Source organism: Mustela nivalis, assembly GCF_964662115.1.
Source record: "Mustela nivalis genome assembly, contig: HAP1_SCAFFOLD_475, whole genome shotgun sequence".
Taxonomy (NCBI): Eukaryota; Metazoa; Chordata; class Mammalia; order Carnivora; family Mustelidae; genus Mustela; species Mustela nivalis.
Genome location: NW_028136181.1, coordinates 479,208 through 623,386, shown reverse-complemented (window position 1 = coordinate 623,386; position 144,179 = coordinate 479,208). Strand labels below are relative to the sequence as shown.

At 39.8% G+C, this 144,179-nt stretch overlaps 1 protein-coding gene, 1 long non-coding RNA gene and 1 pseudogene across 9 annotated transcripts; 2 read left to right on the top strand and 1 right to left on the bottom strand.

Moving 5' to 3' along the window:
- Positions 1-24,239: 24,239 nt before the first annotated feature.
- LOC309857188 lies at positions 24,240-33,853 on the top strand. The gene is made up of 4 exons (XR_014307524.1): positions 24,240-24,374; positions 28,100-28,309; positions 29,911-30,049; positions 33,725-33,853. It is a non-coding gene; the product is annotated as an uncharacterized lncRNA (long non-coding RNA).
- LOC309857187 (phosphatidylinositol 3,4,5-trisphosphate-dependent Rac exchanger 2 protein-like) lies at positions 32,999-106,841 on the bottom strand. Of its 7 annotated transcripts, none has more exons than XR_014307520.1 (9): positions 106,746-106,841; positions 105,328-105,450; positions 100,516-100,620; positions 93,000-93,101; positions 89,499-89,660; positions 78,943-79,028; positions 70,496-70,629; positions 65,637-65,693; positions 32,999-33,147 (listed from the first exon to the last, which is right to left on the bottom strand). XR_014307520.1 is itself a non-coding variant. In XM_082750002.1 (8 exons), exons 1-8 carry the CDS (start codon positions 106,800-106,802, stop codon positions 33,141-33,143), a joined length of 747 nt encoding a protein of 248 aa, XP_082606128.1. In that variant the 5' UTR covers positions 106,803-106,841; the 3' UTR covers positions 33,007-33,140. The 7 variants fall into 7 exon arrangements, 3 of the variants coding, with proteins under 3 accessions (XP_082606128.1, XP_082606129.1, XP_082606127.1); XR_014307522.1 differs by lacking the exon at positions 78,943-79,028 and adding an exon at positions 67,551-67,715 and having other exon boundaries at positions 33,000-33,147; XR_014307521.1 differs by lacking the exons at positions 78,943-79,028; positions 100,516-100,620 and adding an exon at positions 67,551-67,715.
- On the top strand, positions 72,630-73,265 carry LOC309857186 (coiled-coil domain-containing protein 50 pseudogene; annotated as a pseudogene). Its single transcript has one exon. The product of its transcript is annotated as a coiled-coil domain-containing protein 50 pseudogene (transcript).
- Positions 106,842-144,179: the final 37,338 nt, after the last annotated feature.

Here is a 144,179-nt window from a genome sequence, read left to right as displayed (position 1 = left end):
ACTTGTAAATTTTACCATTAGGTGATGGGGTGTGGGCCTATTCTTCTTGATTTTGAGGGGCGTTCTCTGAACCTCCTGAATTTTGATGCACGTTCCCTTTGCCATATTGGGGAATTTCTCCCCAATAATTCTCTCCACTATACCTTCTGCTCCCCTCTGTCTTACTTCTTCTTCTGGAATCCCAATTATTCTAATGTTGTTTCATCTCATTTTGTCACTTATCTCTCGAATTCTCCCCTCGTGGTCCAGTAGCTGTTTGTTCCTCTTTTGCTCAGCTTCTTTATTCTCTGTCATTTGGTCTTCTATATCACTAATTCTTTCTTCTGCCTCATTTATACTAGCAGTGAGAGCCTCCATTTTTGATTGCACCTCATTCATAGCTTTTTTTGATTTCAATTTGGCTAGATTTTAGTTCTTTTATTTCTCCAGAAAGGGCTTTTATATCTCTCGAGAGGGTTTCTCTAATATCTTCCATGCCTTTTTTGAGCCTGGATAGAACCTTGAGAATTGTCATTCTGAACTCTAGATCTGACATATTACCAATGTCTGTATTGATTAGGTCCCTAGCCTTTGGTACTGCCTCTTGTTCTTTTTTGTGCATTGTATTTTTCCATCTTGTCATTTTGTCCAGATAAGAGTATATGAAGGAGCAAGTAAAATACTAAAAATGTGGCAACAACCCCAGGAAAATATGCTTTAACCAAATTAGAAGAGATCCCAAATCGTGAGGTGGGGGAAAGGGGATGAAAAGAGGTTCAAAAAGGAAGAAAGAAAAAAAAGAAATTAGAAAAAAAAAAGAAAAGAATTAAAAAAAAGAAAACAAATAAGTAAAGTATAAAAAAGAAAAAATATGTATATTATATAAACTAGTTAAAAAACTTTAAAAAAGAAAAAGGTAAAAGTTAAAAAAACATGTAATCAGAAGGCGAGAAAAAAATAAAAACAAGAATGAAAAAGAAAAAAATTAACTGCAAGCCTAAAAAAAAAAATCACAGGGAAAAAGCCATATGTTCCGTGCTTTGCTTTCTCCTCTTCTGGAATTCTGTTGCTCTCCTTGGTATTGAAACCGCACTCCTTGGTAGGTGAACTTGGTCTCCACTGTATTTCTTGTTGATCTTCTGGGGGAGGGGCCTGTTGTAGTGATTCTCAAGTGTCTTTGCCCCAGGAGGAATTGCACCGCCCTTATCAGGGGCTGGGGTGAGTAATCCGCTTGCGTTTGCTTTCAGGAACTTTTGTTCCCTGAGCGCTTTCCGTAGAGTTCTGGAGGACGGGGAATACAAATGGCGGCCTCCTGGTCTCCAGCCCGGAGGAGCCGAGAGCCCAGGGCCCCACTCCTCAGTGCGTCCTCAGAGAGCAGCGCCCAGTCTGCCTGACCTCCGGCCGTGCTCTGAGCTCACCGAGCCTGCGACTGGTTCAAGGTAACACTGAGCTGTGAGCTTACTGTCGTGAGCTTACTGTCGGCACTGTCTCTGTAGCCGGCTTTCCCGTTCCAATACCCACAAGCTCTGCGACACTCAGACACCCCCGATCCTTCTGTGACCCTGCGGGACCTGAGGCCATGCTGACCCCGCGTGGGATTCGCCCGGGTTTAGCCCCTGGAGCGATTTCCCTCAGCGGAACAGACTTTTAAAAGTCCTGATTTTGTGCGCCGTTGCTCTGCCGCTTGCCGGGAGCCGGCCCTTCCCCCCGCGGCCTATCTTCTCTTCGCTTTGGATTCACTTCTTCGCCAGTCCTACCTTTCAGAAAGTGGTTGTTTTTCTGTTTCCAGAATTGCTGTTGTTCTTCTCTTTGATCTGCCAATGGATTTTCAGGTGTTTGCAATCTTTAGATAAGCTATCTAGCTGATCTCCAGCTAGCTGAAGTAGTCTAGGCCTGCTACTTCTCCGCCATCTTGACTCCTCCCCCCCTGTTTCTTGTGTTTTTCAATTAGCCATTCTGATAAGTGTGAAGTGTGAAGTGATACCTCATTGTGGTTTTGATTTTCATTTCCCTGCTGATGAGTGATGTTTAACATCTTTCCATGTGTCTGTTGGCCATCTTTATATTTTTTGGATACTGATCTCTTACCAGATATGTCATTTGCAAATATCTTCTTCCATTCAGTAAGTTGTCTTTTTGTTTTGTTGATTGTTTCCTTTGCTTTGCAGAATATTTTTATTTTGATGTAGTCCCAATATCTTATTTTTGCTTTTTTTTTAAAGATTTTATTTATTTATTTGACAGACAGAGACCACAAGTAGGCAGAGAGGCAGGCAGAGAGAGAGAGAGATGAGGAAGCAGGCTCCCCACTGAGCAGAGAGCCAGATGCGGGGCTCTATCCCAGGACCCTGGGATCATGAACCGAGCCGAAGGCAGAGGCTTAACCACTGAGCCACCCAGGTGCCCCTTATTTTTGCTTTTGTGTCTTTGCTGTAGGAGACATATCCAGAGAAACATTGCTGTAGCCAGTGTCCATGATATTATTGCTTCTGATTTCTTTTAGGATTTTTATGGTTTCAAGTCTCAGATTTGTGTCTCTACTCCATTTTGAGTTTATTTTTTGGGTATGGTATAAGAAAGTGGTCCATTTTTATTCTTTGCATGTAGTTGTCCAGTTTTCCTAACACCATTTGAAGAGACTGTCTTTTTTCTGATTACATATTGTTCCATCCTTTGTCATAGAGTAATTGACCATATAATTGTAGGTTTATTCCTGGACTCTTTATTCTGTTCCATTGATCAACCTGTCTGTTTTTATACCAGTACCATTGTGGTTTGATTACTATAGCTTGTAGAATATCTTGAAATCTCAGATTGTGATACTTTCAATTTTCTTCTTTTTCAAGATTTCTTGGGCTATTCAGGTTCTTTTATGATTCCATACAAATTTTAAGATCGTTCTATTTCTGTTAAAAATGCTGTTGGTATTTTGATAGGGATTGCATTAAATCTGTAGATTGCTTTGGATAGTATGGACATTTTAACAATAACTGTTCTCCCAATTCATGAGCATGGGATATCTTTCTATTTGTTTGTGTTGTCTTCATTTTCTTTCATCATTGTTTTATAGTTTTTGGAATACAGGTATTTCACCTCTATGGTGACATTTTATTATATTTTGCACTAATATAAATGAGATTGTTAATTTTGCTTTCCACTACTTTGTTATTTGTGTGTAGCACTGCATTGGATTTCTGTATATTGGTTTTTGAATCCTTTGATCTTACTGAATTTATATATCTGTTCTAGTCATTTTCTGGTAGTCTTTAGGATTTTCTAAATATAGTATAATGTCATCTGCAAAGGGTGAAAATTTTACTTTTCCTTACCAATTTGGATATCTTTTTATTTCTTGTCTAATTGCTGCAGCTAGGATGCCCAGTACTATGTTCAATAAAAGTGGTGAGAGTCTGTATTCTTGTCATCTTCCAGATCTTAGAGGAAGAGCTTTCAGTTTTCACCATTGAGTATGATATTAGTTGTGTATTTTTCCTAATAGCCTTTATTATGTTGAGATACATTCTCTCTAAAGCCACTTCACTGGCAGCCTTTATCATGAAAGATTTTACCATGAGAGGTTGTACTTTGTCAAATACTTTTTCTATTGACATGATATATGGTTTTTTTCCTTTTTCTTGTTAATATGATGATTAATCTCTGCACTCTTTTTTTTCCCTGAGGCTTTGTCCTGTTCTTTCCTTTGGATCATATTCCTCTGCCTCACATTTTGTTTGACTTTCTCTCTTTCTGTGAATTAGACCTAATAGCTATGTCTCCTAAACTTGAAGGAATGGCCTTGTTTTTAGATGCCCCCAGTGTCAACTGTGTGTACCTCATGTCACTGCGTGGCTGGTAGCTAGAACTGTATCTGGCATGGGATAAGGGTCTGGGCCACTTTGTGCTAGGCCACTTTGATGGGAAAGCCAGAACTGAAGTATGTACAGGCCAAGGGGGTGGGGCTGTTCCAGTGTTCTTCATCCAGGGTGTGTCCTTAGAGGACAGCTGAAGCTGAAGTGAGTTCAAGTCAAGGAATCCTGAGTAAGTCTGTGAAAGGGCACTCTCACAGTCTGGCTGGAGCCAAAGCAAGTGGAAGCCAGGGATAGTGGTGTATTTTTCTGGGGTATAGAGATCTGAGGTGGGTGTTGAAGGTCCTGTAGTGCTCTACTCAGGAGACACACTGCTAGGATGACTGGGACCATGGCAGGCATAGGCCAGGCAATCCTGGGTACTCTGCACAGGGAGATTCTGATGGAACAACTAGAGCTAAAGTGGGAGTAGACTGGGAGGTTCTGGGGTGCTCTATGTCATTGGTATCCTGGAGAGTCATTTAAAGCTGAAGTGATAAAGACCTGGAGTGTTCTATGGTGCCTTGTGCCTATGTTGTCTCTGTGAGATGACTGGAGCTACAGCAAGTGGTTTTGAGGTGTGTCTTGGTGTGTACCATGCTCGAGCCATCTTAGGATCTGGAACGGGTGTCTGGAACTTGATGAGGGACAAATCAGCTGTGTGGCATCTAGACCCTGCTCATTATGAAGCTGAAAAGGGGATCCAATCCATGGCATGGCCACCCTTTGACACAGAAAGTTCCAGAGTTTGATGAAGGGCTAGTTTTTTTTATGTAGTACTTGCACTTTTAAATGGTAGCTTTTTTTCTTTGCCCCAGGGGAGACAAATCTCAGTTCCTCAGTTCTGTCCCCTCTTTCCCTGCTGCAGTTCCTAACATCAAGGGTAGGTATTCCTGTATTACAGTGTCTTCATCTTTCTGCTCCTCTCTATGTAGTCCCTCTGTCCTCTGTTGTGCAGAAGCTGTTCAGACAGTCCTCAGGTCTTCTTCAGAAGGAATTCTTGATATATAGGTATAGATTTGGTGTGTCCATGGAGGAGGTGAGTTTAGGGTCTTCCTATGTTAGCATCATGAATTCTCCTTGTAATTCATCTATTTTAACTGATGTTTAAAGCTCCATTTTTGTGGAGACCTACAACTTACCATTTCTACTACTGGTGGAAATTCACATTTTTCTTTGTTCTGTGATTATGAAATAAATCTGTGTTGAACACTCCTGTGTGATTTTCCTGGTGCACATGTGCATGAGTGTTTTCAATTTACTAGTTAACACCAAACTGTATTCTTTCAAGGTGCTACTCCAATTTATATTCAACTGAGCAAAGAGGCAAGTTTCAATTGCAATTTTCCTGATACTGTCAAAATTGAAGAACTGTAGTTGTGAAATGGTGTCATAGTTTGGTTTTCATTTCCACTTCCCTGTTTACAATAATACTGAGCATCTATTCATATTTTTATAATTTATTTCTTTTGAAATACATGTTCATATCTTTTGCCCATTTTCATAAATACGCACTCTGTTTTCATGTTGATGCTCATCTTCTGATTGATGCTTACATATCTTCTTTCCATGTGTGACTTGACTTTTGACTTTTTCTACAGTATATTTTGATGAAAAGCTCCTAAATTTAATAGAACTGAATTAATCATAAATTTATTATTTCTGCATCTTGTTTGACAAATCCCTTTCTACCCTGAGGCGATTTCTACCCTGAAGTTATTTTGTCTACAAAGTCTTCTAAGGTTTCACCTTTCAGTTCTTAATCCAACTTAAATTGTGTAAAGGCCCAAGTTAATTTTATTCCCATGTGAATAACTAGTTGTCCCAGTTATATTTATTAAACAGTCCATCCTTTCCCTACTGACCTGCAACACTACATCTGTCAATGATCAAGTTTCTCTTTAAGAATCTACTGCTGACCTAATTGTCTGTCATCATGCCAATTCCACAATCTTAATTACTATAGCTTTATAATATCTTGATATTTATGACAAGTCACTCTACTTCTTCTGTAGGAGTACTTGCCTCTTCCTCACCATTTGCTGTTTCAGTATTGTTCAGATTTGAATTATCCAATTTTAACAAATAAATCAAAATTTTGATTGAAATTAAATATGCTGTGTTTCTGTTTATTTGTCACCTTTAATTTCTTTTCATAACATTTTATCATTTACTCTTTAAATAATTTGTGTATCTTTTGTTATAGATGTGTTGCTAAATACCTTATATTTTTGTGGATGATATATTTTTACATAATATTTTATGTGTTGATAATTTATAGAAATTCATAGGACTTTTGAATTTTAATTACATAGCAGTTGACCATGCTAAATTCTCTCACCAGTTGTATAACTATAGATATTCTAAAGTTTTCTATGTGGTTAATCATATCATCTATGAAAGCTGACATTTTTCTTTTTAATACCCCTACCCTTTGTGTCTTGTTTATGTTGCACTAATTCTGTTGAATAAAAATGATGGGGCACCTGAGTGGCTCAGTGGGTTAAGCCGCTGCCTTCGGCTCAGGTCATGATCTCAGGGTCCTGGGATTGAGTCCCCCATCGGACTCTCTGCTCATCAGGGAGTCTGCTTCCTCCTCTCTCTCTTTGCCTGCCTCTCTGCCTACTTGTAATCTCTCTCTGTCAAATAAATAAATAAAATCTTTTAAAAAAAATGATGACCATAGCCATCTTCATTCTTGATTCAAAGAAAAAAGTTTTGAGTACTTTATGGCTGAGTGATGTGTGTAGATCAGAAACAGAATAGGTTGTCTCACACTATGTTACATGACTCTTAGCTGCTTTATATTTTATAACTGTTTCTTTATGTTTTCAATAATTTCTTGAATGTACTTTCTGTATTCCCTCCTTTCATCACCTTATATCATATTCTTTATCTCAGACATTATACTATATCCAGCTCTCCACCTGTTTTAGTCAATAGTATTGTACTAAAACAGAGTCATATCTACTTGTTTCATATCATCTGGGTTGTGAACCATACTATGTCAGAATTGAATAGTTGCAACAGAGACTGTATGGCCTACAAGCCTAAAATATTTACCATTAGGTCCTTGGCAGGAAAACTTTTTTCCAAACTTTACTCTCCCTGATCACTTCAACATCAGCAAGCTGTACAGGTCTAATTCTGCTCTTAGTTGTTTCTTCTGACTTTTGCCCATGGTGGCTTATTTCCTGGTATCCTTAATAAGTATTGATAGTTCATATTTTGGAACTTCATCTGTGGGAATTCTTTGAAAGATTTCCTTTTTTCTGCTAGGAACCTAGAGACAGGTCATGTCACAAACCAAGTTCTCCCAGGGAATGAACTCTGCGTGGAAAATCTTCATGGAAGCACTTTACTGAGGAGTACTCTCACAAATGAACAGCTATAAGGGAATGGAAGAAGTACAAATTAGTAGGAAACTTGAACTTCTATGCAGTTAAAACAGATTTCACAGTATATTTTTTCCGTTTTGTCGAAGATTATTTGCCCATAGAGTTGAGGGTCCATATCTGGGCTCTCTCTACTCTGTTCCACTGGTCTATGTGTCTGTTTTTATGCCAGTACCATGCTGTCTTGGTGATCACAGCTTTGTAGTAAAGCTTGAAATCCCGTAATGTGATGCCCCCAGTTTTATTTTTGTTTTTCAACATTTCTTTAGTGATTTGGAGTCTCTGCTGATTTCATACAAATTTTTGGATTATTTGCTCCAGCTCTTTGAAGAATACTGGTGGAATTTTGATCAGAATGGCATTAAAAATATAGATTGCTCTAGGCAGTATAGACATTTTAACAATGTTTATTCTTCTGATCCAAGAGCATGGAATGGTCTTCCATCTTTCTGTGTCTTCTTCAATTTCTTTCATGAGTGTTTTCTAGTTCCTCAAATACAGATCCTTTACCTCTTTGGTTAGGTTTATTCCCAGGTATCTTATGGTTCTGGGTGCTATAGTAAATGGAATCGATTCTCTAATTTCCCTTTCTGTATTTTCATTGTTAGTGTATAAGAAAGCCACTGATTTCTGTACATTGACTTTATATCCTGCCACATTGCTGAATTGCTGTATGAGTTCTAGTAGTTTGGGGGTGGAGTCTTTATATCTTTCCAATATAAAGAATCATGTCATCTGCGAAGAGAGAGAGTTTGACTTCCCTATGACCCTGCAATTGCACTACTGGGTATTTATCCCAAAGATACAGATGTAGTGAAAAGAAGGGCCATCTGTACCCCAATGTTTATAGCAGCAATGGTCACGGTCGCCAAACTGTGAAAAGAACCAAGATGCCCTTCAACAGACGAATGGATAAGGAAGATGTGGTCCATATACACTATGGAGTATTATGCCTTCATCAGAAAGGATGAATACCCAACTTTTGTAGCAACATGGACGGGACTGGAAGAGATTATGCTGAGTGAAATAAGTCCAGCAGAGAGAGTCAGTTATCTTATGGTTTCACTTATTTGTGGAGCATAACAAATAGCATGGAGGACATGAGGAGTTAGAGAGGAGAAGGGAGTTGGAGGAAATTGGAAGGGGAGGTGAACCATGAGAGACTATGGACTCTGAAAAACAATCTGAGGGTTTTGAAGGGGTGGGGGGTTGGAGGTCGGGGTACTAGGTGGTGGGTACTATAGAGGGCATGGATTGCATGGAGCACTGGGTGTGGAGCAAAAATAATGAATACTGTTATGCTGAAAATAAATAAAAAATAAACTAAAAAAAAAACATTTCACAGAGAACAGTAAAGCAGGGCTGGCCCTTCAACAACATTTCAAGTTAAGACAAGGGACACAAGACTTTGTGCCTCAGCATAATTTAGTGTGTACATTTGGGCTACCCCTGGGAAGGAATCTTAATCTTAGGTGGAGCTCTTTTTAGCTGTTCCAGTTCCTTAAGTTGGACTCTGCTGCAAGCCAAGTAGACAGTGCTTTACAGGTAGGAGAATTAAATGTATAGATTTTTGGATCACATAGATTGTCTGAATTTCATTGCTAATGCTATTCCAGTAGCTAGCTTTCAGTTTATTTTTTATCATTGGAGTATAGTTGACACATAATGTTATATTTGCTTTATGTATACGACAATGATTTAACAATTCTTTTCATTATTCAGTTCCCACCATGATAACTGTAGTCAGCATCTATTACCATATATTCTTACAGTACTATAGAAAATACTACATCCTCTGTGCTGCATTTTTCATCTCTGTGACTTTTTTTTATAATGAAGCTTATACCTCTTAATCCTTTTCCACCTATTTAATCCATTTCCCACCCTCTCCCCTCTGGTAATCACCATTATGTTCTCTTTATTTATGAGTCTGTTTCTGTTTTTTATTTTTCACGTATAAGTGAAGTCATATGTTATTTGTCTTTCTCTGACTTATTTCACTCAACACAATATTTTCTAGGTCTATCCATGTTGTTGCAAATGGCAAGATTTTTTTTTTTTTTTTAGATTTTATTTATTTGACAGAGAGAGATCACAAGTAGGCAGAGAAGCAGGCAGAGAGAGAGGAAGGGAAGCAGGCTCCCTGCTGAGCAGAGAGCCCAATGCGGGACTGGATTCCAGGACCCTGAGATCATGACCTGAGCCGAAGGCAGTGGCTTAACCCACAGAGCCACCCAGGTGCCCAAGATATGGTTTTTTATGGTTGACTAATATTCTGTGTGTGTGTGTAAAATACATCTTTTTTGTCCATTATCTGTCCATGAACTTAGGTTGTTTCCATGTCATCGTTATTTTATATAATGCTACAGCAAACGTAGGGGTGCATGTATCTTCTAAAATTAGTGTTTTCATTTTGGGGGGATATTATAGTAGTGGAATTACTGGATCATACAGTATTTCTATTTTTATTTCTTTTAGTTACTTTGATACTGTTTTCCATAGTGGTTACTCCAATTTACCTTCCTACCAACAGTACACATAGGTTCCTTTTTCTCCATATCATTGCCAACACTTGTTATTTCTTGTCTTGTTGATACTAGTCATTTTGACTAGGGTCAAGGTGATATCTCACATCTGACCATTTTTTCTTGTGTCTGGTGGCTGTCATATCTTCTTTGGAAAAATGTCTGTTCAGGTTGCCAGCCCATTTTTAATGGAATTATTTTATTTTATTTTAATTTTAATTTTTATTTTTTGGTGGGAGGTGTACAGTTCTTCATTCAGCTGGTAAGGAGTTAATATCCAAAATATATCATTTAAAAATACCTTTTCCTATTCAGTATCTTGCCTTTTCATTTTACTGATGCTTTCCATCACTGTGAAAAGCTTTTTATTTTTGTGTAGTCCCAGTAGTTCATTGTGGCTTTTGTTTTCCTTATCAGAGGAGAAATATCCATCAATATTTTCGAAATGCCAAAGTCCAAAGATTACTGCTTTTGTTTTCTTCTTGAATTTTTATTATTTCAGGTCTCATATTTAGGTTGTATCCATTCTGAGTTTATAGAAGTAGTTCAGGTGCATTAACTGCCTGCAACTGTCCAGTTTATCTAGCACTATTCAGTAAAGATTGTTTGCCCCCCCAGAATTAAATGTATATATTTTTGCCTCCTTTATCACAGATTAATTGATCATATAAAAATGGGTCTATTTCTGGACACTCTATCCTGTTCCATTGCTCTGTGTGTATCTTTGTGCCAGTATCTTACTCTTTTGATTTCTATAGCTTTATAGTGTATCCTAATGAATCTGATATCATATGTCTTTTTACTGGAGTATTTAGTCCATCTACATTCAGAGTAAATAATGAAAGATATGAATTTAATGCCATTGTATTAAACTGTGAAGTCACAATGTCTGTAGATTATCTATTCCTTCTGTTATTTGTTACTTTTGGGTTTTATCTTTACTTAAAGGATCCCCTAATTTAATAGTTCTTGAAGAGCTGGTTTAATGTTTGTGAATTCCTTTGGGAAACTCTTTGTCTCTTCTATTCTGAATGACAGCCTTGCTGGGTAAAGTATTCTTGGCTGCATATTTTTTCCCCATTTAGCACCTTGAATATATCATGCCAGTCCTTTCTGGTTGGGCAGGTCTCTCTGGGCCTGTCTGCTGCCAGACTTATGTTTATGCCCTTATATATTAAGGACCTCCTGTCCCAAGCTGCTTTCAGAATTTTCTATTTATCTCTGAAATTTTCAAGCTTCACTATTATATGTCAAGGTGTTGACCTATTTTTATTAATTTTGAGGGGAATTCTCTGTGACTCTTGGACTTGAATGTCTGTTTCTTTCCCTAGATTAGGGAGTTTCTCAGGTATAATTTGTTCAAATAAACCTTCTGCCCCCATCACTCTCTCTTTATCTTCTGGAACTCCTATTATCCAGATATTATTTTGCTTAATGGAATTGCTGAGGTCTCAAAGGTTCCCTTCATGATCCAATAGTTGTCTTTCTCTATTCTTTTCCTTATTTTCCATTATTTTGTCTTCTGCATCACTGAATCTCTTCTATGTCATTTATCCCCACTATTAAACCCTCCATTTATGACTGCATATCAGTAATAGTAATTTTTTTTTTATTTTGGCCTGATTAGATTTTAGTTCTTTTATTTCTCCAGTAAGGGATTCTCTAGTATCTTCTATGCCTTTTTCAAGCCCAGCAAGTGTTCTTCAGAATTGCTGTTTTAAGTTCTAGTTCAGAGATCTTACTTATATCTATATTGATTAAACCCCTGGTAGTGAGTACTACCTCCTATTATTTCTTTTGGGGTGAATTTCTCCATCTCATTATATCAGAGGGAGAGAGGGAGGAAGGAAAACAGTAACAACAATAGGGGGAAAAACTCCACAAGAATTCAGAAGAAAACAAAACAAGAGAAAATCAAATAACCAAAACAGAACAAAACAAAACAAACAAAGAACACTAGATCCTGGTGTATTTTGGCTTGTTAAAAAAAAAACTAGATCCCCAAATAGGAAATAAAGAAAGAAAAACATATATACACAAAAATAAAATATAGAATGAAAGGAAACCCAAACATATATTTATATATATACATTATATATATAAAAGAATTGAACAAAATAAGAAAATAGCTGAAAAGAATAAAACTGAAATACTAAAGAATTAAAAAAAAATGCAAGTACTATATACTGTTTTCCCCAAGAGCAGAAGATTATATAGTTTTCAATAATTGGTAAACTTGGCAGTAGCCAGCTGTTCCTGCTAGTCTTTTCGGACAGAGACCTGTTGAACTGATTTTCAGGTGCCCTTGCACATGTGGAAATATGCCTCTCTTTCCAGGGCCAGGTTCAGTGTAAGTGGCTCTGGACTCTGTTATGTGATGCTTTTTGATCACTGAAGGCTTTCTGCAGTGATGAGGGGAATGAAAATGGTGGTGCTGCTCTCTAGCCCCAGAGCTGAAAGTTTCCACCCCCACCCCCACCTCTTCAGTGAGCCCTCACTGGAATGTAGTCAATTACTTGTGTCCCCTGGTTTCTGTCCCAACTCTGAGTTCACCCAGTCTGTGACCGAGCATTTATCTCAGGCATGCGACGGATTTTCAAGTCTCCAAATTTTAGAGACTTTTGCAGAACAGACCCATGTTGTTCCTTCTGAGGAAGGGAGGGGGATATCTCCATGCTTCTGCCTGCCTAGACACCTTCTAGGAGAATGGTCCTGCGACTGTGCAGTGATTCACAGTTTATGGCAACCCCAAGCACAAAGCTGATGCCCAGGCTTTCTGTCTGTGGCTGGCTTCCCCATCTGATAACTGGGAACTCTACAGCATCAGGCAGCCCCCCGCCCCCATCCTTCTTATGACCCTGGGGATCCTGAGACCATGCTGTCCCACCTGGGATTCTACCTTGCTTCACCACCAAGCACCTTTAAGCCAGAGATATCCCCCACTGCAGCAAACTTCTAAAAGTTCAGATTTTGTGTTTTGATGCTTATAGTAATTTGCCATAGTCTCCTTAAGCCAGCTCCCTCCCCACTCCCATATCCTCTGATATATCACACTACCTACCTTCCAAAAACTAGTCACTTTAATTGCAGCATTTCTTTTCTCAGATCTCCACTTGTTTTTACAGGTGTTCATAATGGTTTGATAACTAGCTGAATTCCAGAGACCAGACAAACTTAGGGTCCCCTACTCCCCTGCCATCTTAATCCTTCCCCCTGGTAGTACATCTTAAAATGTAGGATTTTGATACCTTCAGCTTCATTCTTTTTCAAGATTGCTTTGGTTATTCAGGATCTTTTGTGGTTCCACACAAATTTAAGGATTATTTGTTCTATGCAAAGTGCTGTTGGTATTTTGATTGAATCTGTAGATTGGATTTAGTGATGGACATTTTAATAAAATCAATTCTTTCAATCCATGAGCATGAAATATCTTTACATTTGTATCATCTTCAGTTTCTTTCATCAGTGTTTTGTAGTTTTCAGAGAAAAGGTTTTTCACCTCCATGGTTAAGTTTATTCCTAAGTCTTTTATTATCTTTGGTGCAACTGTAATGAAATTGTTTTCCTTTTTCTTTTCTTTTTAAATTAGGCCCCATGCCCAGTGTTGAGCCCAAGGCAGGACTTGCACTCATAACCCTGAGTTCAAGTCTTGAACTGAGATCAACAGCTAGACCCTCAAACAACTAAGCCACTCAGGCATCTCTGGAATTATTTTCTTAATTTCTTCTTCTGTTACTTCATTATCAGTGTATAAAAGCACTGAGCCAATTTCTGGGTTATTAATTCTGTATCCTGCAACTTTACTAAATTTACTTATCAGTTCTTACAATTTTTAAATAGATTCTTTGGAGTTTTCTATGTAGAATATCATGTCATCTGTAAATAGTGATGGTTTAACTTCTTTACAAATATAAATGTTTGTCTTGTCTGATTTCTGCAGGTAAAACTTCTAGTACTATAGTGAATAAAAATGGTGAAACACATCCTTGTCTTGTTACCGATCTTAGGGGAAAACTGTTTTTCACCATTTAGTATAATGTTAGTTGTGGGTTTTTCATGTCTGGTCTTTATGATGTTGAAGTATGTGGCCCTGTGCACTTTTTTTTTTTAATCATTTAAAGATGGTGTATTCAGTCAGATCTTTTTTTCTGAATCTATTGAGATAATTATATGGTTTTTATATTTCCTCTTAATGACATATCGCATTTTTATATCAAATATTAATTCATCTCTGGAATAAATCTCACTGATTCTTTTGTATTGTGAATTCAGTTTTCTCATATCTTCTTGCATATTTTTGCATCTATATTCATCAGAGATATTGGCCTGTAGCTTGCTTTCTTTCTTTCTTTCTTTCTTTCTTTCTTTTTTTTTTAAGTGTGTTTTCCTAGTTTGGGGTGCAGGATAATTGTGGCCTCATAGAATGAGTTTGGAAGCTTTCCTTCCTCTTCCAATTTTTGGAACAGTTTGAGAAGAATAGGTATTAACTTTTCTTTGAATGTTTGATAGAATTAATCTGTGAAGCTATCTGGTCCCGGACATTTGTTTCGAGTTTTTTGATTACTGAATGATTCCCTCTTTTCTTTTTTCCCCTAGTAATCAGTCTGTTCAGATTTTCTCTTTCTTCCCAATTCAGTTCTGGAAGATTGTATGTTTCAAGGAATCTATCCATTTCTTCTAGGTTTTCCACTTCGTTGGCATATTATTTTTCATAGTATTTTATTATCCTTTGTATTTCTGTGGTGTTGGTGCTTATTCCTCTTACATTTCTGATTTTTTTTTAGAATGCATATTTCAATTAACATCTCTTAAAAATTTTTATTTAAATTTAACTTAGTTAACATTGACTGCGTTATTAGTTTCAGGGGTAGAATTTAATGATTTGTCAGTTGTCATTTCTGATTTTGAGTTGTCTCTCTTTTTTTTTTCATGAATCTGGCTATAGGTTAACTAATTTTTTTTATTTATTTTTAATCTTTCCAAAGAACCACCTCTTAGTTTCAGTGATCCTTTCTCTTGTTTTTTTGTTTGTTTGTTTGCATATTTACTATCTCATTCATTTCTACTCTAATATGTACTGTTTCTTTCCTTCTAGTTCCTTTAGTTATAAGACTAAATTGTTCATTTCAAATTGTCTTATTCCTTAATAGTAGGCCTAGATTGCTATAAACTTCACTGTTAGAACTGCTTTTTCTGTGTCCCAGAGTTTGGACCATTGTGTTTCCATTTTTATTTGCCTCCATATATTTTTTTAAATCTTTTGCTTGGATTTCATTCACTCATTTGTTGTTTAATACTATGTTTAGCCTTCATATGTTTGTTTTTTTTTCCAATTTTCTTCTTGTAATTAATTTTTAGTTTTATATCATTGTGGTTGAAAAAGGTGCTTGATATAATTTCAATATTCATTAATCATTTTGATATAATTTCAATATTCATTAATACATAATCTATCTTGGAGAATGGGCATATGCACTTGAAAAGAATGCATAGTCTGTTCTTGGATAGAATGTTTTCTATATATCTGTTAAGTCCATTTGGTCCAATATGTCATTCAAAGCTACTACTTTCTTATCGACTCCTGCCTGGCTGATCTATCCATTGTTGTAAATGGCTTGTTCAATCCCCTACTATTATTGTATCTGTCAACATCTCCCTTTATTCTATTAATATTTGCTTTATATATTTTGGTACTCCTATTTTGGATGCATATATATTTACAAATGTTCTATCATCTTGTTGAATTGATTCCTTTATCATATAATGCCTGCCTGCTTGCTTGCTTGCTTTCTTTCTTTCTTGTTAGAGACTTTAAGTTCCATATCTGCTGTTCTAATTATTGTTACTTCAATTTTTTTGTTTGTTTCCATTTTCATGAAATGTCTTTTTTCATCCCTTCACTTTCAGTGTGTGTATGTCTACATTTAAAGTAATTTTTGATAGGTCTGTACATCTTGTTATTTTGTTTATTGTTTTCGGGGTGTTTTGTAGTTCTCTATTCCTTCCTTTCTTGCTTTCTTCCCCTGTATTTTGATGACTTTCTTTAGTGTTAAATTGGCTTCTTTCATCTTTTTAAAATGTTTCTATTATAGATTTTTGATTCACGGTTACCATGGGATTCACATATAACACCATTTGTTATAGCGTATAGCAGTCCATATTAAGTTGGTTTACTTAAGTTTGAATCCATTCTAAAAGCACTACATTTTTACTAACCCCATCATATTTTATGTTTGTAATGTCATAATTTACATCTTATTGTGTATCTTTTGTAGATATATTTGATTTCCTACTTTTGTGTTTTAACCTTCATACTGGCTTTTTAAGTGAGTGATCTATGTTTACTATATGCTTGCTCTTGTTTGTGTTACTTTGATTATTATTATTATTATTATTTACTTCTAGCTATCTTTTCTCCTCACTTAGTAAATTCCTTTCAACATTTATTGTAAGGCTGGTTTAGTGGGGATGAACTTCTTAAACCTTTTGGGGGAAACTCTATATCTCCTTTTATGCTGAATGATAACCTTTCTGGGTAGAATATTCTTTGTTCTATTTTTTCCTTCTTAGTACTTTGAATATATCATTTCACTTTCTTCTGGCCCACAAGATTTCTTCTAAAAAACCAACTTAGAGCCTTATGGGGTTTCTTGGTGCATAACTTTGCTTTTCTCATGTTCTTTTTAAAATTCTCTTTGTCTTTAATTTTTGAGGTTTTAATTATTATGTGTGTTGGTGTGAATGTTTTTTGGTTTATCTTGTTAGGGGCTCCCTATGCTTCCTGGGCCTAGATACTTGTTTCCCTCTCCAGGCAAGTGAATTTTTCAGCAATTATTTCTTCAAATAATTTTCTGCCCCCTTTTGTCTTCTTCTGAGACCTCTGTAAGGTAAACTTAGTGGTCCCTTAACCTATTATAATTTTTTATTACTTTTTTCTTTTTGCTACTCAGGTTGAGAGCTCTCCATTACCCTATCTTTCCCAATCACTGATCCATTCTTCTTCATCCTCTAATCTGCTATTGATTCCCTGTAGTATATTTTTATTTCAGCTTTTATATTTTTTAAAAGATTTTTTATTGATTTATTTGACAGAGAGAGATCACAAGTAGGCAGAGAGGGAGGCAGAGAGGAAGGGAAGCAGGCTACCTGCTGAGCAGAGAGCCCCATGCGGGACTGGATCCCAGGACCCTGAGATCATGACCTGAGCCGAAGCCAGTGGCTTAACACACTGAGCCATTTTTTAACTCAGACTCATTATTTTTACATCTTCTAGCTCTTTGTTGAGGTTTTTAGTATATTAATCCACTCTTCAAGTCTGGTGAGTATCATTATGACCATTACTTTGAACTGTTTATCAGATAAATTTCTGTTTTTTTTAAGATTTTATTTATTCATTTGACACAGAGAGATCACAGGTAGGCAGAGAGGCAGGCAGAGTGGGGGGGGGATCAGGCTCCCTGCTGAGCAGAGCCTGATGTGGGGCTCGATCCCAGGACCCTGAGATCATGACCTGAGCCAAAGGCAGAGGCTTAATCCACTGAGCCACCAGGCGCCCATATCAGACATATTTCTTACCTCCATTTTATTTAGTTTTTTTCCTGTGATATAGGCCTATTCTTTCATTTACCACCGATTCCTTTGTCTCTTTGTTTTGGCTAACTCTGTTTCTATGTTTTAGGTCAGCTATGTGTCCTGGTTTTGAAATTAGTTGCCTTGTGCAAATGTCCTGTGGTGCCCTGTAGCACAATACCCCCTCATCACCAGAACTGGACACTCCTGGGTTGTCTCATGTATGGATTGCATGTTACTTCCTATTGTGGTTGAGTTATGGATACTGTGGGTGTGCTGGTGGGTGGGACTGGACCTCAGCCCAGCTGGCTGCAATGACTCACTTTCCCTGTGAAAAGTGTGTCCACTGCTGGTACACTGGGTAAGGTTGTTACCTGAGCTTTGAAGCTTATGGGCTTATTGATGGGTACAGCCTGGCTGCTATTAACCACTGTGACAGCTGTGGGCACACTAAAGCAGAGAGCTTGTTCACTGTGTAGCCAGCTAAGAGATCCAACTTCAGGAAATGTGAGGGCCCTGGTGTCTGGGGATATCCTCCCTGCACCATTTCCAGGGCAGGAATCACTTTGAAGGATTGCCAGTCCGAACCAGGGTTGCCTGCCAGTTGTGTTTGAGCAGGAATTGCTTTGGAAGGAGTACCTGGTAGGTTGGGTTGAGTAGGTCCAGAGGGAATGTGAGGGAGCAGGGGGTATTAGCAATGTAGAAGGAAAGTGCTAAAACAGGCTTCTATAAACATCCAATTATCTAGGCTAGGGTAGAGCAAGAAAAAAAGGCCCATCCACCCCTGCACCTCTGTTCTAGAGAAGTCTGTAGATCCCTATTTCTCTGACACATATCCTAAAATTAATTAAAAAAAAAAAAAGAAAAAAAAGAGAAAAATCTCCTTCACTTATATCCCAGGGGTTTTTAAACTGCTGCTTCTGTGGTGTGTCTTGGACTGGTTTTTTAAGGGTGGGGACATGGTCTTCTATCACCCCTCAATTATCTCAGATTTAAGGACTGCTTATTTTCAAAGTCAAACATTATGGGGACTTGTCTTCCAAGTATGGGTGCCCAAGGCTATGGGTGCCCAGTGTGATGGATGGGGGGTGGAGTGGGGTCTGATTCGCTTTTCTGTGCTTGTGATATCCCTTCTGTTTGTGGTTGGTTGCACTGGGGGTTTGGCTCCTCTGTCTCAACCTTTTTTTGAGGTGGTCTTCTCTATGACTAGCTATAGAAGTTCTCTTCCACCAGTCTCACAACATTTCAACAGTTAGTTACAATATATATAATTGTTGCCTTGTTGTGCACTGGGGACAAGGTGAGCTTAAGAACCAGTTTCGTTATCTCATTCCTTAAAAATAACTAAGTAAAATGACCGTTATTATGCAGGGTCCTTTTGGTTACAAGTAGGACAGCTGACTCAAACTGACTCAAACTGGTCTATACAGTAAAATTTTTATATTACATAACAGGAGGCCCAGAGGTAGGACTAGCTTAATTGCTTGATTCAACAAGATTACCGAAGACCCAGGTTCTTTCTTTCTCCCCACTCAACAGTCCACAAAGTCTGATTCACTCTACAGCTCATTCCCTTCCTAATTACAGGCTTCCACTGGCAAATACAGTTATTCATTTCCTTGTTTACATTTAACAGGAAAGTGACCGCCCCCCTCACCATGAAATAATAATCCTTCCCTTTAATTTGATTTGGCCAATTCACAACACATGTTAATCTCCACACTAACAAAATTTCCTGGGCACTGATTGTTCTGATTGGCTGATCAAGACCCATTCCTAATGAAGGTATAGAGTGAGTATCAGAGCAAACCCCTTCTGCTAGAGCTTAAGAAGGGGAAAATAGATTTGGAGGAGCAGCCAGCAGCATCCAACAGTCATCTAGTCTTATACCTCTGAAGAAGAGCATTAGATATCCTTTTCTACATCTGGGTAAATTGTGCCTTTAAAAGTATCGAAGCTGTGTAGCTTGTACCAATAGAGAGAATGTCTATACAGAACTTATTCTGAAATTTTCCATTTTTATTTTATATAAAGTGTCCTATTTGTCAGTAGCTGTTGTAGAAAATACCATCTAATGTGTGTGATAAAGAGATGCCAGCCTGAGAAGAGAGGAAATAGTTTCAAATTAAATAACTGATCAACAATTAGGTTCAAATACCCAATGGAAAGGTCAAGAAACCAAAACACGGGGTGCCTGGGTGGCTCAGTGGGTTAAGCCGCTGCCTTCAGCTCAGGTCATGATCTCAGAGTCCTGGGATCGAGCCCCGCATCGGGCAATCTGCTCAGCGGGGGGCCTGCTTCCTCTTCTCTCTCTGCCTGCCTCTCTGCCTGCTTGTGATCTCTGTCAAATAAATAAATAAAATCTTAAAAGAAAAAAACAAAAACACCAGGAACAGCAATAAAAAAAGGTTAAATAGATCCATAATAAAATAGTGTTTTATTGTTTCTAATGTTCACAGTGGAACATACTTGGAGAAGCATCTGCTCTCAGCTCTTGAAGTTGTACAGGAGGAGAATATACTTTTCCTGTAGACATAGTAACAGAAGTTACTGTGCATTAAGAGTCTCTAACAAATTAAGCATTTTCCAGACAATATCTCATTGGTACCATGAGTGTAAGCCCATCACTGGCAGAAACTGCTATATCCCTAGCACCTACTGCCATATCGGGCATAAAAGTAACTTTAACAAATGTGTCCAAATGAAATAAATCTCACAAAAATCTTATGCAACAATATATTGCTCTTTCCTCAATTTCAGGATTAGGAATCATTGGCTCTAAATGTTTAAGCAGTTTGGTCAAGTGATAGCGCATGGATTAAAATCCAGCCTTACTCTCTTTTTTCCCCCACTACCTGAAGAGGAAATAGATGGGAGAAGATAAATCCAGTGACTTAGAGATCAGATATTTTTAATTTATTGTTTAAATATTCTTAGCAGTAGTACATTTGTTAGGTTTTAAGGAAAGACATACACCAGATACATCAGATAATAGCAGTTTATTATAGGAAACACAGGAAGAATTGAGACTATTTCCAGACCTGCCTCTGGAGGCTAAAAGATCATTTGCAAAGGACAGTGTGTCCAGTGCCTATGATCCCTGCTTGAGAACCTTGCCATGGTGGTTATTGAGCTATTACCTGTGTCTACTGCCTTTGCTCCTGATACTGAAAAAGGATTTTTTTGTTGTTGCTGTTTTGAGTGTAAACTCCCCAAGATCTGACTACATCAGCAGTTAGTCACCGTCAAGTGGAGTGAGCCCAGCTAGGCAGGAGTCACTTGTCATTCCACCTGATCATCCACTGGCTGCCTTTAAGTTCAGTGTCAAACTAAGTGTGGTTACAGGGGAAGGAGTTAGAAGATACCAGGCAAATGATACCTCAAAGGAAGACTGTGGACAAGTCAGACATTCTTAAGATATCCAGGATGTCTGCTATAAGTACTTTCCTCTAAAAAGAATCTTACGCATTTTATTCAATGTATTAGTTCTTGAGTCTAATAGAACATAGAAGACAGAGTTGTTATAGTCAGGAACCCTAAGGTACAAATATTGGATAAAGTGAAAATACACAAAAAATTCAAAAACTTCATAGGATCAAACATCAATATTGTCTTTAGTCTGTATTTGGTGTTATTCTAAGCACTGAACATGTGTCCTGCTTTAATCCTCATAATAACCCATGAACTAAGTACCAGGAACCCCAGTCTATAGATAGGCAGAGGCACAGAGAGGTGAAAAGCATTGCCTGAAGTCCCCCCAGCTAGTGCCAGCATCTTGTCTCCAGAGTACGGGCTTTCACCACCCTGTCATTTGTTTTATTAGGTAATTGAACTTTGTAGGAAACAGGGAAATTTCCAGATGCCAAACATTTGGAGGCAAAAAGCATCAGCTAACATGCAAAAAAAAAGCTGATACTCTGTACTTCTGGGGTCAAGACTATGAAAAGAGACTATCAAGTCTGAGGCTGGGATTCCAATGTCTATATCAGGAAGATACGGAGAGCTTACAAGCAAGTTTATAAAAAGAAAGGGAACTGGGATGCCTGGGTGGCTCAGTTGGTTAAGCAGCTGCCTTCGGCTCAGGTCATGATCCCAGTGTCCAGAGATCGAGTCCCACATCAGGCTCCTTGATCGGCAGGGAGCCTGCATCTCCCTGTCTCTGCCTGCCATTCTGTCTGCCTGTGCTCACTCACTCTCCCTCTCTCTCTCTGACAAATAAATAAAGTCTTTAAAAAAAATAGAAAAAAAAAAAAAGAAAGGGAACTTCAAAGTGTGGTGAAAAACTCCCTATAGCAGGAGAAATAGAGGAAGTTTTAGTCCACTTGAGATTTGGGTGATGGGAGATCACTGAAAAGTAGACACCCCAGGTCTCTACCATGTATGGGTGCGGTCTCCTAATTTACACTCTGCATGATAGATAAATTGCAATTAAGAGCTAACCTATAGGGATGCCTGGGTGGCTCAGTTGGTTAAGCGGCTGCCTTCGGCTCAGGTCATGATCCCAGCGTCCTGGGATCGAGTCCCACATCGGGCTCCTTGCTTGGTGGGGAGCCTGCTTCTCCATCTGCCTCTGCCTGCCACTCTGTCTCCTTGTGCTTTCTCTCGCTTCTCTCTCTATGACAAATAAATAAATAAAACCTTTAAAAAAAAAAAAAAGAGCTAACCTATAACCCAGCAGTCTCAATACTGGGTATTTACCTTAAAGATGGAAATGTAGCTATCTGAAGTTGCATGTGCACTCAAATGTTTATAGCAGCAAGTCCACTATAGTCAAACTATGGAAAGAACCTAGATATGTCCATCAACAGAAGATTTGATAAAGAAGATATATATATATACATATATATATACATTATATATATATATATATATAATGGAATACTATGCATTCATCAGAAGAAATGAAATCTTGCCATTTCCAATGACATGGATCAACTACAAGGTTAACTTGGGATAGTGAGACTGAACCTGCATTGAGCTGGTGCTGGGCATGGTGGCTGCTTAATCATCTCTCTCTCTTTCTGCACCCTTACCCTGTCTCTGTCTCTGTCGGTCTGTCTCTCTCTCTCTCTAAAAAAGAGTCTCAAAACTATAATCTCCCTACTTTAGAACCTAGAAAAAGAGGAAAAAATAAAACTAAAGAGGAAAATCAGAAAAATCATTCTACCCAATCTCAAGATATTCGTCTACAGTAATCAAAAGTGCGTGGTGTTGATGAAGTGCTAGACCAATGGAACAGAATAAAGATCGATAAGTGGAACAGAATCAAGGACCCAGAAAGAGAACTGCACCCTTTGTACAATGGGGCCTTGACAAGGTAAAAGGCATTTCAGTGGAGGAGAGAAAGCATTTTGAATAAATGGTGCTAGAGCAAGTGGACATGCATAGGCAAAGAAGAAGAAAGAGAAGCAGAAGAGGGAGCGGGAGAGGGGAGGAAAAGGTGGAGGACGAGGAGGCTGGGGACCACAATCTAAGTATCAAACCCTATACAAAACTTAACTCAGGCTGCCTGGGTGAGTCAGCCTGCGAGGCAGCCAGCTCTTGATTTCGAATCTTGTCAAGCTCTCAGCGTCCCGGGACAAAGTCAGGCTCCAAGCTCACTGGCGAGGCTGCTTGAGGATGCTCTTTTCCCTTCTCCCTCCAGGCCCCTGCCCGCTCATGCACATGTTCACTCTCCCAGAAAGAAAAAAAAAAGAGTATTTTAAAAAGTAGCTCAAAATTAATCACTGCCTTACATGGAAAATGATAAATCTTATAGGGAATATGTGGGGAAAAATTTCCAGAATGGAAAGCTAGGTAAAGAATCCTCCAGTCGAATATCAAATTATTTTCCCTAAGGTAAGGTTGATTAATTGGACTTTATCCAACAATCAGAATTGTAAATCTGTGCTGTGTGAAAGACCTCCTTAAGAAGACCCAAAAGACAAGCTACCAACTTGGAAGAAATAGGTCCAAATCACATAGCTAATAGAGGACTCCTGTCTGAAGCATGGAAACTCAGAATTTGATCCTCAAGTAAGCATGCAATCTAGTTAGCAAAAGGAAATAGAAGGGGGGAAAAAAAAAAAGGAAAGGGCCTGCCACCTTTACCAAAGCGTAGACAGATGGAAACCACATAAAAAGTTGCCTTTGGGGCAATTCAAATGAAAACTCCAGTGAGCTCTCACTGCACACCTTATCACAGTGATTCAAACCAAATGCGCCAGAGAGGGAGAGAGAGACCCCACCACCAAATGCAAGGCAGGATGTGGAATGACTGGATCACTCCCGCATCACAGTTGGGAATGGAAAATGATAGAGCTGACTCTTGAAAACAGTTAAGAGTTTCTTTTTCTTTTCCAAGCCGTGAGTTACATTCCCATTCACATGCAGTATAATATCAATTTCAGGTGTCCAATAGAGTGGCTCAACCCTTCCACAAAGATTCTTTGAGAACTAGACTTGCTACCGCCATAGGAGCAGGTCATGGCACTATGGCATTTATCTTAGAGAAATCAAAACTTAACGTTTGCTCCCAAGCCTGTAGGGGAATGTATCTGTGTCCTTATGAAAGCAGTGGGGCTGCCAAGGGGGTGGAAGGGACTGGAGTGGTTGGATATTGACACTTGACAGGGCTGCTGTAAGTGATAAACTCCTCTTGCTTCTTTGAAGGCCCCTTCCCCTTAATGGTGGTCCTGAGGACGAGGAGAATAGGAATGTCAACGATTTCAATCGCTTTCAACCTGCCAAGCATTAGAACACCATCTCTTCTACACTAGTTCACTCTCGTCTTAATCCTCAGTATCCCAAAGCAGACAGGTGGGGTCTGGTCCAAGAGGGGTTGCAGGCAGTGTCCCTTCCACAGGCCATCTCCCCTCTTGCCCAGAAGCCCAATGACCAGGTCCCAGGCTTTCAACTCATCTAATTTCTGTGCCTTCTCTAGGGACACCAGGGAACTTCTGGGCTCTTTTTCTGCCTTCAAGGAGGCTCTGCGACGCTGGGTCTAGTGCTCTCAGCCGACTTGGACCACACGGCCAGTTGTCTCCTCCTGCATGGGCCACCTATTGGCTCGGGTGGATCAGGTGAGGGCATGTCCTCTCAGAGAGATACATGGAGAACAGAATAGAGGACCTCTTTCTGGCATTGATTACCCTAATCTCTCAGTGGTTGCTACCATCGCTTGACTTCCCTGGAATTTCAAGCCCAGGAGAGGGGGGTGGGTCAGCAGCCAAAACTGTGGCTTCACCCTTGTGTCTATTTTGAATGTTTTCTGCAACCCAGAGGGCTTCCGACAACACCAATTGATAACCGCATATGGTTTCCGTGGGCCAGGCATCCAGGTGCATCTAGCCAGGGACCTGTGTCTCAGGATCTCTCACAAGGCTGCAGTCAAGATGTCATGTGGGTCTTCAGTCATCTCCAGGCTTGTTGGTGGGAAATCTGCTTGTGTGCTCACTCGGGTGGCTCCTAGCAGCCAGAGGTCCTCCATTGCGGTGAGCAAGAAATATTCATTCCTGGCCGCATGGGCCTCTCCATCATACAGCCCACATGGAGCAGGCGGCTTCCCTCGAAACCAATGGTGAGGGAGCGAGAGCAAGCCCAAGAGGAGACCAGTGTCTTTGTCTACGAGCCTCAGAAGGGACATGCTATCTGTCTCTTGGGCCATATTCTGTCCTTTCGAAGTGAGGCAGGAGTTCCTGACTCTAATCCAGTGGTAGAGTATGGAACACAAAACGATGTGTACCCAAGAAGGGAGTCGTTGGAGACACTGAAAGGCTGCCCTCCATGCTTTGCTGGGACTTTACCTCAGCTAGGCATCACCATAATCCTTGCATCCAAACTAGAACGTGACCTATGAGAAAATTTTGTCAAGCCCTTCTGGGATCCTTACAGCAGCTTGCGTAGAAGTTCCTTGCACAAGGGAAGGGTGCCTGTGTGGCTTAGTCAGGTCAACTTCTGACTCTTGATTTCGGCTCAGGGCGTGGTCCCATGGTCTGTGAAATCCAGCCCAGCGTCTGCTTGTGCACTTGAGTGGGAAGGCTGTCTAGGAATCTCTGTCTCCCTGCCCCTCCCCCGCTTGCATGTGTGTGTGCCCTCGCTCTTTCTCTCTCTCAGAAATGAAGAAGCAGAAGTCATCGTAGTGGTAGGAGTGGTAGTTATTTTCACATCATTGGGTAATTAGACAACCATGGCTTGGAATGGGAGCTCTGAAATTCACTAGCTGTGTGATCTTGGGGCAAGTTGTGTCCCCTCTCTGAACCTCAGTAGTATAGGACACACTGGGTTATTGGGACAATTAAGTGATCAGTAAAGGACACTTAAAACCCTTCGTTGCTTGGCATAGAATCTTTTCGGACAATCAATTCTCAGTAGCAGTAGTATTGGCAATTTGATCGTTTTATTTTTTTGGTCGTTAACATTGAAAAATGCTCTCTCACGTGGCTATAGGGAATAGGGAGCATCAGTTCAATAATGGGGTTGATCTCTAGTAAAAGGAGCAATGGGTGTGGCTGAAGTGGTAAGGAAGTACAGGGGCTTTTGTGCTCTGGTTGTGAGTGTTGGTGGCTGCTGGGAAAGGGAATCAGACCTGCAGGGGACCCGAGAACTTGGAGTCTGGCCAGTGCACCTTTGCTCCCTTCTTGGGCTTCTGGGCTTTCAGGGGAGCCTGTGGCCCTTGAGGGCATTTGGAGGCTGTGCCCAGAAGAGCAGGAGCTGGAGCTGGAGCAGGAGCAGGAGCAGGAGGCCCCCCAGAGACAGGCTGGACCTTGGGCCCAGAGTTGGCCAGCTTCTGCCTGAGGCAATGGTTTTCTTCCTTGAGCCTTTGGAACTCCCTCTCTGCCCACAGAACAGCCTTCTGGCTCTCCTCACTTCTGTTCTCCACCAGGAGGCGCTCTCGGTCATGCAAGGAGGAGATTCTCTGCCCTTCTCGGTGCAGGTCGTCGGCCATCTTCTTGAAGAGGCCTAAGTTCCAGTGGGCAGCATCCACCTTCCTGCGCACCTTGGCGAGTTCGTTCTTCACTTGCAGGCAGCGTGCCTTCTCCTCCATCATCTTCCTCTCCAGGTGTTTGAGGTTCTCTCACACAGCTTAGGCTCTGCCTCGAGCTTCAGGTGCAGCTTCTGAATCTCCTTTCCAGGAGGCTGTTTCGCTGGTGAAAAGATACTTGCTCAGCTTGGTGGATTGTTGTGTTTCCTGGGAGCTCTTCATTCCCCTGATGTGCCTTCTTCAGTGCCCTGGATGGCTTTCCTTGATTCAGGGGGCTCCCACGGGGCACGTGATCAGTGGAGGAGGAGCCAGTCTGCACCTGCCTCCTTGAGCCCCCACCTTCCAGATGATCTCGAAGGAGCTCTAGCAGATGCATCACCGTCAGTAGGATCTGGCTGAGGGTGTGGTGTTGGCTCTGGCCCTCTGCGGGGGCCTGCCACGGCACACCTCCATCAGGAAGCTCTGGCCTGCCTGCCTCCCCTGCCTCTTCCTGCCCTCTCAGTCCACAGCTGCCAATGTCCTGAGACAGAGGGTCTGCACTTCCCCGCAGATCAGGGCTGTCCTTGAAGTCTTCTGGCATATTCCTCGCAGGGGGTTCTCCATCGTCCTGGGCTGCTCCACAGATGGGATTTTCATCGGTGAGCTGGTGAGGGCTCTTCTTCAACAGCCTTTGCCGAACTCCCTTCAGCAGTTGCGTAGCGTCTCCCACAGAAAAGTACCCGACATCTTGATTCAGGGCAGCCAGAGCAAGGATCTGTAGCGGGAGAGGACTGGCCTTGTGCTCCGATGATGCGACGGCTCCATGGGCTGGTGCATCCGGGTCGGTCTTCTCCATGTCTTTTCCAGATACTTCATTCTGGGCACAGTGCCCCTTTCTTCCTCTTAAGCAGAGGCCACACTTTACTGTAATGAACACCAGCAACACAGTGCACACGAGGATCTCCCAGCCAAACCCAGAGTCTCGTGGCCCATGTGGCCAACGTTCGATTATCGGCAACCCAGAAGCCCACAGCTGTTCCCGGAGAGCCCACAGCGGCTCCAGAACTGTGTGGGGAGACATTGGAATGGCCACCAGCTGGCTCCAGAGAGCCTGGGGGCTTTGTCTCTGATCACCAGTGTCCTCTCGGCCACTAGAAACTGCTTGGAACCCCTACGAGGGTTCCGTCTCCAATGCAAACCAGTGCCTGGCAACAGGAGCTGAAGGGAGTAGGGGTGGGGGAGGTGCACCCGAGACTCCAACACAAATCAGTGCCTGGCAACAGGAGCTAACAGTCGTTGGGCAGCGGAGGAGAATCTCTATATTGTGTACTTGAAAAAAATGCAACCCTATGTAGCATTGTCTTGGAATTAAACTTTGACACTTATAAAAAAAAGTTGAAAATGAAACTAGATATCAAAAGGAGAAAGATAACAAAATCTAAACACGTAGAAAGTAACTTTCTAGATTATCGGAGACAAAAGATAAAATTTCAGTGCACTGACCCGAAGGAAAATAAAACTACAACGTATTAAAATTGGTGGTACACAGCTAAATCAACAGAGAGCTCAATTTTTAGCACTCAATGCATACATTAGAAAGGAGGAGGAGCATCTGGGTGGCTCAGTCAGTTAGTCCAACTCTTGATTTTGACTCGGGTCATGGTCAACCTTGGGATAGTGAGGCTGAACCTGCATTGTGCTGGTGCTGGGCATGGTGGCTGCTTAATCATCTCTCTCTCTTTCTGCACCGCTTCCGTTTCTCTGTCTCTGTCTCTGTCTCTGTCTCTGTCTCTCTCTCTCTCTGAAAAGAAAAGGAGTCTCAAAACTATAATCTTTCTATTTTAGAACCTAGAAAAAGAGGAGAAATTAAAACTAAAGAAGAAAATCAGAAGAATCCTTCTACCCCATTTCAAGATATTCGTCTACAGTAATCAAAAGTGCGTGGTGTTGGTGAAGAGCTAGACCAATGGAACAGAATAAAGATGGATAAGTGGAACAGAATCAGGGACCCAGAAAGAGAACTACACCCATATGTCGAATGGGGCCTTGACAAAGGTAAAAAGCCGTTCAGTGGAGGAGTGACAGCGTTTTGAATAAATGGTGCTAGAGCAAGTGGACATGCATAGGCAAAGAAGAAGGAGAAGAAGAAGAGGGAGCGGGAGAGGGGAGGAGGAAATGGAGGACGAGGAGGCCGGGGACCACAATCTAAGTATCAAACCCTATACAAAACTTAACTCAGGCTGCCTGGGTGAGTCAGCCTGTGCAGCAGCCAGCTCTTGATTTCGGCTCTTGTCAAGCTCTCAGCGTCCCGGGACAAAGTCAGGCTCCAAGCTCACTGGCGAGGCTGCTTGAGGATGCTCTTTTCCCTTCTCCCTCCAGGCCCCTGCCCGCTCATGCACATGTTCACTCTCCCAAAGGAAAAAAAGAAAAAAAGAGTATTTTAAAAAGTAGCTCAAAATTAATCACTGCCTTACATGGAAAATGATAAATCTTATAGGGAAAATGTGGGGAAAAATTTCCAGAATGGAAAGCTAGGTAAAGAATCCTCCAGTCGAACATCAAATTATTTTCCCTAAGGTAAAGTTGATTAATTAGACTGTATCCAACAATCAGAATTGTAAATCTGTGCCGTGTGAAGACCTCCTTAAGAAGACCCAAAAGACAAGCTACCAACTTGGAGGAAATAGGTCCAAATCACATAGCTAATAGAGGACTCCTGTCTGAAGCATGGAAACTCAGAATTTGATCCCCAAGTAAGCATGCAACCTAGTTAGCACAAGGAAATAGAAGGGGGGTGGGGAAAGTAAAGGGCCTGCCACCTTTACCAAATTGTAGACAGATGGAAACCACATAGAAAGTTGCCATTGGGGCAATTCAAATGAAAACTCCAGTGAGCTCTCACTGCACACCTATCACAGTGATTCAAACCAAATGCGCCAGAGAGGGAGAGAGAGACCCCACCACCAAATGCAAGGCAGGATGTGGAATGACTGGATCACTCCCGCATCACAGTTGGGAATGGAAAATGATAGAGCTGACTCTTGAAAACAGTTAAGAGTTTCTTTTCCTTTTCCAAGCCGTGAGTTACATTCCCGTTCACATGCAGTATAATATAAATTTCAGGTGTCCAATAGAGTGGCTCAACCCTTCCACACAGATTCTTTGAGAATTAGACTTGCTACCGCCATAGGAGCAGGTCATGGCACTATGGCATTTATCTTAGAGAAATCAAAACTTAACGTTTGCTCCCAAGCCTGTAGGGGAATGTATCTGTGTCCTTATGAAAGCAGTGGGGCTGCCAAGGGGGTGGAAGGGACTGGAGTGGTTGGATATTGACACTTGACAGGGCTGCTGTAAGTGATAAACTCCTCTTGCTTCTTTGAAGGCCCCTTCCCCTTAATGGTGGTCCTGAGGACGAGGAGAATAGGAATGTCAACGATTTCAATCGCTTTCAACCTGCCAAGCATTAGAACACCATCTCTTCTACACTAGTTCACTCTAGTCTTAATCCTCAGTATCCCAAAGCAGACAGGTGGGGTCTGGTCCAAGAGGGGTTGCAGGCAGTGTCCCTTCCACAGGCCATCTTCCCTCTTGCCCAGAAGCCCAATGACCAGGTCCCAGGCATTCAACTCATCTAATTTCTGTGCCTTCTCTAGGGACTCCAGGGAACTTCTGGGCTCTTTTTCTGCCTTCAAGGAGGCTCTGCGACGCTGGGTCTAGTGCTCTCAGCCGACTTGGACCACACGGCCAGTTGTCTCCTCCTGCATGGGCCACATATTGGCTTGGGTGGATCAGGTGAGGGCATGTCCTCTCAGAGAGATACATGGAGAACAGAATAGAGGACCTCTTTCTGGCATTGATTACCCTAATCTCTCAGTGGTTGCTACCATCGCTTGACTTCCCTGGAATTTCAAGCCCAGGAGAGGGGGGTGGGTCAGCAGCCAGAACTGTGGCTTCACCCTTGTGTCTTTTTTGAATGTTTTCTGCAACTCAGAGGGCTTCGACAACACCAATTGATAACCGCATATGGTTTCCGTGGGCCAGGCATCCAGGTGCATCTAGCCAGGGACCTGTGTCTCAGGATCTCTCACAAGGCTGCAGTCAAGATGTCATGTGGGTCTTCAGTCATCTCCAGGCTTGTTGGTGGGAAATCTGCTTGTGTGCTCACTCGGGTGGCTCCTAGCAGCCAGAGGTCCTCCATTGCGGTGAGCAAGAAATATTCATTCCTTGCCACATGGGCCTCTCCATCATACAGCCCACATGGAGCAGGCGGCTTCCCTCGAAACCAATGGTGAGGGAGCGAGAGCAAGCCCAAGAGGAGACCAGTGTCTTTGTCTACGAGCCTCAGAAGGGACATGCTATCTATCTCTCGGGCCATATTCTGTCCTTTCGAAGTGAGGCAGGAGTTCCTGACTCTAATCCAGTGGTAGAGTATGGAACACAAAACGATGTGTACCCAAGAAGGGAGTCGTTGGAGACACTGAAAGGCTGCCCTCCATGCTTTGCTGGGACTTTACCTCAGCTAGGCATCACCATAATCCTTGCATCCAAACTAGAACGTGACCTATGAGAAAATTTTGTCAAGCCCTTCTGGGATCCTTACAGCAGCTTGCGTAGAAGTTCCTTGCACAAGGGAAGGGTGCATGTGTGGCTTAGTCAGGTCAATGTCTTGACTCTTGATTTCGGCTCAGGGCATGGTCGCATGGTCTGTGAAATCCAGCCCAGCATCTGGTTGTGCACTTGAGTGGGAAGGCTGTCTAGGAGTCTCTGTCTCCCTGCCCCTCCCCCGCTTGCATGTGTGTGTGCCCTCGCTCTTTCTCTCTCTCAGAAATGAAGAAGCAGAAGTCATCGTAGTGGTAGGAGTGGTAGTTATTTTCACATCAGTGGGTAATGAGACAACCTTGGCTTGGAATGGGAGCTCTGAAATTCACTAGCTGTGTGATCTTGGGGCCAGTTGTGTCCCCTCTCTGAACCTCAGTAGTATATGACACACTGGGTTATTGGGACAATTAAGTGATCAGTAAAGGACACTTAAAACCCTTCGTTGCTTGGCATAGAATCCCTTCATACAATCAATTCTCAGTCGCAGTAGGATCAGCAATTTGATCGTTTTATTTTTTTGGTCCTTAACAATGAAAAATGCTCTCTCACATGGCTATAGGGAATAGGTAGCATCAGTTCAAGAATGGGGTGGATCTCCAGTCAAAGGAGCAATGGGTGTGGCTGAAGGGGTAAGGAAGCACAGGAGCTTTTGTGCTCTGGTTGTGAGTGTTGGTGGCTGCTGGGAAAGGGAATCAGACCTGCAGGGGACCCGAGAACTTGGAGTCTGGCCAGTGCACCCTTGCTCCCTTCTTGGGCTTCTGGGCTTTCAGGGGAGCCTGTGGCCCTTGAGGGCATTTGGAGGCTGTGCCCAGAAGAGCAGGAGCAGGAGCTGGAGCTGGAGCAGGAGCAGGAGCAGGAGCAGGAGGCCCCCCGGAGACAGGCTGGACCTTGGGCCCAGAGTTGGCCAGCTTCTGCCTGAGGCAATGGTTTTCTTCCTTGAGCCTTTGGAACTCCCTCTCTGCCCACAGAACAGCCTTCTGGCTCTCCTCACTTCTGTTCTCCACCAGGAGGCGCTCTCGGTCATGCAAGGAGGAGATTCTCTGCCCTTCTCGGTGCAGGTCATCGGCCATCTCCTTGTAGAGGCCTAAGTTCCAGTGGGCAGCATCCACCTTCCTGTGCACCTTGGCGAGTTCGTTCTTCACTTGCAGGCAGCGTGCCTTCTCCTCCATCATCTTCCTCTCCAGGTGTTTGAGGTGCTCTTCGCAAAGCTTAGGCTCTGCCTCGAGCTTCAGGTGCAGCTTCTGAATCTCCTTTCCAGGAGGCTGTTTCGCTGGTGAAAAGATACTTGCTCAGCTTGGTGGATTGTTGTGTTTCCTGGGAGTTCTTCATTCCCCTGACGTGCCTTCTTCAGTGCCCTGGATGGCTTTCCTTGATTCAGGGGGCTCCCACGGGGCACGTGATCAGTGGAGGAGGAGCCAGTCTGCACCTGCCTCCTTGAGCCCCCACCTTCCAGATGATCTCGAAGGAGCTCTAGCAGATGCATCACCGTCAGTAGGATCTGGCTGAGGGTGTGGTGTTGGCTCTGGCCCTCAGCGGGGGCCTGCCACGGCACACCTCCATCAGGAAGCTCTGGCCTGCCTGCCTCCCCTGCCTCTTCCTGCCCTCTCAGTCCACAGCTGCCAATGTCCTGAGACAGAGGGTCTGCACTTCCCCGCAGATCAGGGCTGTCCTTGAGGTCTTCTGGCATATTCCTCGCAGGGGGTTCTCCATCGTCCTGGGCTGCTCCACAGATGGGATTTTCTTCGGTGAGCTGGTGAGGGCTCTTCTTCAACAGCCTTTGCCGAACTCCCTTCAGCAGTTGCGTAGCGTCTCCCACAGAAAAGTACCCGACATCTTGATTCAGGGCAGCCAGAGCAAGGATCTGTAGCGGGAGAGGACTGGCCTTGTGCTCAGATGATGCGACGGCTCCATGGGCTGGTGCATCCGGGTCTGTCTTCTCCATGTTCTTTCCAGATACTTCATTCTGGGCACAGTGCCCCTTTCTTCCTCTTAAGCGGAGTCCACACTTTACTGTAATGAACACCAGCAACACAGTGGACACGAGGATCTCCCAGCCAAACCCAGAGTCTCGTGGCCCATGTGGCCAACGTTCGATTATCGGCAACCCAGAAGCCCACAGCTGTACCCGGAGAGCCCACAGCAGCTCCAGAACTGTGTGGGGAGACATTGTAATGGCCACCAGCTGGCTCCAGAGAGCCTGGGGGCTTTGTCTCTGATCACCAGTGTCCTCTCGGCCACTAGAAACTGCTTGGAACCCCTACGAGGGTTCCGTCTCCAACGCAAATCAGTGCCTGGCAACAGGAGCTTATAGTCATTGGGCAGCGGAGGAGAATCTCTATATTGTGTACCTGAAAAAAATGCAACCCTATGTAGCATTGTCTTGGAATTAAACTTTGACACTTATAAAAAAAAGTTAAAAATGAAACTAGATATCAAAGGGAGAAAGATAACAAAATCTAATCACGTAGAAAGTAACTTTCTAGATTATCGGAGACAAAAGATAAAATTTCAGTGCACTGAACCGAAGGAAAATAAAAATACAATGTATTAAAATTGGTGGTACACAGCTAAATCAACAGAGAGCTCAATTTATAGCACTCAATGCATACATTAGAAAGGAGGAGGAGCATCTGGGTGGCTCAGTCAGTTAGTCCAACTCTTGATTTTGACTCGGGTCATGGTCAACCTTGGGATAGTGAGGCTGAACCTGCATTGTGCTGGTGCTGGGCATGGTGGCTGCTTAATCATCTCTCTCTCTTTCTGCTCTTTCTGCACCCCTTCCCTGTCTCTGTGTCTCTCTCTCTCTCTCTCTCTCTTTCTCTCTCTAAAAAGAAAAGGAGTCTCCAAACTATAATCTCTCTACTTTAGATCCTAGAAAAAGAGGAGAAACTAAAACTAAAGAAGAAAATCAGAAGAATCCTTCTACCCAATTTCAAGATATTCGTCTACAGTAATCAAAAGTGCGTGGTGTTGGTAAGAGCTAGCCAATGGAACAGAATAAAGATCGATAAGTGGAAGAGAATCAAGGACCCAGAAAGAGAACTACACCCATATGTCGAATGGGGCCTTGCCAAAGGTAAAAAGCTGTTCAGTGGATGAGTGACAGCCTTTTGCATAAATGGTGCTAGAACAAGTGGACATGCATAGGCAAAGAAGAAGGAGAAGCAGAAGAGAGAGCGGGAGAGGGGAGGAGGAGGTGGAGGACGAGGAGGCCAGGGACCACAATCTAAGTATCAAACCCTATACAAAACTTAACTCAGGGTGCCTGGTTGAGTCAGCCTGTGAGGCAGCCAGCTCTTGATTTCGGCTCTTGTCAAGCTCTCAGCGTCCCGGGACAAAGTCAGGCTCCAAGCTCACTGGCGAGGCTGCTTGAGGATGCTCTTTTCCCTTCTCCCTCCAGGCCCCTGCCCGCTCATGCACATGTTCACTCTCCCAAAGGAAAAAAAAAAAAAAGAGTATTTTAAAAAGTAGGTCAAAATTAATTACTGCCTTACATGGAAAATGATAAATCTTATAGGGAAAATGTGGGGAAAAATTTCCAGAATGGAAATCTAGGTAAAGAATCCTCCAGTCGAACATCCAATTATTTTTCATAAGGTAAAGTTGATTAATTGGACTTTATCCAACAATCAGAATTGTAAATCTGTGCCGTGTGAAAGACCTCCTTAAGAAGACCCAAAAGACAAGCTACCAACTTGGAGGAAATAGGTCCAAATCACATAGCTAATAAAGGACTCCTGTCTGAAGCATGGAAACTCAGAATTTGACCCCCAAGTAAGCATGCAATCTACTTAGCAAAAGGAAATAGAAGGAAAAAAAAAAAAGGTAAAGGGCCTGCCACCTTTACCAAAGAGTAGACAGATGGAAATCACATAAAATGTTGCCATTGGGGCAATTCAAATGAAAACTCCAGTAGCTCTCACTGCACACCTATCACAGTGATTAAAATGAGTGAGGTGAAGGTAGTCAGTTTCTAGAATGAGGGTGGGAGTCTCAAGGCAATAGCTGTCTGCAGGCTTAGAGAAACCAGACTCAAAACAGAGAACTTTGTCCTAGACAGAACTCAAAAAGCTGAAGCTGACAGAGTGCCCAATATTTTTAAATTTACTGACAGAAAATCTGTGCACTTTCACCTGAGGCTGAATTAGTACATTTAAAAAAATAAGGGGTGCCTGGGTGGCTCAACCAGTTAAGTATCTGCCTTCAGTTCCGGTCATGCTCTTGGGGTCCTGGGATTGAGCCCCGCATCAGGCTCCCTGCTCAATTGGGAGTCTGCTTCTCCCTCTCCCTCTACCCCTGTACTCCACTCATGCTCTCTTGCTGACTCACTCTCTATAAATAAATATAATATTTTTTAAAATTAAGACATTTTGGAACACCTGGTTATCTCAGTCGGTAGATCATTTGACTCTTGATCTCATGAACCCCACCATGGGTGTATAGATTACTTAAAAAAATAAAATAAAATCTTTAAAATAAAAATTAAGACAGTTAATTTTTATTTTAAAGATTTTATTTATCTGACAGAGAGTGACACAGTGAGAGAGGGAATACAAGCAGGGGGAGTGGGAGAGGGGGAAGCAGGATTCCTGCAGAGCAGGGAGCCCAATGCGGGGCTCAATCCCAGGACCCAGGGATCATGACCTGAGTCGAAGACAGATGCCCAACAACTGAGCCACACAGGCACCCTAAGACAGTTTGTTTTAAAAACACAAAAAGAATCTGCAGGGAAAATCATTATGACATACAAACGTGGCTCGTTGTGAATAATGTTTAAGGTAATGCATAAAGAGCTGAACTATTATAAATACCAAATACTGATATAACTAAAATTAAAATTTAATGAAAATGTAGATTCAATGAATAACAAAGGGCAGATCCAGAAATGGTAACATAAGCATGTTATTTACAACTACAGAGTGGTTATCAACATCATTAGCAAAAATCACTGATGAGTGCTGCTGCTGGGAAGGGAGCCGTGACCAAGTGAGGCATCGTGAGTTGCCCCTTCTCATAACAGTCTGTATACAATGATCTGATTCACTAATCTGCATGCCTACATAATGCTGACAAAGATGAAAAACTGAACCAGAGAAGCAAGACTTTAAATCACAGCACTATTTGGGTCACTGTAAAACAGCAATTCCATAACCCATATAAACTATTACACAATAGTTTTTGTAATTAAGAAAATCACTTTCCTGTCCCAAAGGTATTTCCATGTCTAGAATGTAGTTCATCCCCTCTGAGTGGCTATGGGGTTCTCACGAGGCCCCATCATCAGAGCAGATGAGGTAGTAGGGCTGAACACAGGGGATCACAAACCCTGGTGTGCACCCCACAAAGACTGTGAAGCAAGAGACGGCCTCAAAGCAGAGATCAGCCAGGGCCAGAGACGAAATGGCTCCTCTGTCCTACCTTGTGCTCAACTGCTCTCCCCTGTGCGCCACCAGACTTCAGACATCGAGCAAGGCAGGAAGATGCAGGACAGGAAATGGGGCGAGCCCTGCCAACAGGCAGAGAAGTGTGGAATGTTGTCTGGAGGGACAGCTGTGGAGATGTGGGTCACTGCCATTGCAAGTATACAGACATCTGGGGGACCCGGGGAGCACCTCCTTTTCAAGGGCCTGAAAATCTGCCCCTCTGGCATGCTCCACTGAACAAATACTATTTCTCACCCTCCATGCATTGGGCAAAGAGACAGAATGAGCAGGCACTGACTGTAAAGCAATTTGTACCAAGACCCAGGTGCCCCTTCCCCAAAGATGAACTGCAAATGGTAAAACAATATGTATAATTATACTGCCTGCTTTATAGGGTCGTTAGGAAGATGGAGTGACTTCATCTTTGCAAAGCACTTAGAACAATGCCTGGTACACAACAAGCCCTATATAAATATTAGTGATGTTAGCAAAGGAACAGAAGAGAACATGGTGTTTGCAGAGGCACACTGGGAAGTCTCTCTGTCCAGAAGCTGTGCTCATGTGCTGTGGAATGGGTCCTACAACAGACTTAAAAGGGACCTGCCCCTCACTGGGTGGCTCAGTGGGTTGAGCCTCTGCCTTCGGCTCAGGTCATGATCTCAGGGTCCTGGTATCTCACCCAGCATCGGGCTCTCTGCTCAGCGGGGAGCCTGCTTTCTCCTCTCTCTCTGCTTGCCTCTCTGCCTACTTGTGATCTCTGTCTGTCAAATACATAAATAAAACCTTTAAAAAAAAAAGGGACCTGCCCCTTTTTGGTGCCCCACTGAGGAAAGGAAGTCGCATGTAGATGACACTGCCCCCAGTAGTGGGGGAGATGTAGGCCTGGATATCCTTACAGGCAGTGTTTAGGCCTTAGGGGATGTCTAAATGGACCAGAGCACCTGGCATCTGGGACAAGAGATGTCCTGGGCCCTTGTAGTGTTCCTGAGCTTGCTGCCAGCGTTCTGACTTTGTTGCAGTGAGCTGGGCATATGGGGTGGAGGGTGAGGGGGTCCCTGTTAAGTCTAAGGTGGCTTGGACCTTCAGAAAACCTACCCCAATGCCAGCAAAGGTCTGAAAACTGGGTGCAGCACAATCAAATACTGCTTAGCACTCTCCCCACATGAAGAGAAGGTTTATTACGTCTAGATCTTGGCCCTTGGTGTCCGGAAACTTCCAGCTAGTGTATTAAAAGAAAGTGAATTGTAACCCGAAGAGAAAACTACAAAGAAAACAGGGCAATGACTTAGGTTCAGTATTCTTCCCATTGGCTTAACAAACATCTCCTGGACACCCCACTTTGTCTGGGCACTAAGAGCACAGATGAACGCAGATCACACACACTGCTGGCCCTCTCAGAACTCACCCACTAGTGCAGAGAGATGCAGTACAGTTAGGACAGACGGTGTGTTGGATGTTACCAGGCACTAAGTGTTATGGGGAAATTACCCCAGGGTGGGTGTTAGGAGAGGATGGGAGGAAAGGCAATTTTACAATCAGGGACAACATCGGTGAAAAGGGGACATGCAAGCAAAGACCTGAGGCTAGGGTGACAAGTATCCGGAGGGTCAGCAGAAGCTTGGGTACAGGAAGAAAGGAGAGGAGGTAATGGGAAGAGAAACAGTATGTGTGAGAACAGAAAGGAGGCAAAGCCCACTGGGAGGAAAGCGACAGGAGACGGGGCAGGCGGGGCGGGATCAGGCAGAGCCTTGTGGCCCACAGTAAGGACCTGCCTGGACTCTTAAAGCAATTGGTGGGGGGGGGGGGTCCCTGAAGGATTTTGAGCAGGGATGGGCATGGTCAGGATTTTGAGCAAGGATGGGCATGGTCAGGATGGAGGTTTAAACCCATCCCACTGGCTGCAAGGCTTGTATTGGCCACAACTTTTTGGAAGAATGAAAGAAAGAAATGAAATAAAGAATGAAAGGGGAAGTCTGCAGAGCCCCACCCCCCAACCTTACTGAAGATTTCTATGAACCATGTCGGGCTGTACAGGCTGCCTGGCTGGCCAGGTGGTGAGAAGAAAAGGGACATGGGAGCTGGGTAGCCAAGGGGCTGGAGGCTACCAGTGTGGTGGCCAGATACAAAACAGCAGAAGGAGGAGGCTGGAGGAACACCTAAATCATGTTCTGTCTTCCTGGTATTCATCCTTTCAGTGTCAGGGGACACCTGCCGCAGGACTGAAGGATCTGGTCGTTTTTAAAAATATAAACATTGCCAGCATCTTGTTCTACAAAGGAAAAGTCTCCATGACAATAAGAGTGTCTGATAGTCGTTGATGATCAACGGGGCAGTGGACTCTGATGCAGGTAGACCTGTTAGCAGTTGGGTCAGGTTTCGAGTGGCTCTTCCTCTACAGAATGTTAGCAATTCTGGGGCGCCTGGGTGGGTCAGAGGGTTAAAGCCTCTGCCTTCAGCTTGGGTCATGATCCCAGGGTCCTGGGATCGAGCCCTGCATCGGGCTCTCTGCTCAATGGGGAGCCTGCTTGTGATCTGTCCATCAAATAAATAAATAAAATCTTAAAAAAAAAAAAGTGTTTGCAATCCAAGGCTCACATCATGGTGTCCACAAGGTGATCCACACACCACCCTTCAATAAAGGATGTACTGGTGGGAAGTGGCTCTCGAAGCCAAGGATATGGAATGCTACCCCTTCCATTACGAGTAATTTTCTAGAAAGAGCCCGACATAGAAGTAAAAGCAGGGATAAAGGAATGTGCAAGTCAAAGGCTGTGCTCACTTGCAGTAAGGACAGCCTTGGACCATACTCCTCATCACACCACAGGCAGCAGCCCCTGTACCCCTAGACCCACAGCCTCCTTTTCCCCACAAGAGAGGAATGCAAGGCTGGTTGGTAGTCACAAGAATCTCTAAGAGACCAGCCTCCTGGAGCAGCCAGGGCATCCTCACACCACAAGGCACCACAGAGCAAGACAGGGCCTCAAGTTCCTGCCAAGGCTTCGTCCGTAGTGGGCCCGCAGACTGGACTCCCGCACACCATGCCGTTCTAAGACTGACAGGCCTCCTGGGCATAAACAAGCCGGTTAATCACCTGCAGAGAAAATGTCAGACTCAAGTCTCGGATGATTTCTGTATTGGGAACAGCCATGTGCAAACCCCAGAAGCATTTTAGACTTTTTGACAATCACAATGCAATCACATGCAGGTTCGTATACATATAGAGAAAGAAAAGGAAAGGTCCCAGGTGAGTGCTTGGAACTGGAAGGAGAACACAGGGCACCAGTTCTCCATTCTTACAACACAGAGCTGGAAGACACCTTGCTGGAGAAAAACAAAAAACAAACCTAAAAACCACTCCTGAATAATGCATTTGTTGGGTTTTTGGTTTTGTTTGTTTTTGTTTTTGTTTTAAGATTTTATTTATTTATTTATTGGACAGAGATCTCAAGTAGGCAGAGAGGCAGGCATAGAGAGAGGGGAGCAGGGAGCCTGATGCAGGGCTCGATCCCAGGATCCTGAGATCCTGACCTGAGCTGAAGGGAGAAGATTTAAGCCACTGAGCCACCCAGACGCCCCTGAATTATGCACTTGACGTAAGAGGAAATGGTGTCTTCTGAAAAAAATACACAAAATGTATTTTTCTAAAAATTAAAAAATCTTGGGGCACCTGCCTGGGTCAGTCAGTTAAGCATCTGCTTTGGGTCTAGGTCATGATCCCAGAGTCCTGGGACTGAGCCCCACCTTGGGCTCCCTGCCTAGCAGGAAGCCTGCTTCTCCCTCTCCCCACCTGCCCCTCCTTGTGCTCTTCTCTCTCAAATAAATAAAGGAAATCTTAAAAAAAAAAAAATCCAGGGGCGTCTCGGTGGCTCAGTGGGTTAAAGCCTCTGCCTTTGGCTCAGGTCATGATTCCAGGGTCCTGGGATCAAGCCCCGCATCAGTCTCTCTGCACATCGAGGAGCCTGCTTCCTCCCCTCTCTGTTCCTGCCTCTCTGCCTACCTGTGATCACTGTCTGTCAAATAAATAAAGTCTTTAGAAGATGGCGGAGAAGTAGCAGGCTGAGACTACTTCAGCTAGCCTGAGATTAGCTAGATAGCTTATCTAAAGATTGCAAACACCTGAAAATCCATCCGCAGATTGAAGAGAAGAATAGCAATTCCGGAAACAGAAAAACAACCACTTTCTGAAAGGTAGGACCGGCGGAGAAGTGAATCCAAAGCGAGGGGAAGATAGACCCCGGGGGGGAGGGGCTGGCTCCCTGCAAGTGGCCGAGCAACGGCGCACAAAATCAGGACTTTTAAAAGTCTGTTCCGCTGAGGGACATCGCTCCAGAGGCTAAACCGGGGCGAAGCCCACGCGGGGTCAGCGTGGCCTCAGGTCCTGCAGGGTCACCGAAGGATCGGGGGTGTCTGAGTGTCGCAGAGCTTGCGGGTATTGGAACGGGAAAGCCGGCTACAGAGACAGAGCCGACAGTAAGCTCATAGCTCGGGGTTACCTTGAACCAGTCGCAGGCTCGGTGAGCTCGGAGCGCAGCTGGAGGTCAGGCAGACAGGAGTAACTGGGCGCTGTTCTCTGAGGGCACACTGAGGAGTGCGGCCCTAGGCTCTCAGCTCCTCCGAGCCGGAGACCAGGAGGTCGCCTTTTGTATTCCAGTCCTCCAGAACTCTACAGAAAGCGCTCAGGGAACAAAAGCTCTTGAAAGCAAACCCTAGCAAATTACTCAGCCCGGCCCTGGGTAAGGGCAACACAATTCCACCTGGGGCAAAGACACTTGAGAATCACTACAACAGGCCCCTCCCCCAGAAGATCAACAAGAAATCCAGCCGAGACCAAGTTCACCTACCAAGGAGTGCGGTTTCAATACCAAGGAGAGCAGCAGAATTCCAGAGGAGGAGAAAGCAAAGCACGGAACTCATGGCTTTTGCCCTGTGATTTTTTTTAGTCTTGCAGTTAATTTAATTTTTTTCTTTTTCACTTTTTTTTTTTTTTCGCATTCGGGTAAAATTTTTTTTTAACTGTTACCTTTTTCTTTTTTAACGATTTTTTACTAGTTTATCTAATATATATATTTATTCTTTTTTACATTTTTCTTAGGTGTTTTCTTTTTTTAATTCTTTTCTTTTCTTTTTTTTTTTTTCTTTCTTCATTTTTGAACCTCTTTTTATCCCCTTTCTTCCCCCTCACGATTTTGGATCTGTTCTAATTTGGTTAAAGCATATTTTCCTGCGGTTGTTGCCACCCTTTTAGTATTTTAATTGCTCCTTCATATACTCTTATCTGGACAAAATGACAAGACGGAAAAATTCAACACAAAAAAAAGAACAAGAGGCAGTACCGAAGGCTAGGGACCTAATCAATACAGACATTGGTAATATGTCAGATCTAGAGTTCAGAATGACAATTCTCAAGGTTCTAGCAGGGCTCAAAAAAGGCATGAAAGATATTAGAGAAAGCCTCTCCAGAGATATAAAAGCCCTTTCTGGAGAAATAAAAGAACTAAAAACGAACCAAGTTGAAATCAAAAAAGCTATTAATGAGGTGCAATCAAAAATAGAGGCTCTCACTGCTAGGATAAATGAGGCAGAAGAAAGAATTAGTGATATAGAAAACCAAATGACAGAGAATAAAGAAGCTGAGCTAAAGAGGGAGAAACAGCTACTGGACCACGAGGGGAGAATTCAAGAGATAAGTGACACCATAAGACGAAACAACATTAGAATAATTGGGATTCCAGAAGAAGAAGAAAGAGAGAGGAGAGCAGAAGGTATACTGGAGAGAATTATTGGGGAGAATTTCCCCAATATGGCAAAGGGAACGAGTATCAAAATTCAGGAGGTTCAGAGAACGCCGCTCAAAATCAATAAGAATAGGTCCACACCCCGTCACCTAATAGTAAAACTTACAAGTCTCAGTGACAAAGAGAAAATCCTGAAAGGAGCCCGGGAAAAGAAGTCAGTAACATACAATGGTAAAAATATTAGATGGCAGTTGACTTATACACAGAGACCTGGCAGGCCAGAAAGAGCTGGCATGATATTTTCAGAGCACTAAACGAGAAAAACATGCAGCCAAGAATATTATATCCAGCTAGGCTATCATTGAAAATAGAAGGAGAGATTAAAAGCTTCCAGGACAAACAAAAACTGAAAGAATTTGCAAACACCAAACCAGCTCTACAGAAAATATTGAAAGGGGTCCTCTAAGCAAAGAGAGAGCTTACAGGTGGTAGATCAGAAGGGAACAGAGACAATAAATAGTAACAGTCATCCTACAGGCAATACAATGGCACTAAATTCATATCTCTCAATAGTTACCCTGAATGTTAATGGGCTAAATGCCCCTGTCAAAGACACAGGGTATCAGAATGGATAAAAAAACAAAACTTATCTATATGTTGCCTCCAAGAAACTCATTTTAAGCCCGAAGACACCTCCAGATTTAAAGTGAGGGGGTGGAAAAGAATTTACCATGCTAATGGACATCAGAAGAAAGCAGGAGTGGCAATCCTTATATCAGATCAATTAGATTTTAAGCCAAAGACTATAATAAGAGATGAGGAAGGACACTATATCATACTCAAAGGGTCTGTCCAACAAGAAGATTTAACAATTTTAAATATCTATGCCCCCAACGTGGGAGCAGCCAACTATATGAACCAATTAATAACAAAATCAAAAAAACACATCAACAATAATACAATAATAGTAGGGGACTTTAACACTCCCCTCACTGAAATGGACAGATCATCCAAGCCAAAGATCAGCAAGGAAATAGAGGCCTTAAACGACACACTGGACCAAATGAACATCACAGATATATTCAGAACATTTCATCCCAAAGCAACAGAATACACATTCTTCTCTAGTGCACATGGAACATTCTCCAGAATAGATCACATCCTCGGTCCTAAATCAGGACTCAACCGGTATCAAAAGATTGGGATCATTCCCTGCATATTTTCAGACCACAATGCTCTAAAGCTAGAACTCAACCACAAAAGGAAGTTTGGAAAGTACCCAAATACATGGAGAATAAACAGCATCCTTCTAAAGAATGAATGGGTCAACTGGGAAATTAAAGAAGTATTGAAAAAAATCATGGAAACAAATGATAATGAAAATACAACGGTTCAAAATCTGTGGGACACAACAAAGGCAGTCCTGAGAGGAAAATATATAGTGGTACAAGCCTTTCTTAAGAAACAAGAAAGGTCTCAGGTACACAACCTAACCCTACACCTAAGGGAGCTGTAGAAAGAACAAGAAAGAAACCCTAAGCCCAGCAGGAGAAGAGAAATCATAAAGATCAGAGCAGAAATCAATGAAATAGAAACCAAAAAACAATAGAACAAATCAATGAAACTAGGAGCTGGTTCTTTGAAAGAATTAATAAAATTGATAAACCCCTGGCCTGACTTATCAAAAAGACAGGAGAAAGGACCCAAATAAATAAAATCATGAATGAAAGAGGAGAGATCACAACTAACACCAAAGAAATACAAACTATTATAAGAACATACTATGAGCAACTCTACGCCAATAAATTTGACAATCTGGAAGAAATGGATGCATTCCTAGAAACATATAAACTACCACAACTGAACCAGGAAGAAATAGAAAGCCTGAACAGACCCATAACCAGTAAGGAGATTGAAAAAGTCATTAAAAATCTCCAAACAAACAAAAGCCCAGGGCCAGACAGCTTCCCGGGGAATTCTACCAAACATTTAAAGAAGAACTAATTCCTATTCTCCTGAAGCTGTTCCAAAAAATAGAAATGGAAGGAAAACTTCCAAACTCATTTTATGAGGCCAGCATCACCTTGATCCCAAAACCAGACAAGGATCCCATCAAAAAAGAGAGCTATTGACCAATATTCTTGATGAACACAGATGTGAAAATACTCAACAAAATACTAGCCAATATAAGATTCAACAGTATATTAAAAGGATTATTCACCACGTCCAAGTGGAATTTATTCCAGGGCTGCAAGGTTGGTTCAACATCCGCAAATCGGTCAATCTGATACAACACATCAATAAAAGAAAGAACAAGAACCATATGATACTCTCAATAGATGCTGAAAAAGCATTTGACAAAGTACAGCATCCCTTCCTGATCAAAACTCTTCAAAGTGTAGGGATAGAGGGCACATACCTCAATATCATCAAAGCCATCTATGAAAAACCCACCGCAAATATCATTCTCAATGGAGAAAAACTGAAAGCTTTTCCGCTAAGGTCAGGAACACGGCAGGGATGTCCATTATCACCACTGCTATTCAACATAATACTAGAGGTCCTAGCCTCAGCAATCAGACAACAAAAGGAAATTAAAAGCATCCAAATCAGCAAAGAAGAAGTCAAATTATCACTCTTTGCAGATGATATGATACTATATGTGGAAAACCCAAAAGACTCCACTCCAGAAGTGCTAGAACTTGTACAGGAATTCAGTAAATTGTCAGGATATAAAATCAATGCACAGAAATCAGTTGCATTTCTCTACACCAACAGCAAGACAGAAGAAAGAGAAATTAAGGAGTCAATCCCATTTACAATTGCACCCAAAACCATAAGATACTTAGGAATAAACCTAACCAAAGACGCACAGCATCTATACTCAAAAAACTATAAAGTACTCATGAAAGAAATTGAGGAAGACACAAAGAAATGAAAAAATGTTCCATGCTCCTGGATTGGAAGAATAAATATTGTGAAAATGTCTATGCTACCTAAAGCAATCTACACATTTAATGCAATTCCTATCAAAGTACCATCCATCTTTTTCAAAGAAATGGAACAAATAATGCTAAAATTTATATGGAACCAGAAAAGACCTCGAATAGCCAAAGGGATATTGAAAAAGAAAGCCAACGTTGGTGGCATCACAATTCCGGACTTCAAGCTCTATTACAAAGCTGTCATCATCAAGACAGCATTGTACTGGCACAAAAACAGACCCATAGATCAATGGAACAGAATAGAGAGCCGAGAAATAGACCCTCAACTCTATAGTCAACTAATCTTCAACAAAGCAGGAAAGAATGTCCAATGGAGAAAAGACAGCCTCTTCAATAAATGGTGCTGGGAAAATTGGACAGCCACATGCAGAAAAATGAAATTGGACCATTTCTTTACACCACACACATAAATAGACTCAAAATGGATTAAGGACCTCAATGTGAGAAAGGAATCCATCAAAATCCTTGAGGAGAACGCAGGCATCAACCTCTTTGACCTCTGCCGCAGCAACATCTTCCTAGGAACAATGCAAAAGGCAAGGGAATCAAGGGAAAAAATGAACTATTGGGATTTCATCAAGATCAAAAGCTTTTGCACAGCAAAGGAAACAGTTAACAAAATCAACAGACAACTGACAGAATGGGAGAAGATATTTGCAAACGACATATCAGATAAAGGACTAGTGTCCAGAATCTATAAAGAACTTAGCAAACTCAACACCCAAAGAACAAATAATCCAATCAAGAAATAGGCAGAGGACCTGAACAGACATTTCTGCAAAGAAGACATCCAGATGGCCAACAGACACATGAAAAAGTGCTCCATATCACTCGGCATCAGGGAAATACAAATCAAAACCACAATGAGATATCACCTCACACCAGTCAGAATGGCTAAAATCAACAAGTCAGGAAATGACAGATGCTGGCGAGGATGCAGAGAAAGGGGAACCCTCCTACACTGTTGGTGGGAATGCAAGCTGGTGCATCCACTCTGGAAAACAGCTGGAGGTTCCTCAAAATGTTGAAAATAGAACTGCCCTATGACCCAGCAATTGCACTACTGGGTATTTACCCTAAAAATACAAATGTAGTGATCCAAAGGGGCACGTGCACCCGAATGTTTATAGCAGCAATGTCCACAATAGCCAAACTATGGAAAGAACCTAGATGTCCATCAACAGATGAATGGATCAAGAAGATGTGGTATATATACACAATGGAATACTATGCAGCCATCAAAAGAAATGAAATCTTGCCATTTGCGACAACATGGATGGAACTAGAGCGTATCATGCTTAGCGAAATAAGTCAAGCAGAGAAAGACAACTATCATATGATCTCCCTGATATGAGGAAGTGGTGATGCAACATGGAGGCTTAAGTGGGTAGGAGAAGAATAAATGAAACAAGATGGGATTGGGAGGGAGACAAACCATAAGTGACTCTTAATCTCACAAAACAAACTGAGGGTTGCTGGGGGGAGGGGATTTGGGAGAAGGGGGTGGGCTTATGGACATTGGGGAGGGTATGTGCTTTGGTGAGTGCTGTGAAGTATGTAAACCTGGTGATTCACACACCTGTACCCCTGGGTATAAAAATATATGTTTTTAAAAAATAAAAAATTAATTAAAAACAACAACAACATACATCTATTCTTTTATAATTCTGGAGGCCATAAATCCAAAATGGGTTCCACTGGCCTGAAAGTATTAACAAGGCCATGCTCCCTCTAGAAACCCTAGGGGAGAATCTGTTTCCTTGCTTTTTTCCAGTTCCTAGTGCTTCATTTCTCACATTCTTTGACTTGTGGCCGCTACCATCTTCAAAGCAAATAGTGTAGCATCTTGATTCAGTGGTCACATTGCCCTCCTTCTGAGTGTTAAATCTCCATAAGATGTTATACCTCCTTCTTGTAAGAATAATTTCTATTGCATTTAGGGGCCACCTGGATAATCCAGGATCATCTTCTCCTAGAACTCTTAGTTTAATCACATCTGTGATATCCTTTTTTGCCTTAAGAGGTAACACTCACAACTTCTAGAGATTAAGACTTGGATATCTTCAGAGGCCATTATCCAGCCTAGAACAACACGGTTTAGGAAAAAATTCCAAATCCTTTGGCCTCTTTTTCATTCTTGTCCTTGAGTGATTGAATGTTGACAAAAACATAATCATTCACTTGGAATATTGGTCTGGAATTGGCAGTGGGATATGGAGGATATGCCAATCCCTCTATCCACTCCTGTGGCATTGAAAGAAGGAAGGAGAGAGATACTAAAACACCATTTGACCAAAAGATTAGTGATATGCCCACTACAGTTCATGTGGAAAGGAGAGAAGCCCTAAGCTGAAGGAAGTCCTGAAAACTTGGATGCAATGAAGAATGGATTTACAAAAGAGAGGTTGGTTCAGCCTCTGTCATAATGATCAGAAATTCTGAATGTAAAATAACTAGTTCCTGAAATTTTACAACATCATTGGCTCATCTTTTGCTCTATTACAGTTTTCTGCAAAATTTGGATTTTTATCTTCTTTTTATATTGTTCTATGCAACATAAGTACACAATGTACAATAATCAAATAGGCAATTAATTGTATTAAGGAATGATTATTAGTGAAAAAGTATTGCTAAAGGAGATCAAACATTTGGGAATTGAATTACAATGATCTTCCATAAGGCATTCATTTCATCTGGGCCAGAATAAAAACTGGAAATAAAATAGTGGCTTTTTATAAATACACAATTAAAAATCTGAAGAAATTATTTTAAGCTGATAAGCATAAGATGTTACCATATTGATAAATCTCCAGAATGGAAATGGGAGTTATCGACTTTAGAAACCCATGGTAAGATATTACTTTGAAGATGTTTGCATACTACATGTTTCCATCAAGGTCCTGGAATTGGACAGACAACACCATCAGTTGGTATGTTTGTGGAAGCCTTTTTGGTGAGGAAATGTTTGCAGTGGTGTAGACAGGGTTAAGGAAACCAACAGGAGGTGCTGAAGCATGCTTGAGGACTGGCAGCAGCTGAAAACCATTACCACCCACAGGCCTGAAGGGGAAGAAGAGGAAGGCTTTCCTAGAACCAGACCTGGCCAAGGCCTTGGGACACAAAGAATAATCATCACACCAGACAATAGCATATACTTTGGTAAGACTGGGAAACTTCAAGAACTAAAGTGTAAGCAGCTGTACTCCTTCTCCCACCAGTCACAGCATGTAAGATCTTGCCCTGAGGCATAAGAGTTGGCCACAATCCAGAATAAAGGTAATCTTTTTTGGAGATCACTTTTGAAAGATTGAGTGTATCCTCAATTTCAGGCAAACACAGGAACTAAGGTGCCTCTTAGCAGCCTTCCATTTCTCAGAGCTCTGATTGGTTTGACACAGACTGGAGAAGATTATAATAGCCTGAAGCATAGACTGTTCCATCTTGCCATCAACGCTGTACGAAATACAGAGCCTTACTCAGGCCCTAAGCCACAGTTTTAACTCCACCTAAGAGAGGAAGAGAATGGACCTATTTCTCACTTGTATAGCCCCGTGTGGAGGAAACTCAATACTGAGCGTGACTTAAAGTGAGCCTTGAATACAGAAGCTGGGAGGAACATACTCTTCCCTCAGGGCAGGAAATGATTCCTTTAGGACTTGACCCCCAAAGAGATATCCCTAGAAGTTGATATAAAAGCTTTGAACATCAGGGAGATTCAAATTAAAACCACATTGAGATACCACCTTACACCAGTTAGAATAGCCAAAATTAGCAAGACAGGAAACAACATGTGTTGGAAGGGATGTGGAGAAAGGGGAACCCTCTTACACTGTTGGTGGGAATGCAAGTTGGTGCAGCCACTTTGGAGAACAGTGTGGAGATTCCTCAAGAAATTAAAAATAGAACTTCCCTATGACCATGCAATTGCACTCCTGGGTATTTACTCCAAAGATACAGACCTTGTGAAAAGAAGGGCATCTCTACCCCAATGTTTATAGCAGCAATGGCCACAGACACCAAACTGTGGAAAGGACCAAGATGCCCTTCAACGGATGAATGGAGAAGGAAGATGTGGTCCATTTACACTATGTAGTATTATGCCTCCATCAGAAAGGATGAATACCCAACTTTTGTAGCAACATGGACAGGACTGGAAAAGATTATGCTGAGTGAAATAAGCCAAGCAGAGAGAGTCAATTATCACAAGGTAACACTTATTTGTGGAGCATAACAAATAGCATGGAGGACAAGGGGAGATGGAGAGGAGAAGGGAGTTGAGAGAAATTGGAAGGGGAGGTGAACAGTGAGAGACTATGGACTCTGAAAAACAACCTGAGGGTTTTGAAGGGGTGGCGGGTGGGAGGTTGGGGGAACCAGGGGTGGGTATTGGAGAGGGCACGGATTGCATGGAGCCCTGGGTGTGGTGCAAAAACAATGAATACTGTTACGTTGAAAATAAATTTTAAAAAAAAATTTAAAAAAAAGAAAAAAGAAAAGGAACAAATAAATAAATCGAAATTTCTCTTTTTTTTTAATTAAAAAAAAAAAAAGCTTTGAACAGGAAACACTCTTGCTAAAAGATTCCATACTTTCTAAATGAGAAATGTCAAGACTGGAATATTATTTTGAGTGTCATTATTATCATTTTTGCTGGAACAAACAAATCATTGCATATGGACTTTACAGCTGAACAGTATTTTCTGGCTTTTTAGTTCCTCTGTCAGTCCTGAAATAGGTCATTACAGAAGCAAATGAAACCCTTCATACAATCCAAAGGTTTGGAGGAGCCATCACCACCTATGCACTGGGCAGCAGGTCCTATGGGAAACATTCATTGTGAGCCACATGTGAATCAAAGTGGAAACCGACAGCTTTAGTTCTGGCTTTGGAACATATGGTGCGGTAAATTACCAGCAGACAATCTATAATTAAGGACACAGTTTCTCAATAATAATGCTTAAATGTGCATTACTCAGCTGCACATTACATTCTGGAATGGAGTCAGATATGGTCAAGCTTTGGTCTGAGGAAATACTGATGCTTTGGGGAGTGTAATGAACAGTCCCTGAATTATAAACGCCTTCCTCACCAACACCCCCCACCCCCCCAGCATCCAAGCAGCCAGCATAACTTTCTCATCCACATGTTTCATATCTTGTATTTTGTGACCCATCATCTTGGCCACAAGCAAATGGGATCAGGGCCTGGGGTCTGAGCCAACACTACTGATCAGTAGCCAATGGTCCAGCTTAGCCTGAGAACCCCACAGAGGCATGCTGCACTCAAGAGTGTCAGTGCAGTCCAATAACCTATTCTCTCTAGAAGCCTCAGTGAAAGCAGAAGCCAGGCAGCAGAAGCATCCAGGAGCAGACACAAACTGTGATAGAGAATGCAAGACAACAGTGAAGAAGGCAGTAGGATGTGACAGAGAAGCTGTAGCTTGGCATAAAGCAGAGCAATAGAAACTGAGGGTCCAGAATAGAGGTGTAATTAAAATAGAGAGCGAGAGGGGAGGGCGATGGGGGCCCGGTGTTGGTACAGCTCCTGCAGTGGCCCCAACAGCCAGGAGTGACACTTCACTTCTTTAGGCACCTGGCTATGAAATTGCAGGTGTCATTTCCCTATGCATCCCTACAAAAACTCTTATCCTGATGAAGTTTTTGTGAGATCACTGAGCAGGTGCTGTCTCTGAGTGTGTCTCTGTGCCTTGCAACTTAAAAAAAAAAAAAAAAAGACAAAAAACAGGTTCTGGGTTGAAACCGCATTGGTACAAAGGAAGGTCATCCCCATCAGGGATGTTCTTTTTGCACATGTAAGATAATGACAGAGGGGTATAGGGCCTGGAGAAAATTCAAAAACCAAAGCAGCATTCCATTTCAGCTCTGCCAAACCAGCTGAATATGGACCATGTGTCAGAATTGTGCTAAGACAAAATTGGTCACAATTTGGGAAAATCATTTCAAGTAACTTTTAAGAATCAGGAATGTTTATTGATTTTAATTCTTGCTGAGCATAGCACTACAATATTTGCATAAACACAACCTTGAGCACCAGAAATGCATTAGTGATCTTTGTACTTACCTATAAAACTTTTTTGGTGTGGTTAAGTTGAGGAAGCTTGGTGGGAAGGGACAGGGTTTGTGGGGGAAAGAGAGTGGAAATTACTGTGCAATTGACAAATTGTAAATTTATTGCTCATTATCCAATGGTTACCTTGGCAAGTATAATTAAATCATATTTTCCTCATTCAGTGCACCAAAACTTTTAGTTCTTATACAAAAATTAAGTGGATACTTAGCTCTGCTCAGCAAATGTTGGACAAAGGCAAAGAAAATGTGTCTAACAGTGCGACTATACCTCCAAATAGTGGGCAAAGCCAGAATGCAAAGACTAAATAAGAGCCAATGAGGCGTTATCTTCAGCCCCAGTGACAATTTGTAGTTGACACTTTCTAAGCAGCTCTGAAAACAGTTTATACCACCACTTCAGACTGCCTGAAGAATTAAGATCACAGATAGGTTTTATTTATTCTGTAGCTGTTGTAACCCTACCCAAACTATTTTTTCTCCCTCCTAGAAATCTTGGAGCTGTGAGTTTTATGCCAAGTTGCATGTTTCAAATAAAGTTCAATAAAGAAGGCCTAATTCAGATAACAAGAGACTCTCTGAGATTCTTTATACACCAGCTGTTAACTTTTGTGTTGAAATGCTGGTTGGATATTTGATGCTTTCCTTTAATTCAGAAAAGCATTTAAAGCACTTAGGGAAGCACTGGATTGATTTTCAATATGGGAATCCCATGTCGGCAGAGCAACTCAGAAATAGTTCAATAAAATTTTGTGAGTAAGTTTTCTGCTCTAGCAAGTAACTAAATGAACTGAAATATTGTAATGTTGTATCTCTTGATGTTTTGTCTTATTTTAAACATTAATGACTCTTTAATGTTTGCTCTTCCAGACTAGGGAAACTTTTTCTTAAGTTATCTGTAACTTACAGAGATAAAAATGTAGTCATTTGTAAACAAATCAAGGTATTCAACTCTTTCTCTCTATCTGAACCCTTTGAAACCAAAAGGTCTCAGCAAGTATTCTTTCTTCCATGGCAATAAGTCATTTGCATAAGTTCAATAATAATCTGTTCTCCTTGTAACAGGACACCATTGGAAACACTGGTTATTTTACCATGGCTTTGACTGGAATGGTATTTGAAAAGACTCAGATATGACTAGACAGATTAAAGGAACTAAGGTTGACTCTATAAAACCTGGAACTGTAAAGCTCTTTGGAACTGTTGGCCTGATACCTTGCTTACAGAGTTCCCAGCAGCCTCACCAGGTGAGTAAAGGATGTTACTTCCTGGCAGGTGCAGGACCTCAGGATTCTTTGGGGGCCTCAGGAAGAAGAATTCATCCAAATCGACAGGGATTGCAGGCATGTCTGATGGCAAGTATGTAGCTTGGCTTCTGGCCTGGAGAGGCTATTATAAGTTCAACCTAGAGATTCCTTACAAGAAGTTCCAGCAAGCATACTCTAAAAGATCTATATGATCACTCACTGTTCTTGCTGAGCTTATGTAAATAATTAGGCCAAGTTTGTTAAAACTGGACTTGATTTTCAAACAAATTAGTCCTGATTTGGCTAAAACGTGTGTTATTTTAGAGAGAAAAAATATGTTTTAATAACACACCTTTATGGATGTTAAATTCTATATTTGATTGTCTTTAAATGTTTGTTTACTAAAGCTAGACAACTTGAGGAAAGTTGCATGATAGCTCATTTAGACGATCTTGTTTTGCCAGTCAGTCAGCCCCAGATATAGGAAACTTCAGAAAATTGAAGGATTTGAAGGGAAGAATCTGACTGAGTTAGTGGGAATAGCAGAAAAGGTGTTTAACAACAGGGATGCACAAGACGATAAAAAACAGACCAAAAAAAAAAAAAAAACTGGTTAAGGTTTTGGCATTACATGAAGCGGAGAGGAGACAGGTAGGGGATAGTAAATGGAAGGAAAAGCCTAAGCATAGAGAAGGCAGGTGGGAAGACTTAGATTCAGATCAGTGCACTTACTGTAAGGATAAAGGACATTGGGCCAGGGAGTGCTCCAAAAGGAAGACAGCAACACTTGCCACCAGAGACTGAAGGGGCCATGGTTCAGAGCCCCTCCCCAAACCTTGGGTAAAAATTGAAGTGGAGGGGGAAATCAGTTGATTTTTTGGTGGACACGGGAGCCCAGTTTTCATCATTACTTAAACCTATGGGAAAACTATATGGAGAGGAAGTTTGGGTACAAGGAGCAAATGGCACAGAGAGACATAAATGGACAACAGAAAGGACTTTAAATTTGGCCTCGGGAGTAGTTAAACATCGATTTTTGGTCCTCCCTAATGCCCCATGTAATTTGATGGAAAGAGATCTCCTCCACAAGTTAAGAGCTGGCATTCAGTTCTCAGAAGGAGAGATGGCTGTAACCTTGAGACAACCCACTGTACAAGTGCTTATGGCAGCAGTAGATGAATACCTCCTTTACGAGCCAGTCTCAAAACCAGAGGAAACAAAAGGGAGGAGCTTTCTCCAAATCCTACAAGATGAGTTTCCCCAGGTTTGGGAAGAAGGGAAACCCCCTGGCTTGGCCAAGGAACAACCTCCAGTGGTGTTACAATTAAAGGCGACAGCTACGGCTATTCGCATTTGGCAGTACCCCCTTCCCCAGGAAGCAAAGGAAGGGAACAGAAAACATATTAACCATCTCTGAGGAGACGGGATCCTAGTTCCTTGCAAATCTCCATGGAACACATCTTTGCTGCCCATCATAAAGGCCAAGACTGAAGAGTACCGACCCGTCCAGGACTTGCAGGAAGATAATAAATGGGTTGAAGATATCCACCCGACGGTGCCTAAACCCTATACCCTACTCTCCTTCCTGGGCCCCAGAAGAACTGTGTATACCATCTTAGATCTCAAGGATGCATTTTTTCTGCATGTCTTTAGCAAAGGAATTCTCAGCACCTTTTTGCTTTTGAGTGGTCTGACCCACAGGAAGGATTCCAAGGCCAGCTCACCTGGACCAGACTTCCCCAAGAGTTCAAGAATTCACCCACTATCTTTGAAGAGGCCCTACATGAGGATTTGCATGAGTACAGAACTTCCAACCCAGGAGTCACTCTGTTACAGTACATTGATGACTTGCTAGTAGCCACTGAGGACTATGAGTCATGTTGCGGGAGACGAGAGCTCTCTTACAGGCTCTGCAGGAAAAGGGTATCGAGTGTCAGCAAAGAAAGCACAGCTCTGTCAGAGCCATGACACTTATCTAGGCTTTGATCTCCACGAGGGAGTGCGTACACTGTCTGAGTCCAGGAAACAGGTGATCACCCGATACCCCCACCCCACCATGTCCCGACAAGTAAGGGAGTTTCTTGGGCCGGTGGGCTACTGTAGGCTATGGATACCGCGGTTTGCAGAGATTGCCCTACCTCTACGAACTGACAAAAGGAGGGCTCACTATGATAGAGTGGACAGATGAGACAGAAGGAGCATTTCTGCCTTACTGCCTTACAAACAGCCTTACTGATTGCCCCAGCATTGGCCATCCCAGATGTTACCAAGCCCTTCCAATTGTATGTGGATGAAAAATCAGGGGTGGCCAAAGGAATTTTAACTCAGACTCTGGGGCCTTGGCGAAGGCCAGTGGCCTATGTTAGCAAGAAACTAGATCCAGTAGCAGCTGGTTTCCCCCCTTGCCTTTGCATAAATGCCGCCACAGCCCTCCTGATCAAGGATGCAAGTAAATTGACTTTGGGTCAAAAATCTCATCTTGACCACCACTCACACTTTTGAGGGCCTTCTCTGGACTCCACCCGACTGATGGATGATGAACACCCAAGTGACAGGGTATCAGGCCCTCCTCCTCAACGAACCAAGAGTGACTATCCAGCCCCCAATGGTGCTAAATCCAGCCACACTGCTGCCAAAGGAGCTGGCTGACCATCCACACGACTGTGCAGAGGTCCTAACCCAAGTCACAGGAATAAGGCCGCATCTCAGAGACATTCCCCTCCCAGATACTGAGAAGACTCTGTTCACAAATGGGAGTAGCTACATAGTCGATGGAAAGAGGTATGCAGGGGCTGCAGTGGTTTCTCCTGAGCAGGAACTCTGGGCAGCAGCCCTGCCACATGGAACTTCGGCACAAAATGTGTAACTGATTTCACTCACTAAAGCACTGCAGATGGCCAAAGGTAAAACCACCAACATCTCTATGGACAGCAGGTATGCCTTTGCTATTCTCCACATACATGGGGCTATTTATAAAGAAAGGGGCCTATTAACAACATAATGAAAAGGAATTAAAAAAAGAGGAGAAATATTGGCTCTCCTCCAGGCTATTTGGGACCCAAAAGAGATGGCTGTTATGCATTGCTTGGGACACCAAAAGGGGACTGATCTGATTTCAAAAGGAAACCAAATAGCAGATCAAGCCACAAAGCAAGCAGCCTGAGAAACAGTGCAAGAACTGGTTATACTCCTGGCTCCAGCCCTACCAGAAAAACTGAACTATTCAGAAGAAGATTTAAAGTATTTACAGAAATGGGTTAAATTGGACTATGAAGGGGACTGGGCTAAGACTAAAACAGGAAAAATAATTCTTCCTCGAAAACTAGGTAAGAAGTTAGTAGACCAAATACATCAGGGTACTCATTTGGGGATATGCAAACTCAAAGACCTTATAGGCAAGCAATTCCAGGTTTCTAAATTAGGGCGTATGGTTCAGGGTGTAGTTGATAGATGTGCTCAATGCCAGGCAGTTAATATGGAAAGAGCTAAAATGGGAAGAGGGAAAAGAGAAAGAGGTAAGGAACCAGGAATTTATTGGGAAAAAGATTTTACAGAAATGAAACCCAGAAAATATGGGCACAAGTATATGTTGGTTTTTGTGGATACTTTTTCAGGCTGGGTGGAGGCTTTTTCTGCCAAACATGAGGTGGCAGGACTGGTGGCCAAAAAGCTACTAGAAGAAATAATTCCTAGGTTTGGGCTGCCTCTCGCGATTGGGTCAGACAGTGGCCCTGCATTTGTGAGTTCAGTCTCACAGGCATTGGCCAAGGCTGTGGGCACAAACTGGAAACTACATTGTGCCTATTGGCCCCAGAGTTCCGGATAAGTAGAAAGAATGAACCGGACTCTTAAAGAGACCTTGACAAAACTAATTCTGGAGACTGGCGGTAGATGGGTGGGTCTCCCTCCTTTCACCCTCCTCAGGGCATGATGTACACACTATTTAAACAAGGTGACCCCATTTGAAATAATGTTTGGGAGACACCCCCCTCCCCGCTCTGTCCTCGGCTATAGGAGGTTGCCCTAGCAGAAATGACTGATCAGTCTGTACTCCAGTCACTGCAGGCATTAGTCTGTCTTAAAAAAGCCCATGCAGGGATCTGAACTGCCCACACTGGGACAGAGATGGTGGTACAACCACATCATTACCAACCCAGGGACTTGGTTTGAATATGTCACTATCAAGTGGGGAACTTGGAGCCTCGCTGGAAGGGACCGTTTAGTGTTATCCTAACCACCCCCATGGCAGTAAAAGTAGAAAGCATTAGGGCCTGGGTTTATGTGGGTCACGTCAAATGAGCCAAGAGTAAGGACACCCCCCAGAGATGGAAGCTGCAGCCAACAGACCCCTTTGACCATGGACTAAATCTAAGACCAAAAAAAAACCTGTGAGTTTATTGTTTCTCCTATTGTTACCTGTTTAGGTAAAGTATAAGTGGGAAATTAGATGAATGGAATTGGGAAAAATGAGCCGACTGTGCACTAATGTCATTTGTACCAAAGAAAATCAGAGCGATAAAATGTTAGTCTTACATGCTCAATATAATATAGAACTAGCTGAAAAGTCAAGGATTTGACTAATCTTCAAAGAAAAGGGGAGGAATGTAAGGGCCTGGTTGGCCAGAGGGAGCCATTTTGATGCAGTAAACTTGTATTGACCCTGCCCTTCCCAGAGGAATTTGCTTGCAAAGCCTAGATACAAGGGTGGGGCAGGCTGGATGAAGACATCCAATCAGTGGGGCGCGTGTATATCCACTAGGGTGAATTGAAACTCTATTGGCCACCTGTGTATAGCCCGGCTAAACTACCTCTATAAAAGTATGTCTGTGAGGCTGGGAAGGATTGCCCCTTTGCAAGAGATGGCCCTGACTTGTCAGTATGATTCTCAATGCTTGGCACAAAATAATGCTTTGCTTGACCTTCGCTTTGTATCAGTCTCTCTCCTTTGATTACAAACCCTAACAATTTCAGCTGGTGATACAGATTCCTTTGAGATTCTATATGAATTTAGAATGGATTTTTCTAATTTTGGGGGTGGGGATTTTGATAGGGATTACATTAAACCTGTGGATCACTTTGGGTGGTATTCATGTCTTAAAAATGTTAAGCCTTCCAATCCACAAAAAAGGCATGTCTTTCCAGTTGTCTTTGAATTCTTTCAGCAACATTTTATAGACTTCAAAATAAAAGCCTTTCAGCTTCTTGGTTATATTTATATTCTGAGTATTTTATTCTTTATGATGCTATCGTAAATGAGACTTCTTTCTTTTAAGATCTATTTATTTATTTGAGAGAGTCGTGAGAAGGGGCAGAGGGAGAGAATCTTTCAAGCAGACTCCCCACTGAGTGTGGAGCTGAACATGGGGCTCAATCCCGGAACCCTGAGAGCGTGACTTGAGCCAAAAACAAGAATGAGGTGCTCAACTGACTGAGCCACCTAGACACCCTTCCTGACTGAGTTTTCTTAACATCATTTTTACACTGTTCATTGTTAATATACGGAAACTCTATTGATATTTGTGTGCTGATTTTATATCTCACAACTTTGTTGAATTCACTTTTTCTAACAGTTTCTTTGTGGAAGTGAATTTACAAGGTTTTCTATGTATATAAGGTCATCTCGTCTTCAGACAGAAAAAAAATTTCTTCTTCCTTTACAATTTTGATGCCCTTATTATAATTATTATTTTCTTATTTGGTCGCTCTGGCTAGGACTTCAAGCACCTCTGTTGAACAGAATACCATTTGCTTTTATTTTATTTTATTTTTTATTTTTATGTTTTGTAAAGACCTGAGTCAGTGTGGCCAAAGGAATCTGGAAGCTATAGAAGAATTTTAAAAGTATCTGACAAGTGTTATACAGGAAAAGTGTTATGTGTAAGGACAGACTTTCAACACTGATGAGACCAGCTTGTTTCACAAGGATCCTGGAAAACAAACCTATGTAACACAAATTGTGTTTCAGTTGATGAAAATGTTTTGAACAGAGACTCATAGAAACTTAACCCTATATTCTGTGACCCACACCACAAAGTAATAGTTCAGTGTTCCCTAATTCAGTGCTCACAAGTTTATAGTATATAACTACCATGAATAATGAGAATTGATTATTCTCTCCAATATTATTGCCATATGGTCTCCATTTCCACTAATATATATATATTGGACTCTGGCCCTGGTTCCTGACAGAGAGTTCCTGAAACTGTTGTAATTTCCCAAGTGATAAGAGCACTAGGAGCATTCGTTCTAATATTTGGTCTTTGACACTGGTTCCTTACACAGAGCTCCTAAATCCTTTGGAATTTTCTGGCTCCTGGATAAGGACTGGTTGCCAGGAAGATGCTCAGAACTTTTAGCCCAAGCCCCAACCCCAAGGAACAGAAGAGGGGCTAGAAATTGAGTTTACAATTAATCATACCTATGTGATGAAGTCCCCATAAAAATCCCAAAGGTATGAGATTCAGGGAGCTTTCAGGTTGGTATACACAACCACATGTTGGAAAAGTACTCAACTCCATAGGGATAGAAGCTCCTATGCTTAGGACCCTTCCAGACCTTGTCTTATGGAGCTCTTCATCTGGCTGCTCATCTACATCCTTAATCATATACTATTTTTATAATAAACACAATAAATGCAAGTAAGAGTTTTCTTGAGTTTAGTGAGTTTTTCTAGGGAATAATTGAATTCAAGGGGGGAGGGGAAATCATGGGAACCTCTGTTTGTAGCTAAGTTATGGGTAACATGGGGACCTTTTACTTTGCAATTGACAAGTTGAAGTTGGGTGCAGTTGTTTGTAACTGAACCCTTAAATTGTGGAGTCTGCATTAATTCCAACTAGTATTAAAATTGAATTAAACTGTAGGATACTCAACAGGCATTGCAGAGAATTGCTTGGTTTGGGAAGCACACACACACACACACACACACACATACCTGGTATCAGAAGTGCTGTCAATAAGGTAGAAGAGTAATGAGAGAGAAGAAGCACACAGAAGGAGTGTTGTTTTATCCTCCATGCTCAAATCCTCAGGGAGACACTCTCTCTCTCTGGACCCCCAACTCTAGTGTACCTGAGGTATTCTTCTTCTTGTTAATGCACCGTGTGTACACCTTTCTCTCAGCATTTATCTCAGCAATCAATTTGTTGATTTTTTCTGTTTTCCCCATCCATTTTTAAGCTGTTGAGATGCAAGTTCCATATATATATCAAATAGTTTCAATGTATTAAATTAACAGTTTGTCTCCTTAAATATTTTAATAATTTCTTTACCCCCCCTTTCTTTTGAATTTGAGCTATCTATAATAAAATGTTGCTGAACAAAAATAAACTGCAGCTTAGTCCAAATGGAATAATTAAAAATTTGGAAAAAGCCATCTGAATTAATGTGTTTCTACTGTGCTCAGAATAATTCTAGAATATTAGAGCCAGGAGAAATCCTAACTTATTTACACTTCCATTAGCTCTTCCAGGTTAGCTAAGAAGATAGGAAGGATAAAGATCTGAAACAGCGATCGGGGGCCAGAAAGGAAGGTCATGTGAGGAGAGTGCCATGTCCAGCATCTGAGAGCAGCTCTGTGATTAAACAGCTCCAAGCTGTCTTCTTATGAACAGGCATACACTGCTGCCAGAGCTGGAACTACTGTTATAGAGCCATTGCTCTAGTGGCTACTTATGCCCAGCTTGTCGTGAGCCACTATTTCTATCACTACTCTCTCTGCCTACTTTATGCTCCTGCTCCTGCCTAGAAGTCCAAGTGCTAATGCTCTCTACAAGCCTAAAACTCAAATCAAACCAAATTCCACAGATTCAGGTTTCTTAAGATAGCTACTCTCCTTCCTGCCTCATGGAGATCTTGTGCATGCCCACCTACGATGATGCTGGTCACCCTGTAAATTAGTTGCCTTTTGGACAAGCACTTCCTTTATGAGTTATAATGGTGAGAAGGTATGATCCAGCTTCATAGAGGTCCTAAGAGTGTGGAATGAGCTCAAGTTACACCACTGGGAACTCTTCCTCCTTCCCTTTACAGAGGCAGAAAGTGAAACCTAAATAGTTAGATGATCACTGCAAGAAGGATTCCATTCAAAGCCTACCCTGAAGCACATTGTCTCCTCATAATAAGAAACTATCTCTTTGTCTCAGTCCTTTTGACCTATTCCAAATGTTTGGGTTAAGCCCACAAGGGCTGAATTAAGAGACACATCAGGTTTATGGAATGTGTAAACATATTGCCAATGTATGTTTTATTTAGAATTATTTAGGCTTAAAAATTAAGGATGGTTATGATTTCTGGATTGGTATGTAAGGACATTAGAGGGTCACTGCTTTATCTTAACATCAGATACAAAACTAAACAAACTGAAAAATCAACACCTTTTTTTTTTTTTTTTTTTTTGGATCTTTAAGAGGATTAAGGTCGTGGGGCAAACTTTCCACCAAAATTGGACAGACAGAGAATTACAATATACAGGAGTAGAAACCTCCCCAGGAACCAGTAATAGGGTCAAAAAATCTGAGTGTATTGGTAAATTGCTGGAGGCTAGGCCTGTACAAATCTTGGAATTAAGGGCTTTAGGGGAAACCAGTCATAGGTGACTGCCACACTTTTGTGACCCTACCGTTAGGAGCTTGACTGGTGCTCACAAGAAATATCACAGTAAATTCCCTTCATGTTTCTGGCAGGGAGAGGGGAAAGGCATTTGGACACATGCCAGAACACTCTACTCTTCTTAACATGGTCTATCTTCTGGAAAAACTCAACTGAATATCTTCTGAAAAAACCAGAGCCTAACCTGCTGGGATTTTCTCTGAGCCTATTTGACCTAAGGAGGAAAATACCCAACTTAAGTCTTTGTGGAGTTAAACAAACAAACAAACAAACTTGTGATGTTCACAGTCCAGAGGCATAGGCACACTAAAAGACTGAGACCTAACCATTGCACTATAGAATGCTTCCCTTTCACTAGAACTACAACTACATTACCAAAGGCCTACTTACTGTTGTTCATTTTACCTAGCACATCACATCCAGTAATCAAGAGAAAATTACAAGGCATATTAAAAGGCAATAAACACAGTTTGAAGAGAAAGAGCAAGCACCAGAACTGGACATGACAGGGATGTTGGAATTTTCAGACAGGGAATTTAAAGCAATGAGGACTGGACATCAGAAGAAGACAACAGAGTAGGAAGTTCCTAAACTAATCCTTCAACCTCTGGATACAGCTAGGAAACACCAACATCAGAGTAAATAATCCAGAAAATGACCTGAAGATTAGCACAAGACTCCCCACAGCTAAATGTAGAGACAAGCCCACATTCAAGACAATAGGAAGGAAAGAGACATAGTAGGGAGTCAAATGGACCTGTGAGACTGTCTGCAAGAGGGAGGGATGTTGTGGGCTCAGGGAGGGGAGAGGAACAGACCCCACACCAGGCATCCCAGGCATGGGAGATCCTGACTGAGAAAACAAATCAGCATAATATTTGGCTGTGAAAACCAGAATGGGCAAAGAATCAGTTCCACTTGGAGCTTTAAAATCAGCAGCTTGGTTCTAGGAGAGCCAGAGATAGCACAACAAATACCGCTCCTGTGATACAGCACAGAAGTAGCAGTTTGAAAAATGCCTAGAGTACACAGGACGATTGACTGATTGATTTCTTAATCTCAGAGCATGTGCTGGAGGCAAGGATTTTGGGGAGACTTCACCAAATACAAAACAGCTGGCAAGTATCATTTTGCTCCCCTGCACCCCAGCGTAAATAAGGGGACACCTGAGGGAACTAGCACAGATTAATACTCTAGAACTAGCTTGCAAACAGTATGCCTTGTCCACACACAGTTCTGTGAAGCCATACCTTCCATCCCAACCTGACACCCCAGGAGTTTTCCCAAGCAGCTGCAGGTCCTGTCCTGCAGCAGGCCAGCTCTAACCTTGATAGAAACATGTATCCTGCCCTTACATTCTGCAGACCTGCTCCCACCAATACAATCTTGGCTGGAGACCATCAAAAGCAGTATTACAAGCCTAGCAGTGTGCAAGCAGCCCAACAGCAGCCAGAACCACTCTAAAGTGATTCCTCCCCTAGGAAGAGAAGATAACCACACACACCAGTTCCACTGTGGACCCAGCAATGAGCTAGGGCCAGACATCTGGTATGACTGCAGGCCCCATCCACCAATGAAAACTTCTCAGGGAAAACACAGGAAAATCACCCCGCAGTTTGGTGTTACCGCATCTTTAGAAATGTCTGGTCTGACAACATGATTTTAAGGAGCTTCCACACTAACCCACTAAAAACTCAAAACCTGTACATAAATGTATCTGTGTCCTTATGGAAGCAGTGGGGCTGCCAAGGGGGTAGAAGTGACTGCAGTGGTCTGATATTGACACTTTACAGGCTTATAAGAGGTGTTCTCATCTTGCTTCTTTGAAGGCCCCTTCCCATTTATGGTGGTCCTTCACACTTCTGTTTTACTTGAATGATTTCCCCAAACCAAAGGGTTTAAAACAACATTGATAATCTGATATGGTTTCTGTGGGCCAGCCATCCAGGTGCAACTGGATGGGACAAGGAAAAAAGAAATGTCAATGATTTCAAGAAGTTTAAACCTACCAAGTATTAGAACACCATCTCTTCTACACTAATTCATTCTCGTATTAATCCTCAGTCTCCCAAAGCAGACAGAAGGCATCTGGTCCAAGAGGGGTTCTGGGCAGCCAAGAAGTCCAATGGCCAGGTCCCAGACTTTCAACTCATATAATTTCTGTGCTTTCTCTAGGGACACCAGGGAACTTCTGGGCTCTTTCTCTGCCTTCTAGGAGGCTCTACGGGGCTGGGTCTAGTGCTCTCAGCCGACTTGTACCACACTGCCAGTTGTTTCCTCCTGCATTTGCCAAATATATCAGCACGGGAGGATCAAGTGAGGACATGTCCTCTCAGAGAGATACATGGTGAACAGATAGAGGTCCTCTTTCTTACATTGTTCACCCTAATCTTTCAGTAGTTTCTACCATCTCTTGATTTCCCTGGAATTTCAACCCCAGGAGAGGGGGGTGGGGTGGGTCAGAAGCCAAAAATTCGGCTTCACGCTTCTGTTTTACTTATATCCCCAAACCAAAGGGAACAACATTGATAATCTGATATGGTTTCTGTGAGCCAGCCATTCAGGTGCAACTAGCCAGGTACCTGTGGCTCAGGATCTCTCACAAGGCTGCAGTCAAGATGTCATCTGGCTCTTCAGTCATCTCAGGGCTTTTCAGGGGAAAATCTTCTTTTGAGCTCACTCAGGTGGCTGTTAGCAGCCAGAGGTTCTTTATTGCTATAAGCAGGAAATATTCATTCCTTGCCACATGGGCCTCTCCATAATTTAGCCCACAACAAGCAGCAGGCTTCCCTAGGAACAGAAGAGGGAGGGACGGAGGGAGGGAGAGCAAGCTCAAGAGGAGACTGGTCTCTTTGTCAACTAACTTCAGAAGTGACATCCTATCACTTTTCCCCATTCCGTCCTTTAGAAGTGAGTCAGTCGTTCCTAACTGCATTCAAGAGGTAGAGTATGCAACACAAAACTATGTGTACCAAAGATGGGAATCATTGGAGACCCTTAAAGGCTGCCCTCCATAATTTGGTGGGACTTTACCTTTGCTAGCCACCACGAGAATCTTTGCATCCTTACTAGAACATGAACTAGGAGAATATTTTATCAAGCCCTTCTGGGATCCTGCAAGCAGCTTGCCTAGAAGTTCCTTGCACAAGGGTGCCTGTGTGCTCCGTAAGTTCAGCGTCTGACTCTTGATTTTGGTTCAAATCGTAATCCTATGAGCTGTGAAATCCAGCCCAACATCCACTTCTGCACTTGAGTGGAAAGGCTGTCTAGGTAACTCTCTCCCTCCGCCCCTCTCCCACTTGTCTGTGTGTGTCCTCTCCCTTTTTGTCTAGTAGTAGAAGTAGGAGGAGTAGTAGGAGTAGAAGCTTTTTGCATAGCAGTTCATAATGAGACAACCCTGGTTTGGAATGGGAGCTCTGAAATTCACTAGCTGTGTGATCTTGGGGCAAATTGTTTCCCCTCTCTGAACCTCAGTCATATATGACACACTGGGTTATTGGGACAATTAAGTGAACAGTAAAAGACATTTCAAACCCTTCATTCTATTCATTCTATTAAGGCATAGAATCCCTTAATAAAATCAATTCTCAGTAGAAGTAGTATCAGCAATTTGATATTTTTATTTTTTGTATGCTTCACATTGAAAAATACTCTCTCACATGCTATAGGGAATATGTAGCATTAGTACAATAATGGGGTGGATCTCCAGTAAAAGGAGCAATGGGTATGGCTTAAGGGGTAAGCACAGGAGCTTTTGGGCTCTGGTTGTGAGTGTTGGTGGCTGCTAGGAAAGGGAATCAGACCTGCAGGGGACCCAAGAACTTGGGAGTCTGGCCAGTGCACCCTTGCTCCCTTCTTGGGCTCCTGGGGATTCAGGGGAGCCTTTGGCCCTTGTGGGCTGTGCCCAGAAGAGCAGGAGCAGGAGCAGGAGCCCTCCCCCCCCCCCCAGAGACAGGCTGGACCCTGGGCCCAGAGTTGGCCAGCTTCTGCCTGAGGCAGTGCTTTTGTGCCTGGAGCCTTTGGAACTCCCTCTCTGGCCACAGAACAGCTTTCTGGCTCTCCTTACTTCTGTTGTCCACAGGAGGTGCTCACGGTCATGCAAAGAGGAGATTTTTCCACCCCTGGCGGTGCAGGTCCTAGCCCATGGACCTGTAGAGGCCTAAGTCCCAGTGGGCAGCAGCCGCCTTCTTGTGCACCTTGGCAAGTTCCTTATTCACTTGCAGGCAGCGTGCCTTCACCTCCATCACCTTCCTCTTCAGGTGTTTGATGTGCTTTTCCCATAGCTTAGGCTCTGCCTTCAGCTTCAGGTGCAACTTCTGAATCTCACTGTTCAGGAGGAGGGTGTTTGGCAGGTGAAAAGATCTCTGCTCAGCCTGGTGGATAATTTTGTTCCTTGAGAGCTCTTCATGCCTCTGATGTGCCTTCTTCTGGGCCCTGGAAGGCTTTCCTTTGTTCACGAGGGTCCCGCCTGAGGGCACATGGTCAGTGGAGGAGGAGCCAGTCTCCACCTGCCTCCTTGAGCCCCCACGTTCTAGATGATCTCTAAGCAGCTCCAGCAGATGCATCAACTTCAGTAGGATCTGGCTGAGGGTGTGGTGTTGGCTCTGGCCCTCACCGGTGGCCTGAACCCACACTCCTCCATCAGGAAGCTTGGGCCCGCCTGCAAATCAGTGCGTGGCAACAGGAGCTGACAGTAGCTGGGGTGGGGGGGTGAATCCCTCTATTATATACCTGAAACAAATACAACACTAGATGTCAATTTATTGGAATTAAAATTTTAAAAATTAAAAAAATAAAAAAATATCAAAAGGAGAAAGATAACAAATATCCAAACACTTAGAAAGAAACATTCTACATTATCAAAGATAAAAGATAATATCTCAATGTGCTGAACTGAAGGAAAATTAAATACAACATATTAAAATTTGTGGGACACAGCTAAATCAATGGATAGCCAAATTTATAGCACTTAATGCATATGTTAGAAAGGAGGAGGGGCATCATTCAGAAGGAGGGGTGGCTCAGTCAATTAGTCCAATTCTTGATTTTGACTCAGGTCATGATCATTCTCGGTGTTGTGAGACTGAACCTGCATTGTGCTGGTGCTGGGCATGGAGGCTGCTTAATAATCTCTCTCTCTTTCTCTCTGCACCCCTTCCCTGTCTCTCTCTCCCTCCCATCTAAAAAAAAAAGAGTCTCAAAACAACAAGCTCTCAGCTTAAGAACCTAGAAAAAATAGAGAAAATAAACTAAAGAATAAAACCAAAAGAATCCTTCTACCCAATTTCAAGATCTATAGCTACAGTAATCAAGAGTGTGGGGTGTTGGTGAAGGGATAGACAAATGGAACAGAATAAAGTTAGTGAAGTGGAAGAGGATCAAGGACCCAAAAGAGACCGACACCAATATGTGCAATGGGGTTTTGACAAAGGTAAAAAGCAGTTCAGTGGAGGCGTGACAGCGTTTTGAATAAATGGTGCTAGAACAAGTGGACTTGCATAGCCAAAGAAGAATAAGGAGAAGAAGAGGGAGGGGGAGAGATGAGGAGGTGGTGGAGGATGAGGACCACAATCTAAGTGGCATACCCTATACAAAACTTAGCTCAGGGTGCCTGGATGACTCAGCTGGTGAGGCAGCCAGCTCTTGATTTCAGCTCTTGTCATGCTCCCAGGGTCCTGGGACAAAGTCAGGCTCTAAGCTTACTGGTGAGTCTGCTTAAGGATGCTCTTTGCCCTTCTCCCTCCACCCCATCCCCTGCTCATGTGCATGCTCATTCTCTCTCAAAAAAAAAAAAGAAATTTTAAAAATTAACTCATAATTATTTACTGCCTTACATCTAAAGTGATAAAGGAAAAAATGGGAGAAATTTTCCAGAATGTAAAGCTAGGTAAAGAATCCTCCATTTGGACATCAAACCATTTTCCATAAGGGAAAAGTTGATTAATTGGACATTATCCAACAATCCGGATTATAAATCTGAACTGTGTGAAAGACCCTGTTAAGAAGACACAAAAGACAAGCTACAAACTGGGAGAAAATATGTGTAAACCACATACCTGATAAAAGACTCCTGTCTGAAGTATAAAAACTCAAAATTTGTCCCCCAAATAAGAAAGCAAGCAATCCAGTCAGGAAAAGGAAAAAAAAAGGGGGCAAAAGACTTAAATACTTTACCAAAGAGTATACAGATGGAAATCACATAGGAAGTTGCCATTGGGGCAATTCAAATTAAAACTACACTGAGCTCTCACTGCACACCTATCACAATGATTCAAACCAAATGCACCAGAAAGGGAGAGACAGACCCCACTACCAAATGCAAGGCAGGATGTGGAATGACAGGATCACTCCTGCATCGCTGTTGGGAATAGAAGATGATAGAGCTAAATCTTGAAAACAGTTAACAGTTTCTTTTCCTTTTCAAAGCCTTGAGTTAAATTCGAGTTAGCATGAAATGTAATACCAATTTCGGGTGCACACTAGAGTGACTCAACACTTCCACACAGATTCTTTGAAAACTAGACTTGCTACTACCATATGACCCAGTCATGGCACTATGGCATTTATCTTAGAGGAATCAAAACTTACGTTTGTTCAAAAGCCTGTACATGAATGTATCTGTGTCCTTATGAAAGCAGTGGGGCTGCCAAGGGGGTGGAAGGGACTGGAGTGGTTGGATATTGACACTTGACAGGCCTGTAAGTGATAAACTCCTCTTGCATCTTTGAAGGCCCCTTCCCACTAATGGTGGTCCTGCGGAGGAGGAGAAAAGGAATGTCAATGATTTCAACAACTTTAAACCTGCCAAGCATTAGAACACCATCTCTTCTATGCTAGTTCATTCTCCTATTAATCCTCAGTATCCCAAAGCAGACAGGAGGCATCTGGTCCAAGAGGGGTTGTGGGTAGCATCCCTTCCACAGGCCATCTCCCCTCTAGCCCAGAAGTCCAATGACCATGTCCTAGGCTTTCAACTCATCTAATTTCTGTGCCTTCTCTAGGGACACCAAGGAACTTCTGGGCTCTTTCTCTGCCTTCTAGGAGGCTCTACGGGGCTGGGTCTAGTGCTCTCAGCAGACTTGTACCACACAGCCATTGTCTCCTCCTGCATTTGCCAAATATCGGCATGGGAGGATCAAGTGAGGGGATTTCCTCTCAGAGAGATACATGGTGAACAGAACAGAGGTCCTCTTTCTTACATGGTTTACCCTAATCTCTCAGTAGTTTCTACCATCTCTTGATTTCCCTGGAATTTCAACCCCAGCAGAGAAGCCAAAAATGTGATCTTAGGTTACTGGGACTAAGTCCATGTCAGGCTCTGCACTTCAACGGGAAGAGTCTGCTTCTCTCCCTCTCCCTTTGCCCCTCCTGCTGCTCACTCTCTCTCTCTCAAAATAATTAAATAAATCTTTTAAAAATAAACAAAAAAACCCTTCAGGATTTTAATTTTACAAAATCTTTTCTGTTGTTTACCAATTTAACAAGGAAAGTCATAAGACTGTAAATGATATCATCATTGTACACAACTAACCTTGCAAAAGCTTGCACTTGAAGGCAGGCATATATATTAATCCGTATAAGATCAATTGTAATTTTAAAAAAAGTTCTCATTCTCAAATGGATGCCTTTAATAACTGGACCTAGATGGATGTATTAATTGACTCCATGGGCAAAATCCTTTCATGATGTATATCAAATCATCATGTTGTTCAATTAAAATATATTACAATGTTATTTGTCAACTAGTCCTCAATAAAGCTGGATAAAAACAATTGTACCTTAACAACTTGAAGCACATTATAATTTTTTAATGAGTGCTATACAAGTAAAATTAACAGCCTTTTCTACATCTTCCTGAAACCTATTTCTGTGAGTCCCAATCTTGCTGCAAAATACAAAGAATTTAGAATTGCACAGTAAAATAAAATAGACAATTAATTTTCATATGTGGTAGAAAGCATCTTTTTTTTTTTTTAAACTCATTAAGGCGGGGATTAAAAACTATCTTTTTTTGAAAATTTTATTATTTCTTTATTTATTTTAAAGAGAGAGAGCATGTGTGAGATTGGGAAAGGGCAGAGTGAGAGAGAAGGAATGAGAGAGAGAAACTCAAGCTGACACCAATTTGTTGCAGAGCCTGATATGGGGCTCAATTTCACAAACCTGAGATCATAACCTGATTCAAAACCAAGAGTTAGACACTTAACCAACTGCACCACCCAGGCAATCCATAACTATCTTTTGACTTTAACCCTAACCTGTTCCCTTTCAGCAAGACACATGGGTAGTTTTATGCTTTCTCAGCATCACTGTATTTTTGCACTAATGTCTCCTGCTAGGGCATTCTGATACTATAATCCAAGAGGTTGAACTCCCATGCCATCAACATAGCTGCCAACTCAGAGAACTTGCTCTTGACATCTTGTGTACATTGACTTAGGAAATTTCATTTCAAGAGATGAAGAATGATGTTCCCTTAATGTTGCCTCAGAAATCAGTGTTTGAGTTTCTCATTCTCATGTTACCAAAAATCTTTGGTTACATTGTCCTCATTTCTGAACCTATAATAAACACTCACGCAAACCCTGCATCCTCAACCCATCTGTTTTACCTTTAGATTTCATGAAGACTTTTAGTACCTTTTCACTGAAAATATTGTATCCTAGATATGGTTAGGAGGAAGTATATAAAGGCTCTGGAAATTTCCTAATTAATTTCAGCTTTATTATTTTGCTTAAACAATCTGTAAAATGTTTCACCAGGTGTTCAAGGAAACATCCTATAAATTAAGTACCTCCTGAGGAAAAAATTATATTCCCAACTTTAAAACAAATAACATACATCAGTAACACTGCTACATTAAATTACTTAAACTAATGATAACTAAGATATACCAGGAACTTGCTTGGGTTTCATTCATTCACTTGTTCATTCATTTATTCACTTATTCAACAAATACCTCTTGAGTGTCTTTTTCACGGCAGGTCCAGTCTCGGGGGAAATAGCACAGAATAAATAGCAAGACCAGTATTCTCATGGACTTTATAGTCTAATCCATCAAAGGTGGCAACAAATAAATAAATAATAAAGAAAATATTAGCAAGAATTTTCTAGATACCGATATAAAATTGCCGGGAAGCTATACCAGATGGGGCAGTCAAGGAAAATATTTCCAAGGACAGGGAGGAAATTACTGGGAAACAGCACTGGGAAACATGGAAGACATTTTCGCCTTTCCTATAGAGCCTGAGGCATGTGGGTTAGCAACAGAAGAATTTTTTTTTCCTCCAAAAGCTTCCTAGGAAGGTAGTGTTATTGAATGATAGTCACATTTCAGTCAGGTTTTACAAGAAGGTAATGAGAAGAATCAGAAAACAGGCTAAGAGTATGTGAATTTTACTGAGGAGATCCTGAGTTCCCAGGAGGACAGAGGAAAAGGTTGAAACTGTGAGATTGATAATTTATTTTTTATTAAAAAATATTTTCCAAGATTAATAAATTATTTCTAAAGTAGTACCTCTTTATCACCCTACCTGTGTTTCCTTTTGCAATACATCAGAAGATTATCAAAAAGAAAAAACACCCGTTCTTGAATATTTCCAGAAGAAATTTTCAGCAAGATGCCACACATTAGCATCTCAGTGCAGGTGTCAATGATATTGGATCCCTAGGTTAAAAAAAAAAAAAAAGTAAAAGAGAGAGAGAGACAATGTCCGATTACTTAACAGAAACTTCTGTGTAATTCTTTTTCTCATTAAAAGTCTGTTTTTATATCAAGATACAATATATGGACAGGATAAAAATTGAAACACCATAAATAAACACTGGATGGAATTCTCTTTTCCTCTCAGACTCCTCCTCATCAGTCTCAGCAGATACAACTGTGGTTAGGAGACTCTGGGTCTTCTTTTAGCTTTCTTACACATGTAGGCATATATAAGCATGGATGATACATGTTACCTATGCTCTTTTACAAAGAGATGATTTCAAACTGATGTGTAAAATTCATGTGTCTAGCACTCCTCTCCCCCTCCTCTCTTTCCTTGGTATGGGAAAAGAGTTCCATGGATATATCACAAAGTACATTAAATTCTCTAAATTTTTAACAGGTCTCAACCTATTTATCCACTCCTTGGATGGATAGAAGAAAAAAGAAGAAACAAAAGAAAAAAATAAGCTATTTAAAGAGAGCAACCTTCCATAGAGCTTTAACCCAAGTTAAAAGTTAGCATAGGCACTTCACTGAGTGCATGCTAAGGTCAGATGACTAGTGACAAAACTAAGTCTTAACACAAAAACTAACCACTGAGAGGAGCCACAGATGGAAAGAGCCTGAATCATGAACAGAGGAAAGCTGCCCGATGAAGCCGAGCACAAGCATTGGATTATTGTGTGAGCTGATCAAAAGTTTCTCCTTTGAGCCATTATAAAAGTGGCAGTGCATTTGTTTCTACAACTTAAACTATCACAAGTAATGCACTAAGTTAGACAAAACAAGAAGCAAAGAAAAAAAATTTTTTTAGTAGATAGCTGATAACATGCTCTCTTTTCAATATTCTGGTCTCTTTAAATCTAGGGATAAATTTCTAATTCTTTTTCAACTCAATGCTTTTATTTTTGTTTTTGATATTTAAAAATCAGACAACTAATTGTAAATTTCATATTTCCACAGTAATCACTGATACAGTTTCCCTGATTATAAAAATTTAAATTAAAGTGATAACTCATACATGTCAGTAAGAAATTTCCCAAATGGGAAGTGAAGAGAATGTGATTGTGCTGAGTATCTGCATTACAAACATATTTTATTTTTTTTTTTTTACTTTTTACTAACTTTATTATTTTAAAAATTTTTATTTATTTGTCAGAGAGAGAGAGACAGAGAGAGCACAAACAGGGGGAGCAACAGGCAGAGGGAGAGAAGCAGGCTCAATACCAGGACCCTGGGGTCATGACCTGAGCCAAAGGCAGGTGCTTAATTGAGTGAGACACCCAGGCAACACTACACCCATATTTTATTTTTTGTTTTTATATTTAACTTAAATTAAAAAAATAATTTTAATTCCAGGAGAGTTAACATACCGTGTTATACTAGTTTCAAGTGTATAATATAATGACTCAGCAAGTCCATGCCTTATTCAGTGCTCATCATGAGAAGTGTATTCTTAATCCCCCTCACCTCTTTCACCCTTCCCCCGACTCACCTTTCCTCTGGGGACCATCCATTACAAAATATTTTAGATTTAAGACATTTCCCTTTTTTCATCTTTCATCATAAAGGTGGACATATAACTAGAGATCTATCAAAAATTTATACAATTACATATCCTACCTCATGTGATAGTGAAGTAAAAACTGTCATCAAATTCAAATATAAATCCCAATTTCAGTGGCAATGACTCTTACTTAAGTACTATCCCTACCTCAGAAAAAAATTACAATAGAATACTATTAAAAATGGAAATAAGGAAACATCACATTGATTCTTGCACAAGGACCTATACAATGTTATGGAAGTGGTTTTATTGATAACAATTTTACTAAACATACAAAATACTTCACCTTAGGTTATTTCTCATGGTAGCCCAAAAAAGTAAAACAAAGAAGCTAAGTTGTTATCTAATTAAATGGGACCTGCAAGAGAGGAGCAAGATGGGGGAGGTGTATGGAGATAGTTACTATTATGAAAATGGAGGAATGAAGCCAAGAGGGATGAAAGAAGCTCTCTCTACTCCCTCACGAGTGGCCCACAGAGATCAGGAATGGTATGATGCTGAAATTGCCAGAAAACTGCAAGAAGAAGAAATTTTGGCTACCCAGGTGGACATGAGAGCAGTTCAAGTAGCCCAGGATGAGGAAATAGCTAGACTTCTCATGGCTGAAGAAAAGAAAGCTTATAAGAAGGCCAAGGAGCGGGAGAAATCATCTTTGGACAAAAGGAAGCACAGCCCTGATTAGAAGCCAAAAACAACTAAATCGGCACACTCAAAGTCAAAAGAGAGTGATGACCCTCACTCCACCCTCACGGCCACCACCACCTATCATGACAGATGCTGAAGATTTGGATTACACTCATTTTACAAACCAGCATAATTCCACGCGTCATTTCTCAAAATCAGAATCCACTCATAAAGGTTTCCATCATAAGCAGTAAAACCCTAGGAATGTGCCTTGAGAATGGACTCACTGTAGCAAACATTACTGGATGATACAGAATGCATTCCACACTCATTTTTTTCCTCCTGTATTTGTATTCCTGAGATTTATCTTCAAGTGTTCTGACCATAAATAATTTTAATTCATTTAAAAAAATATATCATCAGGAGTTCAGCTAGATAGTTATCAAACCATTCTGAATCCCTACAAACTCAACAGGAGATCAAAGAGAAGAAGACCAGTAATTCTAAGAAGAGAAAATAGACCACTTTCCAGAAGGTAGAACGTGCAGAGAAGTGAATCCAAGGCGACATATGGGAAGACAAACTGGGGGGGAAGGGCCAGCTTCCAGCGAAAGAGGGAGCAGCTGGGCACAAAAAGGAACTTTTAGAAGTCTACACCACTGTGGGATGTCATTGTAGAGGCTAAGAGGGTAAGGGGTAACTCTTCTCGGGATAGTATGGTCTCAGGACCCACGGGGTCAAAAAAAGACCAGGGGTGTCTGAGTGTGGCAAAGCTTCCAGGTATAGAGCAGGGAAGCTGGCTTCAGAGACAGAGCCAAGGGGGGAGAACTAAGCTCAGGATTACCTTAAACCATAATCTGAGGCATAGTTGGGCCACTACTCTCCCAGCAGGAACCCCACAAAGGGCAGATCAGGGGAGAAACGCCCTTCCTCCTCCAACAGGAGCTCCACAGGAGCACAGTGCCAGAATCAGCTGGGTTTGGAGACTCCAAATGGGTCAATTCTCCAGAGATAGTAAAACTCAGTCACAGGATGAGTGAGCTTGGATTGCAGCCAGAGACCTGGGAGACAGAGGGATTAAATGCTTTTCTTTGAGGGTGCACTGAGCAGTAGGGCCCCCAAGCTCTCAGATCCTCCAAGGCCAGAGATTGAGAAGCCACCATCTTCATTTTGGTCCTCCAAAGTTATACAGAAAGTGTTCAGGGAACAAAAGTTCCTGAAAGCAAACACAAGCAGATTACTTAGCCTGGCCCCTGGCAAGGGTGGTTCAGTTCCACCTCAGGCAAAGACATTTGAGAATCACTGCAACAGGCCCCTTCCCCAGTATATTAGCAAGAACATCTAGCCAAGAACAAGTTTCCTCTCAATGAGAACTGCAGAACTCCAGAGCTAGGGGAAAGCAACACATAGAATTCATTACTTTTTCCCATGATTCTTTAGTCTTTGAAAGTTAATTTTTTACATTTTTTTTTCCTCATTCTATTTGTAAAAATTTCTCCTCCATCTTATTTTAACGTTTTTTAAAACTATTTTATCTTATCAATACCTTTTAAAATTCTTTTTAAATTTTCATTGGGATAGTCATATTCTATCCCTTCATTGTATTTAACTTTATTTTTTGTATACATACAGGTTTATTTTTTTTAAATTCTGGGACACAGATTCTTCTAATAGGCCAAAATATACCCTAAATCTAGCACATGTCTTTGTTCTAGTCTCCAGCCTAATCACATTCTTTCCCCTTTTTCAAAGAAATTATTGTTTCCTTTTTTAGAATATTTTTTAATTTTTAGCTTTACAGTCATATTCCACCCCTTCATCATGTTTACCCTTATTTTGTCTGTTCTATTCTCCAGTCTAATATAAATTTTTTTCTTTTTTCCTTTTTTCCTCCTTTGTTTTCCTCCCAGTTTTGGGTCTCTTCTGACTTGGTTAATATATAATTTTCTGGGATCATTGCCACCCTTGTAGTATTTTGTTCAATCATTCATCTTTTTTATCTGTATAAAATGACAAGGTGGAAAAACTCACCACAAAAAAAAAAAAAAGAAGAAGAACAAGAGGCAGTACGGATGCCTAGAGACCTAACCAATACAAACAACAGTAATATCTCAGAACTAATGTTCAGAATGATAACTATCAAGGTGCTAACTTGGCTTGAAAAAAGCATGAAAGACCCTAGAGAATCCCTTTCTGGAGAAATAAAATCCCTTTCTGGAGAAATACAGGAATGAAAATCTAACTAAGTTGAAATCAAACAAGGTATTGATGAGGTGTAATAAAAAAAATGGAGGCTCTTACTTCTAGGATAAATGAGGCAGAAGAAAGAATTAGTGATTTAGAAGACCAAATGATGGAGAATAAAGAAGCTGAGAAAAAGACAAACTACTACTGAACCATGAGGGCAGAATTTGAGAAATAAATGATACCATAAGATGAAATAGATGAAATAATATTAGGATAATTGGGATCCCAGAAGAAGAAAGAAAGAGAGAGGTAGAAGGTATTTTGGAAAAAATTATAGCGGAGAATTTCCCCAATTGGGCAAAGGGAACAAGCATAAAAATCCAGGAGGCTTAGAGAACCCCCCTCAAAATCAATAAAAATGGGGGGGTTATGGACATTGGGGAGGGTATGTGTATGGTGAGTGCTGTGAAGCGTGTAAACCCGGCAATTCACAGACCTGTACCCCTGGGGATAAAAATATATTTTATGTTTATAAAAAAATAAAAATAAATTTTAAAAAATTTAAAAATCAATAAAAATAGGTCCACACCCTATCATTGAATAGTAAAACTTACAATTCCTAGGGACAAAGAGAAAACCCTGAACGCAGCCTGGGACAAGAGGTCTGTAACCTACAACAGTAAAAATATTAGATTGGAAGCAGACCTGTCTACAGAGATCAGGCAGGCCAAAAGTACTGGCATGATATAATCAGAGCACTATAAGGAGAAAAATATGCAACCAAGAATACTACATCCAGCTTGGCTGTCATTGAAAATAGGAGAGATAAAAAACTTCCAGGACAAAGACTAAAAGAATTTGCAAACACCAAACCAGCCCTATCGAAAATATTGAAAGTGGTCCTCTAATCAAAGACAGAGCCTAAAAGTAACAGACCAAAAAGGAACAAAGACAATATACAGTAACCGTCACCTTACAGGCACTAGAAGGGCACTAACTGTATAGCTTTCAATAGTAACTCTGAATGTAAGTAGGCTAAATGCTCCAGTCAAAAGACACAGAGTATCAGAATGGATTAAAAAAAGAAGAAGAAGAAAGAAAAGACCCATTGATATGCTGTCAGCAAGAAACTCATTTGAGACCTAAAGACACCAGATTTAAAGTCAGGGGGTGGAAAGCAAGTTACCACGTTAATAAACATCAAAAGAAAGCTGGTGTAGCAATCCTTACATGAGATAATTTAAATTTTAAGCCAAAGACTATAGTAAGAGATGAGAAAGGAAACTATACCATGCTTACAAGTTTTGTCCAACAAGATCTAACAATTTTAAATATCTATGCCCCTAACATGGAATCAGCTAATTATATAAACCAATTAATAACAAAATCAAAGAAATACATCAATAATAATACTAATAATAATAGTAGGAAACTTTAACAACCCCCTCACTGAAATGGACAGATCCTCTAAGGAAGAGATCAAGAAGGAAATGAAGGCTTTAAATGACACATTGGACCAGATAGACATCTCAGATATATTTAGAACATTCTATCCCAGAATAACAGATTACACATATTCCTCTAGTGCACATGGAACATTCTCCAGAATAGATCACATTCTGGATCACAAATCAAGTCTCAACTGGTACCAAAAGATTGGGATCATTCCCCACATATTTTCAGGCTGCAGTGCTTTGAAACTAGAACCCAACCATAAAAGGAAAGTTGTAAAACACTCAAATACATAGAGGCTAAAGAGCATACTGCTAAAGAATGAATGGGTCAACCAGAAAATTAAAGAATTAAAAAAATTCATGGAAAAAAAATGACAATGAAAACACAACTATTCTAAATTTTTGGAAACAACAAAGAGAGTCCTGATAGGAAGTATATAGCAAGATAACCCTTCTCAAGAAAAAAAGAAAGGTCTCAAGTACTCAACCTAAACCTACACCTAAAGGAGCTGGAGAAAGAATAGCAAAGAAAGCCTAAACCCAGCAGGAGAAGAGAAATCATAAAGATCAGAAGAGAACTCATAAAGACTCAGAGGAGAAATAAATGAAATAGAAACCAAAAAAACAGCAGAACAAATCAACAAAACTGGGAGCTGGTTCTTTGAAAGAACTAATAAGATTGATAAACTCCTGGCCACACTTATCGAAAAGAAAAGAGAAAGAACCAAATAAATAAAAAACATGAATGAAAGAGGAGAGATCACAACCAACACCAAAGAAATACAAACAATATAAAGAACATATGAGCAACTACACACCAGCAAATTTGACAATCTGGAAGAAATGGATGCATTCCTAGAGACATATAAACTACCAAAATTAAACCAGGAAGAAACAGAAAAATAACCATAACCAGTAAGGAGACTGAAACAGTCTTTAAAAAAAAAAAAAATCTCCCAACAAACAAGAGCCCAGGGCCAGATGTATTCCAAGGGGAATTCTACCAAGCATTTAAAGGATTAACACCTATTCTCCTGAAACTGTTCCAAAAATTGGAAATGAAAGAAAAACTTTCAAACTCATTTTATGAGACCAGCATTCCCAAAACCAGACAGAGACCGCATCAAAAAGAATTATGACCAATATCCTTGATGAACATGGATGCAGATAATCTCGCCAAAATACTAGCCAATAGGATCTAATAGTACATTAAAAAGATTATTCACCATGATCAAGTGGGATTTATCTTCGGCTGCAAGGTTTGTTCAACATCTGCAAATCAATCAATGTGACACAGTACATTAATAAAAGAAAGAACAAGAACCATATGATATTCTTAATAGATGCTCAAAAAGCATTTGACAAAGTACAGCATCCTCTCTTGATCAAAACTCTTCACAGTGTAGGGATAGAGGGTACATACCTCAAAGTCATCAAAGCCATCTGTAAAAAACTCAAAGCAAATGTCCATTCTCACAGGGGAAAAACTAAGAACATTTTCCCTAAGGTCAAGAACACAGCAGGGATGTCCACTATCATCACTGCTATTCAACATAATACCAGAAGTATTAGCCTCAATAATCAGACAAGGAAAAGAAATTAAAGGCATCCAAATTGGCAATGAAGAAGTCAAACTCTCCCTCTTTGCAGATATGATACATTATGTGGAAAACCCAAAGACTCCACTCCAAAACTGCTAGAACTAATACAGGAATTCAGTAAAGTGTCAGGATATAAAATCAGTGCACAGAAATAAGCTGCATTTCTATACACCAACAACAGGACAGAAGAAAGAGAAATTAAACAGTCAATCCCATTTACAATTGCACCCAAAACCATAAGACACCTAGGAATAAACCTAACCAAAGAGGCAAGGAATCTGTACTCAGAAAACGATAATGTATTCATGAAAGAAATTGAGGAAGACACAAAGAAATGGAAAAGTGTTTCATGCTCATAGATTGGAAAAACAAATATTGTGAGTATGTCTATGCTACCTAAAGCAATCTATACATTTAATGCAATCTCTATCAAAATACCATCAATTTTTTTCAAAGAAATTGAATAAGTAATCTTAAAATTTATATGGAACCAGAAAAGACCCCAAATAGCCAGAGGAATGTTGAAAAGAAAACTAAAGTTGGCAGAATCACAATTCCGGACTTCAAGCTCTATTACAAACCTATAATCATCAAGACAGTATGGGATGGGCTCAAAAACAGACACATAGGTCAATGGAACAGAATAGAAATCCCAGAAATGGATCCTCAACTCTATGGTCAACTAATCTTTGATAAGGCAGGAAAGAATGTCCAATGGAAAAATGATGGTCTCTTCAACAAATGGTGTTGGGGAAATTGGACAGCTACATGCAGAGGAATAAAGCTGGACCATTTCCTTACACCACACACATAAATAGACTAAAAACGGATGGAATACCTCAATGTGAGACAGAAATCCATCAAAATCCTTGAGAAGAACACAGGCAGCAAAACCTCTTCAACCTCAGCTGCAACAACTTCTTCCTAGAAACATCACCAAAGGCAAGGCAAGCGAGGGAAAAAATGAACTCTTGGGATTTCATCAAGATCAAAAGCTTTTGCACAGCAAGGGAAACAGTCAACAAAACCAAAAGACAACTGGCAGAATGGGAGAAGATATCTGCAAATGACATATCTGATAAAGGACTAGTACCTATAATCTATAAAGAACTTATCAAACTCAACACCCAAAGAACAAATAATCCAATCAAGAAATGGGCAGAAGACATGAACAGACATTTCTGAAAAGAAGACATCCAAATGGCCACCAAACACATGAAAAAGTACTCAACATCACTCGGCATCAGGACATACAAATCAAAACCACAATAAGATACCACCCCATACCAATGAGAATGGCTAAAATTAACAAGTCAGGAAACAATAGATGTTGGAGAGGATGCGAAGAAAGGGGAACCCTCCTACACTGTCGGTGGGAATGCAAGCTGGTGCAGCCACTCTGGAAAACAGTATAGAGGTTCCTCAAAAAGTTGAAAATAGAGCTACCCTATGACCCAGCACTCTCACTACTGGGTATTTACCCTAACGATACAAGTGTAGTAATCTGAAGGGGTACATGCACCCAAATGTCTATAGCAGTAATGTCCACAATAGCCAAACTATGGAAAGATTTGCAAGATCCCTGAAGATCTCTTCTGAACCTTCTCCAGTTTGTGAGGGTCTCCCTCAATATGAAACATCTCGAGAAGTGAGCACTACTACTCAGATGCAAGTTGGCGAATAAATCATGTAGTGATATCAGTATTTCTCCAGACCCCTACAATATATATCTTGATTCTATAAGATTGTATTAACACATCTATGGCAATTCCATCTTCCAACTAATTCAAAGTGCTCCATTAGTCAACAACGCCTCTAGATCATTTTCCTCTATTGTATGCTTAAATAGTTCGACTTTTGATTTAATCTAGATTGGTATCATAGCAAACCCTAAACCCCCTACTAATATACAAATACATTATATTTGGGGGCACCTGGTGGCTCAGTTAGTTAACTGTCTGTTTTCAGCTCAGGTCATGATCCCAAGGTCCTGGAATGGAGCCCTGTGTCAGGCTCCCTGCCTAGCAGGGAGTCTGCCTCTCCCTCTCCCTGTCCCTCCACTTGTGCTCTCTCTCTCCCTTTCAAATAAATAAAATTTTTAAAAAATATTAAAAACTAAATTATGTTTAAGTCATTACCATAAGTTCCCATTAGCTCCTAGCTCCTGATAAAAAATCTGAATATTAATTGAGCTCTGTGAGGTAAAACACTTCTTTTCAAAAACAGCCCAAAGCATCTGTTTAATAATCTATTAATGAAACTTTGTCGGGTAATGACATCAAGCCCAACAATCTTTTTATGTTTTAAAGTATATCTCACACTATAAACATAACATCACTCATTATATTTTACTAAATCCTACTGAGACATTTCTATCACTGTAAAGATATTTCTTTCATATTTAACATCAAGCTTTAAGAATCAGTAGAGTAGGTACCTTTACCATCTTGTACCAGAGTAGAATAGTAATAGTATTAGATAATAGTAATCTACTATTATCACAGGAAATGTCCATTAAATAATTCCCAGAGGATTGCTTAGTCACTTAAAGGAATCTGAGTTGAACATACACATTTGTCTAAAAAACTCCTTCTAAATGAATGGCCTATAGCATTTCTCTTTATACCCTGTGTAAAGCCGTAAATGGTAAAGAAGAACCATTGTGTCTTTGATTTACCATGATTGAATCCGTGCATTATTAATAGGACAATGGCAACTAGAAATCACTAAGAATCTTTTAACTACAGAGACGTACAATGTTAGAAATATTAAAAATTTGACCAAGTGTATATACAGTCTTCTGTATAGTCATGATATGCCTCTCACTTCAAATCCATCCCATGTACAAGTAGACACTTAATAAGCGTCTCTTTTTAAATAATGTTGTGGTTATATTCTCCTTGCTTACATGATAAATCTACCTTTCTCTGTAGCTAAAACAAAAGAAAACAAAACAAAAACCTCACAACTTTATCTTTAAAGTAAATGAAATTTATGATATTTTGAAATTACATGCAATTTTTTTTCATTTACCTAGAAATCCCAGGAGAGTTTTCTGGGGTCAGAAATAAAGAAGTCAAGCTACAAAATTCACAGAAGAAATTGAAATAAAGTATGATTATGAACATCAGATTACTAGGTAAGGGTCAGGAGCGCTAAAGTCTATCAAAATGACAACGTCAGGCAAGTGAACTAGAATATAAAAAATGTGGAAGCAGTAAAACAAGCCAGGCAGATCATTGGAAGAGAGCAAAGCCTCTAGGGCATGGTTCTCAAAGTTTAGTGTTTGGGAGACACACCTGATATGCTTCTTGAAATTCCCAGTTTCCCTGGTCCTACCTTTGGAGATTGAAACTGAGTAAAGCTGTGGTAGGTCCCAGGTCATTTCAGTAAATGCTGATGCATCTGGAACACTCTAAGTAAAATTACCTTGGAGGTTTTGGGTACCTGAATCCAGGTGCTCAAGTGCATCAGATGGCAACCCTGCTGACAGGGAGATAGAGGTGAGCACAGGTCTCTGCCTGAGGTAGTCCTGACTGCTTCCTAGTCCCAGGGCAGATAGGCACTGATCATGTTACCATGGTCGCAAATATACCCCATGGTCACCTATGGTATATTTCATCACCGGTGAATATTCACTTACACCTAAATAATGTTACATAACCTAGTTAGTGTTTTATCTTCATTTTGAAAATTGATGCTAATTTTTAAATCTAGAAATATGTTCTTTGGCAATTCCATATTTAGTCATTGAACAATAATGTATGATAAACACTTTTCTCTATATGAATACTGAAGTCAGGATTTTAACATTTTATAACATGTCAAACAATTTGTTAAACATTTTTTCCTGGTATAAATCTCTAGCAGGTTGGTTTCTCTGTTTGTAAACTTTTAGGAAGCAAGAGGGACGGACAGAGGGAGATGGGAGGGAGGGAAACTGGAGGGAGGGAGTAAAGGAGGAAGGGAGGAAGGAAGGAAGGAAAGAAAGAAAGATGGAGGGAGGACAGGTGCAAGGAAGATAAAAGAAAGGGAAAGATGTTTGGTTAGATCAGTTTTGTACAGTTTTTCATGGGTCACCAAGTAGATGTTGAAAGCAGCAGATTATTTCACTATGGGAAAACAAACAAACAAACCTATAGAAATACTTTTACAAAGATGGAATTTCATGTGTTTGTGAAAAAAATATTGTCCATGAAAATAAGCTATTTTAAAAGTACACTGATATATCATAGAGTCATAAACCAACATTTGAGAGGCAAGGTATAAAAGAATTATTTTTAAAAAGTAAGAGGGCTTGTATAAATCATTTATTTTGAACTATTCTAAAGCTATTACCCATAATGTAATATGTATATGTACATATTAAATACAGATTTTTAAAATTTTTTTTTAATTTTTTATAAACATATATTTTTATCCCCAGGAGTACAGGTCTATGTATTATCAGGTTTACACACTTCACAGCACTTACCGAAGCACATACCCTCCCCAATGTCCAGAACCCCACCCCCCTTCTCCCAACACCCCTCCCTCAGCAACCCTCAATTTGTTTTGTGAGATTAAGAGTCACTTATTGTTTGTCTCCCTCCCAATCCCATCTTGTTTCATTGATTCTTCTCCTACCCACTTAAGCCCCCATGTTGCATCACCACTTCCTCATAGCAGGGAGATCATATGATAGTTGCCTTTCTCTGCTTGACTTATTTCGCTAAGCATGATATGCTCTAGTTCCATCCATGTTGTCGCAAATGGCAAGATTTCATTTCTTTTGATGGCTGCATAGTATTCCATTGTGGATAAAGAAGATGTGATATATATACACAATTAAATACAGATTTTTAAAAAAGATTTTACTTATTTATTTGACACACAGAGAGAGATCACAATCTGGCAGAGAGGCAAGCAGAGAGAGAGAGGGGAAGCAAGCTCCCTGCTGAGCAGAACCCCATGTGGGGCTGGATCCCAGGACCCTGAGACCATGACCTGAGCTGAAGACAGAGGCTTTAACCCACTGAGCCACCCAGGTGCCCCAAAACAAGTATTTTTAAATAATGTGTTTACCCATATGATTCAGAGTTATGCTGTCTCAACATTCCCTTAATAAATAAATAACCAAAATAATGGACTTTTTTCATCTAGATGATTTATCCTTTTTAACATGCAATTCCCTTTAAGAAGCAATATTGATCATGTGAAATCACACCTGTGATGAATTATATATATATATAGAACTAAATACAGAAAAGACCCAGCAAGGAAGTTCCATGGATGGTTCTAATCCTGACCACTTTTATTAAATCAGGAAAGGTAGGCTGAGTGGCAGTTCAAGAGGAGAAGTAACCATCCACTAATAACTGCACCATAGGTGGGAATCTACTCACTCATCCAGTGCCTCTCCTTCCAAAAGCTTCTCTTTCTAGTCCAGTCTGTGGAAACCTATGTTATCCCGCCTCCTTCACTTTGGTCCCAGCAGGTGCAAAGTCTTGGGACATGACCCCTGTTCCTGATACTAGTGGAAGAAATACATATTAAAGCATAGAATTAAATGCAGCATGATCACTGTAGTAGCAGAGTATCAACAAAATGAGAGCTGGCATGAATTAACACTATTAGAGATAGCTGTGTGTGTATGATTATTTGTTTATCATTAACTATATAGTTCATTTCATGTCATGGTTTCAGATTTCAATCATGCTTTAGGGATTTTCTTTGTCACTTACAAAGTACACCATTTCAGTATCACCTTCTCATAGGGTGAAAAGATCAGTCTGAAATGGATGGAGCAAACCATGATTTCAGTCACTAAATCCAGGACCCAGAGGCAATCCATGTTGGCAACACTCCTCACCAATGGCTCCCCTTCTCACTGTGGGTGTCTCGTGGTCAAGATCCAGCCAGAAAATGGTGACAATTCAGAATCTAATTTGCTAAGAAGCTGAATAAATTTTGATTCTACAATTTGAGGTATAATCAGGTGTGAATTATATATAGTCAGCATACATGAAAGACTAGTAAATTCAAAGTGCCATTACAGAACTTACTGTATTTAATTTAATTTAATTTAATTTAATTTGGAATATGATGAATTTCCATAGCTGGACACTAGTTAGGTGCCAAAGTATGCTTTCAGAAAATGACAACACTCAGAAAAGACAGTCAGGAGTGTGTGCATTTATTTTATGGCTCCTTTTCTAATTTCCAGTGTGTCTTCAAATATGATTTATGAAATGATTTATTAAACACTGCAACAGTAGAACAAAGCCCCACCTCTGAAAAAGATGCAATGAAAATAATATTGCTAAACCACGTCTGGATTATTTGAAAGGTTAAATCTTTTTATATTAAGTTCTCAATATGTTATGTAAGGGTTCATTACTGATTCTTTGCAGCTATGAAGAGGCAAAAAATCACTATAATAGGAAACTAGTCACTATCTGACCCCACTGTCAGCGCTCCCTGCTTAATACCAGAGTCTACCTCATTCATCTTGTCAACTAAATGTTGAATGTCAATACCAGAAAAACGCAGACTGCAGAGAAAAGGCATAATCTTGGCAAAGAAGAAGGATGACAGGAGGCTCTGAAACTTCCCCCAATCATATACAAAGCACAGACAGATGAAGATCTAACAAGAGTTAGACCCACTCACTGTGGAAGAAAATTGACAAGAATGACAACTGGGTGGGCGTCGCATAAGAGAATGGTTTCAATATCAAAGAAGTGTCTCAAGAAAATGAATGAAGCATTTGAATATTCTCTCAAAAAATCTTTTAAAACTACTAGAAAAGTTAAACATGAAATGAAGAATATCACATCATTTTATCATGTAATGTCATAAAATGTATGCCGCCCAGCAAGATTCAGCATTTGGTTCACTCTTTTTGAGATTCAATTTATTAACTGATGTTTTAACCTACATTCTGTCATATATTAGATAAAACTAATAACATAAATGTTCATTTTATTGAAATGAAGTCCCAATCAAGCTTCGCCCCCTCCCACTTAGAAAATTCTGCTCCCTTTCTTCACAGATTAACTTTCAATGGCCTTCTTCCCAAACGACCTATCCTTAAGTAACAAGGGCCATCTATAAATCAATTCTGTCTCAAGGCAATAGACAAATTTGTATCTACCCAATCACTTTGTAGAAAAGAAAAAAAATTCTGATCACAACCTCTGTTAGACTCACACTCATAAAGTAAGAGAACATGACTTGAAGTCAATATACTGTCAGACACAAACTTAATCATATGTAAAGCAGGAAATGGATGTTAAAATGGTTTTGTGCCATTATATTTCTCCATGTAGAAAGCCAAGAGGTGTCAAATTTCTATTCTGTTTCTATTTCGTAAAATGCAGTGACTATTTTGATCTTATTTTTTCCAGCACCTTCATATATTAATAATTCTCCCTCTTATCTTTTAATATGATTGTTTTCAGATTTGAGAGATCTATTCCAAACAGGGCTATCATGGATATAAAGCTGAATTACCAAGTAATATAATGCTTTTTGATACTCCCTTGTTGATAGAGTTCATTATGATTCCAAAGATTAAAGTTACCATTACAATGCTATCAATCAGCCAAAAAGCAGACCAAGACAGCAACTGGTCCTGTTCTATGAAATGAACCAGTGACTCTGATTAAACAACTAACGAACTTCCTTTCCAAGCACACTGATCATTGCCCTACAATTACCTTTGGTAGAATATCCTATGCAATGCTCTGAATGTTGGATAAGACATAAAAATGAGATATGATAAATTATACTAATAAAAGGCAAAACTTCAAATATGAGCAATTAAACTACAGATCTTCTGTAATGGCAGTCACTATGTAAATGATGACAAAACCTAATTTCTATATTCAATTTACTTCTAAATGGCAAGCAATCAAATTAATCTAAAGAATTAGCTTAATTTTTTTCTGAGTAGATACAATATTACATGGTGACAAGGAATATAGGTTTAAACTCTGCCATCCATTAGCTGTAAGCACTTGAGGGAAATTTTATGGCCCTCATTTTTTAAATCTGTGTAATGGGGATTATAATACCTCAGCAAACTGTTAAGGGCTCACCAAGATTGCATACAATGGAAGATCAGTCTTTCCCCAAAAGGAAAGTGGCTGACTGGCCAATAAGGACCTCTGTCTTCCCCTAGGCAAGACTACAGGAATCTTAGATTTTGATCTTGAATCCTGAGTGATGTAATAGAATGATAGAAAAAATTATTAGAGTCTATTCATTTTAGTCAGGGCACTGATGAACCTACTTATGAGCATTGGCTGCCTAGACACCCTTGAGAGTGTAGCTTTTCTACTGATTCTGTGAGCTGCCCCATATCTTTTTAAATTAATTTTTCTTTTAGTTTCTGTGACTTGGAACTATCTAACCTTAACTGAAGTAATATAACACCTTCAGTAGGCAGGAGCATGTATTAGACAAATAGGAATTTCTCAAGGGTAAAATCCTACCATTGAACCAGAGCTTTAAAATATTACTCATTTGTGGCTCTTAATCTCACAAAACAAACTGAGGGTTGCTGGGGGGAGGGGGTTTGGGAGGAGGGGGTGGGATTATGGACATTGGGGAGGGTATGTGATTTGGTGAGTGCTGTGAAGTGTGTAAACCTGGTGATTCACAGACCTGTACCCCTGGGGATAAAAATATATGTTTATAAAAAATAAATAATAAAAAAATTACTCATTTGCATAGCATTTGACATTATTCAAGGCACCTCCACTTATTTCGTTTGGCTCCTGTAATAACCCACATAGTATGTGGGAGAGGTCTGATACATCATCCCCAAGGTAAGGGTTAGAGTCTGGACAAAAGATGAAGTCTGCTTGAAAATCAGGCTTCAGCTCTATGTCATCTAATTTGGGACCATAGATTTCAATCACTTGTTTACCTAAATTCAACATAAAGGAATGTAACGATAATTTATAGCACAGAATATTAGACAGGCAAGATACCTGATATATTTCACTCTAAAAAGCCTTTATTTGATTAATGGGAAGATAAGACTGGATAATGAAGTGACTTACTTGAAATAAATAATCCACCTAAGGTGAAAATAATGCTAAATCATGGTGTATCAGATTCAGATCCCTTTCAAGAAATTTTAGTTACTGGAGCGAGGGTGTCATCCCTCAGGTGGTCCTCAAGGGTCTGCAGGAGCTTGGGGAAGGAATTAGACAGGGAGTTGTTTTCCCAACCTTATAAGCTCAAGACTTCTTACCTCAAAGGTTTTTTAAGTAACTCTCAATTCTTGGCCAGCATGCCACCTGACATCTGCCCTTGGCCATGTCCTAAACCCACTAGAGCTACTTTAAACATACACAAAGCTGTCTGCAAGCTGAGCAGTAATCTCTGTTTGCAATTTAGAGAAAGCTCTGTATCTATCCTCCTTCCCTCCCAGGGCCTGCATTTATTCTTTAAGACTACCCCTCTCTCCTGGACAAATTGGAGTCCTATCAGCAGTTTCTCCAAAGCTTCCAGGAACAGACCAGGTGTGAGTATTATAAGACCTTTCCCCCGCTCTCCAAGCTGGTGGACTGAGATGAGGAATCATGTTCTTATCAAAAATTGCCAACCAGTTAGCTGGGCCTTCCTCCAAGCTGCATTCCCTCAATGTCCCAAAACCCCCCAAAGTAGCCTGGCTGTGTCTCATGCAATTATATTCAAATCCTACTCAAATAGAATCTGCATTGCTGCCCTTTTATTGGGACCCAACACTCATATGATCTCCTCTGTGCCTGCTGGAACTGTAGTCATATCTGATTTCCTGCAGCCAGTTTCCTCTGTCCAGGTGCTGCATTTTCCTCTTGCACTTCAACTGTTTATTGTAAACATAGAGAGCTGGTGAGATTGAGGGCCCCCCTGTTAGGGGCTGATAGTAACGGAACATGATCCACACACATTCTTCCTTTGAGTAACTGGCTTGCCCAGAGCAAGAAATATCAACTTTTTAAAGAATCTCTTAATTCTGCACTAGATGCAATTTTATTTTTAGAATATAAGTGAGGAGGAACAAAATTATGACAGATTCCATTCCCCTAGAGTACCAAGAAGAATCTGTGAGGTTTTGTTTTGGGAAAAGGCTGGGCAGATATCAATGAAAAACCCTGCAATGTAAAGCACATTCAGTTTTTCTTCCAATGCTCAAGTGACAACAGAATGACAAAAGCAAACTTCAATCCATTTTTCTCAACCCAGCAGGACAACCACTCCCCAGGAAAGGAATTATCATCGTGAATCAACTGTAAAACACACAACCATTTTAACTGACTGAAATAAGTAGCATTCATGCTGAAATATGAGGTCACCCTGGACACTTGAAATGAAAGAATATAGATAAAGAGAAAGCTTTGATCCCTACTGGATTTGAAAGTTTCATGGTGAAGAGTGGATAAACTGGGGAATTCGTGGACGTCAACGTTTGAAGTTTCTTTGCAAATCTGAATGGATATAATTTTAGATCTAAATGGAAACCAACATATTGAAGATACGAAACAAATCAGTCAATTATAAGGTCCTAAAGATAAAAAGCAATCCAATCGAATTTGTGTGATACATTATTTGGTTGGAAACATTTTAAATCTTCCCTATACCTTTAAAAAATGTCTTAATTGCTTTACTTTATAAAAATAAATGATCCCAGTTGAAAGCTCATCTCATCTCAATTAAGTCAATTTAAAGACAAAATTTTAGTTTATGCTTTATATAGCATTAAAATAACATAGGGCTCCAACCCCATGAAATAATAGGGATTCAAAGTTACCATGGATGAAAACATATATCACTCTTCGTTTGCTTTTTTTATCATTTAAAAAAATCTTTCTTTAATGTGTCATAAATCCATAAGACTTTTCATCTTGAATGGACCTTAAAAATCACATCATAGACAGTCTCTTCATTTAGAAATGATGAAATAATTGCAATGAAATGCAATTTAAGAGATTAAGTGGCCTTAAAATTAAAATCATCATCAAACACCTAATTTAGAATCTGAAAATAACAGTATCATAGAACACATATGGGGCATAACTCCCCTTCCTTACTCTCTCCAGGTTTTAGGCTATGTACTTACTGACCAAAGGAGGGCAGGATAATCAAGATGCACAAATACTGAAATACCAAAGCTCATAACCCACACAATATTAGAAGGTTCTATGACAAAGCTTTCAGGTTGATGTAAAGTCAGTTAACTTGCCACTCTAAAGATATTTAAAAATGATAATGACAGCACTTTGCAGAAATGGTTATAGCCCTCTGGCATTATCTGTTAAAATGACCATTTATGGTTCCATCCAATGTCAACAATTCTACATGCAGCACAAGACATAACAAAACTATTTTAAGCTCCATTGTTGAGTAGAGTGAATGTACCTCCCAGCCTTCAATGTGAGACTGCCATTCCTCTAAGACTTCTAACTTCTCCATCTGCCTCTTGGCCTCATTTATGTTGGAACAGACAGCTTTCACGACTTGGAGGGCTTCCATTACCGCTGCGTAGTCACTGTGTTTCCTTGGACTCTGCTTCAGCAACTCCTGTTTATACACACAAAAAAATAAATCGCCCTTTGATCTTCAGCTTTCTGGTATAGCATGTTCAGAATGGCCAGGAAATGAGAACTGCAGAGATTGTGAGAGTCACTTTCAGAAGGGACATCACAAACTCCACTAAAATTCAGATCAAAAACAAAGGTTGAATCAATGAATATACATTACCCTGACACACATTTTGCAGCTCCTTTAATTTTTTTGCCTTAAAATTATTTTGTTTTAAAAACTAAATTAGATTTCTCCTTTTGAATTGTCAAATATCTCACCTGCAGCATGTAATTTGTTTCTAAGATTGACCTCTGCTCCAACAGAAATAGAACTCTGTATGTCTTCCTAGAGCCTTAGCGGAACATTAAGTCATTATATAAATATGTCTCATAATATCAAAAATAATTTCAATGCCTTATTTCCTAATACACCTTTGAGAAACTACAAAAACATGCCATAAGTAAAGCAAAATTTTTAAATAATGTCTTATACTCTAGCAAAATAAATAACTTACAAGTTCCATTATACTCCATCACTAACAGAGCAATTATGCTATTTTAACCAAAAACCTGGTTTCACTTTCTGCAATGAATGAATTGCCATAAGCCCCGCCACAGATTATTTTTTTTGTTGTGGTTTTGATTTGATTTTGGGGGGCATTTTATGGTTTTTTTTTCCCATTTAGGATATCAGAGCAAGCGTGATCTTTAATATTTTAAATTTAAAGGTTTTGTTTGTTGTTTAGAAGCACAAAATTAAACATCTTCACCCACTGTGTAGACAGTTGTGACCACATTGCTTTTTAATCAGTCATTTGTTTCTTTACTACAGTTGCCATCATCACGTAACTAACACAATTACAGAAATCCTGGGGCAAGTCTTTAAAATAATTTTCTCAATTCTTAATATCCAGTGGGAAATTATGCAGTTGTTATACTCTCTTGAGGGCTGTTACTGTTGAAACTTCTGCCATAAACTTTGACCCTGCATTCAGTATGTTCAAACTTCATTCTGCAGAGCTATCGCCAGAAGAATACACATTGAATCACTCCCAAGATAAAATTTAAAAACTTATGTTGGATCACAAATCCATAAAAGATATATGCTAGCTTCTCTAAAAATTCTAAAGTGCAGAAGTATTTGTAAATTATGTGAAGTGGTCAAGTCAGTCTGCGGACTGTGATTTGAGGTCCTATGGAATTGTGCCCAGTGGGTATCCATGAAGTTGAGACATGAATGTAGACAATGTGAAATAGCAAGAAAAATAACTAGTAATAATCTTTTGTCAGTTACTTTCTATGAACCCTGTACTGGTTGGCCACACCAATAATTTCAAGTTCCACAAATATGACCAATAGTTTAACACAAAGTGTAACCCCTAATGTTTTTCTCTGAATATATAAAACCAACCAAAATCAAAGAGATTATCAGCACAATGGTACAACAACAAAAAAATTATCAACACCAACATATCTACTACACAAGTAAATAGTTTCTTTGTGAAGATAATCATCCAAAGAAGGGGAAATATGGCATCTTTCCACTTCTTGAAGGAGCGCTGAGTTGATCATTTTCTTCCTAAGCAAGGATGTGGCCATTATTCTATCTGTTGAGAGGTCAGATCAGCCAACCCTCTCTGGTGGTCATCCCCATCCAGAAGTTATTTAGAACAACTACTTAGCATGATATCCTTCTCTTAATATCACTACCCCTTCTGACTCTTAAAACAAACAGATGCCTGGGATTGCTAAATCAGGTCCAGGAATAGCTGATGTGATCTGAGTCACCAAGTCAAGAGTCTGAAAGGACTCTCAGAAAGACAGGAGTCATGTTTGCCCCAACCTTCCTGTACTGAAGACCATATTAAAGGTCTGCAGAACTGAAGATCCCCATGTTAGCTTCCCTCTGTGGCTTAGCCAAGCAATTTTAACTTGTTTTTTTAAATAAGGAGAAATTGTTTTCAAAGAAATTTTACACAAAAACCCAATTATGCAACTCATGGAAGTTGTAGTTAAAAAAAATGTATTTTAAGTTCAAATTCCTTATATTTGTTTCTCAAAAAGTAAATCAATAAGAACACCAGTTAATATGTGCATAACATATTGAAATATTTTAAATTTTTAAAAATTTAAAGAAGTAGTTAAACTATTAAGATAAATCAGAATCAAATATATATGAATAATAATAGCTAACATATACGGAGTACATACTGTGCTAAATGATTGGCATAACAGTTTAATTACTATTTTTATGTAATACATTTTCCATATGTGTGTATATATATGTATATACACACATACACAGACATACACATCCATTATACACATCCTTGCAGACATATGCTACAATTTCATCATCATTATTTCTGTTTCATTAATAAAAACCCAAGGCTTTAAGAAGTTAGATTATGTATTCAGTCACACAGCTAGTAAGCAGAATACTTAGGATCTGAACTCAGAGCTCCCGTGCTCAACCACAAACACAAACTGCTGCTGTAGTTCCAAGAAGCACCATTTCCAGAATTGCTATTCCAATCTATTCACATATTCTTACAGTACAAGCATAATTAGCACATTAAAATATGGCGCCTGGGTGGCTCAGTGGGTTAAGCCACTGCCTTCGGCTCAGGTCATGATCTCAGGGTCCTGGGATCGAGTGCCGCATCGGGCTCTCTGCTCAGCAGGGAGCCTGCTTCCTCCTCTCTCTCTCTGCCTGCCTCTTTACCTACTTGTAATCTCTCTCTGTCAAATAAATAAATCAATCTTTAAAAAAAATATGTTTTTCACAACACTTTTAGTCATTGTAATGAGGCAATGGCCTACGACCATTAATGTGTCCAGAGGCAGTACTTGCTTAGCACGGTCATTCTACATCGTACCATTTATTGTCCCATGTGACCCACAACATTTCCTATAATACTGATTCAAAAACCAAACTGTGAAATTATGTAACTTTCACTTTAAGTTCATTAGCATCAATGGGGAAGTCAAAAAATAAAACAATAGATTTACTTAAGATAATGAACCCTGTAGATAATATGCAATATAAACTTGTCATAAGATATTTAATGGGATCCATCTTGAAACTAATGCATTTACTCTAAAGAAAACTCAAATGGATACGTTTTATACAGAGAGCACTAAAAGTCTCCTTTCCTAAAAGATTTGTTTCCTAATCCATATATATGTGATGAAATAGCTATTTTCCCTAGTAACTCTGAGCTGCTCTTTCTTCAGAAAATCAGATTATTTAAAAGAAAAAAAAATTAAAGCAAAATATGCAGCAAAATATGCAGATACAAGAAAGATACTACAGTAAAATAAACACATAAAATACCTTCAAAATGAGAGGGTATTTGCAAATTCTTTGTATTGGTGTTACTAAATATCCTTCCAGGGGAACATCTGTATTCTTCCGTCCTCCAAGTAGCATGCAGTTCTGCAGTGGAGATAAAAATAATCATAAATTTTTAAAGCTGAAGGCATGAAATTTTCTTTTATCATAAAATTTTCTGTCAAAAACTTGTGAAAGCCTTTCTTTATACCTTCTTTCTCTGAGATGAGCCTGTGAAATCACAAAGAACATTTACAGAAGACAACGAGAAGTATTTTCATATCACGTTAGTTATAGAAACCAAAATATGTTTTAAATACATACCTTTAAAATTAATTTTCATGTACTATCCTCTGAAGTCTGAAGAAAAGAAATAGGATAGAAATGGAGGAATAAATGATGGGTAGGTGGATGGATGGATGGATGGATGGACAGATGGGTGGATGAATGGACTGATGGATAAATAAATAATAGACACAAAGATACACAGATCAATCCTGCTTATAAAGGGAGTTGTGTTGTAGCTGAATTGTGGTGTTGTGCTGTGTTGTAAAGAACAGGGCTGGAGACAACTGGGTTCTATACATCCTCACCACTGACTAGTGATGTAACTTTGTGAGGGAGTCCTGTGAGCATGAACCCCACTGTTGCAGAACTTCCCAGCAGACAAAGGGCTTCCGAGAACTGTTATGAACTAGGAGATGTTATACAGGATGTTATAACCGACCACAGATAGACCACCAGGACATGGGGTATGTGCTACAAACAACATCAGCAGCAGCAGACGAGCAGCCTCGCACGTACAGCAGACCGCAGATTAACCGCAAGCGCCTTTGACGCAGTGACTGAACTGGCATATAAGCAACACTGGCCCTCTGCTTGTCAGAGGGCTCTTGGGACACTCTCACTCAGATCATCCTCCCGGTCGATGCACCCAAAAGGTGTGCTCCAGGGAGGGGATTGGTCACCTTATCAGTCGATGCACCCAAACGGTGTGCTCCCGAGAAGGGGATCGAGCCCTCTCCCTAGCCCACATGGCTAGAGTTGTCTGTCTTGTATTAGCTATTGTGTGGTACATGCTAATAAACAGTTTTCGCTTTCAGTTATTGTGTGTGACCCGTTTGCTTCCACCATCGGACCGGCTCACTCCCCTGGGAGCTCCGTGAGTGGCAGAGAGCTCCCACTTTGGGTTGATTTCAGAATGCTAGTTTTCCTGCCTGTAAAACTGTCGTGTTTTAACCAAGTGATTGCTAAATTACTTTTAGTTATAATACACTACCAGTGACAATGGCCAGCCAGTCTCTGAGAAGGAGGTCAGGTATGATCACCAGAGAGGCAAGATGAATGGAGAAATCTCAAAAGCAGCAATCAGAATAAGATGTAATAGAAGAGAGAATCAACTCTGATTAAAAAAAAAAAGCCTATATCCTCTGAAGCATCTTGTCTTTATTTCATAGTTTAAGTATCAATTTAAAAAAGAAAAAGATTAGAAACTTGTGCCAAATCCTTTTCCTACAATGCCTATCAGAGTGGCTGGCAAAAAGAAAGTAGTCAATAAATATGTAATAAATGGAGAAAAGGGCTCCTCAAATATCATACTGATAATTTAACAACCTTTATACCAGCATTTTACAAGGGTTGAGACTACTGTCCTACATACATTGAGAAGCGAGACCAAGAGCTAAACAGGAAAGGATGAAAAAGAAAAGACTGGGGGTAGCAGTATATGCCCCCACCCCCGACTGTCGTGAGCAACTTGGCTTTAGCCAAATGTATTCATGTCAGCAAAACTAACATCATGCCTTTAACTTCACCCAGACACTTTAGAAGACAGGGAAGCAAAGAAATGTTCTGACTCAAGCATGCTCTTTGAGGGCTTCATCCCCCATTGCAATCAGTTTACCAAAATATTTTTTCCAACCCCACATGGTGCTGTCCCCAGAGGAACCATATGAAACACAACCATGTACATCTCACTGTATTTCCAGTGATGTTTCAGCATCCCTACATAAGTTAGCACCCCTTATAAACACATCCACCCCTTTCCCCATCCCTGGGTTGAAGTACCCTAAGAATTTCATGACTGCTTAACACTGTTATTTCCTTGTCTAATAGGCCCGTACAGATCATGGACTGTCTTCATAACAGCAGAGGTGGGTTGTCACTTTAGACTGGCTTATGAAAGCCAACTCTCTCTCCATGCGTCCAGAAAGAATATCTTCTAAATGACCTCCCAGAGATCTCCCTGATGATGAAAACGGTGGTGGCATATCCAAGTATTTATCACCAAATCTGTAAGCTCTCACCTGTCTTCCCAAGGGTGACTGTTATTAACCCCCATTTTACAGAGATGGAAAATGACACCAGCGATGTAATGAATTTCTTAAAGTCATTCAAGTAATTAGAGGTCACTTAGTACCAGAGCGGGAATTATAAAAGCCAGGTTTCCTACCAGACTGTGCTGTAAGACCATATAAAAACCAGCACTCTTCGGACTTTACTGGCATGGCTTGACACAATTCAGTCAATAAACTAGACCAAGGGGGATCAAAGAGTTGACTGTGCTGAGAAAAGACCGGATTCACTAAGACAATGAAGCTCTAACACCTCCTAAAAAGCCCTAAAATTTTAGTGGCATAGACACCTCTTCTGGCTGTGGCAGAGAAAAGGGATCAGTAAATCCTCTTCCAAAAAAACCAAACCAAACCAAACCAAAACAACAACAACAACAAAAAAACAACTGTAACCTCAGCAAATTGTCAAAAATATCAACTTCAGAGCTCTGGAAATCAACTAAAGTCAAACAAACAAACAAAAAAAAAACGATATTTTTATTCATGAAAAACTGTGGAAATTTCAGATAAGAAAGGTGGGAGTCTATAACATTCTCACAAGAGCTTCTCCCACCTTCCCTCTGCCTCCTCATGCCCCCATCCTCCTCAGCTCACCCTGCCCAGTGGCCCTATCAAAATGGTGCTTCCACAGTGGCTGTCCTGCAGTGGCTCCATCAAAGGGGCCCTGACATAGTGATAGACCCTGAAAACCTGCTTTCAGGTAGACCCTTTACTGCAGAGGGTAAATATCTCACTCCTGAGGGCAATGTCAATAAAGTTAGCACACTCTATAAGAAAAATGGAGAATGCCCACAATTCTGTTGGCCTGAGATTACAGCCCTCTTTGGAGCAGATATCAGGCTGTGCATCTGTAGAAAAGACCCAAAGGGGAAGGGGTATCCCCATGGAAATAAAGACCTAGATCTGACTTGTAAACTGCCTACCCTTTGAATGTCTCCCCCACCCCCCACCAACTAACACATAGATCCATAGACAAGATGATTAACGATGTTTAGTCACCTCTGACAAACCACCAACAGAACTAAGTTAAGCAGTTACTGTAGTCACCCCCTATAAAGAAAGGCTAAATTATAAAACAAACAAACAAAAAAATGAGTAGAGATAGAAGCTGTACATACAAGAGTCACAGGTTCTTAAATCAAGTCCAGGAAAGTTACAACAGCAAAACAAAACAACACAAACAAAAAACAAAAACCAACTTCAGGAAATAGACTTGATAAATTAAGATGAATATTGTTCTTAGAGCAATCACACTAAACACTAAAAACACTAAACAGTAAAAAAAAAAAAAAAAAAAAAACCTAAAAAAAACACTAAAAAACTAAACACTAAAAAAAATAGTTCAAAAACAGCAACAGAGGAGATAAAACAGTACACTAAGGAAGGTAAAGGAGGAACAGAGGGGCAACAATAAAAACACATACAGAAAAAACAGTAAAACAATACCTGTCAATACAATATCAATAATTCAGTTAAAGATCAATGAATGGAACACTCCAATCAAAAGTCAGAGATGATCAGGCTGGATAAAAAAAGCAAGATCCATAATGATGTACTATAGTTGGCTAATTGAATTTAAATAAAATATACTTAAAAAAAAAAAAAAGGTAGGATCTAACTATATACTGTCTACCAGGGACATGTTTTAGATTCAAAGACCTAAATAGTTTGTAAGTAAAATACTGGAAAAAGATAAACAAACAGTACAAGAAGTGTCATGGCTATAATAATATCAGCCAAAACAGACTTTAAGAAAAGAAATATCCCGGGGCACCTGGGTGGCTCAGTGGGTTAAGCCTCTGCCTTCAGCTCAGGTCATGATCTCAGGGTCCTGGGATCAAGCCCCACATCGGGCTCTCTGCTCAGCACGGAGCCTGCTTCCCTCTCTCTCTGCCTGCCTCTCTGCCTACTTGTGATCTCCATCTGTCAAATAAATAAACAAAATCTTTAAAAAAACAAACAAATAAATAAATAAAAAAGAAAAGAAATATGCCTAGGGACAAAGAAAAACATTTTATGATCAATAGAAATAAAAATACAAGCACTTTCAATGCGTATATATTTAATAACAGAGCCCCAATACATATAAAACAAAACTGACATAATTGAAAGGCAAGACAGACAATTTAACAATTATACCTATAGATTTCAATATCCTACCCTCAATAACTGACAGAACACCTAGAGGAAAAGACAAAGAAGAGAAGAACAACACTATGAACAAAACTGACCTAACATTTATAGAATATTCCACTCAACAGCTGCAGAATATGCATAGTTTTTAAGCACACATGAAGCATACAGAGAGGGGGAAAAAACAAAAAACTCCAGGACAGATCACATGCTAAGCCATAAAAATGTCTTAATGAATTTAAAAAGATTTAAATGATTTAATTATGTTCTCTGACCAAAATGGAATTAAATTTAAAAAGTCAACTACAGGAAGAAATTTGAAAAATTCCAACATTGGGAAATAAAATAACAGAATGTTAAAACTGATGATTCTAAGATTTTACCCTACTGACAAGCTCAAAAGTCAACAGGCCAGAGATTTCTGGATGCTGGAAGAACACGTGAAACTCCTAAGCCAGAGCTACAGGACTTTTTTCCCCTTAGAGCAATAGCAGTAGCCAGAGTATCATTATTTGGGGGCCAGTTTGCCAAGGCTCAGTTCCCAAATTGCAACACAGGGAAGACCAGGTGGCCCATGCACATGGGACACCAGGAAAGGAGACCTAAGGCTAAGAACCATGCATCTTTCATGAGGTCAGCAGGCATGACTGCCCATCACTTAGGAGGAAGAGAATATCTCTACTTTCTGATATAAACGTCCCTTATATTGTGATATAAACATCCTTTAAAGATCAGCCAGAACAAAAGCAGTCAGTCCCTCCACTCAGAAAATGTGCAGGGACACAGTCCCATGCAGAACTGCCTTCCAAGACAAACTCTAAATAAAGAATAGACTATAGATATTACAAAGGAAACTAGACCTTTTCAATAACAAAACATATGTAAAATTTTAGGGAATAAAACTAATGCAGTGTGTAGGGCAAAATTCATAGCTTTAAACACCTACGTTGGAAAAAGCAAAAAGGTTCCAATAAAAACTCTTGACAAACTATGAATATAGTGGAACTTCTTCAACTGTAAGAGGACATCTGTGACAACAGTTAACATCACACTTCATGATGAAAAACTGATTGATTTCCCCCAAGATCAGAACCAAGGCAGGCATGTCTGTTCTTATCACTTCTATTCAATAGTAAACTGGTTCTAACCAGTGCAAAACCCAGGGAGATAAAAAAGACAATTATATTGTAAAGGAAGTAATATAACTGTCTTTACCCTCAGATGACTTCATTCTATATGTAAAGTGTCCTAAGAATCTACCAAAAAACTACTAGAACTAATACATGAATTTAAAGCACATGATACAAAAATATACAATAAACAAAAATAAATAAAAGTCAAATGTTTATATGGTAGCAATAAACAGTCCAAAAATGATATTAAGATCATTCCAATCACAACAGCATCAAAAAGAGCGAAATACTTGGGAAAAAACTTAACAAGTAAGAATAAAACCTGAATACGGACTTCTTAAATAAAATGAAAATATGTTCATAGGGAAAAATTTAATAAATCCTACTTCAACAAAATGTAAGAATTTTGATTTCCAAAAGATAACATTTTTAAACAAACCACACTGAGTGGAAATATTCACAAATTATATGTCAGATACAGAAGGTGTATTCCAAAATAAAGAACACTTGTAGCTCAATATAAGATAAACATCTCAATTTAAAAATTGAGCAAAAGTTCTGAATAAGCATTTCACTAACAGGATATATGAATGTCTAATGAGATCATTGAAAGCATACCTGATATCAATGGTCATGAGAGAAATGCAAATAAAAATCATCTTGAGATAAACTACACCCACTAAACCAGCTGTAATTGCAACTGTTAATACCATGTGTTTGCAAAGATATAAAGAATCTGCAAACATACATTGCTGGTGTATATGGCACAGTCATTTTGGCAGTTTCTTAAATATACACTTACTATGACCTAGCAATTCCACTCTTAGCATCCATCCAAGAAAATGAAAATATCCACACAAAGACTTGTACATGAATGTTCATCTCAGCATCGTTTATAAAACAGTTCAAACTGGACATTTCCTGACTTTTTCTATACTAATACCTCTCTCCAAAAAGATCTTCAAGGCCCATCATTAAACTCATACCTGCTTGCTGACCAAAGCCCATATACTGGCAAATGGATAAATAAAATATGGTATAGCCGTACAACGAATACTATCCAGCAATAAAAATGAATGGCATATGGATACATGTCACAATGGGGATGAACCTCAAAACATTTTACTCAGTAAAAGAAACCAGGTGTAAAATATTACATTGAAGGATTCCATTTGTAAGAACTATCCAGAAAAGGCAAACTACAGAGATTGAAAATAAATCAATGATTGCCTAAAGTTTACAGGGGTTGTAGAGATGGGCCATGAGCAGGCATGAGGGATGTGCTAGAAATCTCTATAACTGGATATTGGGGATTATTCCTCCACTCCACAATTGGCTAGATATTATTGAATTGTACACTTCAATGTGGTCCTCACTGGCAATTAAATTGCCCAAATTACTACCAAAATATGCATTTCTTTGTGCTATCCTGAAGAAATGAAACATAGATTCTTATTCTTTCTGTGGAAAGTGAGTAAAGAATTTATGCAGGAGAAAGGTCAATCTTTAAATTTCTTTTCTACCATATCCAGGATCTGCTTCCTTCCTGTGACTGCCCCACTTACAGCTCTCTTAGAAAAGCAAATGAAACCCTAGGGAGCTGAGGGATATAAAAGCGATGATGAGCATAAATGTCTTCTCTCACTAAGAATCTGTGGTTCTCACAAACAATTCATAGTCAGCCAGGAGAGGGCATTATCAGTGTTTGCCCATCCATGAGCTCCTGCCAACTCTCTCCTCTTACGATTAGAGTCCTTTGGGACTCTAGTCTCCTAGGTTAGACACATTTAAAGCATTGTCCCATGAGTACTTTTTACACCACACTGACGCTAGTCCTTGGTTCCTTAGAGAGCCTATCAACAAATCACAGCGTATGGTAACACTCATACATATACTTACCAAAAAAAATGTGCAGATTGTTCTTATTTTGTTAAGTTCGAGAACCAATTTCTCTGCCTTCTCATGGTTACTACAATATTCATCATATATACGAAACTTGTCTTTCTGTGAATTTGAATAAGGATAAGTTAGAGAGAGTCATGGCAGTAGTTACTTGGAAAGATTAACCTGTATGATGTTTGTGAACATACGCTATGTGTCCAAAGTGTTTACAATATTTTGGGAGCTCTATTCTATGTATGTATCTAAGCACACTTTATTTATCAATTTTCTCTGATTCAAGAATAATAATCTAAGAAAAAAGGTTATATTAACTAGAGTCCAATATGATGTATGCAATACTAAGTAAATGAGCCAAATGGTAGCAAATTACAGAGAAGAGAGTGCTTAGCTTTCCTGAGAGGGTTCAGATACAGCTTAAAAAAAAAAAAGTAGTATCTGAGCAAGGTTCAGAGAGATGAATCCATCATTCCCAGGCAGGGTGAGGGAAGAAAGCATTTTAGGAACAGGGAAAAGCATGTGCCTGATCATGCAAGAATAGAGAGACCTAGTACCCTGCAGTTCACATGCACCAATCTGGACAGCTGTGTTTAGGAGGGACAGGAACAAATGAGAATAGTCAGCAACAAGTGACTAAGATAATGATGGACTTTGAAGACTCTAATATGAGACTCTCTGTGAAAAAGTATGAGAGGTAATTTCAAGTAGAATGATTTGTTAGTATAATAAAGTAAGGAAATGGTAGCTACTTTCAGACAGCTGTCATACTGTAATAGGACTTACAACAGCGTGTAGCTCCAAAACAAAAGCCAAGACCACTGGGTGGAAATTGCAAGGGCAATCCATAATGGGCAGTGGTAGGCAGATTCAGGATTAACATAAAGGTCTTCTAGTGTTTATAGTTCTCACTAAAAGTGATCAAGTAGGAACAAAATAAATAACCTTCGTATTTGCTACAGAAGGGGTACTTTCAAAAAGGGAGTAATTTCACCATCATGGCCTCTGAGCATCCTTCCGTCATTAAATTTTCTCTCAGTGGCTTGGATTAGTATCTACCAAAGCAGCTCCAATACCAGGAAGACACAGAAAATGTATTGATCAAATATTAGAACCGAAGTACCCTCTGGAATTTCCATGACATACATTTGGAAAGCAACAATGTATACTATTTTATATAGCCAGCAAAAAATATATTGAGTCTGTCTTTTTTCCACTGTATATTTTTTCCTGTTCTGTGGAAGATGAATTGACCATAGAGCTTAGGGTCCATATCTGGGCTCTCTACTCTGATCCAATGGTCTATGTGTCTTTTTTTTTTTTTTAATTTTTCAATTTATTTATTTTCAGAAAAACAGTATTCATTATTTTTTCACCACACCTAGTGCTCCATGCCACCCATGCCCTCTATATTACCCACCACCTGGTACCCCAACCTCCCACCCCCCCCGCCACTTCTGTTTTTTATACCAGTACCATACTGTCTTGGTGATCATGACTTTGTAGTAAAGCTTGAAATCAGGTAACGTGATGCCCCCAGTTTCTGTATTTTCATTGTTAGTGTATAAGAAAGCCACTGATTTCTGTACATTGACTTTGTATCCTGCCACGTTATGAATTGCTGTATGAGTTCTAGTAGTTTGGGGGTGGAGTCTTTTGGGTTTTCCATATAAAGAATCACGTCATCTGCGAAGAGAGAGAGTTTGACTTCTTCACTGCCTATTTAGATACCTTTTATTTCTCCTTGTTCTCTGATTGCTGTTGCTAGGACTTCTAATACTATGTTGAACAAGAGTGGTGAGAGTGGGCATCCTTGTCGTGTTCCTGATCTCAATGGGAAGGCTGCAGCGTTTTCCCATTGAGGATGATATTTGCTGTGGGTCTTTCATAGATAGATTTTATGAAGTTCAGAAATGTTCCCTCTATCCCTATACTTCGAAGTGTTTTAATCAGGAATGGATGCTAGATTTTGTCCAATGCTTTTTCTACATCAATTGAGAGGACCACGTGGTTCTTCTCTCTTCTCTTATTGATTTGTTCTATCACATTGATTGATTTGCGAATCCCTTGTAACCCAGGGATGAATCCCACCTGGTCATTTAATGTGCTATTCGATCCTGTTTGCTAGGATCTTTTTGAGAATCTTAGCATCCATATTCATCAGTGATATTGGTCTAAAATTAAATACAGTCTCTTCAATAAATGGTGCTGGGAAAACTGGACAGCTATATGCAGAAGAACGAAACTCGACCATTCTCTTACACTGTACATGATGATAAACTCAAAATGGATAAAAGATCTCAATGTGAGACAGGAATCCATCAGAATCGTAGAGGAGAACACCGGCAGTAACCTGTTCGATATCAGCCACAGCAACTTCTTTCAAGATATGTCTCCAAATGCAAAGGAAACAAAAGCAAAGATGAACTTTTGGGACTTCATCAAAATCAAAGGCTTCTGCACAGCAAAGGAAACAGTCAAAAAAAACAAAGAGGCAACCCACGGAATGGGAGAAGATATTTGCAAATGACAGTACAGACAAAAGGTTGATATCCAGGATCTATAAAGAACTCCTGAAACTCAACACACACAAAACAGACAATCATATCAAAAAATGGGCAGAAGATATGAACAGACACTTCTCCAATCAAGACATACAAATGGCTATTAGACACATGAAAAAATGTTCATCATCACTAGCCATCATGGAGATTCATATTAAAACCACATTGAGATACCACCTTACACCAGTTACAATGGCCAAAAATAGAAAGACAGGAAGCAACATGTGTTGGAGAGGATGTGGAGAAAGGGGAACCCTCTTACACTGTTGGTGGGAATGCAAGTTGGTGCAGTCACTTTGGAGAACAGTGTGGAGATTCCTCAAGAAATTATAAATAGAGCTTCCCTATGACCCTGCCATTGCATTACTGGGTATTTACCCCAAAGATACAGATGTAGTGAAAAGAAGGGCCATCTGTACCCCAGTGTTTAGAGTAGCAATGGCCACGGTCGCCAAACTGTGGAAAGAACCAAGATGCCCTTCAATGGATGAATGGATAAGAAAGGTGTCCATATACACTATGGAGTATTATGCCTCCGTCAGAAAGGAGGAATACCCAACTTTTGTGGCAAGATGTACAGGACTGGAAGAGATGATGTTGAGTGAAATAAGTCAAGCAGAGAAAGTCAATTATCATATGGTTTCACTTATTTGTGGAGCATAACAAATAGCATGGAGGACAAGGGGAGATGGAGAGGAGAAGGGAGTTGAGGGAAATTTGAAGGGGAGGTGAACCATGAGAGACTATGGACTCTGAAAAACAATCTGAGGGTTTTGAAGGGGTGGGGGGTGGTAGGTTGGGGGATCCAGGTGGTGGGTGTTGGAGAGGGCACGGGTTGCATGGAGCACTGGGTATGCTGCAAAAATAATGAATTCTGTTATGCTGAAAAAATAAAAAGTATTAAAAAAATCATTGATAACTTGATAAAGTAAAATATATATATATTGAGTTACTTATTTCAAGAGATGGTATGACCCAGAATGAAATATGCTTCAGAAATAGTTTAGCTAAATTCATGGATGACAGATTCATAGTGTGTTACTGAGGAAATGGATGTCAGAGTGCAAGATTCCCATGTGAGGCCCTGGACTAAGGCAGCAAATGCCCATCTGGCAGAAGATGGGAATTCCTTCATGAAGAGGAACAATCTGGATTAAGTGGACACAATCATGCATGGTTTCTAGTTATACCCAAGGAAAGTACGGCTTGATCTTCCTATGCCAAGGAGCCTCTCTCCATTTAATATTAATTACCTTTATGAAATATTTCCTGATTATAAAAAGGACATATGCAGCTCTGCCCACTACATACAGAATTACAGCCTTAGAGACTACATACCATTACCTTTCTAAAGGCTAAATATAAATAAAAATAAACAAACATTGACTTCTGTGACAAAATACTCTTATGCATTTTAAAATAAAACATCAATTATATAGCACTTTGGTATAGAAAGAAATTCAGGTAGGTGTTTGGAAAATTAGCGTCTGTGGAATGCTATAAATAGCAGCACTATTTTTCTTTTCTTTTTTTTTTTTTTTTTTTTGCTATGAATGCCCTTCAGTTCTAAAAATAATTTTCATTTTATAGGTGACTTCTTATTTTATAAATCAATTACACAAATAATTTCAACTATCCTGTCCAAAGAGACAGAAATGATTACATGAGCGTGATGTGTAATTTGAAACAACTGAGGTCTGACTGGTTATACTTCTCCACCACTCAGTATGACCTTCTGAGAAACTACCCTTGAGAAACACCAAGACTCTGGTGTCTGTGTACCTAGAGTGACACCCCTTGTTCACCCGCAGGCTTGTCACCAGCCGATTAACAAGGAAACATTCTGACTCACAAAAGGCTCATCACGCCATTATAAGAGTAAGGATTTTCTGCCTCAAAAGGGAAATGCTCTGTCTTTGGGAGAAACATAAAAATCCATTCATTATGAACAGCCTGAATATTCATTAGGATTCAAAGCTACAGAGGATGCGAAGAACTAACTTGCTGGGAAAAAGAAAAGGCTGTTTGTTCTTCACTGAGTAAAATGGATGATGTGAGGCCCTCATCCCCTTTCTGGCTCTCAGTGGAAGATTTCATTGGCCTTAAAAGACCCCAAATTTTCCGTGTCACATTTTACTTCTACACTGAGTTCTCACATGCTACTGTGCTAAAAGCTAAACCTTAAAATCTGGAGCTATACCTTAAAACCTTAAAATCCAGAGCTTCTAAAATAAACAGAAATTGATCTTACAAAGTGAGGAAAGCAGGTTCCCACTTCTTGTTGAGCGTTAGGTTCTGAATGCAGGCATTCTTCCACGACTTTTGAAAATTCCTTATGTACAGCAAGGATATCTTCAATGTTTGAGAACAGCATCTACAAATAAATATAAGTGCAATAATGAAGCAGGTAAAAAAAAAGTCCATGAGAGGATGGTATTCTCTTTCCAAGCTGAAAATTTCAGGGCATGCTTATCCTTTCCACCCACCCAGAGAGCAGAGGACCAATTTTGTATGGACATCCTTTCTACTCCTACACAGCTCTGGGAACCAGGAACCCATTCCTGGCTCTCAGGAAAAACCCGAGTGACTAAATCCAAGCATGACAGTCCCAAACCCATTAGTGAGAATGGGCAGCAGGTAACATAGTGCAGGCAGATTTGCTGGTAGGCTTTTCAGAGCAAAGGCTTCTTTGGTTCTGGAACGGCATCCTGGAATGGACAGCTTCCCCTCTGGAAAGGTGCTGTCTGGAAGTGATAGCTTGGACAGCTACAACGTCATTTTGCAGGGATGAGAGGAGCCATTCCTGGGGCAAAGTGGATAACCTGAATGGCAAAGTGAAGAGCTAGACAGAACCTGGCAATCTTATCGACCTCCCTGAGTCACAGGTCCTGAACCTTCTCTTCTGTCTGGAGTCCCCAAATGAGAGCTGAAGTGTCTCCAAGTCATTTGAATAATAAGTGTCTTTTGCTTGAGACCTAAAGCACACAAACTAAAATGCTCCCATGGTAAGAGAATTTGAAAGTTCATTTTTAATTTATGAAAAAATAGTCAGAAGAGCCTATAAAAATCCTTGGGAATTTTTTAATTTTTGTAAAATAAAACAGCAAATCAGCACCAAAAATAAACATCAATAATAATTTAGGCAGCTTAAATGAATAGTAATGTAGTGCAATTAATTTTCATTTACCTCCTCCCCCCTTTACAAAACCCTTCATCATTTTCCTTTCCTGCAGCCTAAAAGGAAGGGCTTATACATGTGTTTCTGAGTTGAAGACATTATGCAGACATTATCCGCACCACGGAACCACTCAAATCATTTACCCTTGCCTTCCTAAGCCACATCTGGCAATTCTCCCACTTAGGGCTCTATTCCCCCCTGCTCACAGACACTGAGGTTCTTGGTCAGGAGTTTGTTTTTCTCCCTCTTTTCAAACTGTCCTAAGGCCTTGGCAGAAAGTTGTTCCATGTCTTCTCGCCATCCTTGTCAGTCTCTGTTTCTTTTCCCAAACCCTCTTTCCCTTTATCTCAGGGTTGCCCACACAAGTGGCTGGTGCAGAACTTATAGTGGAACTGAGGAGAAGCTGAAAAGCCTAGAGTAACATCCCACAGAAGAAATTTTAACTAAAAGGGAATGTGTGCTTGGGTTAAGGGCTGTCTGTGTCTCCTCACCTTTACTGTTTCTTTTGTTATATTTTTCTCAATTTTTGATGCTGCACACTGGTTCATTCTTGTAAGAATGCCTGCATGAAACAAACAAATAAAAAAAGATTTTGTGAAGGCAACATTAGGTTAGTAAAATAACAGGGTATTGATTAGAACTAAATTTTTTGTAGGAAGCCAGAGTTTAAAAACCCAATAACTACTGAGAATAATAGTTTTGTTGTAAAAAGTGAAACCCTGGTTCACAGTGGTTTTTCCCTGGGAATTATATCCTTCAGAATTTGGGGGCAAGACCAAAAGTGACCATGTATATACATGAACTAAATTTATCCATCACGATCTCATTGTTCTGTGGTAAACAGGAGTCAAATGTTTCCTAAACTTCTAAGTCTTGTGAAGCACATAACACCAAGATCTAATGAAAAATGGGATTTCTGATTTTTAAAAAAGGGGAGGGGTCAGAAATTCCAAGGTGATCCTTTGGAACTAAGATAGACTGAGATAGACTGAGGGAAGAAATAGGGAGTCAAAGATAGAAAGAGAATGAAAGAGAAAGAGAGAAAGAAAGTGACTCTTCAAGAAGGAATGAAACAATTTCCCTTCCCTTCCTAACTACCCCCTGCCAAGTTTTAGAAAGCCAGATTTTGCATTTCTGGGATCAGGTCAGGGCTCTCCAAAGCCCTATGGTAGGCAGAAAAGTTCCTTAGTATTTCAAAGATCTGGACTCTCCTTAATAAGTCATTAATTAAACTTGGACCCATGACCAAGTAAGCTATTATTTTTGCAAACGAAGAAAAGAGTAGAAAGAACTTTTTATATTGGGCCTTAAAATAGAAAGTTTGGAAGGAAAAGGAGAAGTGACTTTCCATGCAGTCACTTGTGTCCTCAAGACATTGCTCATTAGCCACCTAGTAACCAGGTGAAATCATTGTTTCCCTGTCTGTCTTAAGAACTTCAAGTACTACCAGCCAAGTTGGGGTATGAGTACATAGCCCATCAATCCCCAGGGCACACAGAGTCTCCAAGGAACCTCTGGATACTAATATCAAACAAATGAAGATTAAAGTAAGAATCCCATTTTTGACATGCTATATTTACAAAGACTTAAGAGATTAAGAAAACCCTCTCTGCTTGCCTCTCTGCCTACTTGTGATCTCTCTCTCTCTGTCAATAAATAAAATATTTTTTAAAAAAAGAGAGATTAAGAAAACCCAGTATTGCTCATAATGTTCCAAATCACCCTCAAGCACACTGGAGTAAGAATATGAAATGGCACAGGGGCGCCTCAGTGGCTCAGTTGATTAAGCATCCAACTCTTGATTTCAGCTCAGGTCCTGATCTCTGAGTTGTGAGACGGAGCCACACATCAGGCTCTGGGCTGAGTGTGAAGCCTACTTAAGATTCTCTTTCTCCCTCTGTCTCTGCCCCTCCCCCTTCTAAAAAAAGGGGGGGGGGTATAAAATGGCACAACATATCTGGGAATAACTTGACCATATATCTCAAATTTTTAAATGGGCATACCCTTTAACCCAGAAATTCTTACCTCCAAGAATTTATCCCAAGAAAGCTTTTCAGATAAGATGAAATATTAATTACAAAAGTGAAAACATTGGAAACAACATAAATGCCCATTCAAAAGGGAATCATTTATATAATGGTACATGCAAATTACAAAATACTATGCAGAACTATAATCATAAGTGGAATGTGACCAAAATTTCATAGAAATATGTGTAAATAGATGTCTATAAAATATTGTTTCATGAACAAATTTATCAAACAGCTTTCTTGATAGGTACACACTTATATGTACACACAAATACATATTACACACACAAGCATATAGGCATAAATATACTTGTGTAATGGCAGTGTGCATTCATACTAAGAAAAAATATGTAGCACATATCAAAATGCAACAGTGGTTAAAGTGACCTTTGTATACCTCCTTATGCACAGAATATTTGGCTGTGAGCATACTGTAACATTAGTAAAAAGAAAAGCAAAACTATTAAAAAAAATGAGCCATAGGACCTCATTCCTAGCATTAGCTTCAAACTCATCTCTATTCCTGATTCAATTAGTTCATGTTTCAGTCTATAATTACAAAGCCACATCAATACTAACAGCCTCAACAGAATGAAATAATTCAGCTGAATTAAATAAACTTAATAAGAAAGTAATGGATGTCTTGTCCTTGTTTTTTTAATTGGAAACTTGTGATATGATTTTTGAACTATTATCTAGAGTTAAGTAAAATTACTCATGAAAAGAGATTTCAAATTTTCTGACTTTGCCCATTTTAATCACTATCAGTCTCATTTTTAATTTTAGATTTGGTTTTGTACACTCATATCAAAAAGGCTCCATCAGTTCTTTCCACTTAGTCTTAAAATAACATGGTGGTGTAGTCGCCTAGTTTACATTTCGTGTTGACCACACAGTAAACAGGTAACCTCTCATGCAAGCAAAACCAAAAGTTCACCTCTACATTTATAAACCTTTTCTTAGGAGCTAAACTCAGTCACATTCTGAAGCCCATGAATTAAAGTAAGGAGACAGTACGAATGGATCAAAATGTGAGTTAGAAAGGCACATACACACTAAGAAAGTAAACTGTATCTTCACCTGACTTTTTATCTTCTTAGCCTCTGTGACAACATGGAACTTTTTGTTTAACTGTATATGAAAGAAAACCTGGAAATTGTTAACATTTCTGATGAGGCATTTGTCTTTCATTTAATACACACCGTTCAGTCAGATTTCAGATAGTTTGCCTAGAGCACAAAATCACTAAAACTGACATTCTTAACAAAACATGTAAGTCTTCTTTCCCTAAGATAAAGAAAAATAACATGTTTTCAGAATCCTCTTGTAAAAACCAGCATCTACAAAGTCCTTTCAGTCTTTGTAATTGGAGCATTTAATTTTTTCTCCAATTAGTCATTAATACCCTAAATACAAAAATACATGAGAGATTTCATACACTGTTTTATCTCTGCATTCGTTAATTCCTATTGGTCCAGAGTTTCATCAGAATTAGGTCATCTTCACTTTGATATGAATACATTGAAAGTAAGTACTGGAAAAAGCTTGTAATGCCAGTGGTTCTCAAGCTTTTTATTGTGCATGAAATCTGGAGAGTTTCTTCTAATTGCAGATTGCCCTATCCCCAGAAGGTCTGACTCAGCAGACTAGTTGAGGACCCAGAAATCTGCACGTTGGTAAGTTCCCCAGATGATTCTGATATAGTTGGTATAGAGACCACATCTGATGAACACTCCTGTGAGTTTATTCTTCCAAAGACTAAAGAAACAGACCGCGAAGAAATAAGTGAGTCTCAATAGCAAAAATGGGTTCAGTTATTTCTTCTTTATTTTCAAACCCTATGTCAGCTCCCTCTATTCACAATAACCTCTGGATCTGCCACTTGGTGTTCCTGATCATCATACCAGAGGATACCGTTTGGACCATGAACCTCAAATATGGGCTGCATAAACGGGGCATAATATGTCTGAAGGCTAGGGAGATGCAGAGACCAGTGACCTAAGACAGACTACATTGCATTTGGAAGAGGTGAGGCTCACAGTTACCCTTTCTTGTGCCTTCCAGCTTGCAGGTGTGTCAGCATGAACTCAATTTGCCAGCATTCAGCTAACAATGATTACACAACACATTCCTAGATTCACTGCAGTCAGGGGCTTCTCTTTCCCTACACCAAGAACAGAATTCTTCATCTCCTCTTCAGTTTCTTCCATTTTGTTTTTTTCCTACCATGTATTTGGTAAAACGGGATAAATGCCATATATTAATTAAAGCTTAAGAAAGCTAAAAATGTCACAAATGTGCAACCAAGAGAGTAAAAGAAGGAAGAAAACTCATGAGGATAAAAGAGAGAGAAAACAGCAATTCCCTTCCTCCATGTCTGCCCATCTGGGCCACTGCTTGTTGAAAGGGTAAGACAAACTCCACGATGAATTTCATTCTCAGAATGTACCAGTTTACTTTATAATTCTGATGTACTAATTTATCTCCTTCAACTCATTTTTGTCCTCCCCACTCTTCCTGTCAGGCACGCACAGTAGATCACTCTTAAAAGTCACACAGACATGTTCATTGCTATAACATTTTCAGATAGTTGTGGATATTCTTCTTTAATACAACACCAAACTTCATTAAGTGGTCATTTCTTAAAGGGTAGTCATGATTTTTAATCTGAAACCAATGATATCAGTGAACTCTCCACACTCTGTTGCATTAAAACCAACTAATCTATCTGCAGTTTGAAGGGATGTATTACATATGCTTGATGCTGTACTTTTTTTTTTTTTTTAGCAATGATTCACTGGGAGTTAAATATATCTTCAAGATATTAACACATTTTGTTATTTTATATCAAAGAAAACCCACCATCACAATAGTTAATATCACTATCCAACTCATTAGAAAAATCTGTAGGTATTTGGAAAGTATCCAGCTCATAGATATAAATTTTCCAAAACTCGAATTTCCTTGCAAACTTGAATTTATCATCATCAACAAGTACTATCAGTTGTTTTCCTTGAGGTGAAAAGCTTACTTTATTCTTTTTTTTTGAAAAAAAGTATCTGCCAAATGCCTGAGTGCCCTGAAACTGAAACATAGTTTATCTCACAGTTGTTATTTCAAGTAAATATAATGTTCCATAGCAACTCAATCACAAATTCTAGTCCCTGGAGACAACCATATTTTTGAGTATGCAGCAGAAGTACTAGATATACTTCCCATTTCATCACACAGAATATTAAAAAGGCACATGCTCAAGAGTCAGGACTTAATAAAACTCATATTTTTTACAGCTTTAAGTGAAATTGGCATCCCCTTGTCACTCCCTCATGAGGGAGGACCAGGAAGTATGTAGTAGCTCCTAGTAGAATTTGGTGTCACTGCTCGATTCACACTAAAACATCAGCAGTTTTACACATGACTGATTTTCCCCCACCAGTGTGAGCAACAGCACAGTGGGGCAGAAAAAAGCAAATTAAGTCTTAGTCTTAGTATTACCACAAGAATAGCTTTGACCTTCTATATTCTCCAAAAGGATTTTGCAAAACCCCAAGAAACTGCAAAGCACACACTGAGAACCACTGTTTTAGGCATATAAAACATATCAAATAAACAAAATAGTCAAGAATTTCTGCTCTTATTCCAGTGGGAGGAGGCAGACAATACACAATAAACATATATTCAGCATATGAGAAGCTAGGTGCTAAAACTGAGCAATGATCTTACTGTAATAATAAAAACCTATCTACACACATTTGAAAAAAATAATAATTATTAAATGTTACCAAACATTTAAATTACACCAAGTCTCTGCAATCTCTTTCAGAAGACATGAATAGAAGAAATATTTCCTCACTTTTTTTATGAGGCCAACATCACACTAATACCAAAACCAAAGACTTCACAAGAAAATAACAGACCAATATCTCTTATAAGTATAAAAGTTCTAAGCAATATATTAACAAATAAAAGCCACAAATGTCTAAAAACAATTGTACTCCTCAACCAAGGGGAATTTACCATAGGTATGCAAAGCTGGTTCAAAATTCTAAAATCAGCTAATGAAATCCATCACATTACCAGTCTAAAAAGAAAAATCATATGATCTCATCAAAAGATGAAGTAAAAAGCATTTGACAATTCCAACACCCACTCATTACAAATACTCAGTAAACTAAGAATACAAGGGAATGTCCTCAACATTATTTAAAAAAATCTTAAAAAAAAAACCCTACAGCTAACATCATATATAAAGTGAGAAAATAGAAAATTTCCCATTACAATCAGGACCAAGGCAAGAATGTCTCCTGTCACCACTCCTTTTCAGCATTGTCCTCTGTTTCCTAGCTAATATAATAAGACAAAAAGGGAAGTAAAAGGCATATAGGTTGGAAAGGAAAAACAAAACTGTCTTTATTCACAAATGATATGATTATCTATGTGGGAAATGAAAAAGAATCAACAAAAAAACCTCCTGGAACTTAGAAGCAATTATAGCAAAGTTGCAGGATACATGGTTAATATACAAAATTCACTCACTTTCCTCTGTGCCAGCAATGAACAAATGGAACTGAAATTAAAAAAAAAAAAAACCACAATACCATTTATATTAGCACCTCCAAAAATGAAATACTTAGTTATAAATCTAACAAAATATGTACAACAGGAGGAAAGCCACAAAACTCTGATAAAAATATACCAAAAAAGACTAAATAAGTGGAGAGAGGTAGTCCACATTAATGGATAGGAAGACTTGGTAATGTCAAGATGCTAGTTCTTCCCAACCTGGTTTAACACAACTTTAATCAAAATTCTAGCAAGTTCTTTTGTGGGTATCAACAAAATGATAAGTTTATATGGAGAATGAAAAGACTCAGAATTGCCAAAACAGTACTAAAAAATAAGAAAAAAGTCAGAAGACTGACACTACTTGATTTCAAGGCTTATTATAAAGCCATAATCAAAACAATATGGATTTGGTTAAAGAACAAATAGATAAATGAAATACAACAGAGAGCCCAGAAACAGACTCACACAAATATAGTTCAACTAAGCTTTGACAAAGGAGCAAAGGCTATGCTATACATTGGAGAAAGGATAGTCTTTCTAACAGTGCTGGGAACAACTGGACATCCACATGTAAAAAGACAAAAATAATCATCATCATCATCATCATCATCATCATCATCTAGACACAGACTTTACATCCTTCAGAAGAATTAGCTCAAAATGGATCAGACCCAAATATAAAATACAAAACCATAAAGTGCCTAGAATTAACATAGGGGAAAATTTCTAGGTGACACCACCGATGGGGATGACTTTTTAAGATGTAACACCAAAGGTATGATTCATGAAAAAAATAATTGACAATCCAGACATCATTAAAATTAAAAACTTTTCCTCTGTGAATGACAAGAGAAGAAGACAAGCCACAATCCAGGAAGTATTTCCCTAAGAATTATATGACACATGTGATTAAAAAAAAAAAAAAAACATTGTCCAAAAGGTACAAAGTAAAACTCAACAATACAAAAGTCAACAATGAAATTAAAAAATGGGCAGAACTGAACAGACCCCTCACCAAAGAAGATATACTCATGGCAGATAAGCATATGAAAAGGTGTTCAAATCTAGTGTCATTAGGCAGCTGCAAATTAAAACAATGAGATACTACACACCTATCAGAAAGGACAAAATCCAAAATACTCAGAGTGCCAAAAGCTGGCAGGATGGCGAATAATCAGAAACTCTCACTGATTGCTGGTGGGAATGCAAACTGATACAGCCACTTTTGGAAACAGTTGGCATATTCTTCCCATAAATGTTCTTACCATGCCAATTCAAGGATCGTGTTCCTTAGAACTTACCTAAATGAGCTGAAAATTTATCCATAACAAAACCTGCACCTAGAAGTTCATAGCAGCTGTATTCATAAATGACAAAAGTTGGAAGCAATCAAGATGTCCTTCAGTAAGTAAATGGATAAAGGCATCCAAACAATGGAATATTCTCAACCTAAAAAAGAAATGAGCATGATCTGGCCCCTCCCTCCTCTTGTATTCTGTCTCATCCCAGCTTCCCCATTCTGGACCTCTGCCCAACCACAGCCACCTCTCTGCGCCTTCCCAGAAAGCCACACCTACTTTCCACCTTGACACCTTTTCACAACTTTCTTCCTCTGCCTAAAACCCACTTCATCAGGCTGCCTCCTGCTGTCACTCACTCCTAAGCTTCAGGTCTCTCATGGCCATCCAGTCTAAGTGTTCCCTTTCCCACCCTCTATCATTACCTATCTACCCCATTACTCCACTTTATCTACCCTATGGCACTACCTGCTCCTCCATGTCCCATTTTATGTATTAGTTTACTAGTCTCCCACATTCATACCAGAGCTTTGTGAAGGCAGTCTATCTGTTTTGTTCACTTGGGTTTCCCCAGTGTCTCCCAACAATGCCTAGCACTTGGTAAGCACTCAATAAGTTTAGTGGTATAAGTAAAAAATATTTTCTTCACTAGATCTTCGTTTCTAAAGACCACCAGACTGTGTAGTATTAATTCCCCTATTGTATTATCTTCCCAGCTATTAGAATATATCTAATCATCAGCAACTTAGAGTATAAAAATATCATACAATTGCTTTTCTTTTTCATCATCATATACCAGGGTATCTCAATATTAACACTCTGGACACTTGCGCCAGAAAAATATTGGTTGTGGGGTTTGTCCTTACATGTAGGATGTTTAAGAGTTTCATGGCCTGCACTGACTAGATGCTAACAGCAACTACCATCCCAGTTGCAACAACCAAAAATGTCTCTCCACATTGCCATGACTCAGCACCACCACAGTGGTGCAGTTGAGCATCCCTGGTATATACAATCCTAAAATACCTATAGCACTGTTAAGGAGATTCACAAATTTGAGACTAAAAGCGTCTGCATTATCAACATCTCTGGGCTACATTATAAAAATAAGTAATTTTTTCTGGCTTCCTGGGCTTTAGCAATGTCCCACAATTATTTCATTAGATTATAAGTAAAAAGTCCACCACATTTTTATAAAATTATTAGGCAGAGTTTAAAGTTCCTTTCAAACAAAGCGGAATTTTTAAAGCTCCCTTTGTTGTGTAGTTTCAACTCAGACACAATGAACAACAATTATAAAATACTTTGAGTTTGCATGTCTGTTCTCCATCAGACTATATGATGCTACAGAAAATGTATGGGCAGCATGTTTTCATCTTTTGGAACAGATATTAGTTTGTCCCTAGATTGCCATGACAACATTCTATCCATATAAAACTCCAAAAACTGAGAGAATAATAAATCACTTGTCACTTGTTCAGTAGCACTGAAGACTGACCCTCTTGGGCATCTATCTCTCTACAAACCATTAAAAGAAAATATATGCCACCCTGGGTTACTCAGATAGATGCCTAAAAATATCACAGTGATACCAAACACTATGTCAATATCCAGACCAAAAAAACCTTGGAATGTTGGTGTTTTTTCATGATTCAGAACCAAAAGGATTTATTATGTCATATTTGTTGAGAGCCTATTAATATATACTTAATTTCCCACAAAAAGATGTTTTATTCTTTCTCAAAACAACTATTATTTCAAAATTAAAATCACCAACATCTAGGCGAAGATAATTTTTCACCATACAACCATACTTTTTAAACTTCCTGGGCTGAAACTTCCCCGGGATTTGAGGATAATTAAAACATTATTTAGTGTCTTCTGTTTGACCTCAATGTGTTAAAAGGCAGCATGACAAAACTGTGCTCTTCAGGACTTCTCAGGGTAAAGAATTCATGAAGGATCAGCATGTCATCGGTACTCTAACTACATACAAGGCACAAGATTTTAAGGGTGGCTAAGAGGGGGCTAGAAAGCCACTAGTGAAAATGGACAGAAGATGAAGGAAAAACCACAACCATGATCAATGGAATCTCGGAGATGCATAAAACTGAACGAAGAGTAAAAATCAGAATTTTATTAAGTGATTTTAATAACATACCAAAATAAAAGCAAACTTTTCTGAATTGTGTTTTTTGTCAACTTTTGTTACTTTGTTAAGTTTTTGTTTTTCTCTTGTGTTTCTGTGATTTCAGTTCCTGCCATCTCATCCTCACCACTCAACCCATAAAAGTAGATTAATAATAGCCATCTTTTTTGGATATTTAAATTCCATTGACTTAAGGCAATTAGTTAAGTCTAAAGCAGAGATTGAAAGAAGTGGAGGTATTTTTGAACATAACACAACTGGTTAAGATATTGTTTTAATGGCTTCCGTTTAATAAGAACATTTACATAAAAATCAATCATTACAGTCCCTCTTCAAACACTAGAAAAAAAAAAAAAATCAACCCAGGTTCCAGATTCCTGAATGGCAGCAATAGGCTGGAGCAAAAGCAACCACAAGTTCCCTTCCCTCCCTGCAGTCATCACTATTCCCTGTTACCCCCAGACCAAAACTAAATGGCAATTTTTTTTTTTTTTTCAACACTAGTGGGTTAAGCCGCTGCCTTTGGCTGGGGTCATGATCTCAGGGTCCTGGGATCGAGTCCCGCATCGGGCTCTCTGCTCAGCAGGGAGCCTGCTTCCTTCTCTCTCTCTCTCTCTCTCTCTGCCTGCCTCTCAGTGTACTGGTAATTTCTCTCTGTCAAATAAATAAATAAAATCTTTAAAAAAAAATATGGGTATGTAATTTACATAAAATTCATTTTACTGATTTTTGAGACTTAGAAATCTCTGTGGCCCTTTAAATTTTCAGCACATAATCTTGAGGTTTTGCCAAGGCCCTGTTGGCTTTTATAAAGCTTTCTTTAATAGTAATCTGTCTGTTGGGGTCCGTGATCAAAGGAATGAAACCAACGCAAAGCGAAAGTCAAGCAAAGCGAAAGTCAAGCAAAGCTTTACTTCACACCAAGCATCGAAAATCAAACCAACCAGTTGGGGCCCTCTCATACAAAGAGGTGACGAGGACCAGGACACGGACCCTGGCGGTTCCCCTCGCCGAGCGAGGCGGTTCCCCTCACCCGGGAAGGCAGTTCCCCTCACCCCGCGAGGCGGTTCCCCTCACCCGGCGAGGCGAGAGGAGGCCAGGCTGCTACCCCCTACCCATTGAGGTGAGGCCAGGCCAGGCCGCTCCCCTTACCTGGCGAGGTGAGACCAGGCCAGGCCAGGCCAGGCTGCTCCCCTTACCCAGCGAGGGGAGGCCAGGCCAGACCACTCCCCTTACCTGGTGAGGCCAGGCCGCTCCCATTACCCAGCGAGGCGAGGCCGCTCCCTGTTGAGGCCCATGACACTCCCAATGACCCTGACAATCCCAACAACCCCAACGACCCCAACGCTACCACTACTACCCAGACGACTATCACTACTTCCCTGCCTTGCAGACTAATCTTTATAGAGGTGGTTGAGCCCCGCCCACACACATGGCCAATGAGACTGCAACAAACAGGGAAAACTGCAGTCACCCGCCCTCAGCAATACCGGTGGCCAATTAAATTCCAACTTACCACAGCAAATATATGCGTGCCCCACTGATTGGATGTCTCCAACCGACCTGCCCCGCCCCCAGATCTGGGGCCTGCAAGCAAGTTACTCCAGGAGGGTCAGGGTCAACCCAAGCCCACAAGGAAATGGCTCCCTCTGGCGGATGGGGCCCTTTTAATTCCATACTTCTAACTTCTATTTGATTTTATTTTCGAAGTTTGCTTATTTTTAGTAATCTCTACACCCAAGGTGGGACTTCAAGTCAGCACCCTGAGATCAAGTCGCATGGTCCCCTGACTGAGCCCGGAGAGTTTAAAATGTTTTAAAATGGCACATGGTCTTAAAGTATTAGAGTGAAAAAGTCCCCAGATGAGAAGAGAAAAAGCTTAAAGAAATAGCACGAAGAAAATTGGAGCCTATTTACTTAACATCTGTTTTTCCAAGGCATTAACAATTACATTAATTCTAACATAAAGTTTACATTTTTTTTTTCGGATGGGTCTGTCATTTTACTTTATCAACCTGTGTGAGTTCTGTCCATACCAAGATCATTTAGCAGATCACTGAAATCAAAGCCATAGTGTGGCCTTACTCCACATACATTGTTCAACTTTTATTAGTACTTTGTGCTCTAAGTCCTCTCAAGGATTATAGATGGGCTGCAGTCTCTAGAAACACCTTACAGATTGATCTTGAATTAATTTTTTCTACCTTCTTTGCATTTGTTAGTTTTTAAATTTCTGAAATGTTTAGAAAATAGGACTGAAGAGATTGATTGACATGAACCACATTTGAGGGCAAACCTGGAATTCTGAGCAGAAAAGATCCAATACTATATGACAATATGGAATATACATATATTTTAGCAAACAATAGCACCCCCTCCAAACAAATACCTTGACTTATTTGTTTTGAAACCAAGGAATTTTCTTGAAGTTAGCATTAGTTGGCTTGATTTACTGTTAAGAGAGGAGCAAAAATGGGATGTGGGGGTTTACCCTTTAGTTATTTTTTCTCTAGTGTTAGGAATAAATAAAACCACTGTAGATGTAATAGATATACCACAGTAGATGCTGTGGTTGCAGCAGTAGTGGCAGAAATACCAGTCAGCATTTATTTGGCTCTGATTATGCACTGACACTGTGCTAAGTGCCGACAAAAATTACCTCTGTGAATTCTTTTCACCTCTCTGTGAGGTAAGTACTATTATTCTTTTGAAAGATTTATTTATTTATTTAAGAGAGAACAAGAATAAGACAGAGAGACAGAGAGAAAGCCAAAGAGCATGCACCCATAAGCAGCGGTAGGGGCGGGGGGGTGCAGAGAATATCAAGCAGATTCCTTGCTGAGTGCAGACCTGGATGTGGGGCTTACCCCAGGACCCTGAGATAGTGACCTGAGTCAAAAACAAAAAGCCAGAGACTCAGCCAACTAAGCCACCCAAACATCCCAAAGTACTAATATTTTTAACCTAATTTAATGTGTGAGGAAACCAAGGCTCAGAGCTTTGGCTGCATTCCCTGCCTATGAGCCATCCTGTATCTGCGTAGGTGTGTAGTAGGTGTTTATAGGTGTATTGAGGAGGATTAGCTCTGAGGGGTTTCAAAACAGCAAAGAATAAACATTGGGCACTTCTTAATCTTATTTATTTAGTTGTTTTTTTCCTGAAGTTTGGTGTCTCACTGACCATTCTGGAAAAAGACATCAATCACCCAAAACAATACAAGGAATACAAGATCATCATGAATCAAATGATACTTTGAATATATAAGCCAAAAGAAATTTATTGCCAAAAAATCACTTTATCAAAAAATATTAATAGTTTAAAATAAAATAAAATGACAGGCCAATCTGAAAAAAAGTTCTACAGAAAACTCAGGTACAGAAAGAAGACTAATACTCTTGGAGTTGCCTTAGCTCTTCTGAATACTATTAATTCTTTATAGCACCAAGAGAACCATTAAACAAACATGGTGCATTAGGCGAGACTATAAAACAAAAATTAAAATCTATTCCTTTATGTATTACAAGTCATAATATTTGTAAAAGAGCTCAAAGTCAGATGATAATAATGAACATTTCATTACATTCTGAATTAATAACAAAAAAGGGTATTTCAAATATCTCAGAATTTTGGGTGGCATTTAATAAGATAAAAGCATGTTTCCGGTGTTGGTGATCGATATGGGATAAAATGAATTTCCGAGGGCCTTTCATAAGCTTATAGGAACACACTTGTGAAATTTTTTTCTCAATAAAATGCCAGCTCAATTAACTTATTTTTAATATTGCACAAATATTTATTCAGAGATGCCAGGAGACTACTGTGGCTCTAATATAATACTTCATATTGTGCTGCTCAGGAATTCACAGTGATATCAGATAACTTAAAAAACACAGCACAGTGAAAGAAAAGGCTAAGCAGGAAGTACAAAGCACATTATATAGATAATATTCTCAAGCACAAATTTTTCTCTGGTACAGGAAACTGGTCATTTCCCCAATTTAAGGTGCAGAACACTATTCCTGTTTAAGTTGTTATTTGAGAATTCAGTTCCCATGAAAAGGAAATGTAACAGCGAGGGAAGGAAAAGTATTTAATGCTGGAAAACAACCCAGAGAAATGACTGAGGATCCCAACACGAGGATTTGTCTCTGCCTGGCATCCAGACCTCTTTTTTTTTTTTCCCCACACTCTGTTCAAGCTCACTATATAATCCCACAAGGTCGAGAAGAAAGGTTTTTTAAAATTTGCCTCATGATACATGTATGCTTGAACTAATTTAAAGAACTTTTTTTATTTAGAAATTTCTGTATCTATTTTAACTTTTCTTCAGAACTCCTAAAATTGTCCATTCCTATCCTTAAGATACATATGACTTTTCTACCAACATCCTTTTGCCCTTCTGACTTACCAATGCCCCCTTCTCTCCTTTCTTCATGTCTAGATACTCACCATACCATCCACTTCTCAGTCTATAGTTCTGTTTCCTTTCCATTTTCATTCTATCTGAACTCTATTTCTAAAAGGAACTAATGTATAGTAATGTTAACAGTTAGTTTGGGGCTAGTACAGATCAGTGGAACAGAAGAGAGTCCAGAAAACACTCTGAGTAGAAGGGAATTCTGTATTTGAAACCAGTGGCACTTTATTTTTTTAATTAATTTATTTATTATAGAGAAAGAGAGCACTTGCAAGCATGCATAGGGGAGAGGACAGAAGGGGAGAGGGAGGATGAGAGAGAGAATCCTCAAGTTGACTCAATGCTGGCCCACAGCCCCACGTGGAGCCCAATCTTACAACCTTGAGATCATGACCTGAGCCAAAATCAAGAGTCTGAGGCATAACCAACTGACCCACCCAGATGCCCTGTGAAGCACGTAGTACTTTAAATCAGTGGGGAAGGAATGCACAGGTGTTGAGACAACAGTCAGTTCAGTTTGCAGACTTTGTCAACAGAAAAAAAAAAGAACATGAAGTGGTTTAAAGTTTGAATTCTAGAGCCAGTCTGCCTGGATTCAAACCCCAGGTCTACCAAATGCTAGATATAAGACATCTCACCAGTAAATTTACTTCCCTGATGCTGTCCCAACATCTGTAAAATGAGAATTAATATGGTATTTCTTCTTATAGCCTTCAGGCAAAGGTTAAATAAATTAATATTTGTGAAGCAACTATTACATCAAAAACCAATATATCATTGTTAGCTATAACTACTATTTTTTCCTATTTTATTTTATATCACCAAATATACTTGCCAGATGTTATTCTCATTAAATGACAGTACATTTAATCTCTGAAAGACCTTCAAGAAGAATCAGTCTTTTATACAACATGTGATAATCAATGCACTAACAAAAGGATTAGTATCATATATGCATAAATATGTAAAATATCTTGGTCTTTAAGCCATTTATAATTTTTATTCATAATTTGCTTTATAAGTACACATTAACAATCTTTAAAAAGGCAAATATCTGAAATATTTTGCTTATGCACTCAAGAAATATGAGAAAAAATAACTGAAAATATGGGATAACAATTATTATCAATAATCTCATTATATTTCAAGAGCCAACAGGAAAATGAAATAGGAAATATCATAAATGGTCTGTATACTTCATGAACCAAGTAGGAGCCAGGAAAATACTATTAATGTGTTCATTTCCATGGATATTAGCTTGCAGCTCCATCAACAGCTGAATATTCATGAAGCAAGTTGGATGCAGGTAAATGAGAAAACTTCCCTTACAGGAAAATTATAACAACAATTATAACAACAACAAAAATTTATGCATTTTTTTCTGGCCTGGGTTATGTAAAATAACAAAGAAAAAGCTAATGTTCATTCAAAACTTTATGAATTTTGTTATATATCCACAAAGATGCAATAGATTTGCTTACTGCTCCAAAACAGCAAATACCCTCTAATACCAGTACTTTCATTGTTTCAGAACACTTAAATCATCCTAGATCCTCAAGAAGCAGCCTTAATGGGATATAAATGAAATTGTCCCTAGGCTGAGTGCACATTACTAACATGGGTTAGGGCAATTATTTGCAGAGCTTAGAGCTTGAAAATGCAAACAATATAAAGAACAAACTAAACAGTAAACTAAAATCTAATCAGAACTACACCCAATATTTGGGGGTTTGTCTGGAAGTCCTAAGTGCCCCCAGCAAGAAGACTTCAGGCAGCAATGATAATATTCAGGGAGATGGGAGCATGTGTCCCACTGTCATTGGTCTGAAACTTATACGAATATACAGATGCTCCTTTACGTGGAGTGGGGAGAAGAGGAGGTGGGAGGAAGGGAAAATGGCACCTACCGGGGAATAATTTTTATTGTCATGGCCTCTTCCAAATGCAATAGGATTTAAATTTGGACCCTAAAGCTGATAAAGAACAGGAATAAAATTCAGAAATGAAGTAGCATGTGACTTTATAGTGCCGAGTCACACTGTAGAAGTGCGTTATCAGCTTGAAACTGAGGAATTAGGTCCAGTTCCCTGGACCTGAGACAGTAAAACTAATTCCAGATCCTGCTTCCCAGGGTGGAAGAGGTGATGCAGTCTGTTTATCGCTTGTTGCTTTGTGTTAAGTTTATGGTCCTGAAACACCCGCCATCTCCCAGTGTACATTTATCACCTTGTTTCGTACTCTATGCCTCTGTCCTCACCATGCCCTCTCCCTGGAATGCCCTCCTCCACTCCAAATTTAGTCAGCTTCTACTCCTCCCTAACAGTGGTTCAGGGTCCTCTTCTGTAGGTAGCCTTGCGTTAATTCTCTAGGTTGGGGTTGGTTTTGCTCTTTTGGTTTCCAGAATGCCCTGTGCACTTTCTCATGATTGTACCGCATGTACTATTTGATTGTATTAAATTTATGCACTCCTCTCCCCGACTAGCTTGAAGCTGATGGGGATAAACACAATATTTTAACCACCTTTATACCCAAACAACAGGCCAATGCTGTGCACAGAGTAGAAATTCAATGTTTCATAAATGAACAATGGACTGAATGCAAGCAAGATTAAGAAATCTCTGAGTCTCCGTTTCTTCACGTGTAAGCAGGGGCCAAAAATAGTACCACTTTATAGAGAAGGAAAAGAGGTAGAGGATGAGAGCAGAGAGGTAAGGAGAGGGGAGAGTATAGGACCATGTTGACCATTATGAGAACTTTGACTTTTACTCCTAGTGCAATGGGGAAGGTTTCGAACTGAGTAGTGACAGGACTTGGCCTATGTTTTAGATGGAGTCTGGTCGCTTTCTGATAATAAAAAATGAGATGCAAGCTCAGAAGCAGGAAGATGAGTGATGAAGCTACTGCATCTCTCATTTGGTGAAATGAATTTTGTACTTCCATAATTAAAATGTTTCTCACACATCCATATGCACACACAAACACACACACACCCCATTTCAATTAATAAACACCGATCCAAGTAATCCCATTTTTTATTTCTCAAAATCATTTAAAATGCCAGTTAAGGAATAGATGCATGACTATTTCTTCTGTTCTCTGTTTTTTTTTTTTCATTTAAATTTTCCCTTCTGTTCTGTAGACTGAATTAAAGAGCCATCAAAAACTATTACTTATGGGACGCCTGGGTGGCTCAGTTGGTTGGACGACTGCCTTCAGCTCAGGTCATGATCCTGGAGTCCCGGGATTGAGTCCCGCATCAGACTCCCAGCTCCATGGGGAGTCTGCTTCTCTCTCTGACCTTCTCCTCGTTCATGCTCTCTCTCACTGTCTCTCTCTCAAGTAAATAAATAAAATCTTTTAAAAAAAAACCTATTACTTATAAATAGTGTCAACAATTGCTTTCTTATGTATCATTTCATTAAGTTAAGAATGAATGAGATGTGGCCATACTGGGTTCTTTCTCATTCCAAAGTGATAGAAAGGAATGATGAACTCCCCGGGTCAAAAGTCCACACTCGCTGGAATATTTGTTCAGAAATAAGAAATGTTATATATATTTTCATATATGGATTGTGACTGTTTAAGAAAAATATTAAACTTTATTTTAATCAATAAGTAAATTGCCTAAATACTAAACTAAAAAATATAAAATAAGAGTATTTCATATAAATTGGCAAGGCCCTTTTCTCAGTGGCAAGAAATATAAACAACTCTGAATTCTCAGTTGACTAAGTAAAGACAGATATAACTGCTTTGATGCCTATTCACTAAATAATTAATTAATAAAAACACATATGAATAAAGGGACATGAAATAATTAGCCATTGCCACATGAACAGAAAAAGAAAGGCAGGTACAGAATAATTAAGATTACTGGTCAAACTTACTATTTCTATCACATACAGAGCAATAACATTTAATTCAATAATTATTTAATAAATAAAGTGTCCATTTTTTCACCAGTTATATAAATTAACTCAATGTTTCCATGATCCTCTAAGTTTAGATATAATCTTAGCTGAATTTTAACAATGGAGAAACTGAGTCTTAAAAAGGTGAAGTAACTTCTCCAAGGTCAAGCAGCCAGGATATGAGGGATCCTGGATTATATTCTTGCTTGACTCAGCACTGGATTATAAGACCCACACTCCCTCACAGGGAAACTAAAATAGTCAGGTCAGGAGACCTCATGCAGAGGCTGAGACAGAAACCAAATTATGTTCAGTTTCTAAATTTGATTTCCAAAGTTCCAAGGCCTGCTTTGGATAAGGATGGCACTCTCTCATATCTTTGAGCACAGAAATCTTCTGTTTAAGGCTACTAGATTTGATTGTAGGGATTTTTTCCTGAAATGAATAAAAAGCACATAATTTGAGTAAGCTCTTATATCTGTAACAGAATATTGCTTACAGAAGAAAATTCTCTGAAAATCCTGTCCTCTTAACCTAATTATAGCATGTAAGTTAAGACCACATTAAAGAGCACAATACAACTGAGTACCTACTTTCAGCTAACAAATTCCAGCAATTACCAGGGGCAGACCAAAGTCTGCCTGGTTAGCATACTACCCACTAGTTTCACCTACAAAATGTAGGAAATGGCCTTTCACCATTTGAGGAATTTAGATACTTAGAGTTTACCTTGTTTTCATCCAAAATTATTGTTTTACTACTACAGAGAGAAATACAGGAGTTTATAAGGGTTTAGGACATAGCATACATGCCAAACCCTGAAACCCTGAATCAGTCTTCAGACATCCAAAACAATGTACTAATGAATTCAAAACAGCATAAAATCTCCTTTGAAGATGACCAATGTAGTTAATAATGATAATTATCCTAAGCATTCATTCTCCAGAAAGCTGTTTCTTTTATGATATTAAATCTAAGTTTTGCCCTGATCGAAGCACCATTAATTAGGGAAATTAATAGGCAAACCACAGACTGGGGAAAAATATCTGTAATATGTAAGTCTGACAAAGTTTCCTTATGTAGAATATACAAATATTTAAATCAATAATAAAAAAAGAAATACTTTACAATTTTTTAACGGGTAAACATTTGAACAGAAAGAAGATACAAAAATGCTGATAAACACTTAAAAGAGCAGCTTGGGTCATCTGTTATCAGGAACAATCAAATCAAAATGAAAATAAGATACACTAATACCAGGAACTAAAATAATAAAGACTAGCAATACCAAGTGTTGGGGAGAATGTGGTTTTATCTAGGACTACAAATGACACTCTAAAACTAAGTTAAAGTGCCAATTCTCAATCATCACCAGGTGAGCAATTTATATCATAGCAATTTATATCATTCACTGATACATAAGCAGTGAAAATAAAAAAATTTAAACCCATAATAAAAGGCTTATTAAGAAAATGTTATGCATTATACTAATTATAAGGAATCTAAGCATGAAAAGCCATGTAATTCTATTCAGTAACTTTACAATAACTCTAAACCTTATACTTCCATTATCTGTAAAACTTTATTATATATATCATTATGTATGGAGGGCAATCAACATAAGGAGTGTACTAAGTAAACTGTCTAAAAGAAGAGGAGAAAAATATGAAGCAGGAAGAAGGGAAGAAAAGAAAAAAAGATAAAAAAAATTATTCCCCTCAAAATGTTTAAAATTAAAAAAAAATTAGTTTTAGGATAGAATTATACACCTATCAAATTATATTCAAATTGTATAGATCTCCTTTGCATATGCTGTCTTCTAGGGTCTAACCCCTGTGTTCTCTCCAGGCACAGCTCTTACTCTTAATGTGTCCTGGATTTTATATGGTCTGACACGTAGCACAAGCTCCATACACATGTGTTAACACATTATCTGGACTTCATGGTGAAGCAGTTCTCCCGAATACTGAGTCAGCAACGGTAGTTACTGATAAAATTCTTAAAAACCAGGATTAAATTTATTTCCCTGGTTCTCTCACAGAATCTAGCCCAGAATCTCACACATAATAGATGCAAAACAAAAGAATGTCAAATTCATTGGGTATAACGATTTCATTTCTCCAGTGTTCTTTTTTGAATTCCAATTTTCCAACAACTGCTTAATATACGATTATATGTAAATAACTCATAGTCATCTGTATTATCTTCTTCAAGTACAGGAAGATATTTCATTCAAGATTTAAGAGAAACAATTAGTCGACATCAAAAGGCTATAAATAGTGAAAGAATCTCTCTCTTCTCTACCAGAAAACTTAGAAAAATACATTCAGTGACAATATTAAGGCAACTCCAGCTGAATTTTTGTTCTGATATCTATGCCATGTCAAATAATTGTCAAAGGCAAAAGAGAAGATTCCTGGGCTGGCTAATGCAGGTTTTTCCCTCTTGCCTGTCAATAGCTACCTGCTTGATGACCCCCGCTGCAGGTTTCTGAGATAGTAAGTGTAGCCTATAGCCTTGGGACAGAAGCAAGCATGAGAGGCACCTGGATGGCTCAGTGGGTTAAAGCCTCTGCCTTCAGTTCAGGTCTTGATCCCGGGGTCCTGAGATAGAGCCCCACATCGGGCTCTCTGCCCAGCGGGGAGCCTGCTTCCCCCTCTCTCTCTGCCTGCCTCTCTGCCTGCTTGTGATCTCTGTCAAATAAATAAAATCTTAAAAAAAATAAAGAAGAAGAAGAAGAAGAAGCAAGCATGATCTGGCTTGCACTAGATGTATGCTTTAACCAGTGGAATCACCTAGGACCAGATGATAGTAGATGAGCAATAATCTGTTTAAAATTACATAAATCATTCCTACAGAACTTCATTTAGCTTTTTAAGTTTTATCGCTCAGCCATTACTCGTCTCAAAATCATACTCTAATTCCACTCATTTCCCTTCAGTCACCAGTGTCATTGATAAGAACTGCAGCCACCACTGCAGTGGTGAAGGAAGGTTTCAATCCATCCTCCAGGGTCTAGGTCAAAGCCTACTTCCTTCCAGAATATTTTCTCCAATCCTTTGGCCCATATTTTTTTTTCTTAATTAAATAACCAATAGAATTACTAGATAAAATACTCAATAAGTAGCTACCAAACTGAAGTAACAATTCTAAATTTTCAAAAAGTTAGACATAATATTCTTTCTAAGACCTAGAATTTTATATGCAAATTGAACATTTCATCTTCAATCATATGATTACATATGGGTGTAACTATCTGGAAAAAGAACACAGTCCAATAAAATGTGCTCTATGGTTAGAAAGTTGAGTTGAAGCATGGCATTAATTTGAGGACCTACCTGTATTTAAAAGAAACAGAATTCTTAAACAATAGAATACCTATCTCTAAATACTTATAAATCTAGAACAAATTTTAATAATTATTTCTTCATCATTAAAAGAAAAAAAACCAGAATATTTTGAAATCTGCTTACCAACTTAAGCCAAGGATAATTTTGAACAGTTCAAGTTCTGAAATAAACAATCCATAATATTCAAAACTTATTTTTAAAAATAAACAGTGCATTTTTTTATAAACTTAGGTTTTCCAAGAGAAATGTATTCACCTGAAGTTTTTCCTTAAGAATAAGTAATTGCATTGTCCCTGTTTTTTCTAAGGTACCCAGTTATGACCCTCTACATCTTCTAAAATAACTCAGTTTGGTTCCTCTAACAAGAAGACAGATCCTATTATGTTCAGATGAATAACTCAAACTAATAGAATCTGAACCATTGCTATAGAGGCTATAGAGGCTGGTTCTAAATCAAAGTGCTATCATTCAGGTCCCATGGTTATACTGTTACTAACAATGACATTTCTTGCAAAACACTGCACTGTTTTAAGAATGTCTAAACTATTGTGCTGTATTAGAACACTAAGGGAGAAATCTATCAAAAGTTGTTCATAGTTAATGTTCCTTAATCTTAGAAATCTAAGAAATTTAGAAGGGTCAATATCTGACCAAATCAGATTTTAAGCATTGTTCCTTAAATTAGAAAACACTTTATTTTCCAAGTTCTTAAATACTTCTCAGCCTGTATATTTGTTGAATGAATAAATACTAAGAAAATGTTCATCAAACTTCTCAGCTGAGACTAATTAATGCACATGCACAAAAATGAGAAATTTATACATGAAAATTAAGCAAAACCAGGATATTAAGTTGATGGGGGCAGGTTATATCTTAACACTTGTGTTTATGATATGATAGATACCCTCATCTGTGCTGAACCACAGACCACAGAGGTGACAAAGAAATGAGAGATGTCCTTGATATGACCTTCAGATCAATAAGACATTCCCACACCTGCAGCTTAGTTTAGTGTCACAAAGAACAGTATATACCAGTTTCAGAAGAGTAACACAAAGAGCTTGTGTAGATCAATGCAGGTCCTGTCTGTGGAAAGACCAGTCCCTCCCCAAAAGAATCTACATGCCTTCTTTTCACAGAGCTTAATGTGTTGCTCATATTGTCTTTTCAGTATCTCTGTCCTTGACTAGGGCTTCCCTTAATGAGAATGAAGAACAGTGGAGACAGCATAATTTGTAACAGAGGTTTGCTAGTTTAAAAGGTAAGGAAGATTCATATTAAAAATTCCAGATTTTGGGGGCACCTGGGTGGCTCAGTGGGTTAAAGCCTCTGCCCTTGGCTCAGGTCATGATCTCAGGGTCCTGGGATTGAGCCCTGCATCGGGATTTCTACTCAGCCTGGAGCCTGCTTCCTCCTCTCTGCCTTCTTGGGTTTTCTATCTGATAAATAAATAAAACCTTTAAATAAATCAATAAATTTTAAAAATTAAAGTTCCAGATTTATAGAGTACCTCTTAAAACATCAGATGTGCTAACTATACTTGGGGCCACACATCTGCCTGGCAGCAATTGGCTGGAGCAGAGGGGTGATGCCCTCCTTGCACTCCTCACTCCTCACCATTCCCTAGTGTTTGCCCCTGAGCAGCTTTGGCCATTTTTGTTCCGTGCCTTACCTCATGAGCATTTTATTCAAATCCTTTGGTTTAATCTGCCTTTGGAAGGTTACAGAAGGAGAGAAGTAATATAAATGGAAATCAATGGCTTAAACCCAGTGAGATAAATCAATGCTCCTTGAAGTGTTACAGAGAGTTCAGAGACCAATCCAACTATTGTATCTACATGCTCCCTGCATGCTCAGGCAGTACAGTGTCCTGACAAAGAGCAGAATCTCAACTCTAAGACGTGGTTTAAATCCCAGCTGTGCCCCTGATCAGCTGGGTGATTCTGGGGCAATCACTTAATCTCTCTGTGCCTCAATGTCCCAACTGTAAAAAAGGCAAAATAAGAGTGCCTACCTCATGGGATTACTGTGAGAATTAAAAAAAATTACACACGGTGCACTTAATACTGTGCATTGCACACTAAAATATTTTCATTAGTATAACCTGATTAGCCCAAAAGAGAGCCTAGAAAAATGTTAATCTTTCCTGCATTTCTCCTGTCTCCAGCCAAAAGAAGCATTATGAAAATGAACTTTTTTCTCAATATACATTTGCCAACCAAGTGAAATTAACCTTGAACTTCGATCTCCCAAGTGACAGCTGCCTGAGATCTTTCCACCACTACATGAGTCTTCTTATTCAGCAAGCTTCCTGAAAGCCTCCAGCAGAGCTGTTCCCTGCTAGAAACCTCATGGTCCTGATAAAAGAACTAAAGAGACATCATTCTGGATATTTCTGGTGGAAAGCACTGGTTGTATGTGACGTTGGAGCAGCTCCACACCCCAGAAAAATTGTGGACCTTAGCCAAGCCCAAATGCCCTGTCCAGACATTGAACTCAAATTGCCTCCAATGGCCTAGCTGCTCCTCTACCTTCCAAATGTTTGGTCATGCCAGGGAAGAGAGATTCCTTCCCGATTCCCCTTCAGCCGCCTACACTTAGCACTCTCCCTAGTATTCTCTGCCTCTAAAATGTTGTTTTCCCATCCCTGAAAAGAAGGAAAAATAAGTTTTGTCACCGCACAAGTAGACTTACTTGTCAGCTGCTCTGATCTTGGCATTTAGATCCAAAGTTGTACCTTCTCAATAACTCATCAGGTTTTTAAAAAGATAACTTGGGGGTGGTGCCTGGATGGCTCTGTTGGTTAAGCAACTGCCTTTGGCTCAGGTCATGATCCTGGAGTCCCGGGGTTGAGTCTAGCATCTGACTCTCAGCTCCACGGGGAGTCTACTTCTCCCTCTAACCTTCTCCTCTCTCATGCTCTCACTCGCTGTCTCTCTCTCAAATAAATAAATAATATCTTTTTTTAAAAAAGGATAAATTGGTAATATCCATCACAAATGTGTCAATATCAATGGTCAGCAAAATCTGAAAACTGTGTTTGCTTTAAATTAAAGCAAACATGGCCAGTGGAATTAATATTTACAACATAATGTCCAAAAATTAGAAATAATCATCCTTAAACAGAAGAGAAAAATCAGATTTCCCACAATGCTACTTCTTTACCAAAAGCATCCCCTTCATTCTCATCCCTTTAAATAAAAATCTGTTAATTAGCTTGGGAGCAAAACTGACCAAATGCTGATGAGTGTTCAGGATGCTATTGTGTTTGGCTTTGAAAACAAGTCATGATTAGGAAATCAACAAGGGAAGCATACATCAAACATCCAAAAGCATTTTCTCTGCTTAGCAACTGGCAAGAACTTGGTGTGTTTTCTCTGCTTCTGTGTCATGTTGTCATGTTGCTCTGGTCCCTGGAACTATGTGGTGGCTGCAAAAGGAAAGGGGAAAAAAAAAATCAAACAACAAAAACTTCTGCATTGAAACAGCTGCACAAATTTAGCCTGAAAGTTGCTGTGTGGGGACCTGTGCAACCGGGCTCCATGCCCACCAGTTACTAGCCAAGGAAGGGTATGGCGGTGGGGCCCCTCCCGCTCGCAGCACTTGGTTTCCTCCTCACCCCGCAGTGCAGCAAGGGACCTTCAGCATTTCCTCTTCTGGGATGGCTGGGAATTGACTGTTTTTATGAAATGAACATGACCTAGGAAAGCGGATCAGCATGATCCGCTTGTGCACTTGAAAGAGTCCTCAGCTGTACTTCCCATCACAAAGTGTTTGAGCTCCTGTTTATTAAAGCACAGCTTGAACCAGAGGACGCGTCAGTCTTCCAGGTGAACAGCAACAGATCTTTGGCATGGAATCACCACAGCTTCCAGCTAGCACTTTTACATGGGAAGTCAGAAGATTAATTTCTTATAAACTACCAGAACTAGTTAAATAAATGCAAACTGGCAGTAATGACTGTATTTAATCAGGCATACACTAATAAAAGTACACATATGCAGATATGTATCTATACCTATCAGAATCACACAAGAACACCATGCTCTGGAACAAAGTCCAAACGAAATCTTGAAATTCAATACTACCACCACCACATTCTGTCATAAAATGCTTCGCTGTTCAGTCAAAAAAAAAAATTGTCCAGTGATTATTTATTAAAAATGATGTGTTTCATCACCACGGAGGCTTAAGTGGGTAGAAGAAGAATAAATGAAACAAGATGGGATTGGGAGGGAGACAAACCATAAGTGACTCTTAATCTCACAAAACAAACTGAGGGTTGCTGGGGGGAGGGTTTTGGGAGAAGGGGGTGGGATTATGGACATTGGGGAGGGTATGTGATTTGGTGAGTGCTGTGAAGTGTGTAAACCTGGTGATTCACAGACCTGTACCCCTGGGGATAAAAATATATGTTTATAAAAAATAAAAAATTAAAAAAAAAATGATGTGTTTGACACTGAGCTAGCTTCTGAGGAACCAATGATAAGTCAATAATGATTTCATGAGTTGCTGATCCAGTAGAAGACACACTGATACATATAAAAATATTTGCATCACAGTGTGTTCCATATAAATTTATTTTCAAGGTTCAGAAGTAGATGGAGTATCAGATCTTTCTGAGCATGTAAAGGGTAACATGGAAAGGCTTTACTAAGAGACTGACATCTTAGAGGAGGGTTCTAAAGAAACAGATAGAAATTCTTCAAGAAAAGAACTCAAGATAGTGGGAACCGCGGGGTGCTTGAGTGGCTCAATTGGTTAAGCATCTGCCTTCGGCTCAGGTTATGATCTCAGGGTCCTGGGATCAAGTCCTGGATTGGGCTCCCTGCTCAGCTGAAAGCCTGCTTCTCCTCTTCTCTCTGCCCCTCCTCCCCCCATTCATGTGTATGCTCTTTCTGTCAAATAAATTAATAAAATCTTAAAAGAAAATAGGGAGAACAGCAGGAACTGCTGGCATGTGACACACATCTAAAGGCATGATGACACACATTCCCAAAGCAGGACAGAGCACAGAGGTACACTGATGTGCTTTACACATATTAACTCAATCCTCATAACAATCCTATGACTTAGGCACTAACATAATCCCCACCTTACAGTTGTGAAAGTTGAAGGAAATAATATTTGAGTGTAGAGCCCACATCCCTAATAGCTACAATAACATTTAAGGGGTTATCAAAGAGTGAGTAACACAACAAAAAACTACCTATATTTCTGAAGCATAAAATCCAAGGGGTCTGGCAGAAGGGAAAGGACAGGGAAAGACTGCTGCTAGAAATCTGTTATGGGGAGAGGGGGATCTCGGAAGGACCCTGAGGCCAGCTTCACTGCTTGAAACTCCTGTGGCATTCTAGGTCCATGAAGATGGTCAGCTCTGTGCATAGAATGTTCACGATCATGGAGGGTGAGGGCTTACCTGAGTCCAGAATGGTGGCAGGCACCTCAATGAGGAAGCTAATACAATAACTCAGGTATAAGAATTTAAATTAAGTGACAGTTAAGATGGAGCGGTGGAAGGTATTGCAAAACATGTGCACATTCGAGCATCACTGCACCAGCATGGCTGGGTGATGAAGGGGGACATAGGCATCCACACATCTGTGCAACTGAGTCAGTTAAAGGGAGCATTTAGTCTTTTTGCATGAAAGCCTTTTGGTGCCAGAGTGAAACAAAGTTTGTTTCCTCCCCCACCAATTCCTAATCATTGATATGCAGATACCAAATTCAGGATCTGTTTTCATTAAAGTAATGTTTGTTTTTAAAGAAGTACACAAACTTAAAATTTTAGGAATTAGCCTATCGCTTTAAAAAAACAAACTCTATGGTCTACAGAAAGTAAATGTTCTGTGGATGCCTTTCAGTATTGTCTAAAGGGGTCATTAAAAAAAAAGGGGGGGGGGATAAAAATGAAAACTTAATAATGCACCTCAATTCAAATAAAGACTGGAGTACCTGCATACCAGAACTGAGGTATTCCAAGAAATACCACAGAGGAGATGCTAAAGGCCAGGCCAAAACTGAGCTTCAGGTTCTTTGGAGAGTACGCAAGTAACCGTGATATAAATCAGGGAATAATAAGCAGGGAATAATAAGCAAGTAAGAACATTCGGGGTGGGGGTGTGTGTATGTGCAGAGGTGGGCTGTTAAAGGAAAACATAATCCCATCCCAGTTTGAGGATCAGAAAAATTTTATAAAGTAAGTAGCATTTTGGATTGGTGTTGAGAGGTTGTTTACCTGAAGAAGGATATATGGCCCCATACTGTACACCGTTCTTATACATAAATATACGAGACTACTCATGTAATAATCATCAACTGCTACCTGGCTCTCTCCCAAACTCCCAAGTGGAATGATATATTTTTATTTTATATATATATATATATATATATATATATATATATATATATATGTATAATATAATATAATAATATTATATATACATATATTTTCCCCCTGTAAAGAATGAAGATTCTAGGGGTGCCTGGGTGGCTCTGCCTTCGGCTCAGGTCATGGTCTCAGGGTCCTGAGATCGAGCCCCACATAGGGCTCTCTGCTCAGCAGGGAGCCTGCTTCCCTTCCTCTTTCTCTCTCTCTGCCTGCCTCTCTGCCTACTTGTGATCTCTGTCTGTCAAATAAATAAATAAAATCTTAAAAAAAAAAGAATGAAGATTCTAATATTTTTTCATATTTCTTTAGCTGTGACATTCCCCTAACCCATTGCATCACAGGGAAAACAGCATGAGCTTTGGAGCCATAGTAAAAATTAAAGTATGATAGCAAACTTGTACTAAGCATCTACTATGTACTGAACACATTTAACCCTCATCTATGTGGCAGCCACTCATACCATGCACACTTTTCAATGGGGGGATGGAGGCATGGAGACACGTGAGTCTCCAAAGTGACACAGCTGGCAAATGTTGCAGCTGGACTCACTTTAGTCAATCCTTTCTTTGTTCATTGATAAAACAAGGGATAGATAATAAGCTCCACCACCCAAGTCTGTTGTGATGACTAAGTCAGATAGTGTGTATAAAGTACCCAGCTGAGAATTGGGCACTAGCAGGCATTCATTTCCTAATGGCTTTAATTGTTATTTCATCTCAATTTAGCAACTAGGTCATTTCCTACCAGTCATATCTCCAATGAAAGCTCTCACACAGCCCTACCGCATGCCCAGGGCTTGCTGGCATCACGGCTCCTAAATGTATCCAGCTGAGGCCATCTGGTTCACATACATCTTAAGGCTATCAAGAGTGTCATATTTTACATCCTCAGACATCTTATAATGACACTGAAGGTCATTAGTCAAAATGCCTACAAATCACAGCATAACTGACAAGTTGGCACCCATCACAGCTTGAACATTAACAATACACAGAGAACAATACACAGAGGTATTTATCCCAAAGTTGTTTATTTCCTTATTGTCAATGAAAGTCGTAAGAAAGATCATAGAACTAAATTTCTTCATAGAACTAAATCTACTCCTCAGACCTCCAGTTAGTGGTTGTTGCCTTCCCTCTAGACAATTCTTGCTTTAGACTATCTTGTCTCCTTTATTCAATGGGAGAGTTGATCAGCTTCAGGTCCATTGTCTCTTATACCTGCAATATTCTTCCCAGACCGTTCACCACCCTGGTTACCTTCCCTGGCCATTCTCTTCTCTGTAATTATCTCTAAAAATACGGCCTCCAGAACAAAGGGAAATGCATTGATGGAGGTGACACCTCTATCCAGTGTCACCTGTCTTTACCAACACCTTCCTGGTAAGACCACATTTACTTTCCTAACAGTCTTCTAATACTGTTCCCTTCTTTTAGGGGCTTGTTTAAAACATAGAACATCTCTTTCCCAGTAATTATAGAATTGCAGAAATTTGGATTTATGCCTTTAAACTTTACTTTCTCACTCTCAGACCAGCATATCTCCCTATCATAATCATTCTGTTGCCTATTTCTGTTATCAACCACATTAGTGTCTACCTAATTCCATCCAGTTGTCCTCTGTGGTTTCACCCAGGTTGATAAAGGAAGATAAAGAAATAAAGAAAACCATACCCAGTGCTGAAAGGCACTCTAATGGAGGCTTCCTTCCTTCTTATCTGTAGCATCTCTACTTTGGGAATGACAACTGATTGCTTATTGCTCTGAGACTATGTTGGGGTTTTACTCTCATTTGTCCTTTTTACACTTTTTTAGAAAACTCAATCCTATTTTCTTTGCTGATCAAAAGCCCATTTTTTATTCAATTCCTGCCAATTGTACAAAGGGTTACCAGTTCCCATATTACTGTTCGGTTCCAAGATAAAAAGGAGGGGGTCATTCTGGGAGAAGGCTGTGCTTTTCATGTCTGGCTGGCAATGTAAATGGTAACCTTCTTCATCTCAAGTCTTCCCCCTCTTCTTTATCCCAGTGTGCTTTAAGCTCTAAGAAAACAGCACTTATCATTGTTTCTAGAACGTGCCAAACCTCTCTATCTGTGCCTCTGTATTACACTACTCTCTTTGCACAGAAGATCTTTCCTTCCACTTTTTTGCTCAAATTACTATACATTCTTTATGTCTCCCTTCCAAAGTTCTCTGCTGTGTACAACTTCCTGGACTCCCTTAGGCAGAACGAGTTGCTCTGATCCTACTTTGCTCAGGTTTACTGATATTATATTATATTTGTCTATAGCTGGTATTCCCAGTACACTTGATTTCCTCCAGGGAAGAACCAGGTCTTTGAAAATGGAAGTCCCACAGTAATATTTACCTCATAAAAACACTCAGTAAATGTTTGCTGCGTAAATACATGAGTGGAAAGATGAAAAAGATATTCAAAACAACAACAACAACAAAATACTAGGAATTAAAGGAACAAGAATAAACCAAGATAGAAAATGCATGACATTTGTTCATAAACACACATATTTTAAGCTTGGTTGAAAAGATTCTTTAATCTTTTTATATATCCTGATTCTTTAGAGTTAACAACCACAAACCACAAACTATAAACCATCTGAAATTAATTTAAATCTCCATGTCACGGGTGCCTGGGTGGCTCAGTGGGTTAAGCCGCTGCCTTCGGCTCAGGTCATGATCTCAGGGTCCTGGGATCGAGTCCCGCATCGGGCTCTCTGCTCAGCAGGGAGCCTGCTTCCCTCTCTCTCTCTCTGCCTGCCTCTCCATCTACTTGTGATTTCTCTCTGTCAAATAAATAAATAAAATCTTTAAAAAAAAATTAAAAAAAAAATCTCCATGTCACTATTTTTTTGTTGTTGTTGTTCAAGAGCTACATTTTACCAAAAAGAATAAAAAAAAGTCTGGTATATCAGAGTCAAACTTTTCCATATGGTATTGGCACTTAAAGTAAATTTGCTGGGATGGAAAGTAATCAGACCTGGCCTATTTGAAATAGATTTTATCATTGTAATTTTTAAAATAAATAATCCAAATGTTACAGCAAAGAGGCAAAGAAAAAGACAATTCCTCAAGTTGATTACCTGTGAAGGAAAAACTATTGTAATTTTAGTACCCATTAATTTATACTAGAGTAAATGATATGATGCAGCTCTAAAACATAGCTCATCAAATAGAAAATATGTACTCTAACACTGTTCTCAAGTTACACACACTGATAATTTATAAATTTTATCCTAACAAGTGATTCACTGAAGCTTATAACCCTAAGGTATGATAATAGTACACAGAAACTTCAGTTGTTTATTACTATCCTTTCTTTTATCATTATGAGAAAAGTGATTTTCTTTCTCATGCTCTTTATAAAACAATAAACAATAGCTCTGGGCAGATGAAATATTTTCCAACAAACTGCTATTTATTCAACAGGAATGTCTAGTTAAAAAGATATTCCCTATTTTTTTGTACTTAAAGACTGGAGTACAAACTCCATGATTAATTTAGAACTTTTTTTGAGAAGCCAAGCATATGTGCTTTAAAATTTCTAAGTGAACAGAGATGCCTGGTTGGCTCAGTGGGTTAAAACCTCTGCCTTCAGTTCAGATCATGATCCCAGGGTCCTGGGATGGAGCCCCCACATGGGGCTCTCTGCTCAGCAGGGATGCTGCTTTCCCCCTCTTACTCTCCGCCTGCCTCTCTGCCTACTTGTGATCTCTGTCTGTCAAATAAATAAATAAAATCTTTAAAAAAATAAAATTTCTAAATGAACGATCAATGTATATTTCTTGAATAGTTAAACTATAAACTCTGCTTGGTAGGCATTATGATGAGAAAGAGAAACACATACACCCTAGTCATTACACTCTAAAACGGCATATAGGCTACTTGTAGACACAAAACTAATGCAATGCAAAATAGCCATAAAACAATTCAAAACCACCCAACAGAAAGGGGTACGTACTTTTATCAAAGACATTTATAAGAATGCTAACAGCAAGACTATCCATATTAGTCAACAAGAGGAAACTACTCCAACGTCCATCAATAGTAGAATGGATAAATTGTGATACACTCACAGAATGGGATACAATATAGCAATTAAAAAACTACAGGTAAATTGCACAAACAGGGGTATGCGAAAAATTGGAGACACAAAGCAGTTGACCTTTAACATGAGTTTAACTTCATGGCTGTCCTTACAGGTACATTTTTACAGTATAGTACAGTCACTGTGTTTTCTCTTTCTTGTGATTTTCTTAACATGGCTCAAGCTTCTCATGGCACAGTGGTCTCAGAATAGGTATACTTCCTACATGGTGGCTGGCTTCGAGGCGAAGCATCACAAAAGTAAATCTTCCTTCAAGCTGCACAGCTTCTTATGACCTAGACTTAGGAGTCTTTGGTCAACAGCAACTTACAGGGCCAGCTCAGAGTCAAAGAAAGGATGCCACAAAGGTGTGACCACTGGGAGGTAAAGTTCCTTGGGGAGACAACTTTGGAAACCAGCTGTGGCAGTGCATTATTCTTTAATCAAATACTTAAAAATATATGAGACACAATTCATGTATTTGTTTCCACAAAAACCATTTACTGAATTCCTGATAAATACTGGGAACATTAAATGAATAAGATATATGATTAAAAAGATACAATTACATGCTAAAATATAATACTTACTTAGGCAGCACTTCCTTGCCCTACTTATTGATAATAATGTCCATCCAACACTTTGTTTAATTCCATCGCCCTCATCTTTTCCTATATTTAGCTTATTCAGACTATTGTGTACTTGGAAATGTAAGAGATTTTTAAAAAAAGATGTATGGTAACATTTATTTGTTTGGTCATTCATTCATTCTCTAGTTTCACTATAGGATTGGCAGTGCATTATAAACTAATTATAGAAAATAAAAATAAGAGAAAGGCAGTTTCTGCTTAAAGATATGTAGAGGGGAGCCTGGGTGGCTCAGTGGGTTAAAGCCTCTGCCTTCGGCTCAGGTCATGATCCCAGGATCCTGGGATGGAGCCCCGCATCGGGCTCTCTGCCCAGCAGGGAACCTGCTTCCTCCTCTCTGTCTGCATCTCTGCCTCCTTGTGATCTCTCTCTGTCAAATAAATAAATAAAATCTTGAAAAAAAATTAAAAATAAAATATACGTAGAGAAAACACAATGAAAAGGACATAGAGACAGAAAAGCACAGGCTATGCACTCGTAACGTGGACCAGATCTATCAGTTCATTTTTTGTTGCCATTTTTTAAGGATTTTATTTATTTATTTGACAGAGAGAGACATAGCAAGAGAGGGAACACAAGCAGGGAGAGTGGGAGAGGGAGAAGCAGGCTTTCTGCTGAGCAGGGAGCCTGATGTGGGGCTCAATCCCAGGACCCTGGGATCATGACCTAAGCTGAAAGCAGATGCTTAACGACTGAGCCACCCAGGCACCCCAGTTCATTTGTTAAGAGTTCAAAAGACTAGGAGCCTTTAACTACAAGAGGCCATGAGTTTGGACTGATTCTCGGTAAGTCACTGAGCTATTATACATTTTTTAGAGAGAAAAGAATAAAGTAAAAGCTATACGTTCATTAGGAAATTTTATTTCTTAGCAAGGAAAAATTGAGAGATAATAAAAGCAAAAACCAGTTCAGAGAGCTCCAGAAAGAGGAACAAACGTGGAGACCAGGGAGTAGCAGAAACAGCCAGGAGCAAAGGAATCAGCAGCTGGTTCTGAGACACAGCAATTAGGATACAACAGAGACTGGCTTGAACACAAAAACTGTCCATTTTTATACCTGTTTCTACAACTAACTTAATATCCAATTGTTTATGCCCTCACATGAACAGGAGAGTAAAGCTGAAAGAGACCTAAGCAGTAAATGGATTTGAAACAATTATCTTTAAAATGGAATCATTATATTGTCTCTGATTAGAACAGGCATAACTATTCACTATAGTAAAAGCTAAGTCACTTCTTTGTATTAGTTTTGTATAACCAATCCCAAATAAATTCTCAGAATTTGCATGATTAATAACGGGAACATTTTGTCAACCTCACAGTTGACCAATCACACTATTTTAACCTACTACAAAAACATTATTTTAAAAAATCAATTCCCTTTCATTCATCCTTTTGTCATTCTTTACTTGGGAAAATTAACTCCAAACTTTAATAAAATAGAGTATTTCTGGGTAATATTTAAGCTAACTGATCTCATGCCATGCTCTAAGATACATTTATTAAAATATAAAGTGTATATATTTATATAGAGAGATATATTAAATATATTTTTAGAACATAACATAAAAATGCTCAAAACTATATACCTTCAAAATGCATACCTTTTAATTTTTCAACCTAATAATCGTGCTTTTTCTTCTTAGCCAAGACATGAGGAAAATTCTATTTCAACAGTATAAGTCCACAGAGTAGTATCACAAAAGCAACTCTCAGAGAGGAGCTTTCAAACATGAGGTCTTTAGAATTTGAATTATTTTAAGAAAGCTGTTTATCAGAACACAACAAAGCAAATTTTAGTAATATTTGACCTTTTCTCCAATTGTTCCTTCTCCCTAAATGCAGAAAGGTAAGTTTTTAAGTGCGATTTTAGAACTCAGAGAACATTTTCTTGATTACTTATTGCATATATTACAATCAGCCAGTAAGATACTTAATATCTACTAGGTAACAGTCATAAGCTAGGTTCTGTGGAAAACATAAAGAAAAAAAGGAGTTAAGTTTTGCAATAAGTGTAAGCACTTTGAGGGGCGCCTGGGTGGCTCAGTAGTTAAGCATCTGCTTTCAGCTCAGCTCATCCCAGGGTCCTGGGATCGAGCCCCACATCAGTCTCCCTGCTCAGTGGGAGTCCTGCTTCTCCCTCTCCCACTCCCCCTGCTTGTGTTTCTTCCCTCTCTTTCTGTGTATCTCTCTGTCAAATAAATAAATAAAATCTTAAAGAAAGAAAGAAGAGAAGAAAGAAAGGACAAGAAAGGAAAGGAAGGAAGAACAAACTTTGAAAGTGATGGAAACAGTGCTGCATTTAGCATTAATCCTTACATCGCACTTCTATTTCACATTTTACTCTCACTATCTGTGTGTTCTGAAATTCTTACTAGTATTATTGATCCCAAATGTAAAATGACTGATTTTCCTTATTATCAGGCACAAATACGATAATGATTTATAAACTGTGATGTCCAAACCAATAATTACTACAGAAACCACATGATGATGATGCAAGACATCATCAAATGATGTCATCAAATGATGATGCAAGAAAAGCAGCATTGAAATGATGACATTTGTGATATGAACGACAAAACATTGGGAGGTGATGAAAGGCAAGAGTGGTATGGAATATCTTTATAGGAATGTGATATTTGAATCAAGTCTTACAAGGCAAGTGGAATATGGATATCTAAGAGAGGAGAGTTTGTCCCAGCAGAAAGAAGAGCATAAGCAGAGACAATCAGATAAGTCAGCAAGATAACTGATTGGATTACTTGAGAAACAAACTAACCCTACAGGAGAGATTTGTCAGGGGTAGCCATGGTAAGTGTGAACAGATACGGTAAGGAGATTTTTATGAAGGTTCTAGAATGTCAACTGGAGAAATTAGGATGTGTGAGCCTCAAGGAGGTGAGTTCTGTCTTTGGCAAAATAAATAAATAAAAAAAGATGAAAATAGTATTTTAGGAAAACTAATCTGGGCATGTTTGTTGGATGGTTATCATTCTGCCCGCACTGTCATTGTTACATCTCCCTTGAACAAAGGGAGATCAATTCATTACATAAGTAGCAGCATCCTGGACACATTTAGAAAGGTCTAAACACGATCAGAAGAGGGAATCAATAGGGCATTGAGACTGGTTTAATAGGGGATAAAAAACAAGAAGAACAAAAAGACACTGAGCCTTCCCAGTCTAGGGAAATCGGAAAATGCCAATTATAAGGTAGTAGGGCCAATAAAATCTTTAAGAAAAAAAAAAAAGTAGTAGGGCCCAAGAGAGGAAAAATAATGACAGAATTGCAGGCAAAAGTGAAACATACAGTGCAATGTCCCAAATATAGAAGACATGACTTTGGGACTTGACATCTTAACTGGAATTATATATTTGACTTTAGTTTTATTTATGTAAAGGTAATTGTAGAGGCCATGATGAGTTGATAAGTTTATTAAAAAGACAGATAAAATTTATATTAAAAAAAAGGGAATGAAAAGCCAAGAACGAGAGTTGAAAGCAAAGGAGGATATTACAGACTTTCATCAGTGAACCCAAGGAATGCTACCCAAGGAGGAAATTTCAGAAAAGTAACACTGATAAGCAATGTCAAATGCCACAGGGAAGCAAAAGGAAATCCTACTGGGGCAGACTTAAAATATATAGTTAAAAGATGGTCATGGGAAAAGGTTAGGAGTCTTTCTTCTGAAAAGAAGGGTCAGAAGCCAGGTTGGGAAAGGCTTCAAAGAGGGCAAGAAAGCAGTCAGTGCAACAGTAAATACATACAACAGTGTGGTCAAGGAGTCTGAAAGCATTGCGAGAGAATTTCCACAGCAGTACAAGAATCAATGGAATCCACAGGAGGTTTCCCTTGCCCTGCAGCTTCGTGGGCACAGGACTTTCATCGTGAGTCTCACCCCCCGCCCCTGCAGTTCCTGCTGTATGTTAACATTTGCTCTGATCTGGTCTAAGGTCCAGGAAAAGCTGGTGTTCTCCCCGTCGGCCTCTTCCTCCCAGCAGTAGAGAAGGTCCTGTGCAAATTAGATTTTTAAAAATAGACTGTGTGCGGCAGAGCATCCTGGAGGTCTCTACAGTTTCTCCTTTTGTAGGGCGAGGAATCTGCGTGCGTGTGCGCTCACGCCCTCAGTTTAACCAAGTGCCTGTAGATTCGATTGAGAAATTGTGTTGCCCCCCCCCCCCACCCCCGCAGTGTATCGAGAACAGTGGCTGTTAGTGTGGTGGGAGGAAGAGCGGCCCTGGTCTGTGCATGTGTGCCCACGTGCGTGAACAGCCAACCCAAAAACCAACAAGCAGCTGCTTGTGAAAGTGGCTTTGAACGACGAGGTTTGGGTTTGGCGTGAAAAGGTCCCGTCAGAATGATCGAGGGACAATGCAAGTCTTAAAACCCATCTTTATTAGTTCATTTGCCCTCCTCCAGAGACTGCGAACCCTCACGTGGGTGGTTCAGAGACTGCAGGGCCCCTGGGTGTGGCTCTTCCTTACCGAGATGATCTCTGAGGACCAGATAACTCTCGGTCTCCCGCCTGACAAACCTGCCACCCAAGGAAATAGCCAGAGCTGGGACTGACGGGCCGCCAGGGGGGACAGCCAGAAAGGACCCCAGGGAGGTTGCACGCGTTGTAGGGAAACGAGCTTGATGAGCTTTTCAGTGACCCAGAGCCTTGTTCGTGGCCGTTTTGGTCCATCCTTGTCCAGCATCTTCACAGCCCGTGTAGGAGCAACAGCTGCTCTTCCTCTTTTCCTGGGTCGGTCACCAAATAGGGCTGGACTTCCAGGAGACCAGGCTCTGCAGGAGTAGCACGGGTGGGTGGGGGGCTCCCACTGGGAATGTGGTCCAGGGAAAAGGAAGGAAACAGAGTTCTTGTGAAAAATCAGAAGCATGTTCAAATCACCCCGTAGAGAGGGGAGGGGGCTTCTGGAGGAAAGGGGGGTTTATGAGGATCTTGAAGAAAGGCAGTTCTCTTGTAAGAAACAGAGATCTACTCAAACTTAAGGGTGGAAAAAAAAAAGTATGTCGGGGAGGTGGGCGTTGGTCAGGAGGATTTCAGCGAATGGGAG

Coding starts and splice junctions, on each gene's coding strand:
- LOC309857187 (XM_082750001.1), bottom strand. CDS start 106,802: ATGAACCAGTGTGCAGCATCAAAAATTGAGAAAAATATAACAAAAGAA. Junction 93,102..100,515: donor CAATCTGCACATTTTTTTTG/GTAAGTATATGT, acceptor TCTCCACTGCAG/AACTGCATGCTACTTGGAGG. Junction 89,661..92,999: donor AATACCCTCTCATTTTGAAG/GTATTTTATGTG, acceptor GTGTATAAACAG/GAGTTGCTGAAGCAGAGTCC.